This window comes from Peromyscus leucopus, chromosome 1 (genome assembly GCF_004664715.2).
Source record: "Peromyscus leucopus breed LL Stock chromosome 1, UCI_PerLeu_2.1, whole genome shotgun sequence".
NCBI lineage: Eukaryota > Metazoa > Chordata > Mammalia > Rodentia > Cricetidae > Peromyscus > Peromyscus leucopus.
In genome coordinates this window covers 63676544-63815902 of record NC_051063.1, presented here as the reverse complement: position 1 = coordinate 63815902, position 139359 = coordinate 63676544, and the positions used below count along the sequence as shown (strand labels likewise).

At 46.9% G+C, this 139359-nt stretch overlaps 10 protein-coding genes and 1 pseudogene across 18 annotated transcripts; 6 read left to right on the top strand and 5 right to left on the bottom strand.

The window, feature by feature from the left end:
- Positions 1–7249: 7249 nt before the first annotated feature.
- On the bottom strand, positions 7250–17401 carry LOC114692234 (zinc finger protein 501-like). Its single transcript, XM_028867915.2, has 4 exons — positions 17146–17401; positions 14503–14629; positions 9359–9486; positions 7250–8560 (listed from the first exon to the last, which is right to left on the bottom strand). Exons 1-4 carry the CDS (start codon positions 17146–17148, stop codon positions 7439–7441), a joined length of 1380 nt encoding a protein of 459 aa, XP_028723748.2. The 5' UTR covers positions 17149–17401; the 3' UTR covers positions 7250–7438.
- A 9907-nt stretch (positions 17402–27308) lies between these two features.
- On the top strand, positions 27309–30274 carry LOC114693404 (5-hydroxyisourate hydrolase). 2 transcript variants are annotated; one of them, XM_028869768.2, is made up of 4 exons: positions 27309–27533; positions 27917–28056; positions 29001–29136; positions 29983–30274. In XM_028869768.2, the coding sequence occupies exons 1-4, from the start codon at positions 27474–27476 to the stop codon at positions 30070–30072; spliced, it is 426 nt and encodes a 141-aa protein (XP_028725601.1). In that variant the 5' UTR covers positions 27309–27473; the 3' UTR covers positions 30073–30274. The 2 variants fall into 2 exon arrangements, with proteins under 2 accessions (XP_028725601.1, XP_037065282.1); XM_037209387.1 differs by having other exon boundaries at positions 27487–27533; positions 27882–28056.
- Positions 30275–42704: 12430 nt separating this feature from the next.
- Positions 42705–44235, bottom strand: LOC114692244 (annotated as a pseudogene).
- A 1578-nt stretch (positions 44236–45813) lies between these two features.
- On the top strand, positions 45814–47069 carry Scgb1c1 (secretoglobin family 1C member 1). The gene is made up of 3 exons (XM_028872224.2): positions 45814–45892; positions 46335–46537; positions 46898–47069. The coding sequence occupies exons 1-3, from the start codon at positions 45838–45840 to the stop codon at positions 46928–46930; spliced, it is 291 nt and encodes a 96-aa protein (XP_028728057.1). The 5' UTR covers positions 45814–45837; the 3' UTR covers positions 46931–47069.
- A 1053-nt stretch (positions 47070–48122) lies between these two features.
- On the top strand, positions 48123–51385 carry Odf3 (outer dense fiber of sperm tails 3). Its single transcript, XM_037209372.1, has 7 exons — positions 48123–48263; positions 48672–48788; positions 48938–49138; positions 49501–49602; positions 49758–49879; positions 50586–50726; positions 51065–51385. The coding sequence occupies exons 2-7, from the start codon at positions 48680–48682 to the stop codon at positions 51152–51154; spliced, it is 765 nt and encodes a 254-aa protein (XP_037065267.1). The 5' UTR covers positions 48123–48263; positions 48672–48679; the 3' UTR covers positions 51155–51385.
- A 2175-nt stretch (positions 51386–53560) lies between these two features.
- On the bottom strand, positions 53561–56938 carry Bet1l (Bet1 golgi vesicular membrane trafficking protein like). Of its 2 annotated transcripts, none has more exons than XM_028869845.2 (5): positions 56650–56938; positions 56389–56521; positions 55242–55333; positions 54932–54988; positions 53561–54810 (listed from the first exon to the last, which is right to left on the bottom strand). In XM_028869845.2, exons 2-5 carry the CDS (start codon positions 56405–56407, stop codon positions 54643–54645), a joined length of 336 nt encoding a protein of 111 aa, XP_028725678.1. In that variant the 5' UTR covers positions 56408–56521; positions 56650–56938; the 3' UTR covers positions 53561–54642. The 2 variants fall into 2 exon arrangements, with proteins under 2 accessions (XP_028725678.1, XP_037065269.1); XM_037209374.1 differs by having other exon boundaries at positions 56374–56521; positions 56650–56870.
- Positions 56939–57623: 685 nt separating this feature from the next.
- On the top strand, positions 57624–63299 carry Ric8a (RIC8 guanine nucleotide exchange factor A). Of its 2 annotated transcripts, none has more exons than XM_028869775.2 (10): positions 57624–57803; positions 58082–58129; positions 58218–58808; positions 59070–59161; positions 59634–59784; positions 60989–61084; positions 61185–61329; positions 61412–61556; positions 61963–62082; positions 62443–63299. In XM_028869775.2, the coding sequence occupies exons 1-10, from the start codon at positions 57720–57722 to the stop codon at positions 62561–62563; spliced, it is 1593 nt and encodes a 530-aa protein (XP_028725608.1). In that variant the 5' UTR covers positions 57624–57719; the 3' UTR covers positions 62564–63299. The 2 variants fall into 2 exon arrangements, with proteins under 2 accessions (XP_028725608.1, XP_037065240.1); XM_037209345.1 differs by having other exon boundaries at positions 61173–61329.
- A 501-nt stretch (positions 63300–63800) lies between these two features.
- Sirt3 (sirtuin 3) lies at positions 63801–91184 on the bottom strand. Of its 6 annotated transcripts, XM_028869797.2 has the most exons (8): positions 90603–90688; positions 89391–89521; positions 80887–81078; positions 80578–80810; positions 78304–78404; positions 68386–68547; positions 65153–65362; positions 63801–64239 (listed from the first exon to the last, which is right to left on the bottom strand). In XM_028869797.2, the coding sequence occupies exons 2-8, from the start codon at positions 89465–89467 to the stop codon at positions 64219–64221; spliced, it is 996 nt and encodes a 331-aa protein (XP_028725630.1). In that variant the 5' UTR covers positions 89468–89521; positions 90603–90688; the 3' UTR covers positions 63801–64218. The 6 variants fall into 6 exon arrangements, with proteins under 6 accessions (XP_028725630.1, XP_028725659.1, XP_028725650.1 ...); XM_028869826.2 differs by lacking the exons at positions 89391–89521; positions 90603–90688 and adding an exon at positions 91030–91184; XM_028869817.2 differs by lacking the exons at positions 89391–89521; positions 90603–90688 and adding an exon at positions 90950–91037.
- A 90-nt stretch (positions 91185–91274) lies between these two features.
- On the top strand, positions 91275–104699 carry Psmd13 (proteasome 26S subunit, non-ATPase 13). Its single transcript, XM_028869776.2, has 13 exons — positions 91275–91438; positions 92549–92627; positions 95358–95392; positions 95477–95532; positions 95779–95822; positions 96007–96093; positions 98093–98264; positions 99155–99234; positions 99319–99444; positions 102256–102318; positions 103444–103524; positions 103634–103750; positions 104270–104699. The coding sequence occupies exons 1-13, from the start codon at positions 91344–91346 to the stop codon at positions 104363–104365; spliced, it is 1131 nt and encodes a 376-aa protein (XP_028725609.1). The 5' UTR covers positions 91275–91343; the 3' UTR covers positions 104366–104699.
- A 265-nt stretch (positions 104700–104964) lies between these two features.
- On the bottom strand, positions 104965–106399 carry LOC114693469 (cytochrome c oxidase subunit 8B, mitochondrial). The gene is made up of 2 exons (XM_028869858.2): positions 106206–106399; positions 104965–105107 (listed from the first exon to the last, which is right to left on the bottom strand). The coding sequence occupies exons 1-2, from the start codon at positions 106314–106316 to the stop codon at positions 105006–105008; spliced, it is 213 nt and encodes a 70-aa protein (XP_028725691.1). The 5' UTR covers positions 106317–106399; the 3' UTR covers positions 104965–105005.
- A 23484-nt stretch (positions 106400–129883) lies between these two features.
- Nlrp6 (NLR family pyrin domain containing 6) lies at positions 129884–137348 on the top strand. The gene is made up of 8 exons (XM_028872239.2): positions 129884–130184; positions 130710–130981; positions 131133–131168; positions 131366–133091; positions 133848–133940; positions 134845–135015; positions 135091–135258; positions 135816–137348. Exons 1-8 carry the CDS (start codon positions 130156–130158, stop codon positions 135931–135933), a joined length of 2613 nt encoding a protein of 870 aa, XP_028728072.1. The 5' UTR covers positions 129884–130155; the 3' UTR covers positions 135934–137348.
- The last annotated feature ends 2011 nt before the right edge of the window (positions 137349–139359 follow it).

Here is a 139359-nt window from a genome sequence, read left to right as displayed (position 1 = left end):
GCTGGCTAATCGTTTTTTTCAGGCCATTGTTTGAGATGCACTGGGGTCCTACTCCACACTGCATGAGATGAGAAGTGACTTTGGTTTACATCACTTCAGACAGTACCGAAATCATTATACTGCTTCCAAAGGAAGAGTGTTGCCTGCGGCTAAGGGCGCTTCTCGCCTTGATCTCTCCATCTACAGATAAGGTTAGAAGGAACTGGCATACATCCTGGAATGGAGAAAAACCAGAGGTAACTGAGATAGAAGAGAAACTGGTGGGGACCAGAACAGCGGGTGTGGGTAAGCAGAACCAGTCCCTCACTGGGAAAGGATCCTAGGGGTGCACTTTTTGGGTCACACCAACTTCCCCTTTCACTGAGTTGAGTCAAGATTAGATGACCTCCATTGGTCTCCCAGCCCTGGTGTCACTGTACAAATGCAGACAGATGATTCCTTAGGAGTCCCTATTGGCTTACAGGTTACACCTGCAAAGGCTTAGTAGAAAATCTTTTTCAACACATGCAGGGCCTGAATAGCACTGGGGTGGGGGTGGGGTGGATAATGAAAAAATGGCCCCTGAGTTTTTTGTTGTTGCTGTTATTGTTTGAGACAGGATCTCTCCACATAGCCCTGACTGTTCTGGAACTCACTATGTAGACTAAGCAGGCCTCATACTCACTGAGATTCATCTACCTCTGCCTCTCAAGTGCTGGGATTAAAGGCATGCACCACCATACCCAATCTAGGAGAAACTGAATTATACCATCCTTCAATTAGTTATTCTGTAAATAAGAAGGGAAGTTGCCTGAAATGCCCTACTCCCAACTCTTCTTTTTCTGTAAGATCACCATGAACTCACTAGAAAATACAGGATGGACTCAAAAGACTGGATGTAGTGTGCTCTAGCCCAGGAAGAAATGATGGGGGGAGAGATTAGGGGCGGGGGAGTCTCTCTCAAGAATCCTAGAATCCTTCCACTAGTAAGTAAAAAGTCCCCGAAGTGCTGTCCTGATCTCTGGAACAAGGCTCCCAATGTCCTGCCTATCTGTGCCCACTCCCTCACCCAAGGAGAAACTGCTGCCCCTCCCACACACTCCTAGGACAGGTTTCCTCTTAAGTGTCAGGAGACAGACAAAACCCATAGTCCTTGCCTTCTACACCTTCACAGAACTGACAGCTGGGAAATTAAACTAAGGATTAAGGCAAGTATGTTCAATCCTGTGAGCAATTAAATCAGATAAATGAATTATCCTATTACTAAACTAACCCCTTTGAAAAGAAGGGGAGTCAACATGACAGAGATCTAATGGATCTTCATGAAAAATCTACCCTTCTGATGCCAATGGAGATTGAGAGCCCAACATGGACAGCTTTGGCAAGCATTAATGTAAGCCTAGGAACTGTAGCCATGAGATTGGATTCTCCAGAAGAGCTGCCAGCTAAAGTCATGCTGGGATCAAGAAAAACGGGCCTTGGCGGTTCGTGTTACTGGAGTTGTATCCATGCCAGTGGATGTCCACACAATCCAGAAGAGAATTTGACATTGCTGCTGCCGCTGTTGCTGTTATAACAATGACGCACACCACTGCTACTGTTTCTGGGATTACCATTTCATAATTGCTTAGCTAGCACAGTGGAGACCCTGGCAACAAAAGTAGCTACTACAGTTAGTTAATCTTTCATTCTATTGGGTATGATAAATTTAATTCAGTTATATACATCTTGATTGGCTTTGAAAATTATAAATTTATAAACTCAAATTCCAGTTGCTTTTGGGACACTATCTTATAAGGACTCCAACATACAGTATGGCTCAATAAGGAAGGGAATGGCTCAGTTGCCTTTAGCCTACTGGCTATGGGGGAGATAGGACCTCTGTTGGTCTTTTCTGTATTGAACAGATTGCAAGCCCAGTGCCACTTTGAGATCTTTGGCAGCAATTAACTATGCAGCTCACACACGATTGAGCCGGTATGATAATGAGTATTCAGAGACGGGTAATGCCTGGGAGGCACTCACCAACCTAAGACAGAGCGCCTGTGTGGCCTGGGCAGGCATCTCCATGACGGGTAAGGTGACCTGCTGACGTCCCACGCAACCCAAATCAGAAGCTCATTTTTTAATAAAAGGGGGACCTGCAGGGCCCTGGCCCCCATTTTGGGTAACTGTTGCCTTGCTTGCGGACCTTGACCTTGATATCCTCCCAATGCTAATTCCCTGCCAGGTTCTACCCTCCTGAATGCTTAAGGGAAGTTCCTTGTCTGTGTATCCTGAATACTGGGCATTAACAGCTTAGATGCAAGATTGTAAAACATCAGTAGTGAACCTCTGCCCTCCGGGGTCCTCCCATTGTGCTGTAAGCCAGTATTTAAGACCTCCTACCCCCTTCAAGAAATGACATTCGACATTTAAAATTAAAGTATATATATACTCACACACACACATAATTGAATGAATACCATGAATGTAATCTATGAATACCACAAATGTGATTAATATCATGAGTGTAAGTAATGAATATCATGAGTGTAATTTTAAAAAAAAAAAAGCAAAAAAAAGGGGGGGGAGAGTAATTAGACTGGACTGTTACAAGTGGAAAGTGATTTCTTCACTGCCCATGGGACTAAGATGAGGACTTCCCCACAGAAATCAAAATGACAGTTATGAAGAATGGGTGGGCTATTTTCTTTATTGGAGAATATAGGGTTTAGGAAAGCTAAAGTTAAGCCTCCTTGTTACACCCAGTAACCCTACACATACCTAAGGAAGACATGGAGGTCTCCAGTCTTTAGATTACTCTGAGGAAAGTCCACTAATACAGGACTGGAATCGCAGTAGGAAGTAATCCGAACTGTCTTTCACGCCAGTAATTACTGTATCAAGATAGGAAAACACAACACATCCACTCAGACACACACATGCTATTATTAGTTCCATGGATCTCTTAGTCCTAAAATTAATCATTATATTGTAATAATTATGTATTTCAATGTAACTCAAACCCAAAATTTGTGTTTCATAGACTAAAGTGTAACATATAAAAACATTATAGGTTAAAATTTTGTAATCACTGAAGGCTCAGAAATTGAGTTTATACACTCCTATACTATCTTTCCCATAATTAACTTTTCAGCAATTAAAAATGAAGTGAATAAAAATGTAATTTATGGGTATGTTCTCCAAATAATTTTAAACTTTAATGAAAATGAGAAAATAGTTACTAGAGATATTCTGCTAACCCAGTAGTCTAGTAGCTAAACACCTGTGCCAGAGCAATTAATTCCCACAATGCACAATTTTAGCATACCAGGAAAATACTCATTAAGTACAACACACACATACACACACACACTCTCTCATAATCTAAATAAGCTATTATTTATATCATATTATGTATTATGTAATACATGTGTGTGTATATATATAATATACAATATTAAATTTATTATATATAATAAGGTATTACAAAGTCTGGGAAACAAACAGGCTAAAAGCTCTGCAGAATTAGTCAAACAAGATACATTAATTTATGCACAAGTTATGAATTCTTGTTTCCATGAAGAGAAAGTTTGAATTTATAAGAAATGTTATCTTTTCAAATAGGAGTGATCTTCACTATTCATAACTCTGCATACACTAGTGATGTACAACTTAAGCAAATAAAAGGCTGCCATGCTTCCTCTCTATACTGGATTTCTTCCCAACATGATTCTTTTACATTCACTAAAACCTGAAGTTTGAAAAGGTGTTGCTCTACTATACATTGGTGCACTGAGAAGGCTATCTGATAAGGGCACCTGCCACCAAGCCTGATAACTTGAGTTGGATTCCTAGAACCCACATGGAGGAAGAAAAACTGACTCCCCCAAGCTGACCTCTGATACATACATATATACATACAATCACATATACATATACACAGAAGTAATTATATTTATTTAAAAATTGTTCCCTCCAATGTAAATATTTTGACTATTCTCTGAGATACATATTTTGGACAAGGGCCTTCCCACATTCATTACATCTATAATATTTGCATATAGCATTAATTATCTATTAAATAATGTTTGACATTTCAATAAAAACTTTGCCACGGGGCAGGAGAGATGGCTAAACAGATGGTGGCCAGCAACCAAATGATAGGTGATAAATGTCTGTAATCCAGTCCCAGGAGGTCTGACACCCTCTTCTGGCCTTCACAGGGTGTCTATCAGGCATGCCTGTGATATACAGACATGCATTCAGACAAAACACCCATACACATAAATTGTATTTTTAAAAAAAACTGCCAGCAGGCTGAGGGGATGGCTCAATGGGGCAAGTGGATGCTCTTCAAGCATGAGGACCCAAATTCAGACCCCCATCATCCACATCAAAAACTGGGCATAAGCCAGGCATGGTGGGACACACCTTTAATCCCAGAACTAGGGAAGCAGAGGCAAGTAGATCTCTGTGAGTTCAAAGCCAATCTGATCTACATAGTGAGTTCTAGAACAGCCAGAATCACAGTCTGTCTCAAAAAAAAATTTTTTTTAATTAAATAAAAACAAGCAAGGGCTAGAGAGATGGTTCTGCAGTTAAGAGCACTGACTGCTCTTCCAGAGGACCCATGTTCAATTCCCAGCACCCACATGGCAGCTAATAACTGTCCGTAACTCCAAAATCTGATACCCTCACACAGAAATGTGCAGGCAAAACCACCAATGCACATAAGTTAAAAAAAAAAAAAAAAAAAAAAAAAAAAAAAAAAAAAAAAAAAAAAAAAAAAAAAAAAAAAACCTAGCTGGGTATGGCAGGACAACTTGACTAATTCTAGCACTAGGAGACTTAGAAAATTAAAATTCTGAGGGCTTGCTGGTCCCAATCAATGAACTCCAGGCTCAGTAAGAAAGTCTGTCTCGGGACTCATGAGATAATTCAGAATAAGGATACTTGCCACTATGCCTAACAACCTTTCAGTCCAATCCCTGGGACCCACCTGGTAGAAAGAACTGATTCCTGCAAGTTGCCCTCTAACCTCTGAACATACATGTGTGCGCACACACATATAAGTATATAAAGAAATAATTTAATATAAAATTTTTAAAACAGGGCTGGAGAGTTGGCTCACTGGTTAAGAGCACCTATTATTGCCCTTGTAGAAGAATGGGTTTGGTTCCCAGCACCCACATGGCACTATGAATTGTCTGTAACTTCAATTCCAGGGGATCTGATGACGTCTTATGGTCTCTGTGGGCAGTGCATGTAATGTACAGACACTCATACAGGCAGAACACTTACATAGATAAAAATCCTTTAAAATCCTTTTAAAAATAAAAATTTAGTCAGGTGGTGGTGGCACACACTTTTAATTCCAGCACTTGGCAGGTGGATTTCTAACGAGGACTATGGGGGTCCAGCCCCTCGATAGTCCCCTCCCAGGGTCCGCGGAAGGCTCTATCAACCAGCAGAGAATCTTTAGGGTCGGTAAATCTGTCTACGCACTCAGAGTTCTTTGATCCATTCGCTTTAATTCCTCTGGCATAACATCCTTTATACACAGCTTCAGTTCTGTTCTCATGTCTAGCTCCTTTCTTGTTTGATTTCTCTCTATATTTATCTACTGTCCCCTCTATGTTCTATCTTAATTCCTTCATCTAGTTCTGTCCCCTCTAGGTTCTCATCTATCTAGTTCTTTACCCTATCAGCTCCTCTCCTGTCTCCTTCTCTCTCATCTGGCTCTTCCTCATCTTGTTCTTCCCCATCTGGCTCTTCCTCATCTTCCATCTCGTTCCTCTAGTCCTCTCTTTTAGCTCTTTAATCTAGTTCTTCCCCATCTCAGCTCGTTCCTCTCAAGTTCTTACCCATCTCGTTCTTCCATTCTCTTCTCTCTTCCTCGTCCTGTCCTCTGCTTTACAGTTATATATCTCCCCAAAATCACAATCCTCCCCTCCACCCAGGACACTCAGCCTGAACTTCCTCAGGCAGTGATTGTCCACTATCAGGATCAAATGGAGGGTTGATAAGAATTACTAAGAGGGGTACTAGTTGTTAATTACCATTTGTGACCCAAAGGGGAAGTGACTAATGAATCAACTAAAGGCTAAATATGGGTAATATCTAAGAAGAGGGGTCTTACGTGCACAACTATAACCTTAAATGTGTTTGGTAAAGGATGTTAAAAATCTATAAGTTGCTAGGTCAATGGGAGAAAATAAAACTGTCTTCTTTTTTCCTGTGGCTCCTATCTGTCCAAGCTGTCTGCCGTTTTTCTGCAGGGTGGGGGAAAGTGTGCTCAGTCTCTAGGCAACCTGTGTACAGCTAGATGCCTCTGGTGATACAGGGAGGCTTGAACTGGGAGTTCTGGCTGAGCATAGCTGTTAGCACAGAAGTTTATCTAAATATTCCTAGAAGTGGTTAGGTAAGTAGTTAGAGGTCTATAAAGTTAGTAAGGCTGTAAGAAAGAAGGGCCTAAGCTAAATTGTATAAAACTATTACTTAGTGTCCACCTGGCCTAGGCGGCGTCCTCTAGTGAATTTACTGTAAGTCAGGAGACTTGTACGTGGGCTGCTATCACTTGTTAGTCCTTGGAAGTTGGGCACCCCCCTGGGTGGTGTCTCCTTGTGGAATTTAAGTCAGGAGACTTTCAGGTGGGTTGTTATCATTGTTAGTCCTTGGCAGTTGGGCGTCCACCTGGGTGGTGTATCCTGTAGTCCTTGAAAGTGGCCAAGGGAGATATCTGATTCCAGAGAAAGCCTTTCCCTGAGGCTGTTCTCCAAATTACCTGGAATGTGTATGTCCAGAGAGTGCTCAGTCTACACTGTTAGTCCTTCTTAGGGAAAAGTCAATTGGGAAAGCTATGAAGGCACACATGATTTTCATAACAGAATACAGCTGATATATAACAAGCCAAGTAACACCAAAAACTCCTTGGGATTTGGCTTCCTCTGGAGGAATTCCATGATCCCTCCAGGTAGTGACTTTGCCATAACCAGCTGAATTCTTATGATATATTTCTGCGGCCCGCAGCAGATTTCTGTGAATTTGAGGCCAGCCTGGTCTACAAAGTGAGTTCCAGGACAGCCAGGGCTACACAGAAAAACCCTGTCTCAGTGGGGGGTGGGGGGAACCTTAAACCTTGTATCAAAAACTAAAGTGAGGTCAGCAAGATGGCTCAGCAGCTAAGGCATCTGACCTCCTGAGTTAGCTCCCCAGGACCCACATGTTGGAAGGAGATAACCAACCCCCAATTATCCTCTAACCTCCACACACAAACCATGTCACATGCACACCCACATGTACACATTAACACACAAAACAAAATGTTTAACGTAATTTTAAAAAATAAAATGGTAGAGAGCAATAGAGACAACCAATATTGACCTCTGAATTCCACACATGCCATCATGCATGTGCACACGTGCATATGCATACACATATGAATGCATGCACACATGCACACAGCTTGCCATAATCAGGAACGCTTCTCTCTAGTATGAATTCTGCTATGATGACTAAGGATTGAAGATCTGGAAAAGGCTTTGCCACAGGCTTTACATGTGTAGGGTTTCTCTCCAGTATGAATTCTCTGATGTACAGTGAGGTGCGAACAACGTCTAAAGGCTTTGTTGCACTGTCCACATTTGTAGGGCTTCTCTCCAGTATGAATTCTATGATGCTTTCTAAGACTTGAGCTTGTGGTAAAAGCTTTGCCACACTCTTTACATGTGTAGGGTTTCTCTCCACTATGAACTCTGTGATGTCTTCTGAGATCCGAGCCTTTGGTAAAAGCTTTGCCACACTCTTTACATTCATAGGGTTTCTCTCCTGTATGAGTTCGATGATGGTACATAAATGATGGCCATTTGTGAAAGGCTTTGCCACATTCTTCACATTTATAGGGCTTCTCACCAGTATGAACTCTCTGATGCTCACAAAGTTTTGAAATCTGAGTAAAGGCTTTCTCACACTCTTTACACTTGTAGGGCTTCTCTCCAGTATGAATTACATGATGTCGTTTCAGGCTTAAACCATTGCTGAAGGCTTTGCCACACTCTTTACATATGAATGGCTTCTCACCAGTGTGAATGTTTTGGTGTTGAGTAAGAACTGAAATATGAACAAAGGTCTTACCACACTCCTTACACTTGTAGGGCTTTGCTCCGGTATGAATGGCATGACGTTGTCTAAGAGTGGAACACTTGATAAAGGACTTGCCACATTCTCCAACACAAACTCTCTGGTGTCGACTAAGATGCCAGCTTTGGTTAAAAGCTCGGCCACAACCTTGACATTTGTAAGGTTTCTCTCCAGTATGAATTCTCTGATGTTTTCTGAGGTTTGAACATTTGTTAAAGGTTTTGCCACACTCTTTACATTCGTAAGGTTTCTCCCCTGTATGAATTCTCTGGTGCTGAGTAAAGGCTGAACAATCAATAAAGGCTTTGTCGCATTCTTTGCATTCAAAGAGTTTCTCTCCAGTATGAAGTCTCTGGTGCACATTAAGATATGAACAACTATTAAAGGCCTTACCACATTCTTTACATTTGTAAGCCTTGTCTTGAAGGTGGGAACTCAGATGAAGATCTTTTGAGTCCTGCTAAAAGACACATCTGTTACCTTTGTAAACATTCTCTGGAAAAGGAATATGTTTACTATGATTTAAACCATGATTAATGTCTTTTTGAGTTTCAATGCATTTATAAGTTTTCTCTCCAATATAAATATCCTGGTAATTATTTTAGATACAGCTCTGACTAACAGTCTGTGTAGTTTCATTAAACATGCACTCCCTTTCCCAAATAGTTAAATCTGTGTTTTGAATTAACAATGATGGGTAAGAATCTCTGTGAGTTCGAGGCCAGCCTGGGCTACAGAGTGAGTTCCAGGACAGGCTCCAAAGCTACACAGAGAAACCCTGTCTCAAAAAACCAAAAAACAATGATGGGTAAGAAAAATCTTTCCCACATTCACTAAAATTGTATATGTTGGCACAAGGCGTTGTTCGTTCACTGCAAAATAATGAATTTTTTGTAAAAGAACTCTCAAACTGATCACATTCAGAAATACGTTCATTTTCTAATCTATCTCCAGAAATGTTTGAATAAAAGTGTAATCCAGTGCTATGTTTTAAACTGTTCAGCTTACTAGTTATACCTTGACCTAGGCCCCCTTTCAGATGTCCCCAGTTTCCTTGCAAAGGAAAGGTACATTTCAAATGTTGCTGGGAACATTTGCTTAACAAAAGGTAGAGCTCTTCATGAGTATCTGCCATAAACTGAGTCTTTTTCTGAGGTATTTTCTGTTCTTGATCTTCATTGGCAGAGATGTTTGTACTATTGTTAGTCACACACTGTCCACTGTAACACACTTTCTGACCTTCATTCTCACTTACACTTTCCCTTTTTTTCCTTAAATATGAACTGTCAATGCCACACTCTTCATGTCTTCTTATTACTTCTTGGAATGAATGCTTTATGTTCTCCTTTGATGAAATGTATTGGGTATAATGAGAAGATACCACTGAAAGAAATAAAAACAAATGACCAGACTCAGAGTAAATACTGTGCACACACAACATAAGAAATTAGAGGGGTTCTCCCATTGTGCTGTAAGCCTGTATTTAAGACCTCCTCCCTCCTTCAATAAATGACATTCGGCATTTAAAATTGATTATATATATATATATGTACGTATATATATATACATATATATTACATATATACATACTACGAATGTAATCTATGACTACCACAAATGTGATTAATATCATGAGTGTAATTAATGAATATCATGAGTGTAATTTAAAAAATAAAAATTAAAAAAAAACACATCAGCAAAAAAAAAAAGAAAAGAAAAGAAAAGAAATTAGAGCAAAGAGCGGACAATAGCAGAGAAGCAGATAGCCAAACCAAGGCACTCATTACCCACAGGTACCAGCATGCTGACCAAATCCATCTGCAAATGCTGCAAGCCACAAAGATATATGAAGTAGGATTTCAGCTGATTATGGCAAGCTAATACCTGGAAGAAGCCAAGGGCCTTCCAGAGGTCAAGCTGAGGCTCAAGGAGTCTTGGTAATACCGGCTTTTGATTATTAGCCATTTCCTACTATGAATTTCTCATGTGCTGTTATAGCTTTTCCATCATTCATTGGGCACAATCTCCCCTCTACTAATGGAATATTTAGATAACCTGTGCAGTAACAAAGCCGGGATCCCTAATTTCAGGCCTTTCTGTCATTATTGTCATTAACAGCATCCAGCCAGGACCATCCCCAAAAGTATCTTATCAGAGATACCTCTGTACTCTCTAAGAATAATTAAGCATCCAGACTATAGGTTTGAGAAGGCCTGGAAGATATGCTAATTAAGTTTAACTTTCCCCTTTCCAAAGTCTTATCTCTAGTTTTAGCTCCACCTTTAAGTATTAACTCAGAACCTAAGGGTTTCTACTTACAGATATATCAAGCCGACTCAGGCTGCCCAGTCACCAAGAGCACTCCCCTGCCCTGCCAGAAAACCGCAGTAGCCAAAATAGTTTTGACAGATAAGGGGCCAAAGGAAAATAAGGACAGACTTCTAACACTTTAACTAACCACTTCTAAGAACAAAGTTGAGCACATAAAATCTCCCTTGCTCAGATATTGACCGAATTTAGATCTCAGTTGATTCTATTCCCCATCAGTCACTTCCCTTTTGGGTTGCAGATGATGGCTGGCAGTTACTGCTCTTTTGTGGGGATCGTATTGCCCTTTTGACCCTGAGGGAATTCAAGCCTGGTGACCCTGCTTTAACCAGAGCATTGCTATTGCATGGGTATATAACTGCAAACCTCAGAGACTTGGGAGGACTAGACTGAGAAGAGAAAAGAGAATGGAAGAACTAGATGGGTAAGAACTAGAAAGGAATGAACTGAGATGGGGAAGAAGTAGATTGAAGGGCTAGAAGAGAGTACTAGAGTAACGAGATGGAAGATGAGGAAGAGCCAGATGGGGAAGAACAAGATGAGGAAGGAGGAGATGGGAGAGAAGCTAAGATGGGAAAGAACTAGATGGATGAGAACCTAGATGAGGCAGAACTAGATGAAGGAATTAAGATAGAACTTAGAGGGGACAGGAGACAAATGTAGACAGAAATCAGGCAAGAAAGGAGCTAAATAAGAGAGCAGAACAGAAACTGTGTAGAAAGAGAACCGACTCAGAAGAATAAAGTAAGTGGAATAAAGAGTTTCATGTATGTAGATTTAATAGAGTACCCTCAGATTACCCCACATCATCCTTAGCCTCCTCCCCAGGACTCTGGAAGAAATTTTCTCAGGGCAGGTCCCCGAGGAAATTTCGATATTTAAACCTTCCAGATGAACATAGCACTTGGGAGGTCATGCAGCCAGGATTGTTACTTTAATAACCACAGCTTTCCAATCCCCACACAACACTGGGGAGTTAGGGAAACAATCTCCACCTCCCTTCCTCTTCCTCAGGAGAGCAAAGGGTAAAACACATGTACAAACTCCTGGCTTTCTTGGGGATTAGCTAAAAACTGGTTTCTATCCACCATGACACAAAAGTCCTACCAATAAATTATGTTTTAGACGGCAGTTTGGGTCAAAAGAAACCAAAGGTATGATACCAAAGAAATGATAGCGTACATATATTCAACAGGGGCAGGAGAACAAGAAATACGAGTCAATTTTTTCAAAAAAAAAAAAAAAATACAAGCACCTATACAGAGAAGAAACAGTGAAGTATATTTGAGAGGCTTCAATAATTTGGTTGTAACTGACTGTCATATTACCTGGTAGAGTGCATGTTACCTGGTAGAGTGCACATTACCTTGGTAAACTGTCACACATTGTTTAAGCACACTGAGAAGCAAGCTCTAGAAACATGGTTCCTCCCTGCCCCACTTCAGACCCAAGCATGCTGGTTGTCGCCAAGTGTCCTCCAAAGTCTGGGGATGGATTACACCACCCCCAACTCTATCATAGGGAGGAAAAGAGGAGCAAAACAACCCACAAATAAAAACACAGGGCTTTGGTTTTTCTTTTCTTTTTTTTTGCTTTGTTTTGTTTTGTTTTGTTTTGTTTTTTGAGACAGGGTTTCTCTGCGTAGTTTTGCGCCTTTCCTGGAGCTCACTTGGTAGCCCAAGCTGGCCTCGATCGAACTCACAGCGATCCGCCTGGCTCTGCCTCCCGAGTGCTGGGATTAAAGGCGTGCGCCACCACCGCCCGGCTGGTTTTTCTTTTTAAGACAAGGTCTCTCTCTGTAGCCCTCACTGTCCTAGAAATATATAGATCAGGCTGGCCTCGAACTCAGAGATCAGCCGTGTGTGTGTGTGTGTGTGTGTGTGTGTGTGTGTGTGTGTGTGTGTTATGTGTGTATACATATATACATACACAATACACACACACATATATATACATGACTATTGTAGATCATTTCCAGACCATATATAATACATGGATGGAAACAACGAATAAATTCAGACAGATGACTGTCTTTTTTAATTTCTTAAAATGTACTACTTCTTAGTTTATTTAATTAACAAGTTTAAAAATCTATGTATCTATCATATACACTGTGATATTTACCATAAATACACATGGTGGACCTAACACATAAATTATTTCACACAACTATCACTTTGTGATTAGAAAAATTTCTGTCCATTCTATTAACACTTATCAAGAAGACAAAATAATTACTCATCAAGCTGCACAGCAGCACTCCTGACCATCTTAAATCTATTAAACGATGTCCTGTAGCCTTTAATATAATCTAGACCTCCTAATGGGCAAAGCCACTGAGGCTAACTTTTCCAGACTCCATATGCGCGAGTCTCTCTTTGGTTTATTTCACTTAATGTAAAACCCTGGGTGTTACTCACGGTGCCTTAGATTACTTGTCTATGGTTGAACAGTAATCTATTGTAATCTAACATTCTTTTACTCATATGGCCATGGAAAGCCACCTGGGTTGGTTATTTATGCTGCTCTGGACATGGCAGTAAAGCTCCCTATTATGTGGAATGATTTATGTTCCTTACCTAACATCCAGCCATGGAATTGCTGGGTCATGAGGTCATTCTAAGTTTTTCTTTTCTTTTCTTTCTTTTTTTGGTTGTTGTTGTAACTTCTCTACTATTTTCCACAACAGCTTCACTAATCTACTGTTCACTGGTTTAAAAACGGACAAATCTCAGTGAAAATTAACAGTATACAAAGAGACAGAGAGATCTGGCTCAACTGAGAACCTAGAATCCTAGAAATTGACCTTAAAAAAACTCAGGTTTATGAATTAGCCAAAGAAATTCACCATTTAAAGGATGTTAAATGACCTAAATAAGAACAAAAACAACAAAAAGATGGAAATGAGAAGATGAGCAGAGAGGTAACGCATACATGCAAGCAAAAGCCCAGTGCACCTGAAGTAAAAATAACTAAAAAATACCGTGCTTCTTAATAAACTCGCTTGGCATAAGACAGCCTGTGCAAGACCTCCCAACCCCAGCTTTTTATCTTCCCTAGCCTCTTCATCCCTGATCCATTCTCTCTCAGGAACCGGTCACTGAAGAATGACCTGCTGGTCCAGGTCACCTGGGCATATAGTCATCGCCTCTTGTTTCTTCACACTCCAAGGCTCTTCCCTTCGCTCTAGAAAGGTGACCATGAAAGACTTAGGATGCTTGAGACTCTCAAAAGGAACTAATGACATCTCTATTCCAGTTGTGTGATTAATACAAAAGAAGACTGAACAGGGCTGGAGAGATGCCTCAGCAGTTCAGAGCACTGACTGCTCTTGAAGCATACCTGGGTTCAGTTTCCAGTACCCACTTGGAAGCTCACATATGTAACTCCATTTCCAGGAGACCTACTGCCTTTTCTGACCTTCGTGGGCTCCTGCACACATGGGTGCACAGATATTTACTGGGGCACACATACATACACATAAAATAAAGAAATATTTATTTTTTTAAAAAAGATATAACAAGATTCTAGAAGTCTGTTTCTCCAAACATTGGTTCTTGAGACTTACAGAAGAATTCTAACTTGTAAATCCTGGGATCTCCTTCCAACTACCACCAACTCAAAGGCAAAGGGAAGAAACTATTTCATGATGTAGCAAGTTTTTATACCAGTGAGTTCCTAATAACTACCACAAATGAAGAATGTGTATTACCTCAAGAAATGGAGTGGGCAGCTGGGCCGGGGATGGTCCATGCCTTTGATCCCAACACTTGGGAGGCAGAGGCAGGCAGATCTTAGTAAGTTTGAGTTCCAGGACAGCCATGACTGTTACACAGAGAAACGATGTCTCAAGAAAAAAAAAAGAAAGAAAAGAAAAGAAAAAAAGAAAAAAGAAAAGAAATGAAGTGGGTTACAAGTATATCAAAAAAATTTTACCTATACAAATACCTCATTTTTTCCTGAAAAGCAAGAATCTGGAATACACTCATGCAGTATAAAGGTATGCAGGAGATATCCCCAGAGGAAGGGAATGAATGTTGGCAGCACATTTCTGAGGGAAGCTGTCCTCACCCACAGACAGCAGGTTTCTGTAATTCTCCACCATCACATCCCTGTATAAGTCCCGCTGAACACAGTCCAGACATTCCCACTCTTCTGGAGAGAAATGAATGGCCACATCACCAAATGTCATCAGGTCCTAAAAGAAATTGAAATAACATATTAACTATTATTAACATTGACAGAGTTCCTAATTTGGCCAAAGGTGAAAAGAGCTAGAACTGATTCTGACAGTAGTCTTAATTAATCATTAAAATGTTTGATGCAATTACATTTGCTTCTATATTGTCTAACTCTGCAAAAAGATAATAAAAGATCCACAAAACCAATGTAGGTAATATTCTTATGAAATAACCAACTTTTTTTTTGGAGACAGGGTTTCATTGTAGCCCCCGCTTGCCTAGAACTCACTGCATGGACCAGGCTGACTTCAAACTCACATAGATCCACTTGCCTCTGCCTCTCAGGATCTGGGATTAAAGGATGCACCATAACATCTGGTGAAATAATGAAATTTTAAAGACAGGCATCAAGAAAGGAATAAATATATTAAATACTATATTTATATTTTAAAAATAAACTAATTGTATTCCTCAAATGAGAAATTCACAATGAGTTACAAGAGTACTTCCAAATTTTAATGTATACAAGCATAAATAAGAATATTAAAATGAAGATTCTGACTCGGTAGTTTTGAGTTGGAAACACCAATGATAATGGTGACAGGTAATCTTGAACAACAGACACTGGGTAGAACACCAAGACTTGATTTGAGAATTTACATTCAAAAAGTTTTTTAAGGTATTCACATTTTATTATAAACAACAAAGATTACAAACATTTCTTGATCTTTTAAAATATACTAGGTGTCACTAACATTTTTTCAAATCTTTTAAAAGATTGTATCTGTGTATGTGTGTGTGTGCTGGGTGCACGTACACACATACATACACACACACACACACACACACACACACACACACACACACACACACACACACACACACGAAGGGTGCAGGCCAGAAGAGCACATCAGATTCCTTGGAGGTGGCAGTTGCAGGATGCCAGGCTTGTCATGTGGGTACTAGATCCAAACTCCAGTCTTCATTATTGGATAGCAAGCACTCTTAACTACTGAGCCATCCATCTCTCCAGAGCCCAGGTGTTCAAATCTGAATGTCTAAATTGAGAGCAGTAACCAGTAAATGTTATCTGACCAACATTTTACCAAGGTTATCTGACCTAGAATTCATACAAAAGAAGCATAAAGGCCAAAATAAAGTCTAAGTGTTAAAAGAACGTTCAGAGCAATTTTCATAATGGAATAATGGAAATAAAGCAGCAAGACCCAAAGAGGCAGAACAGAGGCATTCAGTTAAGGACTTCTTAGAGAAAATCCTCGAGTCTTTAAAGGGGTGGGGTGGCTAAAGAGATGGCTTCGTGCTGAAGAGCATTGCTGATGCAGGGAGAAAGACGAGACATTTTTACCTTGATAAAAGTGAGAAATTTGCTGTCATACAAAACTTACTAATCCGTTTGAAATTATGCTCTGCTTCCTTTTCAGACACTATTAATATGCACACACTTAACAACAGAAAATATGAGCACCATCTGAGTCTTACATTTTCTTCCATTTTTTTCCTGTTCTTCATTTACTATCTGTTTTACACTATATTTTAGATTTTTAAGACACTTGGAAATATATGGTTTTTTTTTTTTTTTTCAAAATACAAGGCAAAGAATATATCCATGACATGAAGATGTACTACAATGAAAACCTACACACTAAGATCAGCTTCAGGACCTCCACTGACTGGTAAAGCCAGTACCTCAATAAATGTGAGAGATTTCATTCCCCAAAGCAAAACACACAGAGAACTTTAAAAGTTTCTGTATCAACTATGACGGTTTAGGCAAGATATTTAAGAAGTTCCCAAGCTAGAGAGATGGCTCCGTGGGATCACTTGCTGCTCTTGCAGAGGACCAGAGTTTGGTTCCCAGCACCCACGTCAGGAGGACCAGAGTTTGGTTCCCAGCACCCACGTCAGGTCGCTCACAACTGGCTATCACTTCTGTTCAGGGAATCCAATGCCCTCATCTGGCCTCCGCGGGCATTCTATATGCACATGCATATGTATACACACAAAAATAACAACAAAAAATTTTAATTCCACAAGATAAAGACAAAAGCAACTAAGTTTATAATGAAAAATCCGACAGACAGCACATTAACTTGGTGAATGAAGTTTTAATCGGCTATGTAGAACAAACTGGCAGGGAGCAGCAACTATCTGGCTCCACGACCTATCCTGCCCCACAACCGCTGAGGAAAGCCACGCAAGCCTATATACAGGGATCCTCTCCAGAGATCCCGGTGATTAACACACATCTGAAGTGATGCTAGGCTGCGGGCACACAGCTGCCCAGAAATGTCTCGCTCAGCAGGATCTGAGATCACAACGCAGGGTTGACAACTGGCAGCTTTGCCAGAGACCCCACTGCCTGCCCAGCACCATCCCGGAACAGAACAAGATGGGACCCAGAGTCCCCACTGTCTACACAGCCCCCACCCCGTATCGGAGGAGACCCTAACAGCAGGCTCCAGCGCCGACCTGCGGAGCCCGTGTCCTTTCAGGACTCCAGGCGGATACTCACCATCTCCTGGCTTCCGAGGTATCCGTGAGTATCCGGTACCGCCACGCGGGGAACAGGTCACAGGGCGACAAGGAACCCAAAAACTTCTGCACCTCTGCAGCAGAGGACCAGAAGCTCCCACAGGCGTTCAAGATGGCAGGCTCCAGAGAAAGCCCGCGAGGTTTTAAAACCCTGCCCTCGGCTCTGGCCACATTCCTGATTGGACAGTCGTCAAACAATGTTGGAACCTGGCCTCCACCGACCCACACCCACCCACTCCTTGCTTGCTGACCAAAGCTCACTGCTCCGGAGGTTCTTTGTTTCTGTATCCTGCCTCTGGTGTAAACAGCTAGTATGCAACAATGTAAAACAAGGTGGCAACTTCTGCCCTCGGGAAATTCCCATTGTGCTGTAAGCCTGTATTTAAGGCCTCCTTCCTCCTTCAATAAACCGCATTTGGCACCCTGCTGAGACGAATGACTCGCTGATCTTGTCTTTTTTTTTTTTTTTTTTATCCACAGCCCTTCGCTTGGACATGGTGAACGTTACCCCTACAAGACAACACCACTGATCTAATTTTTCTGGCTTCAGAAAACAACAAATGGCACAAGCCAGTAACTGAATGTGACCAGAATGGCAGTTTCTCGACTGCAGCTGATCTGATTTGGTTTAGGTTTGGGTTTCAGTTGGGTGGTTTCATTCGATTTTGGTGGACTGAACCCAGGACTTCTGGCAGCAGCTATGTTAAGGCAAAATTTTAACCAGGAGGACCTAGCCCATCAAAAGACATTTTAATTTAATCTTACATAGTCAGATCAATTTATCAATTATATATCTGTCACTATTCACACAAGTAAAATATAGTGATAGATTCAGAGATTTAAAATTAAAGATATAAATCTTTAAATTTCACTTAACTTTTCCAATCTCTGTTGTTACTGGAGTAATTGGAGCAAAAGTTCCAATCCAGCTCTAACAGACTAGGAACGCTAGGCCACAGTCTCAGTAAACCTGTTAAACAGATGGTTAAGAGCAGGTACTGGCTCTTTCAGAGGACCTGAGCTAGGTTCCTAGCAGCCAGGCAGCTCACAACTGCCTGTAACTCCAGCTCCCCCTCTGGCCTCCTCCAGCACTACACTCAAGTGTACATACTCCCTGTGCACACACCTAAGTAAAAACAAAGGCTGGTGAGATGGCTCACAGGTTATGAGCACGGGTTACTCTTCCAGGAGACAGTAGTTCAGTTCCCTGCACCCACATAGCGGCACGGGGTTCACAGCCACCAGTAACAGCAGGCAGTGGTAGATAGACATGCGTACAGGCAGAACACTCATACACATAAAATAAAAATAAAATCTCAAGGAAAAAGAGAAAAGAAAAATAAGGAATTTAATCTGTGTGCACATGAAGAAAAGTAGCAAATAAAGGGTTCCAATGATCCCCCCCCCCCCCCGTCTGTCTTTGTGAGATTCGGCTTTAACTAGAGAGAGAATAGGGACAGGGACTACAGGTATGTACAATTTATCATTCCTGCTCAAGTGTGCTTGGGTGGATGATCAGTTTGGGTTCTGCAAGGTGGTCTCAGAGGACCAATGGTTTCCATAATGACTCTTGCTTCTCTGTGGAGTGTCAACTGTCCTCATTTGGGGATGGTCTAACCTAGCCCCCCCCCCTCGTTGCTTAGAATTAATTTTTATTCCCCAGAAGTAGTTTATCAGTCCTGTGGTTTCTGGAATTCAGAGACATATCATTGGGTGTAAAGAAGATAGATACAAAAATGACAGCAGAACTGCCAGGCTTTTTATCCTGATATAATAATGCTTTTTGGCAAAAGTAGTTTTCTGAGTACATGTTTTATCGGGAAGCAACTTAAGCTTTGAAATAAGAAGCAATTCCTCAAGGCAGCAATGTCCACTATGCACATAATGTGAGACCCAAGAGTGAACTTTAAATTTTCTACTATTCACATTTTTAAAATTAAAATTTTGAGACAGTCAAATTGCCAAAAATCAATTTAAAAGATGCTCAAATAAATAACCTTTAGAGAAAGTCAAGGTAAAACCACTGTGACACATGCGTTCATAATTATTAAGTTAGCAACTATCTGAAAAATAATAACAAATGACGTCAAAAATAGGGAGAAAATGGAACTCTTGATTCTGTTACTTTTTTTTTCCTTTTGTTTTTTGTTTGCTTGGTTGGTTTGTTGGTTGTTATTATTGGGGTTTGTTGTTGTTGTTGGGTTTGTTGGGGTTTTTCAGAGACAGGGTTTCTCTGTATAACAGTCCTGGCCAGCCTCGAACTCACAGATATCCACCTGTTTCTGCCTCCCAGGTGCTGGGATTAAAGGCATGCACCACCACAACCAGGCTTTTGATTCTGTTTTAAAAAATAATTAGTTCTAAAAATAATAATAATAATTAGTTCTAACTCATTAATTCTTGGTTTAGATGGTGTCTTAGTTACTTTTCTGTTCCCATGACAGAACACCATGACCAAGGCAACTTATAAAAGAAAAAATTTCATTTGGAGTTCACAGTTCCAGAGGATTAGAGTCCATGGCCATCGTGGCAGCAAGCATGGCAACATGCAGGCAGGCATGATGCTAGAGTAGTAGCTGAGAGTTTACATCTTAAGACACAACTGTGAGGCAGAGAGAACTAACTGGGAATGGCAGAAGCCTCACACTCAGTGATACACCTCCAACAAAGCCACATCTCCTAATCCTTCCCAAGTAATTAAACCACCTGTGGACTAAGTTATCAAATACATGGGCCAATGGGGGCCAGTCTCCTTCAGACTACCATAGATGGGGATAAGATCAAAGAAAACATCAGTTAGATTGTGCTTTCAATCCAGTGAAAACCTTTCTGCATTTTTTTTGTTGAAGCCTACTTTTCAAGTATCTTTTTAACTGACACATGAAAAATATACATATTAATGAGATAACATGTAATGTTTTGACACGTCTATACTATGTAATGTATGAATCATGTTAGCCACATCTCTTTAAATATTATTTATTTGTGGTGAAATCTTTCAAAGCTCTTCAAACTTCCTGAAGTTCATACTACATGATGTTACATGTACCTTAATGTGGAATAACACAGAATTCCATACTCATCAAAATAACATTTCCCTCTACCCTGTGAACTCTCTCTTCACTCCAATAAGCAACAGTGTAGCATTGACTACTATGAAACCAAGCTTTTTAGATTCCATGCAGTGAAAATTCCTCCCCTGGTGAGAACCAACCATGTCTAAGCCCCTCTTCATAAGGTTCAAACAACAAACCAAAGTAAGATTGAGTTCAAGTGCACCCTGGGGAACCAGTGAGCTCATGAGGCTTAGTTACAGAGCATGAGTGAGGGGTTGCTAGCAGGATTGTGGGTGACCATAAAATATCTTCACTGCAAAGTCTGCACCCAGTACAGATGATGACATTCCTGAAAAACATCAGTCCTTACTCACCTATAAATGTAGTTCTTCACCCCACATCAAGGAAAGAAACTGCCCTTTGCAATAGACAGAAACCAAAACCTATCAAAATGCAGAGTTGGGAGCCAATCCCAATTGGCTACATCTACAAAACACTCCTGCACCTAAGGTTGGCAAACACTGCAGAAGAGAGGATGGAGAGATTGTAAGAGCCAGGAGATGAAGGAGTTTGCTGTGAGATCGTGTCTCTTAGTAATATCAGAAGCTATACCCATGCAGTCTCACCAACATGACTGCCCAAACAGGAGCTGAACAAGGATGAAGCCAACAAACATGTTAAACTGACAAGGGAAAAAGCCTATGGGGTCTCAATGCTACACAAAGAACTATAAGCAACTGAGGAAAGCTGGAAGTGGAAGAGGTGGTCTTCCCTGGGGAAGAGCACATCAATTGGTTGCCCGGTGCCAAATGGTCAGCTCTGAAAACATAAATCCAAGGAACATTATATGGACTGAGAAGGTTACACTTAGGAATATATATGTATATAATTTGTGCTTGCAATAACATTGAAAGAAGAGACCATGAATTTGGAAAGTTGGGAGGAGTATATGGGAGGGCTTTGGAGGGAGGAAAGGAAGGGGGAAATGTAAATATATTATAGTATCAAAACTTTAAAAAGTAAAAATAAATAGCAATAAAAGTTTTTTGTTGCCCGGCGGTGGTGGTGCACGCGTTTAATCCCAGCACTCGGGAGGCAGAGGCAGGTAGATCTCTGTGAGTTCGAGGCCTGCCTGGGCTACAGAGTGAGTTCCAGGAAAGGCTCAAGCTACACAGAGAAACCCTGTGTGGGGGGGGGGAGTTTCTTGTTATTTTGTCTTTTTTTTCCAAAACTGAGGACCGAACCCAGGCAAGCACTCTACCACTGAGCTAAATCCCCAACCCCACAATAAAAGTTTTTAAATGGGGCTAGAGAGATGGCTCAGAGGTTAAGAGCACTAGCTGCTCTTCCTAGAGGTCCTGAGTTCTATTCCCAGCAACCACATGGTGGCTCACAACCACCTGTAATGAGATCTGGCTCCCTCTTCTGGCCTTAAGGGATACATGCAAGCAGAACACTGTATACATAATAAATAAATCTTTAAATTTAAAAAAAAAAAAGTTTTTAAATAATTGGAAATATACTAAGAAGACATTAGGGATGTATTGGAAAGTATTGTCAAGTTTCCTATTTGTGGCAATGCTACTGGGATAAAATATGGGAAGGTTCTTTGGGAAATGCATATGGATACTGAGGAGTAGAGTCCTGGCATTGGCAGTTTTCAAATATCAGTAGTTTGCCTGCTCTCGTAAGTGGTTAGAGGGATGGACGGTGAAGGAGGAGTGTCACTGAGAAGTGAGTGGACAAGTAGAGTGATACTCCAATGGGGCAAACACTTGCCCAATCTCTTCCTCAAGAGTTAGTGTGCTTCGAGCCAACATGGTACAGCACTGATGATGGTGTGATGTTACTTCTGTGGTGACATTACATGAGGTTGTCTTATCCCACTGAAGCCAAAGATTCTGCCAGGAGAATCAAGCAACAATGTCATCAGCAGCCTGTGGAGGAGGCCATGGGCAGGAGCCAAGGACAATCTCCAGCCGTCAGCCAACTAGAAAACAGAGGTCTTCATCCTATACCCTCGAAGAAATGAATCCTGCCAACAGACTGTGAAGTAGAATAAGCTAGAAAAAAACAATTATTATACATGATTTATTGATTTATTTACTGACTTACTTAAAGTACTATTTTTACTGGCTCTTTGCCAAGCATGACTTCATGTGCTGCCTGGAACAAAATGACCTGGAGAAATAGCTAAAACAGTGGGTCTTTACCCTGAACAACTGACTGACTGCCACATCTGTAAAATCTTGCTTGTTGGCCCACCCACCTTGTGGTCTTATAGTATAAATTGAGAATACAAATGAGACCCAGCATTGAAGCCTTTCAGGAGCTGTCCTGGCTTCAGTCCACCGGCGACATGTCCTCTCTTCTACTCTCATTGGTGTCACAGTACTTATTCCAGAAAGAGTCCTGCAACAACTGAGCAAACTCAGAAACAGACCTTCCCTGGAAGCCTCCATATAAGAATGTGGCTTTGTGAGACCCTGAAAGAGATCTAGCCACACCTTTACTCTGGACCTCCTGACATAGAGATAAGCATATACTGTTTTAAAGCAAAATATGTGGAAACCCCTTGTACAATGTGGTAGTTTGAAGGTAATTGGCCCCCATGATCTCATAGGGCGTGGCACTATTAGGAGGTGTGGCTTTGTTGGAGTGGGTGTGGCCTTGTTGAAGTGTGTCACTGTGAGGTGGGCTTTGAGGTCTCATATATATACTCAAGCCAAGCCCAATGTCTCAGTTCACTTCCTGTTGCCTGTGGATCAAGATGTAGAATTCTCATCTCCTTCTCTAGCACCATGTCTGCCTACATGCCTCCATGTCCCACCCACCACTATGATAACGGACTGAACCTCTGAACTGTAAGCCACCCAATTAAATGTTTTCCTTTATAAGAGTTATTATGGTCATGGTGTCTCTTCACAGCAATAGAAACCCTAACTAAGACATACAGTAATAGCAAACTAATACTGATAGTTGCAGAGATGGATGAACAGACAAATATGTTAACTCTAGTGAACATATGTGGTAGGGATCCATGCTCATCACAGTATTGTGTGGTGATATATTGTGTACCCCAATAAAATTTGCCTGAAGATCAGAGGACAGAACAAGCCACTAGATAAAACATAGAGGCCAGACAGTGGTGGCACACACCTTTAATCAATCCTAGCACTCAGAAGGCAGAGATCTGTCTGGATCTCTGTGAGTTCAAAGCCACCCTGGACTATATGAGATTGACTCAAGTCTAGGAGAAAAAACAGAGCCAGGCAGTGGTGGCACACACCTTTAATCCCAGTACTGGGAAGCACACACCCCTTTAATCCCAGGGAGTGATTGCTGGGCAGAGAAAGGTATATAAGGCTTGAGGAGACAGGAACTAAAGTCTTTCAGCTGAGGAAAGCTTTTCAGGCTGAGGAGTCCTAGAGGTAAAAGGTGGCTTGTTCCTTTGTCTCTCTGATCTTCCAGCATTTACTCCAATATTTGGCCCTGGGATTTATTATTATAAGACCATTTTAGCAATTCATGTTACAGTATTGGTTCTATTTGTGTATGTCTGAAAATTGTCCCTAATAACAAGCTCCTACTTGGTTTCAATTTAAAAAGATGAAAAAGTTCCATATATGTGTATTTTACCTTTTTGTGTATGTTTTGGGGTCTTTCCGGGACCTTGCTCTTGTTAGGCAAGTGTTCTACTATCAAGTTAGTTCCCTAGCCCTTTGATAAGTAATTATACCACAATAAGTTATGGGAGAGGAATCGTCAACTCCAAGCATCTCTTTGTTTATAAGACCTATATCTGACAAAATTCTGTAACTAGACATCTTACATCTATGCTGCAGCTATATTTATAATTTTGAAGTTTTCACTTTGTTTGAATCTAAAGATAGGTCAAGTGTTTATTATGACAAATTTTGGGGAGCTAATTCCCTTCACAGTGAGACCTGGGGGGTGGGGAGTGAAGCTCAGTGGTTGAGCCTTTGCTTTGCATGTACAAGACTGTGGGTTCAATACCCAGAATCACAATAAAGTTAATACATAATATGGACCCCTTTTCAAATTTGCCTAAAGGCACCATAGGGCCCTGACATGCAGAGCCTTCTTTGGGGAAGTTTTGGAAGGTTTCAGTGTAATGGACCTGGTTCTTGAAAAGGGCAAGGTGCCTGAAGCGTTTAACTAATTATTCTTTATCAATAAAAAATCGGGAGTCAGATATTGAGGTAAGAACCTGAAAGATCAGAGAAGCAGGGCAGCAGCCACCAGTGACTTCCTACTTCTCCTGCTCCTTCCTCCACAAGGGCTGAGATCCTCTCTCACCTGCCTTATTACTTCCTGCCTCCTATCTGTCCACAGTCCTCCATACCTCTGTGGTTAATTTTGGTCAGCTAGTGGCTAGCTCCACCCTCTGACTCAAAGCAAGCTTTATCTTCAGAATGAAATCAAAATATCACACGACAGGTACCAGGAGGCCCTCACAACTGCAGCATCCTGACGACCCATTCACACCCCCATCCTACGCCACCTAGTCCTCACTCCAAGCAGACAGCACCCAGCTTCTTCTAGGGAGGGTTTAAAGAGAACTTAAAAAAAGGGTTGACTTCTGTTTGTCAGTTTATTTACATTTGAGGCTTTCGAAGAAGTGATCTGAGTCCATGTTGCAAAAGTGCCCAGAGGGACTGGAGAAATGGCGCGGGTTAAAAGCACTGGCTGCTTGGCTGGGCGTTGGTGGCCCACGCCTTTAATCCCAGCACTTGAGAGGCAGAGGCAGGCGGATCTCTGTGAGTTCAAGGCCAGCCTGGGCTACCAAGTGAGCTCCAAGAGAGGCGCAAAGCTACACAGAGAAACCCTGTCTCGAAAAACCAAAAAAAAAAGCACTGGATGCTCTTCCAGAGAGAGCACCCATATGGCAGCTAACAGTAGTCTGTAACCCCAGATCCAGAGGATCAGTCACCCTGCTCTCACCTCTGCTGGCACTGCAAACATGTGGTATTAAATCATTCCACTTGCCGTTTGGGTTAACAGTTATAAACCTGGTCTACAAGTCACCATCATCTCTGAATGGCAGATAATAATACATCGGGTTATAGACCAAAACCTTCTTTTTAATGGAATAGTTTGCTAAATTGAGTCTTTTTAAACTCAACTCTGTGAAAGGGACATAACAGTGCAGGCAAAATACCTATACACATAAAATAAAAATAATCTAAGAGAAAAGAAAAAAGTGCCTGGGCACCAGAGGTAAAGAGGGAAAATAAGAGTCCTCATCCACTGTGGGGCATACATAGGCTGCAAAGAGGGTGCCGAGAAAAATTCAGATAATAGAGCTTAAGCTTTAAGGTGTTTACGCAGAGAGTGGATACAAATGGTGAGAAAGAAAGTTAGCTCAAGCTTTTTATGCTAAGATACTAAAAAACAAGAAATAGCGTCAGGACATAAGAAACTTGTAAATAGGTGCCCTTTAAAATGATTGGTTGGTTCCTTCACCCACTCCTAGGGTTCTGAGGTTTTCTGGTATAAAAGAGGCTTACTGCCTATCAATAAAGAGTTCTTGCTTGACTTGATTCCCTCTGCGTCTGATTGTCTCCGGGTAAGAGGGAGGCTGGGAAATGGGCCAGCGGCGCACACTTGCCTTTCCTCGGTTCCAGGCCACCTCTTCACAGGTGACCTAAGTTCCCGGTGGGGCAGGTCCCCACAATCCACAAATTCTCATCTTGGGCAGCAGCCACCACTTCCAACTTTCTATGCATTTTTCTAGGGACTATTCTGAGGATGGTCTCTCTGCTTCTTCCTCTGGACAGCAAGGATAACTGGGAGACAGGATGACAGCTCTGGGGAGTCCCTTCTTTCCTGCAGCCTTGGAGGATCCTGATCAAATCCTGTCATCAGGCCTGCCAGCGAAGGCCTCTGCCTCCTAAGTGATGGGACCAGCCCACCTTTGTTTTTTATAGATCACATGATACCTTCAGGCTATGTTCTCTATATATACTATATAATCCTAACATACCGTGGACTATGAGGGTCCAGCCCCTCGATAGTCCCCTCCCAGGGTCCGGGAAGAATCTACAACCAGCTGATAATTAATCTTTGATGAGAAGAAATTAATCTATGTACACGAAATTCCTTAGTCCAATACATTTTATTATTCTGTCACTTTTCTCTCTACAAACTTATACTCTGCTGTCAATGACGATAATTACAGGGAGGATTGAACTGGGGTTCTGGCTGAACATAGCTGTCAGCACACAAGGTTATCTAAATATTCCTTTAGTAGAGGGGAAATGGTGCCCAATAAATGGTGGAAAAGCTACAATAGCACACAAGGAACTCATTGCAGGAAACAGCTGGTAATCAAAGCCAATATCACCAAGGCTCCTTGGGCCTCAGCTTGACCTCTAGAAGGCCCTTGGCTTCTTCCAGGTCTAGCTTTGTCATAATCAGCTGAAATCCTGCTTTGTATATTTTTTGTGGCTTGCAGCACTAACACAGAGGAGTTAAGGTGAAGTCCCAGGGTACACACAGCTTCTACCTACAGAGCCTGGCCCTCCCACTGGTAAGCACCAAAAGGTGGAGTGGTCGGAGGGCCTTGAGGAGTGGGGGTGCTTTGCTTGACGTCTCAACCATAGCTTACTGCTCCACTGTACCCAAGAGGAAACTGAAGCAAGGTCACATGACCTATCAGTAGTCAGGACCGGAATCTTTCCTGCCCTCTTCAGTGTGGCTTTATCAAAATGTTAGCCGGGAGGCTGGAGACCTGAGCCAACTAATGCCTCGATCTTTACAAAAAATTAGTTTATCATTGTATGTGTGGTGGGGGCGAGGGTGCAACAGCACTCATATGGAAGTCAAGGACAATTTTGTGGAATCATTTCTCAACTTTCACCTTCACCTGGGTCCCAGGAATTGAACTCTTCTCGTTAGGCCCCCCTGGCCACGCCTCTCTCAGGACTGGTCCTCCCCCAGCCACCGATTATTCCCCAATCGCCTACCGGCCCTCCCACCTCCCCCGCAAGGGACGCTGTCCACCACTTCTCTTTTCTCTTAAGTCACTGCCCCTTAGGTCCCCACCCCCGGGTGGCCGCCAGGGCTGGTCCAGCGGGAGGCGGCTTCCCTAGACGTGATGGAATAGGTGGCCCCAGGCGTTGGGGCGGGGCCTCGGGTCGAGCGTGCACGGGCTGACCGGAGGAGCTTGTTGGGGCTGGCAGGGTGACTGCCTGTGGGTGTTGCACAGCCCGGAGCTCCAGGGCAGGACATGAGCTCCAGGACCGCCCCGCGGCTGATGACGCTCCAGAGACACCTGGGCTGGCCACAGGTAAGGAGCTGGCCTGTACCCTCAGAATTCCTGTCTCGGGTGTAAGGAGACAGGGAGGGAGCCAGGTGTGGGAGGCTGCGGGTGGGGTTGCTCCTAGGAAACCCAATGAGCCAGGGCGCGGGAGAGCTGGGTCCTGGGAAGCTAAGGCCACTGAGCAGCAGAAACCAAAGGGCTCATACAAAGGAGAGAGGGTAGTACCCAGGTAAGGGCAATGGAGGGCACAGGTCAGCTTTGTTTAGCACTTGGCACCTCATCCTGCAACTCAGCAATCCAGCCTGGCCCCGGGCAATAGGGCTGTTTGCTCTCCTCACAAGTGAATCGAAGACCCAGTTGGGCCTGTGCACACAGGCTCCGCGGTGATCACGCTGACTCTGTCCGCTCAGGCTGGTGTCATGGCTACGGAGAGCAGTCCGCTGACTACTCATGTACTAGACACTGCCTCGGGGCTCCCTGCCCAAGGCCTCTGCCTCCGTTTGTCACGCCTGGAGGCCCCTGGCCAGCAGTGGATGGAGCTGAGGACAAGGTAGGAGGCAGTTTCTGGGCTGGCATCTGTGAGTAGTACCAGCTCCAGCAGCAGGGTCCTTCCTGGGCCCCACGTGGGGAAGACCTTAGGCAGCGGTGTTGAGGTGGAATGGTGTGACCAGGGGAACACCGAGTGGGACTGAGTCTGGTGTGGACACTGGGGCAGGAAGGCAGAACTGACCACTGCCCAATTGACCCCTGAGCTTCCTTTTCCTCATCTGAGATAACAAGGACAGTGACAATAACCTTTTCACCAGACACGCATACCTGGGACAAGGTCATGGAATGTCTGAGACAGCTTTGTAGGGTCCTTGCCTGTCAGGTGCAGCCCAGGGGGCCTGCTGGGAGTAGAGCCAGCTAGAAAGGCCTGGGAGAAAATCAAGGCCAGACTGAATGCCAAGCACTGGGTTTCTTTTCTCTGTTCTCAAGAGCTGTGAACTGGGAGTGTAATTAACCTTGTTTACAGAAGGGAGATGAGATCATAGGCATGAGGGAAAAGCCAAGACTCCACTCTGGTCTAGTACTCTGGTCCTCCTCGGTGAGCCAGGCTCAGGGCCTGGCCCTGGCCATGCCCCTGGAACATGCTCTGCTGGGAGCCAGGATCTTCCTGTTTCAGGGTTAGCCAGCCAAAGCTTGCGGAGATGTGCCCTTGAGAGCAGGTTCTATTTAAGGGAGACTGGTTCACCCATCTCCTCCCTCTGGCCTGCCTGTGGTAACAAGGTGTGGCTTGTCCGCTCCTAGTTCAGTCTTTCACAATAGCTGGAGAGGTTTTCCTTTTGTTTCTCTGCCTTAAGATTTCCTAAATAGGCAGTGTGCTGATATCCTTGGAAATTGTCCCGCATCTGCGCTCCATGTGTGAAGTGTGGGAATCATCTGAGGTTGGGAATCAGGAAAGCTAGGGGAAGGAGGTTTCTCAGCTCTTCTCTCCACTTTGTCTCTTCACAGCTACACAAACCTGGATGGTCGCTGTCCTGGGCTCCTGACACCAGGCCAGATAAAGCCAGGCACCTATAAACTGTCCTTCGACACAGAGCGCTACTGGAAAGAGAGGGGTCAGGAGAGCTTTTACCCATATGTAGAGGTGAGGGCGGGGGGGTGGGGAGTGGGGGTGGGGGTGGGGACGAAGCGGAGTAGCTGGGCCCTGACTCACTTTGACCACACACAACCAGGTCCTGCAGCCAGGCCTCCTCCAGGCCAGGGACAGACTGGGTGGCAGCAAGTGTGCTCTCAGAAGGTGTCCAGGGACCTGAGGCACCAACCATTACACTTCATGATGACACACTGAGCTGCCCCTGGATCAGGTGCGTGAGAGGGAGAGGCCAGGCTGAAAGTGTCTCATCTTGTCTCATCTTCCTTTGTAGACAGGTTCTCATCAGAACCCAGACTCCAGAGCACTCGGTGTATTACTTCTGCATCACTGATACAACTTAAGGGCAAATTATTTATTTGGGTTTGTAATTTCAGCCCATGATGGCTCGGCTCCATGCACTCAGCATGGCGGTGGGAGCATGTGGAATTGGAGAGCTGTCACCTCATGGCAGACAAGGAGCAGAAACGAACACAAAGAAAAACACAGATCCCTAGGACACTGCCCAGGGACCTTCCTCCAGTGGAGCCCCCTCCAAGTTTCAGAACCTACTAATGATGTCATCCCATGATGAATCAGTTCATCACAAGAGATTAACCAGATGATTAGATCAGAGCCCTCAGGATCAAATCACTTCCCCAAAGCCCACCAACCAGCAACCAAGACCACTACATCTCCTGTTGGAAACACTATTCAAACCCTAACATCAGCTTTACCTAAGTGTCTCCTGTTTCTAGGCAGCCACCAAAGCACCTCCTGCTCATCTGGAAGGCCCAGGGGCTGTTGCAGGAAGGACTCACCACCTTTAGTGTCTTCAAGTGCCTTCTCTGCTCCTCACAGGTTGTTTTCACTATTGCAAAGGAGACCCAGAAGTTCCATGTACCTCTGCTGCTGAGTCCATGGTCCTACACCACCTACCGGGGGAGTTAGAGGGATGTGTTACCTGAGGAAAGCCATCTAGCCGCCTGTCCCTTTCCCTGACTTAGCCACCCACACAAGTCAACGGTATGGGCTTTGTCGCCATCCAGGGACATGAAGTTGCTGCTTGCTGAAGAGATTCTAGCTGCCCTGGAGTTTTCTAGCCGGCGGCTGTGAGTTGGGTGTCAATAAAGCGAGTTCCAACACCTGTAAATCTGAACCTATCATTGGGACAAGGGCAATCAGCCAGAGATCTGCTAGCACTGTCCCTGCTCCAAGTACCTTAGTTTTTTTTTTTTCTCCTGTTACTGTGATAAAATACTCTGACAAAAGCGATTTGAGAAAGGGTGTTATTCTGGCTCCGTTCAAGTTACAGTTCTCTGAGGCAGGGAAGTCACAGTGAAGGAAGGCTGAGTGACAGAGCTGGTCACATTGTGGCTGCAGTCAAGAGGCAGAGAGCAATGCTAGACGGTGGTGGCAAATGCCATTAGTCCCAGTGCTTGGGAGGCAAAGGGAGTTTCAAGGTCAACCTGGTCTTCAGAGCGAGTTTCAAGACAGCCAGGGCTACACAGAGAAACCCTGTCTGGGAAAACAGGAGGAGGAGGAGGAGGAGGAAGTGGAGGAGGAGGAGGAGAGCAATGCACTGCTGATACTCAACTCCTCTCCCCACTTCATACAGTTCAGGATCCCCTGCCCAGGGAATGGTCCTTCCCACAATTAACATGTGTCTTTCCACATCAGTTAACACAAGCTAGCCCCCACAGGCATGCCCAGAGGCCCTTCTCTCAGGTCATTCTAAATTTGGTCAAGTTGACAGCTCTAACCATCACACCAGATGATGAAGGAGGCCTCTGAGAAGAGGCCACTGAGGTCACAGGCAGAATGTAGAGGTGGGAATGGTACAGATAGGAAGCAGTGAGGCTCTATGAAGAGGCCTGCATGTGACTAAATACATAGCCTAGCATCTGTCTGATCACAGCCACCTCTAGGGGTTTGATTCCACATTGTTCAGGGCCAACAGTTTTACTTCAGATGTTCAAGAAGTAGTAGGCCTGTAGGGACGGCAGTGCAGAAAGGGAAGGAGTCCATCTAGGTCTGGGCACTGTGTCAAACATGCTGTGGCCCACGAAGATTCAGGTTCCACTTCTTTCGGGGGCAAGGAGAAAGGAATGAGCCCAGCCTCATGTGCAAATAAATAAAGTTAAATGTTCCTTAAGAGTTTACAGACCAGTGCTAACACCTTTGTATATGCTCATTCATGGAGCTCACAGAGGGAATGAACTTGGAGCAGAACTGGCCTGCATGATACCAGACACTTCTCAGGGAGAATGACCAGGCTGCTCTCAAACTCAGAGACCCACCTGCTTCTGCCTCCCAAGTGCAGAGATCAAGGCGTGCGCCACAACACCTGGCATCAAGCCACATCTCACCCCTTTTCCCTAGTGGACACAGCCTCCCCTGACTCCTCAGTGACTTTGCATCTTCTCTAAGGCCTGCCTTGGGAAGGACCCAGGTCATTCTGATCTATCCCAAGAGCAAGATCTGAGGTGACAATACTGGTACAATTCGAGTGCCTTCCTGGCCCACACTAGGGTCTCTGATCCCCTCTGGAAAAAGCACCCTGTTTGTTTGTTTGTTTGTTTGTCTGCTTGCTTGATTGATTGATTGATTGATTGATTGATTGATTTTTGAGACAGAGTCTCACTGTGTACCTCTGGCTGTCCTGGAACTCACTCTGTAGACCAGGCTGGCCTTGAACTCACAAAGAACTGCCTGCCTCTGCCTCCCGAGTGCTGGGATTAAATACACCACCACACCCAGCCCTATGCACCTTTTTAAAGGGGTGAATTTCAATGGGTAGGAGAAAGGTTTGATGAATTGATATGTGTGGAGCACTTGGAGCCTGGCCAGACTCTGAGGAAATGCTCAAGATGCTCCTTTTTCTCAGCCAGGGCTTGGAAGCCAACAGTTAAAGGGTATGTACGGATAGACTTTAATAAAACTTGGAGACTCAGCTCTGGTTCTCACCCTTCCTATGCCCAGACCCCCAAGAATCAGCTAAACGTCATGGACACCCCTAAGAAGCATATACACAGCCGATGACCCTACTTTTTGTGGACAGGTACCAGCATCTGAGGGACAGGTACAGTGAGAGAGCCAGGGCCCAAACTGGCATGTTGAGAGCTGAGAGGCTGGGGCTGTTTGGGCAGCATGGATCCTGGAAACCAATGGAAGAGATTGCCTGTATCCGGAACCCTTAAAAATGAGGGTGATGGAATGTCTAGACATGGCCCCAAATATGGGACTCCACTCCACAGAATTAAAGGTGCGTTTAAGCCATCCTTTGAGGTTGTTACAGCTCTTGGTAAATCCTTTGGCAGACACTGGGCAACGCACAGACTGAGCAGCCACCTCAGGAAAACGCTGCTTCCCACTTCCTCTCCTATCAGGTTCAGTGTAACTGGATTTATGTTGAGGTCTTTGATCCACTTGGACTTGAGTTTTGTGCAGAACAATAAATATGGTTCTATTTGCATTTTCCTACATGCCTCCATCCAGTTATGCCAGCCAGCATCATTTGTTGAAGATGCTTTCTTTTTTTCCCTTGTATGTTTTTGACTTCTTTGTCAAAAATCTGGTGTTCATAGGCATGTGGATTTGTGTCAGGATCTTCAATTCCATTGATCCATGTGTCTGCTTTTATGCCAATACCAAACGGTTTTATTACTATAGCTCTATAGTAGAGCTTGAAGTCAGGCATGGTGATGCCTCTGGAAGTTCCTTTATTGTACAGGATTGTTTTAGCTATTCTGGATTTTTTGTTTTTCCATATGAAGTTGAGTATCATTCTTTCAAAGTCTGTGTTGGGGTTTTGATAGGGATTGCATTGAATCTGTAGATTGCTTTTGGTCAGATTGCCATTTTTACTATGTTAATCCTGCCTATTCATGAACATGGGAGATCTTTCCATTTTTTTTTGATAATTTCTTCAATTCCTTTCTTCAAAGACTTAAAGTTCTTGTCATACAGGTCTTTCACTTATTTGATTAGAGTTACCCCAAGATATTTTATATTATTTGTGGCTGTTGTAAAAGGTGTTCTTTCTCTGATTTCTTTCTCAGCCTGTTTATCATTTGTATATAGGAGGACTACTGATTTTTTTTTTAGTTAATCTTGTATCCTGCCACATTACTAAAGATGTTTATCAGCTGTAGGAGTTCTCCGGTAGAATTTTCGAGGTCACTTATGTGTACTATCATATCATCTGCAAATAGTGAAAGTCTGACTTCTTCCTTTCCAATTTGTATCCCCTTGGTCTCTTTTTGGTGTCTTATTGCTCTAGCTAGAACTTCCAGTACTATATTAAATAGATATGGAGAGAATGAATGGACAGCCTTAGTAGAATCGCTTTGAGTTTCTCTCAATTTAATTTGATGTTGGCTGTTGGCTTGCTGTATATTGCTTTTATTGTGTTTAGGTATGCTCCTTATATCCCTGATCTCTCCAAGGCTTTTATCATGAAGAAGTGTTGGATTTTGCCAAAGGCTTTTTCCATATCTAATGAGATGATCATATGGGGTTTTTTTCTTTCAGTTTGTTTAATATGATAGATTACATTGACAGATTTTTGTATGTTGAACCATCCATGCATCTCCGGGATGAGGCCTACTTGATCATGATGGATGATATTCTTGATATGTTCTTGGATTCGGTTTGCCAGTATGTTATTGAGTATTTTTGCATCAATGTTCACGAGGGAGATTTGTCTGTAATTCTCTTTCTTTGTTGCATCTTTGTGTGGTTTGAGTATCAGGGTAGCTGTAGCCTCATAAAAAGAGTTTGGCAATGTTCCTTCTGTTTCTATTGTGTGGAACAATTTGGTGAGTGTTGATATTAGCTCTTCTTTGAAATTCTTGTAGAATTCTGCACTGAAACCATCTGGCCCTGGGCTTTTTTTTTTTTTTTTTTTTTTTTTTTTGACACTTTTGATGACTGCTTCCATAGGTGTTACAGGTCTACTTAAATTGTTTATCTGGTCTTGATTTAATTTGGGTGCATGGTACCTATCCAGAACATTGTCATTTCTTTTAGATTTTCCCATTTTATGGCGCTAAGGGGGCAAATGGGGCCCCCAGGAGAAGATGGGGTCTGAGGGAGAAGGGGAGGCTCCAAAGGAAGAGAAGGGGTAGGGGCTTGGACGTGGACCCCTGAGGGAGGAAGCAAGATTCTGGAGATGGAAGATACTGGTGGAGGGATGTACTGTACATTATATTTATAAATCGTCACATGTCGAGAAGCTGGCTCTGGAAGTGGGGTTGACTCCTTCCATTTAAAGACCCATGTCTGTCTCAAAGTGTCCTCCAAGGTGTGCGGATGGGCCGGCTCCGCTGACTGTCAGGAAGGGGAGAGACCAGCAAAGAGAGTTCAAGAGTTTAAAAGTGAAAACAACCCTGTGCCCCTGAGAACAGCTGGAAGATAACATCCAACAGATGTTACCATTGTTTATCAAAAGTTCCTGCTGTGGGAAGAAGAAGCTGGAAGCTCCCCCAGGGGAAGCTTGCCCTCGAAGCTCAGGGAACAGCAGTTCAACTGTGACTTCCTTGATTATCTCGTCCTCAATTATCTCGGTCCTCGTTTGTTCTTTTAATTGGAAACCTTTGTGGGGGGGCATTCTGCTCTGCCCAGCACTTCTCTATTGGGGAACTCCAACTGTTTGCCTTAAAAGGGCTTCTCTAGTCAGTTTCTTCTTGGTGTTTTGAGTATCCACTTTAATGATCTTTCTCTCTCTCTCTCTCTGTCTCTGTCTCTCTCTCTCTCTCTCTCTCTCTCTCTCTCTCTCTCTCTCACACACACACACACACACACACACAGTACTTATTGCTTAATAATCTTATTATTCAAAACTGGAAATTTGGTTTTCATAGATCATTCTCTGGATCATATAAAAAGAGAGACAATGGCAAGCGCCCACTTGGGTGACATTTGCTGCCATGGTCTGGGGCCCACTGCAGCTCTAGCTGGACACACACATGTCAAAATAACTCTTATTTTCTCCCCCACACTACAGCTGGGGTTTGTCTGATGATTTTCAGTTTGGACTGTGGATAAGTTACATTACTTTACAAAATACCAGGCAAAGGAGGCAGAGGGGCCTGGCTCAATGTTCTTCCAGAAAGGTCTGTTGGATTTGGTGGACTGAGGGCCTCCAGTCCACATGAGTACTTTGAGAGAGTTGACGAGGGTCACATTATTGAGCTGGCTGTCGTTGTAGTTTGTGATACAAGTAAGAGTCTCCTTGTGACACTGCATCAGTGGATTGCCTACTCTTACTTTGTGAATCGTAGTCTTTCTGCACAGGTCAAGCCCACATCTTCATCTTCTGGCCATACCTGGCCTTAATTTCTGAAAGGCATCAGCACACACCGCACCATTGGAGAGGAAGAAGAGATACTCTGGGCTACGAGAGTGTATGGACACTGCTCACAGTGCCTAGGAATGTGCACCAGGGGCAGAACCGAGGCTAGGCGGACGACCTTGCCAAAGAGCAGGATGGCTTCGGTGGAGTTTTCCCTGTTGGTGCTCACAGATGGCATATTGCACACACTACAGCCAGAGCCAATCAGTGCCTGCACTATGGCTCCCAGCACTGATCCTAGTGGGCATTAACATGGCCCATGTGGCCATCCTGCAACAGAGTTCTAGAGACTGTTGTCCAGGAGACTAAGTGCTAACTGTTAACTGCCTGCTTTAGACAGGAGTGGGGAAGTAAGTGTGTACTAACTGTAGCTTCCAGAACTGTTCTTGAATTCTGAGTAGGGTCCATTGATTTCAGAAATGTCCCTGACCCACTGCATGTGGTCCCAGAGTTACCAAATTCTAGAGGCCAATTCCTTCTAACGGAAGGAATTACTAACACTATCTTACATGCTGTGAATGTGAGAAACTGGCCTCTAACCTGCTTCTCAAAGTTGTTCCTCACCTTAGTGATCTCTGTGGAGATCTCCATGGCATCCCTGACAGCAGACAGAGAGGCCCACTCCCCTTAGGCTGAGCCTGTTCCTTCTCCCCTGGGAAAACTCAGCTCAGTAAACCCTGTCTGCTGCTTGCTGCTGGTGGTTGCTGGGTTCCCCTCACCTCTTGTTCAGGGAACGTGCAGGATGGCATGGATTTTAGCAGCCTCCACATTTCATAACTCACTTCTCTCAATAAGGTCACTTCGGAGCCTAAGAGACAGTAATAGACATGAGTAATAGACGTGAATGTGGCTTGATTTCCTCACCCAACTCCAGAAAGCAGCAGCCAGCTCTCCACAGAGCAGCTTAGGGCAGCATTCAGATATTATCTTTGTGTCGATGTGTGTACTTGCATGTGTGATATCTTCCCATTGTTCTGCATCTTATTTTTGGTGACAGGTCTCTCTCACTGAACCTGGGACTTGCCATTTTGGTTAGGCTGTTGGCAAGGGGTCCCCAGGATCTGCCTGTCTCTATCTCCCCACACTGCAGTCACAGACAGGGCCTTGTCCAGCTTTCGTGTGAGCGATGGAAGTACAAACCCAGGCCTTCACGCTCACATAGCAAGCGCCTTACCCACGGACCCATCTCCCTAGTCCTCCGCGATTTTTTTCCCAAAGATTTAACACTGAGGAACTTGCTTTCTTTTCTTTGTATAATTCTTTAGAGTTTTTAATTTAATGTGTATGGGTGGTTAGCTGTTGTGTCTGTCTGCCACAGGTGTCCCTGGGACCCACAAAAGCCAGAAGAGGGCATTGCATCCCTTGGAACTTGAGTTATGGATGGTTGTGAGCTGCCATGTAGGTTCTGGGAATCAAACCTCGGTCCTCTGCAAGAGCAACCTCTGCTCTTAAATACTGAGCAGTCTCTCCAGCCCCTTAGATGTTATAATTCTAGAATGTATCATTGTTGCGGAATAAACTTAATTTCAATTTTTTATGTTTATTACTTTTGGATTTTTATTTTTAATTTGTTTTAAGTTTTATTTATTTTATCATTTTATGTGTATCGGTGTTTTGCTTACATGTATGTACCTGCACCACGTGGTGTGCCTGGTGCCCAAGGAGGTCAGAAGAGGGTGTCAGATCCCTGGGACTGGATTTACAGATGGTTGCTGCTATGTCTGTTCTGGGAATCGAACCCAGGTCTTCTGCAAGAGCAACAAGTGCTCTTAGCTACTAAGTTAACTCTCTAGCCCCTTTTTTAAAAAAAAATTGGGGGAGTTGGGTTTTTGTTTGTGTTTTTTTTTGTTTTGTTTTTGTTTTTGTTTTTTGAGACAGGGTTTCTCTATGTAATAGCCCTAGCTGTTCTGGAACTCACTTTGTAGACCAGGCTGGCCTTGAACTCAAAGAGATCTGCTTGCTTCTACCTCCTGAGTACTGGGAAAGTTGTGAGCCACCATGTCCAGATCTTTTTATTTTTTTAATTCTAAAAAAGTTTATTTTAATAAGCAATTACACATTTCAATTGGGAGTCAATGTTTTGTTCATTTTTCAGAGCCCTCGGGTTCTGTCCCACCATATGCAGGTCTCAGGTTACATGGCAGCTCTTGATCACTGAGTTCATCTTAAAACAACCATTCTGTCCTCCTCAGCCAAACCAGCCGGCCCAAGCCCTCAGCACCTTCATGCTTTACCACAGTCTCCCATGTCACCAAGGTAAATCCCGGCAGCTGAGGCTGGCGGCTCCCGAGCATGAGGCAAACATGTTCAGAAAGTCTTCCTAACCCAGCTCCCAGGAAGACCCTTCAAAGCTAAAGGTAGACTCATGCATTCTTCCTCCTCCAGAGTCTCAGAGGGCTCCAGACTCACCCCAGATCAAAGCCCCCCATTCTCGCGATAGCTTCCTGGCCCCCAAGCTCTAACCTGTCCCTCTAGCCTTCTACTCTCTTCTTCCATGCTCTGGGCCACCTCACTGAGACCTCCTTTCTTTAAAACTAGCCCTACCCCATCCTCAACCGTTAAAGCATGCCTCAAAGTGCAACCCCCGACCCCAACTGTCTTAGTCACTTTTCTAATGCTGTGATGAGACATCACACAGGGCAAAAGAAAGCATTTGACTGGGGGATTGCTTACAGTTTCAGAATGGGGGGTCCATGACCATCTTGGTGGGGAGTGTGGCAGAAGGCAGACAGGCATGGTGCTGAAGCAGTTGCTGGGAGCTCACATCTAATCTGAAAGTTGAAGGCAGAGAGAGAGACTGGGCCTGGCATGGGCTTCTGAAACCTCAAAGCCCACTCCCAGTGACACACTGCCTCCAACAAGGCCACACCTCCTAATCCTTCCCAAACAGTTCCACCAACCAGGGACAAAGCATTAAGACATATGAGCCTGTGCCGGCCATTCTCATTCAACCACCACACCAACCACTACCCCTAGACTCAAAACGCCAAGCCCCAACCTCAGACATCAAAAGTTAATCATCTTGGGCTAGAGAGATGGCCAGGGGGTAAGAGTATTCTTAACCACTCAGCCTCTTGCAGAGGACCGTAGCTTGGTTCCAAGTATTCATGTCAGGTGACTCACAACTGTAACTTCAATGCCAGGAGGACGGGGGATCCAAAATCTCTGACCTCTGCAGGGGCCAGCATTCATGTACACACACCTACACACACACACACACACACACACACACACACACACACACACACTTAAAAATAATTAAATTAAATTGGTTTTTTAAGTTAATACATTGACCTGTGACTATTTTTTTAATGCATCCCCTTCCCACCAGCTGGATAGCCTTCCACACTGGGAAAATACTGGCCTAGATCCGCTCTGAACAGCCTACTGTAGATCTTCCAGGGTGTCCCCAGATGTGCCGTGCAATAATTTATTTAGAAATGGGGTTCTGAAAGCACTCCAGCTCCTTACCACTTCCTTCTGTGGCATACTTTGTCCCAAGGAGTTCTTTGGAAGAAAGGACACTGTTTACAAGTTGGCAAAGAAGGCATTCCTCCCTTGGAAACACCCCACACACAGACTCTAAGGAGTACTTTCTCGGTTTTCCTTAATAAGTCTGTGTTAAATCTGCCCCAAAACGTTATCAAAGCAGTTTCAGTATTTTACATATAAAGTGCCTTTTACAAGCTTCCTAGAAAGTAGGATTTCAGATTGCTGAGACCAAACAACACACATAGCTGAAACACCCATGGAAGCCTGTGCTAAAGCCTCAAAGTATTAAACACTGGGTAACCCATAGCACAGAAACTAGTTCAGGCACCTTTCTGTAAAAACATCACAGCTAGCTGGGGAGTGGTGGCACACGCCTTTAATCCCAGCACTCAGAAGACAGAGGCAGGTGGATTTGTAAGTTTGAGACCAGCCTGGTCTACAGAGCAAGTTCCAAGACAGCCAGGGCTATATAGAGAAAACCTGTCTCAGGAGGGGTAGGGGGAAGCCTTAGCTCAACAGACCAAGAACATGGCTACTGAGACCACTTGCTCACCAAACACTAGCCAACCTTTCCCTGCAATATAATACTGTTCTTAATAGCATGCCCATTCCTATCATGTATATTAGCTGACTGTAATGTTGACTGGAAATAAATTGGCTTTCAGCTTCATTGCCACTGAACTAGTAGCTCTGGGATGTATGAACCTCAGCAGAATTCCATTCCCAAAAGATGTAGTTTGCAGTTTAGCCTTGTGTTGTGTTCTCTGATGGCACAGCCGCCGTGGAGGGACTCTTGAGCTCTAAGTCAGTGCACTGTTACCAGTGTGGCACCAGCTGGTTAGAACTGTGACCATAATGTACCAGAACTGCGGCTGCCACAGAAAGCAATGACTTGCATCAGAGATGAAGCGTTACAATAATCTGAAAGCTAGCTTTAAACACCTGCCAGTGGACTTTTAGCTGCGCTGGCTACCAGAGAAGTTCTGTTAGGACTTGTTACATGAACTTTTCCTACACCTACGCACCCAAGGAGGGTGCCAACGACAGACCAAAGTCCGATTCCACCCTTGTTCAACTTGGCAAACCAGTGAGTGTACTGGGCCTATGTATAGAGCATGGGCAAGGAGTTACTTACCGGAGTGTGGGTGACTCAAACAGCTGTTTCACCAACAGGGCACTGCCCAGCATGGACCCTGACTTCCCTACAGCTGATTAACCATTCGGTTAACCTTCTGCTTTCTGTATATTCTAGACTGCAAGACCACATGTAATTGGGACAGTTACATAAAGCTGCAGGGAAGTAGGGGAAGGAGTAGCTGAGACCTCGGGTGAGGGGTTGAGGACCCTCACCCCCTCCTTCTAGGAGGGAATGCCAACAGGACCAACCTGGAGGATCACTCATGAGCAGTCATAGCTGCTTCCCACAAATGTGGTGATGACTCTGATGCTCAGAGGACAGCATTCTACAAGATGACCAGGTAACTGCAGAGGGAGTGTTCCTGTGAACAAAGCCAGTTTCCTCCCAGCTTATTAACAGCATAGAGCAACTTACTTGGTTCATATCCTCAGTATTTTAAAGGTGTTAAAATTCCTATAAGACACTGGGTATGGTGGCGCATGCCTTTAATCCTAGCACCCAGGAGGCAGAGGTAGGAGCATCTCTGAGTTCGAGACCAGCTCACCTGCATAGCAAGCTTCCAGGACAGCTATGACTACCTAGAGAGATCTACCACAAGAGTTTTCAATGCAACATTGTTTCATTCAGGCAGATAAAGTCAGAGGACACAAATAAATGTTAGAAAAGTCATCAGACTTTGTGCAGATTGCTACAATGGATTCTATAATTTAACAAATATAGCATACTTGTACGCCTGCAAAAATTGTAATCAGATACAACACAGATCAATATGGAGCACTTTGCTTTTACTTACAATCAAAGATTCAAAGCTGGGCATAGTGGCACACACCTTTAATCCCAGCATTTGGGAGAGGGAGCAGAGGCAGGCGGATCTCTGTGGGTTAGAGGCCAGCCTGGTCTACAAAGCATGACCAGGAGAGCCAGGGCTACACAGAGAAACCCTCTCTCAAAACAATCAAAAGAAAAATAGAAAAAGAAGAAAATTCAAGCATAAAAACTTAGAGCTGGTGTTGGAGAGACTGCTTAATAGTAAGAGTATTTACTGCTCAATCATGAGGAGCAGAATTTGGGTCCTAACACCCACATCAGGTGACTCACAACCACCTGTAACTCCAGCTCCAAGGGATCAACTGCCCTCTTATGGTCTGTAGTGTGTGTGTGTGTGTGTGTGTGTGTGTGTGTGTGTGTGTGTGTATGCACTCACAGAGACATTGACAAAAATGCACTCATGCACACACATAATAAAAACTAAAAGCTAAACTTACATCCAAATCTATCTGCCTTGCCTCGGATCTGTTGGTGCTCAACAGACAAACCCAATTCACAGAGTCCAGATTCTCTCAAAAAGAGCAGGGGTGGATGGTAGGGAGCCGATGGACACCCAGCCTAGGTTCTGCCTGAATGTGGATGTGTGGAAGCAAAAACCTGTGCTGATTATAGAGACTCAGCACAGCCAGTGTTGCTGAGATTGCACAAAGCTGTGGCAAAGCCTCAGGGAGAAGTGATAAAAATGTAGCCACGAGAGAATTGGCTGGAGATCTGTACAGAGAGAGACATGAGTGAACATGAAGCGGTAGAATCTTTAATGAAGGCAGGGTAGTAGGTCAGGTGATTGGTTTGCGGGGTTTTGTTTTTGTTTGCTTGGGTTGTTGTTTCCGATTACTCCATGTCTGTGAAATAAGAGCCGAGGCACTGTGACTAGGAGGTAGTACGGCAGGAGCCATCTCCAGAGCGTGAGAACCCAGCACTGTAGCAGTCCTCTGAAGCTGTTGGCACGTAGGTCAAGGCTGTGGTCTTGTGAGGTACAAGGTAGTTTCCTAGCCACATTCTGCACAGTGGTATGAATTCACCCTGTGTTGGGGCTTTTTCAGAAGGCACGTGTTCTAGTTATCATTCTGTCGCTGGACTAAAATGCAGTGACCAGAAGCAACATGGGAAGGAAAGCTTTGGCTTACACTTCCATATCACAGTCCGTCATCGAGGCCAGTCAGGGCAGGAATCTGGAGGCAGGAACTGAAGCAGAGGCCATGAGAAATGTTATATACTGGCTTGCTCCTCGTGACTACTCAACCTGTTTTTATATACCACCCAGGACCATTTAGCCAAGAATTGCACAGCCTGCAGAGGACTACTGATTCTTCCCCAATCAATTACTAATCAAGAAAATTCCCCACAGGCTTTTCCACAGGCCAGTCTGATAGAGACAATTCTTAATTGAGATTCCTTCTTCCCAGATATGTCTAGATTTGGGTCAAGTTGACAAAAAACCAACCAGCACAAGACACTACCAGAGGTGAGGGGCACAGGCCAAGGAGTCACTGTAATGGCGATATAACAAATTACAAGTGTCTGGACATGATGTGGGCCAGGAAGTGTGATCCCAAACAACTTCAGAGCTCAGGTACTCGAGGGAGTGAGACTAGACGGTCAGAGGGTGCATGAAATGGAATGCGAAGAGGGACTACCTCTGCAAACAGTGTCCACGACAAGAGAACAACCTTGAAGTGGTACCGGAAGAGGTAGAGGACAAGTCCACAGGAGGGGAGAGGACAAGGGACAAGTGTTTAGGGTATGAGGTGACTGATAAGGGCAATGTTGTCACCTACAGTAAGACAAGAGGAGTCAACAGGGCCAGGCAGCTGGGAGACTCTCAAATGTTCAGCCCAAGCAAGCTAGCCTGCAGGGTGATGTCAGCCGGCTGTGCTGCTGAGGGTCTAAGGTATGTGAAGGGAATAACTGCAAACTGGATAGCACAAAGGGAGGCCAGGGGACCACTTATTCCACTTGTAACCCCAGTGGAGGCCAATGTAAAGTGACAGAGGCTGAGCCAGAGAGTCTTTAAAAGTGCCAGTTGTGTGTCAGATCTGGGGGGGGGGTGAGGGTCTCAAAACAGACGTCTAGGTCAAGCCCCTGGAAATGCTACTTGCAGGAGTCAGTTCTCTTCGTCCATCATGTGAGTTCTGAGGGTCAAACTCGGGTTGCCAAGACTGGCATCAGCCCCCTCACTAAGCTATCTACGCAGCCCTCAGAGCCACAATTTAAAGATGACCCCCAGTGAGCTCCACAGCAAGGCAAGAGCCCAGTCAGCTCTCCCAGTAACTCCGCTGGCAGAGGCTGCATGGCACAATCACTCCCATATTTGTTTTTCCAAAAGTACTTTTATCGTGTTAAAATATTCCTTAGCGAGCAGCAATTATTTATGTGGAGAATTCAGAAAACCGACTTGTGACTATTTGCCTTGTCCTTGATTGGAGCCATAATTACTTCCACACATTTCTTCTAGTAGTTTCTGAAGTCTAAGAGGCTGTTAGCTTGTAAATCTTCTGTCGGTCTGTTCCTATCTGATCACAGGAAAAAGTACGGGATGGACAGTGTTCTTGTCTCAATTTATATCTTTAGAAGAGTTCAAATGCTCCCCACCCACCCCCACACACACACCCCGCCCAGTGCCTCAGATCAAAGGCTTTGTCAATTTGGTCGAAGGACTCATTTCCAGTCACAAAGTCAACGTTTCTCTTTTTGGACATATATTCAGACACCAGCTTTGGGACACTCCGCACTTCTCTGTCCTCCAAAGGCAGTGCCTTCCCACATGTGTCCTGGCACCAGCTGGAATGACGAGTGGCGATTTCCTCACCTGAAGCCGCTATGCTAAACACCACGCCGACTCCCCAGCCTCTGTGGGCCCCTCATGGGCCGCTCTCATGACCTTCATCTTGCCAGTACCTCAAGTATCTTGTCAGCATCCCCGGTCTGTCATCTCAGTGAGTACTTCCTGGATGGGTTTATTCACTCAAAGGCTCCAAATTCCTCGGCCGTTGCAAACTCATCTTTATTGATGTCAATACCATGATCCAGGATGCACTAGCCACTTTACAGCCCCTGATCACCGCCAATCCAATGCCTCCCATACCAAAGACCGCACAGTAGAAGCAGGTTGCACCTCGGCCCTGTTCACAGCAGCACCATAACCAGTTGAAATGCTACAGACAAGAAGGCAGATTCTATCCAAAGGCGCTGAAGGATCAATTTTAGCAACAGAGATGCCAGTCACAACTGTGTACTTGGAAAATGCGCTGGTTCCCATGAAATGAAAAATAGACTTTCCAGGCTGGAGAGATGGCTCAGCGGTTAAGAGCTGCTCTTCCAGAGGTCCTGAGTTCAATTCCCAGCAACCACATGGCAGCTCATAACCATCTGTAATGAGATCTGGTGCCCTCTACTGGCGTGCAGGGATACATGCAAGCAAAACACTGTATCCATAATAAATAAATGAGCTTAAAAAAAAAAAAAACTGTGGAAATAGAATTTTAAAAAAAGAAAAATAGACTTTACTTTGCGGGTAAATATGCTAGTACCCTCTGGCATTAATCCTTTCTCCTGAATGACTCTTGTCTTCTGGCAAAGGTTTGTTTTAGGATTCAGACAAAATTTACATTCTCCATGTTGTAGGATGTAAATCAGGATGACAGTATCACCTGCTTTCAGCTTAGTAACCCCTTCACCAACGCTCTCCACAATACCAGCACCTTCCCGTCCCAAGATCACCAGGAAACACCCCTTAGGATCAGCTCCACTCAGGGTATAGGCATCTATGCAAACAGCAATGGCAATGATCTTAATTTGAACTTCATGAGCCTTTTGAGGTACTGCTTCTGTCTCCTCTGTGCAGCCTTGCAGCTGATCATCTGGTTCGCCATGTCTGCAAGTTCAGGTTCATGGGCTGAATGAACATCCAGAACAATTGTAGTGGACCCGGGTATGGGCGGGGTGTGCGTGAGGGAAGGAGTTCACTCCCACACTTTTAGACTTATGCACATAAGTAGGTTCCATCGCTGTAGATTAATTTCATACTAGCAAAGGAGGTTAGCAAATATTCGTTATAAACAGGAGTCTAAGAAGGCAAGAACTACTGGCATTGGTGCTTGAGGGACATAAAGCAATGCTCTGGGGGTTATGTCGGGCAAAGCATACACTACACAAGGCTAAGGATAAGCAAGTGAAGGGTGGGGTAATGAGGGACACCATGATACCCTGCTCCGACATGGGATAACAGGGCTCCTTCTGACAGTGGGCAGAGGGAGAATTCTGTGTCTGAGCAGGGTCTGCAACCAGCACTGTGTAGGAGAGACCATCATGCCACCAGGTGGCAGCAGAGGATAGGAGAGAGAGGCAGGACCCGCCCAACTGCAGCTCCTCCGGCCACCCTACCTCCCCTGGACACTGCCTCCACCTGCAGACCTCCTGTGGACCCGGGCCCCCCACCCCCAACCTAGGAAGCCCCCACCCCTCGGACCTCATGTGCCCAGGCTCCTCTCCTGCCTGTAGTTGTAGGGTGGCCTCAGCCTACCCCTCTCCAAGTGCAGACTAGGACCAGGCAGCTCATTAAGCAGAGGTGGGGATCCCAACCCCAAAGAAAGATCTGGACCCGTCCCAGAACCTGTCACTGCATCCTGGAGGCCACCCACGGCCTTTGGCACTCTCTCTGTTAACTAGCTGACACTTGGTTCACCCTGAGTGGGATTTATTCCACTTACCCCGACTTGTCTGCCAACAGCCCCCTTATGATCCACTCAAGTCTGGCACTTCTTGGCACCTGGTGGAGCACAGTGACATGCCTGGCTCAGTTGGTCTGCCAGGTCCTGATAGGTATGGCCCGCCCCTGGGCAAGGTGCCACCTGCTAAAGCATAAAAGCCTGGTGTCCCCCAAGCAGTTCTTGAGACTGTCGCCATGAAGGGGAGCAGCACTCTTCTGCTGGTGGCTCTAACCCTGCTCTGCATCTGTGGTAAGTCTGGGCCTTACTTCTGCTGGCACTTTCAGGAGATGAGGGGGCCCCAAGAGGCTGAAATCCTGGGATCAGGTAGACAGTGTCTACCTAAATCACAGACCCCATCCCCAAAGTACAGCGAATTTGTTGACTCCAGTCCCAGCCCAACCCACCCTGACCTAACACCAACCACCAAGGACACTGCCACCCACCCTGGCTCAACCCAACTTGACCAGACCCCCCTGAATCCAGCTAGCCTAGGAGAAGAAATGCCCCTATATCAGGGCATGGCTTTTCTTCCCTGATGAGGTCAGGAACTCAGAGGGGACACCACAGCAGCTCCCACTAGTGGTAAGGGGGAAGGGATCTGCAGGTAGTTGTCCTGGGAGTGATAGGAAGATGTGGGACAGAAAAGGAGATCAAGTCTCTCCCATGGCATTATATCCCCCTTGCAAAACAGGGCTGACCGCAGCAGCAGAGGATGACAATGAGTTTTTCATGGAATTCCTGCAAACGCTGCTGGTGGGAACCACAGAAGAGCTCTATGAAGGACCCCTGGGCAAGTACAATGTCAATGACATGGCCAAGTCGGCACTGGGGGAGCTCAAGTCCTGCATTGATGGCCTGCAGCCTGTGCATAAGGAGCAACTGGTCAAGCTGCTGGTAATTGGGCTGGGGCTCCCATCCCCAAATGTCTGCAGTTCTTCCAAGACCCACCCATGCATGGCACCTGATCACCAGTCTACTCCCCCACCCCCACCCCCGGGGAAGACCTACATCAGCAAGCTGAGATGGGGACCTCACAGAGAAGCCTCCAGAATACCTTAGTCCTGCTTCCCCCACGGACTATGTCCCGCAAAGGCAGTGCACATGCACACAACTCCCCAAGGTGATAGGAGGGGTGGACCACCATGTGCAGAACCTGTCTGCTCCGCTGGTATGCATAGACCTGTCTGCCTCTGGCCCTGGTGGCTCTGGCTGCTGGTTACCTGCCCTCCTGATCCCCACACATTTCCCTTTCAGGTGCAAGTGCTAGATGATAAAGAGGATGCATAAGCAGGCCTGAGACATGGCTTGACTTCCATGAGCGATAGGACCAGCCACACAAGCAGCCATGGATGAGCCAAGACCACTGCTTCCTCACGAGTAAATTCACCCTGGAACTGTTAAATCAATAAAGCCTCCTGCAGCCCAGGCACTGGCTCCTCTCTCTCCCTGCAACACGGGGACCCACAAAAAAGTCCTGTCAAGGGCACACTGAGGGATACACCAAAGACACAGACTCCTGTGTGGGGTCACTTTCCAGAAGCAATGTGAGAGTGCGGCCTCAGGACGCCATGTGAAACATGAGGATGGATGGGGTCTACAGCGGCAAGATGGAGGAGCCTAACCCAGAAAGGCAGGGCTGGGTTAGGCTGGGGGCTCTATGGGACTGGGGGTTCCTCACAGGGGCTATGCATAAAAAAAATCAGGCACTGGCGCAGCCAGCTGACACATAGGCACTGGAAGCTTTGAAAACAATCTCTCTTCCCCAAAGCACCCCAGGAAAGAGAGCCCAACCTGAGCCAGAACCTTAGCGAGGAGCCTTAGTGAGGTCAAGAAGGGAAGCCCTGATGGCTTCCAAGGACACCCAGGGTCCTGAGAGGTAGGCTTTGCCAGCTGGGAAGCTGAAAGGACGGCAGGGTCTGAGGAGGTGCAGGGAGAAAGCAGCCTCGCTAGGGAAGCCCACCACAGTCTCCAGCCCAACCCTGCACTCCCAGACGTCCAACAGCCAGAGCCTACCTGTCTCCCAGTTTCCCCAAATCACTAGTGGACCAAAGCTCAGGAAAAACCTGCAACCTCACCCTCACTACATCTGTCCCAGCCACTACAAGGAGTTAAAGAACCTGGAAAGTAAGGGGGTCCTGGAGAGGTGGGAGGTGTCTCTGCAAGAGGGTGTTCTCTAGAGAGGGTAAGGGCTCCTTGGAGAGACAGGAGTCCCTAAAGAGGTGAGGGCTCCTGGATAGGCATGTGGTTCCTGATAGGAGACCCCTGATAGGGGTCCTGATAGGAGATGTAGGTACCCCCAAGAGGGAAGGTCCCTGGAGAGGGTGGTGGTTCCCTGAAGACAGGGTCTCTGGAAAGGGTAATAAGCTCTGATGAGAGGTCTTGTGCAGAGGCCATTGTCTGCGTCACACACATTGTGATGTAGAATTCCTTGTGGGACAAAGCCACATTCTAGAGCTTAGGGGCAGGGACCCCTCCCCAATTCTCAAAACTGGGGGAAAGAGAGAAGCTTTCTCTCCATGCTCCTTTTTAGGGAACTGCCTGGCACAGACGCCAGGGGGACAGGCCACCGGTGAGGAGGCCGGGTCCCAAGCTGCTCTAAGCCCATTCCTGCACGGAGGAGGTGAGGCCTCCCGATTGCTCCCCTCTCGCCCATGACACAGCTCAGCCAAGAAGTTCTCAACCCTTGCCATCCAGCTCTTTGCAAAGATGCACCCAGGGTTCTCTGACCAGCCCATGCTCCCCCAGAACCAAGAGAACAGTCAGTGCAGGGCCAATGTGGGCAGCTCCTCTAGGCCTATCCTTGAAGGCATAACACCCACCCCTCTCTTGGAGCTGGGTAGGGGTGAGCTCACCACACTGCATGGGGAGCTCCCTCTGCTTGTAAACGCTAGAGCCCCCCATGTCTCCATGGGGCAAGGACTGGGTCTGCAAGGTGCAGTATTAGCAGGGCCAGGAATGGGACACGAGGGCCAGGAATGAGATGGGACAGGGCATCCCAGCACCTGGTCACCCTCTTGTCCATGGACAGAGCCAACCATGGCAGAGGAGGTATGGGTGGGCGCCTGGAGGCCCCATCGCCCCAGGGGGCCCATCATGGCCCTCTACAGCAGTCCTGGACCCAAGTACCTGATTCCACCCACCACGGGTAAGATTGTCTAAGGGCCTGGGGCTTGGTGGGGACGAGGGGAAGGAGCCAGGAATGGTGTGGCCTGGGATGGGTCTGGGCTCAGTCCTTGACTCCCAGTGGAGAGAAGGATGTCTGGCTCCAGCAGCCCTGAGCCCCTGTGCCCACAGGCTTTGTGAAGCACACACCCACCAAACTTCGAGCACCAGCCTACAGCTTCCGTGGGGCCCCCATGCTCTTGGCGGAGAATTGCTCCCCAGGGCCCCGCTACAGTGTGAACCCCAAGATACTGAGGACTGGCAAGGACCTTGGCCCTGCCTACTCCATCCTGGGGCGCTACCGTACCAAGACCACGCTGACCCCTGGCCCGGGTGAGTGACCCCTGTCTTCTGCTCCAAGCCCTAATATGCATGTTCTGATATGTGAAGGCCAGATAGCCTCATTTCTCCTGCTCCTGGGGACAACGTCAGGCCTGAACAGCAGAGCCTGAAACCCACCAGTCCTACTCTGCCCGGAGTCCAGGGACGAGGCCCACACCAGTGCTTGAAAACAGCCCTGACGCCAGTGTTTCTACTGTGGACATCCCTGACCAAATCTGTTCAACCACAATGTTGGGGCCCAGGGGCCCTGTGTCTTAACTGTTGGGACATCCTTCCTAGGCACCCAGGTGTTGGGGGTGGGGTGGGGAACCCCAGATGCTTGTTGTTCCTGCACACCCCTCCCTCCTCTCCAGGCGATTACTTTCCAGAGAAATCTACCAGGCATGTGTTCGACTCAGCACCCAGTCATTCCATTTCTGCCCGGACCAAGACCTTCCGAGTGGACAGTACTCCAGGTCTGCTGTGTCCCAGCCAACTGGTGGGGTGGAGCTGGGGTTCCAGCATGGGGTGGAGGAGGGGGTTGCCCAACCTAGGATTCCAAAAGATAGAGGGTATCCCAGATAAGAGGTAATGGGTCTGTCCCAGCCTGAGGCTCCCCCATCACCCACAGGCCCTGCTGCGTACATGTTGCCTATGGTGATGGGGCCGCACACGGTGGGCAAGGTCTCCCAGCCCTCCTTCTCCATCAAGGGCCGCAGCAAGCTGGGCAGCTTCAGCGACGACCTGCACAAGGCAAGGGTCACCCCTGCTGGGTACAAAGCCTGGCCCCAATGACCTGTCTGATCCTCTCCCCCCAAGACCCACGAATCCCCAGACAACTACTGCCCTGTGGAAGCTCCTGCATCCTCTCCACCTCTGGGTGCCTGCCACATGCTTGGGCTACATTCAGTGGTGGGGAGGGGCCAGGAGACCAACGTGGGTGATGGGATGATACTGAGAACAAGCTAAGGTGTTTGTGGGGTACTGCCTGGAGGGCAAACACTAATTTTAGATAGAGGACATGGAAACAAGGAAGAACGGGGTAAGTGGGGGGCCTTGAGCTACTTAGGGGAGGAAATGTCTACCTGTATTAACAGCTGGTGCAAAGGCCCTGGAGTAGACACACAACCTTAGTAGCACTACAGGAGTTTGTTGACCTCACCAGCCCCTGACCTCTGCCCTCAAGACCAAGAGGATAGTGTCCCAACATGAAAAAGGGCCCTGCATATAACCCCAGAGGAGTGGGCACAAGATTGGCACATTGGGAATGCCACTGCCAATCTCAGTGAGGCTGAGATTGATAGTAACACCCCGCCCCATAAACAATGGGGTGCTGTTCCCATGGCCGGCAGACAGCTTAAGAGTGTCTTTGGTGAATCAAGGTCCCACACCTCACCCTACCCTCTGGGGCCACATGCCCTGGGGAAGCCAAGCCTGATTGAGCCCTCTCATCTTCCAGACTCCAGGCCCTGCAGCGTACCGTCAGACTGATGTTCAAGTGACCAAGTTCAAGGCTCCACAGTACACCATGGCTGCCCGGGTGGAGCCCCCAGGGGATAAGACCCTGAAGCCAGGACCAGGAGCTCACAGTCCCGAGAAGGTCCAGGAACTAGAGGGGTCAGATAGGGGTGAAGGGAAATGATCCAGGATGTGTAGGGAGGGCCTGCACCCTGCAAGGGTGAGTGGGCACCATGCATGTACCCTTAGGATCTTGTGCATTTCCATCAGTGGCCCTGATGGTCACCTTTCAGTTACAGGAAACCTGGGTTCTAGCCTCATCCCCAGAGGCTAGCCCACTGTCCCCAGTGACAGTTAAGGTTCCTGAGCACAGCATGGCCTTCACACTTGGCAACCTTGGCCCCAAGTTCAGGAGGGACTGAGCCCCTCACTCCAGCCCCAAGCCGAGAATGCTCCTCACAGTCCTCCTGCTCCTCCTAGGTGACCATGAACAAGCCTTGTGCCCCCATCGTCACCTTTGGCATCAAGCACTCCGACTACATGACGCCCCTGGTTGTCGATGTGGAATAGCTCCCACTCTCCACCCCAGCAGCCTGTGACCACGATCCTCCGACGGAAATGTGCTGGGCTGACGAACTGGGCGCTTCACCAACGGGGCCGCTACCAGCCTGGCCCTGCACCACAGAGCACGATAGTTTGGACGGTTTTGACAAGTTATTTTTTTCTATACTATCTCATGTTTGTTAATCTTGTTTCCTGCCATGTCCAAATTATTTAATAAACCACAGATGGCATTTGTAAGGGTTTATCTTGGAGAAAAGACAAAGTTTGACGGGGGTTGGCGGCTGTCTTGGCTTCCTGGCCTGGAGGTCTTACCGAGAAGGGCTGGGGGAGCTCAGAGTTCCACCCGACACCTGAGCTGTCCTTCACAGGCTCTCCTCCTTACACTCAGGCCCTCTGAGAACCAGGGATCCAGAACACCACGACAGCAGAGAACAACAAAAGTGTGCTGTGTGTGTGTGTGTGTGTGTGTGTGTGTGTGTGTGTGCAAGCGTGCAAGCCCCTGTGCACGTCGGGAAGAAGCTCCATACATGCAAGGTTATGCAACCACCCCACACAGGCACAGCAGCCAGAATCTCAGCTCACGTCAGCACTGGCCTGCAGGCTTTCAAGGTGACACACCTCCAGCCTGCCTGCCAGGAAGGTCTGCACATGGCAGAACACACGGCCATTTTCACCAGGCCGCCTCCACCGGAACAATGTAACAAGACATGTCCTCCTTATTCAGTACAAATCTTGGGGAGCTTGTTTCCTCCCACAGCCAGTAGGATTGTGTGCAAGAGCTGGTGTCTCAGCTGGGCCTGAGGATAGTGTCTACAGAGGCTCTCAGGGGTCCAAGGCCCAGCTTCAGGAAGCAGGGATGCAGTATCACCTCAACTTCAGGGCAGGGCAGTGCAGAGCAGGTGGCCCCCGGGGATCTTTTCCTGCACAAGCCTGTGTGTCCCAGCCAACTTGCCCTTACTCCCTCATCCCTTAGGATGTCACGCTAACACACTTCTCTCAGATTGACAGAGGGGCCACACAGAAGGAAGTGGGTGGGTCTGTGGCTGTCCTGCCCAAGGGAGACCAGATTTTTATTGGTGAGAGGCCTTGAACTGTAGGATGAACCTGGTATCTTGTACTCACAGCCCCTCACACTGGGCACCAAAGGCTGCTTATGACTTGCTGGTGTGGAGCACCCACCCACACATTAGGGGAAGTGCCAGATGTTGACAGGCCTGAGCTGGAGGCTATGGTTACGACCTTCAGGAAGTTGGTCTGACCCAGGGGCTGTGGGGTTGGTATCCCCCTCCCTTCACATGATTAATGCAAGAAAGAATGACATCTAAATGTCACAAGAGCTACAATCCTGATCCCCAAAGTAGCTGGGGAACTACAAATGGTCATGGAGGTTGGTGGAGCAGGGTGGAGACCTGAGGAGAAAACTAGCCATGTTGGAGGTGGGGGGGGGGGTGCATCTCATAGAGGGATGGCAAGGACAATGCCCCAAAGGAAGTCACCCCCCAAATGCAGATATTTAGACTTAGTTTGCACCAGCAAGATGAGCAGGTGCTGGCTGTTCCAAGTGTCTTAGGGAAGCCAGGTGTGAATGCACATGCCTGTAATGCCATCATTCAGGAGGCTAAGGCCAGAGGATCATGGGTTGGAGACCAGCCTAGGCTACCTGGTTTAAAAGCAGCCTGGGATACACAGCCAGCCACCGTCTTACAAAAACAAAACAAAGTACCCTGGGGTTTACCAACATTCCCAGAGAGTAGAAGTCAGCAGTACATGGTTCCAGGGAGACAGCGCTGAAGCATGTACTTTCCTGCTGTGGGTCCAGACACAAGGATGCAGGCAGCTATTACCATGTTTGGTGACAAGCAGAGGGCAGAGCTCAGCACCGGCCCACGGACGGATGCCGGGAGACAAGGATGGAGTGTCTGCAATGGGAGACCTAAGAATGAGGCACAAGCTGGATGAGCCCAGCGGGAAGTGTGCGGGGCAAACAGCAAAGCTACAGCGAGCAGTGTGGAGTGAGCCAGACCTGGTCAGGAGAGTAGCCAAAACAAAGGATGCGCTAGGATGGGCCCTTCTCCGCCAGGCTTAGGGCTCAGGGAGACACAATGGAAGGGCCAAATAAGCCTCAAGTCAATATGTGCAGAGAAAGGCTGCTCGGTAAGGGGAGGAGGAGAGGGTGCCCAGTGTATCCTCAAAGCATCAACGGGAAGGCATTGCTACAGGCAAGAGGCCAGGCTGTGGCAGAATCCGGCTCAACCTGGAACCTACAGGCCGTGGTCCTTAGGCAGATGGGCCTGATGGTGTGGCCACATGGGGGGGCAGTGAGCCAGTCCAGGGAGAGAGAGACAGAGACAGAGACAGAGATAGAGAGACAAAGACATGAGTAAGGTCAGAGAAGGGCGCAGAACTTCAGGGTTCGTTTCTTAAAGACATTTTATGTGAAGACGAAAAGTGCTGGGCTCTCATAAACTGCTGGCCCTGTCAGCTCCACAGGTCAGTTAGTGTGCAAATGGGACTGGCCAAGGAGAAAGGGAGGACCGGGAGAGCAGGGAGATGCAAGTCTGTGGAGTTATGCAATGAGGAGGTGGCTCAGGCTCCCCCACACCGAGGGAGACTGGCTGTACAGGGCAGAGCAAGGTTTGGTTCAAGGTCAAATGTTCCTGTTACAAATTCTTTCATCAGTGGCCTTCAGCCCCATAAGGATCCCCAGCAGAAAGACCACCCAGTACTGCCTGCCTTGGAAAAGCCACACTACATTATTTCTCAGTCTGTTTGCGTGGGAATGGGTACATCTTTGGCACTGAGAAGATTCTCAATCCTGAGGACACACGTCTCTGCTCCTGGACACATGGTCTCGTGGCCCAGAAGGACCTTAGTCCAATGCCGATAACAAGGGCTGCAGTCCACTCCTCTATCTACAGCTCTGCCTCTTCCCTAGGGTCTGACTTCAGCCAGTGGCCGGGGGGTGCGCCTGTGACTCTTGGCCTGCACAGATCTGGTCCTGATTGGCAGCCTCAGCCTGGAGTTACTGCCATACCCATCATGATGATCATCATTTGAAGAGTGCTCATGGCCGACCGTATCTCCTTGTAGTGTCAGCTCCAGACTCCTCAAGAACACAGACATGGTCTTACCCAGGCACAGACAGGTTAGAGCAAGACGAAGATATTGGCTTCTGAGGCCATTGGCTACCGTGGGTACATTCAGGACTCACAGATGCTTTGCTTAGACCTGGTTCATTCTCATACGACGTGTCTCTGGCTCTAACAGCATCTCTAGCACCAGGGAGTAGGGTTGGGTTTTGCTTTTTTCTTCCTCCTTCATACCCAGGACAAGCCAACATGAGCTCCTTAGGACTGAGGCGGCTGCAGCTGTCCTGACTTAGGAAGACGAATGACCCATGATGATAATTTCAAAGGAATCTATTTTGTAGCCAGGTCCTCGGGAAACCAGGCTGCCAGGTGTAGGAGAGCTGGCTGCCTTTGGTGTCCACTGGCTCACGTCCTTGTCCTCGACAAGAGGTAGGAGAGGATGAAGAAGGCCACAATTAAGACTAGGGCCATACCACACAGAAGCTTCCGGTTGTCTCGCCCAGACCGTGCCATTGTGGAAAAGCGCTTCACACTCCCTGTGAGTAGGCCGGTCACACTCGTGAAATCTGAGTCCTGCAGGAGGGACCCAACAAGATCACACAGAGGTGGGACTACCCCTGACTACCCAACCGCACAGAGCAGACAGCATGGGGACAGAGCTGACTGGAATCTGCATGGGCTGTAAGATGCTTACCATGCCATCTAGGTACCGGTTCTGGTCTTCTGTGTCCCTGTCGATGTCTAAGGCCAGCTGGTTAGGAGACAGAGAGGGCCCAGTCAAGCAAGGACAAACAAGGAAGGCAGCACCCATCTTCCCTTCAGACCCACCAGACTTTACCCACAACCCTGCCAGGTACCCATCACCAGAAAAAGCTACAAAGGTCAAGGTATTACCTGAAGCATCACTCAAGACAGCATATCCACAGACAACACACGCTTCCTTCCTACCCTCTTAGCCCCACTCACCAAGGTACCACACAGAGGGGAAAAGGGCCATCACTGACCGATTTGAGCCTGGTAACCTTGGAGGCCAGGCTGTCGGCCATCCGCTTGTTCTCTCGGTCTAGAATCTCCTCCACAGCACCAGAGCTCTGAGCTGTAAGAAAAAGAGACTGGAGGGTAGTATTCAGTCATGAGTGTGGCCCCTGACTCGTCACTCCAGTGGCAGATGGCCTAGTGAGACAGCAAAGGAGATTCGGAGTGAGACATGGAAGCAGACATATGTCTGCTAATTTAGCAGGTCCCACCCTGAGCTCCAACAGGTGGACCACCTATACATCAGACATGTAGCATGGGTCATGTGAGCACATCATCCTGTGTGCATGCCCAAGCAAGGATAGACAGAGGGAACCAGCAGGCTCAATCTGCACCACCCTGCTGCATACTGTTCCTGAACCTCAATGAACATTGCTTTAGCTGAAATCACCACCTGTGGGTGTGGGACTGGTCTCAAGAGAAAAGAGTAAATTCTGGTAGGGACATAGGAAAGACAGAACACCCAAACCGGTCACAGGAAGACTGTGTGGGGATGACCTGAGGATCAGGTCCAGGAAAAGTGTAAGAAAGGTCTTTTACTGTAGAAACTACGGAGCCTATTTCTGCAACCCCTGCAGGACCTTTTGCAACCCTGGAGCACTGTGCCTGTAGAAACCTGATTCTGATGGACGGGGGCTACACATGAAAAATGCCAGTCAGAGTATATAGGTGAGAATCACCTCCCTAAGTGTGACAGGCACCGGTCTGAAGCATAAAAACCAGCCTCAATGTGACTCACTATGGGGAAGGCCAGCAGCACCAGCAAACACATGAGATTAGACCTAAAAGAAAGGGCTTCTGTGTCCTGCCAACCACCTCATAGTCACTAGTATGGCCCAGGCATTAGTATCACAACTGGCATACTGAACACAGGCACCGAGGGGTGAACCGAGGCACTCAGCCCCCTCATCAGGAAAACCTTATTTGGACCCTCTGCTTCCAGCTCCTGGCACCAACCACACACATAACTGATGCCATGCCCAGGCTTGGGTCCCAAGGCAGCGCCTTTCCTGGAATATGTAAACTCCATCCCACGCAGGTCCCTCCACCGAGAACTGAGCGATGGCTCCGGCTCCGGACCTCGCCTTCTATCCTTACTACCCTCGATGCGCTCACCGCGAGTCCAATCAGCCATCGCGCCCTCCAGGGACCCACTCGGGGACTCCGCAACACAGCGACGGACGTGGCACCAGCACTTGGAAGGGGCTTCCGGTTCCGCTTCAGGTCCAATAACTTCCGGGAGAAGGGACTGGAGCGGAAGAAACAGAAATGAAGTTCCATGGAATGTAAATAAGGGAAGGGCAGGCCACCAGCATTGACCAGCAATGTTAGTCCCGAGATGTGGGTGTTACCCGGAGCATGAGCTCAGGCACAAACCTGGAGCTGAGGCTAGGAACCGGCTCTGTAAAGCTGTCGGGTGCCTCGGGCGCTGCGAAGCCCAGGTGTGCGAACTTCAGGATGGGAAGGACAGACAGAAATGAAGGAGACTGGCGAAGGAGACCCCAGGGCCAGACACCGAATAGGTGCGGGGCAAGCGCCGGCTAGCTCAGCGGGTGACAGGTCATCCACTGGAGCATTGCTTGTGTGTGTCGACGTGAGGTACACTTTCACCGACCCTGCCTTCAGCTCCGTGGCGTGCGGACCTGGCTCCTCACTCACTGCCCAGCGCCGGAACGCTCCTAACGTCGGACAAGCCGCGGCTGGCCGCCCCTCTAATTGCTCCTCCCATGGGAGTGGCTTTCGTCGGGTGTTTTTCACTTCTTCTTCCATCCTTCCTCACACACCCTGCAACTTTCTTTTTCCTCTGATAACCACATTATTTTGATGGTTTGGTCTTTTGTTTTGAGACCCGTCTCACTATGTATCCCTGTCTGGCCTAGAACTCACAGATCTGCCTACTTGTGCCTCTCGAGTGTTGGGATAAAGGCGTGGGCCACCTCGCCGAGCTAGCCACCTTCTTTTGACCACTCGAGTCATTGTGCTTGTCTTTCCCTGTTTCCCCGTGGAGCATGAGCTTCAGGGTCTGGAGCGTGAGAATCGCCGTGCGACCCTAGCTGACTAAGCGGCCCGGGAGACAGCGCTCCCCCATCCCTCTCCCTGTTCCGCGACGAGTGCATAAGGAGGGCGGTCCACGCGCGGGCCGAATCCCCCACCTCCACGCCCCACGCCTGCCAGAAACTCCGGCGAGAGAGGAGGGGACAAAAGGAGGTCGCTGCTTGGTTAGCTAGCATCCCCACTCCAGGACAAGCCGCTCGGCCACAGCGGCCAGGTGGGCTCCACCTTAAGCCAGAGGCCCGCCCCACGACTGTACACACCCTTTCGGCTCGGCTGCGCTCCCGGCATCCCTCACGCGTGGACGCTGGGCTTCCGGACCTGGGCGGAGCCCGCGGGTTTGGCCGATTGCGTCTTCCCGGCCCAAGCCTTCCAAGCACCCGGTGCCAGGGGCCATGGAGCCCCGGGCAGTTGTGGATGCTTTGGAGACGGGAGAGGAAGACACAGCGGCAGAAGCTCTGCAGTCGTTCAACCGGGAGGTAAGAGGCACCCGGCTGCCCAGGAAATTTCATGGAGAGAGGAAGCAGCAGTGTGCGCGCAACGCGGCTGGGGGGTGCGTGCGAGTGTGGCAGGGAGCACGGCGGTGGGTGGCGGGCTGGGCCGCGGGTGTTTAAGTGGTGGGGCAGGTGTATGGGAGGCGAGGGTGGGCTTTGCCTTACGTTCAGGGCGATGGCTGCTGCCTCGGATCTCTTGACTCGACTCGAGGAGCACAGGTCCTACCTGCGTGTGGACCTGAGCCTACTGGGTCTCCCTGCAGCACTCCCAGAGCTTCACCTTCGATGATGCCCAACAGGAGGACAGGAAGGTAGGTGTCGGCCCAAGGGGCTCCTAGGGCAGGCATGGGCTGCCCCAAGAAGAGGGCCTGGTGGAACCACTTTTGCCCCTCCCCACAGAGACTCGCAAAGCTGCTGGTCTCCGTACTAGAGCAGGGCTTGTCACCATCACACCGCGTCACCTGGCTGCAGACCATCCGAATCCTGTCCCGGGACCGCAGCTGCCTGGACTCCTTTGCCAGCCGCCAGAGCCTCCACGCGCTAGCCTGCTATGCTGACATCACCATCTCAGAGGAGCCCATCCCACAGCCCCCAGACATGGATGTCCTCCTCGAAGCTCTCAAATGCCTGTGCAACCTCGTGCTCAGCAGTCCTACGGCACAGATGCTGGCAGCAGAGGCGCGCCTGGTGGTGAGGCTAGCAGAGCGCGTGGGACTGTACCGCAAAAGGAGCTATCCCCACGAAGTCCAGTTCTTTGACTTGAGGCTCCTTTTCCTGCTAACGGCCCTTCGCACCGATGTGCGCCAGCAGCTGTTTCAGGAGCTGCATGGTGTGCGCCTGCTGACCGATGCACTGGAACTTACACTGGGGGTGGCCCCCCAAGAAAACCCCCCGGCGGTACTTCCGGCCCAAGAGACAGAGCGGGCCATGGAGATCCTCAAAGTGCTCTTTAATATCACCTTTGACTCTGTCAAGAGGGAGGTGGATGAGGTGAGTTGGTTTGGCTTCCTTTGTGCCTCAGGTTCCAGGGTGTCCGATGTGGCAAGGACAGTAAGACAGTCTAGGCGGGGAATTCAAGGAAGGTTTCTGAGCTGTGCTGTGTGGTGCACGGGGTGGGAGCGCGTTCTCCACAAGGCTTCAGGTGGCCAGAGGTCACCAAGTGTGCTGTGAACAGAGCCTAGTGCTCAGCTCCCCGTGGCCCTGGAGCACAGGGCCTCCTTCTTACAGGTGCCCCTTTCTGTCTTTGGTTAGGAAGACGCTGCCCTTTACCGGTACCTGGGGACCCTTCTGCGGCACTGTGTGATGGTTGCTGCTGCTGGAGACCGCACAGAGGAGTTCCATGGGTAAGGGCCATGACTTACTATGTTGGTGGTGGGGAGAGTGCTTAGGCATGGGTACAGTAGTTCTCAACCCTAGCTGTGAATCAGAAGCACCTGGGAGCAAAGAGTATCACTTTGTCAGGGGGATGGGACACCAGAGAGCCCCAGGAACTCAGGATCTGACTAGAAAAAGAGCTAAGGGGGAAGCAGTGGTGGCCATGGCATTGTAAGGCAATGTGGTCTCCTGTTCCTGCTGGTGGTGACCAATAAGTACCTCAGCTGACCTTTGTTTCCAGAGATTGCTTGGTATCTCAGCTCAGACAGGGGGGAGTGTCTACTGTCTCCCCATCAAACTTGAGTGGGGGTACCACCTGTCCATGCCTCTAGTCCTCAGTGCTGTCCTTCTGTCCTGCATATCATGTGTACCCCAGGAGAGGAGCCAGGGATTACATCTGTGCTAAAGAGTTACTTGGTCAAGGCCTCTGTCTGTCCCCAGCCACACTGTGAATCTCCTGGGGAACTTGCCCCTCAAATGTTTGGATGTTCTTCTCACCCTGGAGCTACATGAAGGATCCTTAGAGTTTATGGGAGTCAATATGGAAGTGATCAGTGCCCTTCTTGCCTTCCTAGAGAAGCGTCTGCACCAGGTAGGTAGAGGACCTGCTATGTGGACACCCACAGGCTTTGACCCCAATTATGGCTACTGTTTCTGCACCATTGACCCTGGCAGGTAGAGGTCAGCTTGATGGTGTAACTTGGTCCTTGTTCAGTGGTTCTCGGAAGCCTTTGGTTCCTACTTGTGACCCTCAGGCTCCTAATGACCCCATACATGGACAGCCATAGATGACAGCATCTGTTGTCCTTCTGCATCTTTTTGTTTTTTATTTTGGTTTTTCGAGACAGGGTTTCTCTGTGTAGTCCTAGCTGTCCTGGAACTCGCTCTGTAGATCAGGCTGGCCTCGAACTTAGAGATCCACCTGTCTCTGAGCTCAGATTAAAGGAGTGACATCCCACCCCCTCACCCTGCCCTGGCTGTCCCTCTGCATCTTAAGGAGACATAACCAAAGGTTACCTGACTCCTATGACTGCACATAGGACATCCAGATAGCTGGCAATCCAGCCCATCCTTGTGGAGCTCACACAGAGGAAAGCCATAGAGGTTCATGAGATCTCTGAGGAGCCATAGGGTACTCAGTACCTATGGGCTGGGTGAGGACAAAGGAGCTGGCGCTGAACATCCTAGCTGGGACTGCCTGCCCCTATGGCTGCACCTGCTGGTATCAGGCTCCAGGGAGATGACGGGAAGGGCTAGGTACACTGCTTGTTGTCCATGAGGCACTCTGAATAAGGATTCTATTGTTTGTTTTTGCTGTTTCTCAAGGATAGTGTGCATCTATCAAGGATAGTGTTCAGTCCTTATGTGCAGACAGCTTCAGATGCTTTTTGTTTTGTTCATGGCCCTGGTTTATAGTTGCAGCAGCTAGTCTTAAAGAAGTGAATTGTTTGACCTAAGTCCCAAAGCTTTTCAGTCATTTCCAGAAGGAGGTCCTGTTTCCATTACTCTTTCTTTTTAAGGGTTTCATATACCCTGTGTAGCCAGGGATGACCTGGAACGTCTCATCTGCCTGCCTCCCAATGCTGGGAATGTAGGCGTGTGCCACCGTGGCTGGTTTAGTGTTTTCATGCTTTTTTAAGCTAGTAAATATACCCACCGCTACCTTTGGCCCCTAGCTGACTTACTGCAGCATGGTCTCTTTACAAGAGTCTGTCACCAGAACCATCTGGTGAAGTGTGCAGTGTGCCCCCATCCAACATGGGGAGCATGTCACGGTGACAGAAGCCCTTCCGCAGACCCACAGGCTGAAGGAGTGCGTGGCACCTGTGCTGAACGTGTTGACAGAATGCGCCCGCATGCACCGTCCTGCCAGGAAGTTCCTGAAGGCCCAGGTACTTGGAAAAGGAGACAGAGCTGGGGAACACAGGTTGGATCCTCTTTATAGGCCCCTGGCTGCTCCAAGCCAACACTTAGAGACAGCTGCCTCCCCAGGTCCTGCCCCCTCTGAGGGATGTGAGGACTCGGCCCGAGGTGGGGGACCTGCTTCGAAACAAGCTTGTCCGCCTCATGACACACCTGGATACAGATGTGAAGAGGGTAGCTGCTGAGTTCCTCTTTGTCTTATGCTCTGAGAGTGGTGAGTTGGGGGAGCCCAAGCCCCAGGCCTTCCCTGCCTGCCTCAGCCATATTCACACATTGACCTCTGCCCTGGTCTTCAGTGCCCCGATTCATCAAGTACACAGGCTACGGAAATGCTGCTGGCCTCCTGGCTGCCAGGGGCCTCATGGCTGGGGGCCGGCCCGAGGGCCAGTACTCAGAGGATGGGGACACCGACACAGAGGAGTACAGAGAAGCTAAGGCCAGGTGTGTGCCCCTCATCTACACTTGGGTCCCCCATAGCCCCCATTCCCCTGTCCTTACCTCCAATCAGAACCAGTACAGTAGTACATAGGACAGGATGAGGACTATGAAGACCTAAACTCAGGCACTTGGGTTCTGATGACAAGTTGTGTCCTGAGTGTACTGAGGCCCAGCAAGTGGTTCTCCTCTGAGAACCAGGAGGTCCTGGGCAAGAGTTGTCTGGCAGGTGTCCCAGGGGTCAGAGGGAGGGGGGAGGATCTCCCTTCTGAAGTCCTACCACCAAAACCAAGAAGGTGGGTTCTTGCTAACCCAGCCCTAAGCATGAAGATGGAGACTACCTGCCCCACATAGTCCAACTTTCCCTATAGCATCACTAACCCATTTCCCATGCTCCGTTCCTGGAAAGTAGCATCAACCCTGTGACTGGAAGGGTGGAGGAGAAGCCACCCAATCCTATGGAAGGCATGACAGAGGAGCAGAAGGAACATGAGGCCATGAAGCTAGTGAACATGTTTGACAAGCTCTCCAGGTATGTGTTATGAGGAAGGCTTGGAGCTAGGGGACATGGGAATGGCTGTTTTGTGAGCCCAAGAGGACTGGCTTAGCAGAGATTGGGATCCTGATGAGGCTGCATTAGACATTTGAGATAAGTTGACCTAGAGGTAACCCTCCAGAAAAGAGGCTATGGTTAGCATTGAGTCCTGTTTATAGATGATGAAAATGAGGACAAGAAAGTAAAGGACTGCCTAATATCTCAAAGCTAATTAGGTGGCAGTTAGGATCTGGGCCTGATTAGCAGTTACCCTAGTCCAGGTAGCAGCCAAGAATGAGCCAGACCCCCTGCCCTGCACACCAGGTCTCTTCCCCATCCATGTGTATTTTCCTGCAGGCACCGAGTCATCCAGCCCATGGGGATGAGTCCCCGGGGTCACCTCACTTCTCTGCAAGATGCCATGTGTGAGACCATGGAGGGGCAGCTCTCCTCAGACCCCGACTCAGACCCTGACTGAAGATGGCAGCGGCTTTGCTCCCCTTCAGAACTGGTGCTGCTTCCAGACGTGTCCTTGGGGTGCTGCCTAGAGAAGCCACACTCCTCTCCAGCAGGGGAGCCTTTCTCTTTACTCCCCACACTATCCATGATTTGCCTTTGGTCCAGTTTCTTGTCTTTAGGACTGTGGTAGTCTTACTCTCTGTGAAGACTGGGAAACCACCCTTAATTTCCACAAGCGAAGTTGTTTCTTTGAATGTTTGCCAAGCATATGCCATGGCTGCAGACACATATGGCCTTGGCACATCAATGAACATGCATGTATGAGGGTGGTGACTGAGTAGGTGTACATTGATTGTATAAGCATGTGTGGGCTGGCATGGGAGCCCAGAGCCCATATGTGGGGCATATGCTATGTTCCACACATGGAAGAATCTATTGGAATGGTTTAAATATGTCAAAAACACAGAGCATCACAATTCCTATTTGTGGCCCCACTGAGCACAGGGCCAGTGGCCTCTTTTGAATTCTTCTTGGTCCTGGCTCAGCCACCACTGCATTATCCACATACCCAAGCCTCACTGGTTATGAAAGCTGAGTCAGTCACAACCTCTGGTTTAGTAGCTGTATGAAGGCAAAAGTTGTAAGACAAGGTAAAATCTGACATTTCTGAAGCACAGGATAAAGAAGAGTTTGGGACAAGATTGTATATCTGTGAAGTAGCCAGATGAGAGTTTATTAAATAGAAACTAATTTCATTCTTTGTGGAATTCAAGATATCCTAGATCACTGTGCATCTGCTGTCATTGGAGAACAAAATTAGGAGACCCCCCATTCCCTGGAATCTGTTGTCAGCCCAAGTCAGAATGGGTGTACTTCTACCTGGGCAACAGCCCAAACTGTATGTCCTGGGTAGCAGTCAAGGAGGAAGTGAAGCAGCCTGCGCTTAATCATATACACACAGGACAGGAAAAATAAGGGACCCCTGGGATTTCCAGAGCAACGCCTGCCACTGGTTTTAACATCATAACTGGCCGTGCCTGGGTGGACCAGTGGGAAGTGGCTTAGGAAGGGCTGGGCAGATGGCATTCTGAAAGACATGGATATTCCTAAGGGACTGCAGAAAAGGAGCTGAGTTAATACCAGGGTGAGTCAAGGGACAGATGGGCTCAGTCTGGTCATCCAAGAGGAGGACACCCACATAACCTGAAATATGTTAACCCTTACTGTCCTAAAGAGACAAATGAGAGAATACCAAGTTTTTATACTAAAATTTATTTCATGGGAGAAATGAAGTTGTTTTTTAGTCAAAGATGCCTCTGTAGAGACTGACATGGTAGATTACCCTAGTGCATCGCCTAGGTCTGGTGATGATGGACGTGCTGTGCTGCCCTCCAGATAACCGTAAGGATCACTGCCAGAAAGAAGCATTCTGCACTACAAGCCTCCGCAGTGATGGGACAGAGCACACATGGACTCCTTTGCATTCTGATGGCATGGCCCCAAGGGTACACATCCCTGGCCAGTCTTTACAAAGGCAGCCTCAGAAGACCACTAACCAGGTCCCACATGGTTTGGTCCAGATTTGTAGACCCGTCCGAGCTGTTTTCAGGCATGAGGTCTCCCTGGAAAGAGGATCTCCTGTGTGACTTTCCCACAGGTGTCGAAGCCAGTGTCTTATCTGTCCTGTCCATCCAGCTGGAACAGACAGGAGGTCAGTTAACTTCACACCCAGACAGGCTAACATCCTAGACCAGATCAGTCATTGAAGTCAAGCAAAATAGTTTATGGAACAAGCTTTTCTGTTTAAAGTGAACAAGAAAAGGGATCCCATAAGACCTAGCACAACATAAGTGGCTAAATAAAGACTGTTTTCCAAGAAATGGCACCAGTACACATTCAGCCCTAAGAGCCAAATTTTGGAACAAAAAGATAAAAATAATACTGGTGGTTACATCTCATCTGTGGAAGCATTAAATGCCAAGGCTCATCCTTAATATACCTTGCTTCTTTTTGGTCCATTTCATTAAGAGCTCAGACTAAACACTAGAGGCTGGGAGCTTTTTCCAGTGAAGGTGAGGAGACTGCTGGCCATGGCCCAGAGCCACAAGACAGATGAGGGGCTGGAATTTTCCTGAGATTCTATCTTGGCAACAACAGAACATCAATTGTGATATATTCTGGTGAAGTCCTCTGGGCAGTTCTGTACCTGTCTATAATCATAGAATTTGGAGATGAATGCTAGTGCTCCTATAGAAAATAAACACATATAACATCATTCTCCTAGGAGATTATGTTCTGTGAGTCACAGGTACTGTAAAGTCTCAAAAGCATAGTGTTCCCTGGCTTCCTATTACCACTGGCTGTAATGAATAATGGCGTTGATTAATAAATCATCCCTGGTTAGCTCTGTCCCGTGCAGGGTGCGGAGAATGTCAGCTTCTCAGGTCACATAGGTCACAGAAACATGTCCCAGCAGTGAGTTGTGGAGTAGGAAGCAAAAAGCAAGTCTGTAGTAGCACCACCCTCCTAAATGCCAGCAATGCATTGAGGTCAGTGCCCAGAAGAGGATGTGTACTCTTGGACTGGGCCCAAAGATTAGTGTTTGTACCTTTCCAGTTTCCTTCTGGATGAGATCCTGCAGCTCTTGTGTCCAGCCCAGGAGGTCCACCAGTCTTTGCACACCCTGAACTACATCACCTAGCTGGGCCACATCCTTGCTACGAGGACTCCAAGCAAAGGACCCCACCAAGTCTCGATTGATGAGCAGTCGGGGCACTGACTTCTGTACTGCTTCAGACAAGCTAGCAAAAGGCTCCACCTGAAAGACAACCCAAAGCGAAAGGCAGCATGTCCACACCATCAGCCACTGGTACCTTGGGGCAGGAGACAAGGCAGAAGACACTGACACAAGAGCTTGCCACTTTGTTTCTTAAGGCTTCTGTCCTCAGGTCTGGGTGACCTCTTTCCCATCTACAGCCTGCCTCTCTTCTGCTCAGTGTGCTAACACAAATCCTGACTTCTCCCCACACTCTGTCCTTCCTCCCGGTCTGTGTGTTGTGCCTTCAAGCATCTTCCTTCCACCTGCTCTGTCCACTCTGACCTGGGCCCTGCTCTGAGCCTCTCCTATCCACATTGATATCTACATAAAACTACTGTGGGAACATTTACAGTGTGACACTTTATACACATTAATTATGCTGCTAATATAAAACACAGAAATGGGTGAGTGATACAACTATGCAGAGAAAACTTGCCTGACATAGAAGAGCAAACACCCTTTACCATCTGCTACTGTCCACCTCCTGGGATCCCTTGGTCTCCTAAAGGGCAATGCTGCCGTCATATTTCTGCACCCAGAATAACAGTATAGGAAATGTATCATTAAGGGGTGAGATCAAGCCTGGCTCTTACCTAAGAGGAAAAAGATCAGCTCTCACCTTTTTTTTTTGTTTTGTTTTGTTTTGTTTTTTTGTTTTTTGAGACAGGGTTTCTCTGTGTAGTTTTGCGCCTTTCCTGAAACTCCCTCTGTAGTCCAGACTGGCCTCAAACTCACAGAGATCCGTCTGCCTCCGCCTCCCAAGTGCTGGGATTAAAGACATGCGCCACCACCGCCTGGCCCAGTTCTCACCTTTTACTAAAGACGTTTCAAATGTATTATGGATTTAAATGTAAACAAAACATTTGTTGAGCAGGTATGGTAGTGGCAAACCTGTAATCCCAGCAGTCAGAAGTGGAGACAGGAGGGTCAGGTGTTCAAAGTCATCTTAAACTACACAGTACATTTAAGGTCAACTGGGGCTACATAAGACCCTCGCCTCAAAAAAGCAAAATAAGGGACTAGAAAGACAGCTCAGCAGCTAAGAGCATTTGCTGCTCTTGCAGAGGACCTGAGGACACGGTAGTTCACAACTGTGAATTTTTCTTATAGGCCCACAATTCCTTGTACAACCCTAATGAATGGAAATGTTTCAGACCTCTGTAACTCCAGTTCCAGGGTACCCTGTCCACAGATACCATGGGGTGTATATACATACATACAGGTGAATGCTCATACACATAAAAATAAATTTTTTAAATAAGCAAACAGGCCAAAAGGCCTCAATAACAAACAGTTCTTGAAGAAAATGTAAGGGAAGGCGTTGATAGCTCAATGGGTTAGAAGCTTGCCACCAAACCTGACAACCTGAGTTTGATCCCCAGGACCCACTTGGTAGAAGGGGGGAACTGACACCCACAAACTGTCCTCTGGCATACACATAAACAAACGTAAAAAAAATGGTTCTAAAGGACATTAGGGCTTAGAGGTGAGGGCCGGGAAAGATGGTTTGGACTGATAAGTGAGATGAAGGAGAGAGAGTGGCCGTCAGCACTGCTGCCTTGGTGTCTACCTAAAACTACGGTGGGAAACGTTTACAGTGTGACACTTCATCCAACATTAACTATGCTGCTAATGGAAAACGCAAAGAAAAATCGGTGAGTGATAAGAAAACAAATGGTCAATAAACATGAGCAGAAATATAAGATCTCACCCTGTTGGTGGTGGGGAACTAACCCAGGTTCTGTACAGGCTAAGCTAGCAACCCATTGAGCCCCATCAGCAGCCCCATCAAACCTATTTCAACTATTCACACTGGCAGCAAAGTAAAACAGGTCATTTGGTATTGGTGAAGACAGGAGAAAATGGGCCCTCATGCACTAAATACCAGCATTTGTCCTGCAGAAGTATCTGCGTGTGTGTAGGCACACCCAAGGATAGCCACCACAGGCAGACTTAATATGAAAATCACTGTTTGTCTCTACTGTCTATCAATAAGAACTACCTACATAATTTTTCTTATAGGTCCACAATTCCTTGTCTTACAACCCTTATGAATGGAAATGTTTCAGACCTCAGGATATTTCAGATTTTAGAAATGATCATATGGTTTTATATACCATCATTACAAGATACAGTGTATCTAGCACTGTATCTTGTTTTTTTGTTTTTTTTGTTTTTTGTTTTGTTTTTTTTTTTTTTTTTTGGAGACAGGGTTTCTCTGTGTAGCTTTGCGCCTTTCCTGGAGCTCACTTGGTAGCCCAGGCTGGCCTCGAACTCACAAAGATCCGCCTGCCTCTGCCTCCCAAGTGCTGGGATTAAAGGCGTGCGCCACCACCGCCCGGCTAGCACTGTATCTTGTAATGATGGTATATAATCTAGCACATTACTATTTTCCACAGACACAGAATGCTGGACACTGCAGATTTGTCAGCTCACACTGGTAAGGGATTCAGGCCTCTCCTGGCTGGGGCCTCACATTCACAGGGCACACCACTAGCACGATACTAGCAAGGCTGTTCCAGGTTGGTGTGCACACCATCCACTAACAACTATGGGATTATGGCTACATACAGTTGGGTCCCAGCCCATGGTCTAACCTCTTTACACCTTTTGGAAATGTCCTGGCATCCAGACTCAGGTGCAGACCAACTCCTTGTACATCTCCAGTGGTCATCTCCCAGAACCTCATACCCACATGCAGACCCCAACCCCACTGGTCCTCTGATTGCACCTTACCAGCTAAGCTGATGATGCTGCAGCCAACCTTCTCCCACCAAAGGTTACTTCAGGACTGCCATCTGCTCTTCATCCCGAAGTGCAGCTCTGTATCTGGATTAGTCCCTTCAGTCCTGCGCCATAGCTAACCTTCTATACACTTATGTCCTCCTACACGGCCATTGCTCCAAACCCTGAGATGTCACCACCATTGACTCTACTTACCTGAAAGGTTGGTATCATCAACCAGGCCCTACCCCTCCATGGCCTCCACCCTCCCACCCATCCCCACATGCCTTGCAACAAACCTCCAGGGAGGTCCCGAGAATGAGTAGCAGGTCTGCCAAGGCGAAATCAGCCACGTGTAATAAGAACCTTGCAGGCAGCGGCTCCCCAAAGAACACAATGTCAGGTTTCACAATGCCAGTACAGACAGGGCAGCAGGGCAGCCTGTCTGCCATCACATCTGCCTAGGGAATCAGAGAGGAAGAGCCAAGGAAGGTGACTTTAAAAAGGGGGAAAGGCAACAGCTTCTCGAAAAAACTGTAATGTCCAAAAGCTGAACTATGTAATAGACCCCAGGTGGCTTTAGCAATTTTTGTCAACTGTTTCTTACAACCCTCAATATTGGAGAGGGGTGAAATATTTTAAATCATGACCTAGATGTCACCCAATTTTACCCACAGTTCTCCTGTAGGTTCCCAGCCCTCAGACAGTGTTCTGTGGGCATCCCGCATACAGTGAGAAAGGCAGCATAAGCCGGTCCCCAGTTTGAGCTGAAGTGACCAGGGTGCTACTTCCACCCTAGGAGGCATTCAGGTCAGCTTCAGCTCACTGCTGGCATTGTCAGGAATGACCACAGCTGCCAAACATTGCCTCTGTGCAGGATAAGGTAAAGTAGATGGCAATTACTAATAATCACACCTACCATGTCTCGCCACAAACAGAAAAGGAGGCAATGTCACTTTCTGATAAGGCACACAGAGCATCCTTGTAAAATAAATCTTTATAGCTAACTGAGTAGATTTTAGTGGAATAAATTCAGCAAGAATAAGTAGAAACAACTGCCAAAATAGGCTAGAAATTATCAGCTACAGATAATAAAACTATGGTGTTTAAATTAATAGGGAAAAATTACCAGCTGGAAATACCTATTAAAAATATAAAAACTTCAGCCTGGGCTACCAAGTGAGCTCCAGGAAAGGCGCAAAGCTACACAGAGAAACCCTGTCTCGAAAAACCCAAAAAAAAAAAAATATATAAAAACTTTAAATGTCATGGATTTTTTAAAAATTACCAAATAGAACTTCTAGAAGTAAAAAGCAAAAGTAAAATCAACGAAAGGACTTTATTCTCTGTAACAGAACAGGGTGTTGAGTTTGAAGCAGATCAGAAGAAATCACCCAGAATGCAACAAGAGCAGTGACAGTGGCAGACACTGCGGCGTCACCACAACTGTCCCAGAGAAGCAGGGACACCCATCTCCTCAGAGTACCATACAGAGCGGGAGGAAGAGGGCAGAAGTGAGGAACATCTGGAGAGAGATTGGCTGGGGACTACCCTGCAATGCTAAAGACAGTCCTATGCTTTTCACGCAGCATAAATAAAAGGGGATCCATATGAAAACACAACACAGTGAAATTGCAAGTTCTTGAGGAAAACGTCTGAAAACTATGCAGAAAACATGGTTAGCAAATGGATTCGCAACAGCCAGTCCAGCATGGAAGAAGGAAAGTGAAGCCGGAGACCTCCCAGATATTACCACTCTAAAGCCAAAGTTACCTAGACCGCTGAAGTGGTGAGAGAATAAAGAGGTCAGGGAAAGAGAAGAGAGCTCAGAACTGACACAAGCAACATCATTTTCAACACATGTGCTGGAGCTCACATTCACATGCAACAGGATGGACCTAGACAGACTTACATGCTTCATAAAAATCAAAGTCGATCAGAGACCTACATATAAAGAGAAAAACTAGAAGACAACATAGGAGAAAACCTACATGATCTCTAGTATGGCAATGAATTTTTAGATTCAACACCAAGGCAAACCCATGAAAGAAATAAGGATGATATACTATCAAAATTAAGAGTTTCTAGTCTGAGAAAGACACTGTAGAAAGAATGAGGAGAAAAGCCATGGGCTGGGGAAAATACTAACAAACTATAATGAACTACTAACTAAAATATACAAAGAACTCTTTTATTACATTTTTTATTATCTGTGCATATGGGGCTGGGTGCCCATGTGCCAGTTGGCATGTGAAACTCAGGACAACCTGTAGGAAATGGTTTTCTCCCTCAGCATGTGAGTCCCAAGGATCGAACTCAGATTGTCAGGCTTGGCAGCAAATACCTTCACCTTCTGTGGTACTTTGAATAAGCAATGACCCCCATAGGGCATTTGAACAACTGGTCCCTAGCTGGTGTGCTCTTTGGGGAAGTTTAGGGGGTGCAGGCTGGCTGGAGGAAGTAAGGCAGTGGGGATAGGCTTTGAGAGTTAGCTCCTCATCCTACTTCGACTTTGCTCTCTCTACTTCATGCTTGTCTTTGAAGATGTGAGCTTTCAGCTTCCTATTCCTGAAGCCATGACTGCTGCTTGCTGCCATGTATCCCCACCACGATGGACTCTTATCCCTCTGAAACCATAAGCAAAAACAAACTCCTCTTTTGTAATTTGCCTTGGTCACAGTATTTTATCACAGCAAAAGAAAAGTAATAATGTACCTGCTGAACCATCCTGCTAGCTCTACAATGAACTCTTAAAGCTCAATGTTGTGGGATATTTGTACACTGTGTGAAGGTATACTGCTGTGATTAGTGTAATAAAAAGCTGAAGAGCCAATAGCTAGGCAGGAGGTATAGGCGGGACTTCTGGGCAGAGAAAGGAGGGAGAGGAAGAATCTAGGCACGTGAGAGAGATGTGAGGAGACAGAGGAAGCAGGATGGGTGGCACATGACAGAACACAGAATAGAAATGAGTTGATCTAAGTTATAAGAGCTAGTTCAAAACAAGCCTAAGCTAAGGCCAAGCTTTAAGAATTAATAAGTCTCCATGGCATTATTTGTAAGCTGGTAGCCGCAAAAAAATTTCGACTACAACTCAACAGTAAAAATCAATTTTGGGAGCTGAAGAGATGGCTCAGTGGTTAAGAGCATTGGCTGCTCTTTCAGAGGACCAAGGTTCAATTCCCACCACCCACATGGCAGCTCACAGCTGTCTCTAACTCCAGTTCTAAGGGATATAACACCCTCACACAGACACATATGCAGGCAAAACACCATGCACATAAAATTAAAAAAAAAAAAAGAAGAAGGAAAAGGATCAATTTTTGAAAAGAGCAAAATACAGCTGGATGGTGGTGGCACCTACCTTTAATCCCAGCACTCAGGAGGCAGAAGCAGGCAGACTCTGAGGTCAAGGCCAGCCTGGTTTACAGAGCAAGTTCCAGGACAGCCAGAGCTACACAGAAAGAACCTGTCTTGAAGAAACAAAAACAAAACACACACAACAATAGAAAATAGCAAAATACATGGACACCTCCCCCAAAAATAAAAGCTGACAAATGACTTGAGAAGATGTTCACCATTAAAGACCACCAAGGGAATGCAAATTAAAGCAATGAGCTATCACTGCACACCTGAACAGATGTCTAACCCAGATCCTGAACATGGGTAACAAAAGATACTGAGGAGGACATGGAACAGTAGGGGTTCTGGCTGCTGATTGTAATGCACAATATCATAGCCACTTAAGCCAGCTGGGGTGTGTGTGTGAGAGATAGATGGTGGAAACTGAACCCAGGGCCTCACATGAGCTAGTCAAACTCTCTAAGCTAGAGCCACTACACATACTACTAAGCTATATATAGTCCTAGTTCTGTGCTTCTTATAAAACTAAACACACTGTTACTATGATCCAAAAATTGTTTGATATTTACTCAAAGAACCTGAAAAACTTATGTCCACACAAAACCTGCAAAAAGCAATTCATATCCTTGAAATTAAGCATTCATATCACTAGCAGAGTGGATAAACCATGGTACATCTAGACAAATTGCACATTACTCAGAACAAATAAGTCAAGCTGCCAGGCCAGGAAAATACAAGGAAGAAACAAATACACACTGCTAAGTGAAAGAAGCCAGTATGAAAGGCTGCACACTGCATGATCCCAATTTTATGACATTCCAGAGTACTTACAGAACAGTAAGAAAGTAAGACCAAAATTGCTAGGGGTTGGGGTGGATGAAGGATAAGCAGAACACAGAGGAACTTAAGGAGACTGACAGGAGTACTCTGTATGATGCCATAATGATTTATCCAAACCCATAGAATAGACCACACTAAGGTTACTGTGGCCTCTGGGAAGAGTGTCATCAATGTGGGTTCATCAGCTACAGGTAACTGACTTTGGTGTAATGTTGACAGTCATGGAAGCTGTATGTGTATGAGTACAGGTATCTGGTAACTATCTGTACTTTCTACTTAATTTTGCTAAAGCTCTAAAAAAAACAAAACAAAAACTTATCTCCAAAGGCTATGTGTAGAGGATTGTGGGGCTATTGGGAGGGGGTAGACCTGTAGAAGGTAGGTCTAGCTAGAGTCTCAGGTCATATGTGAAGGGACCAGTATTCAGCACAAGACACCCCAAGACCAAGTTCTCAGCACAAAGGAGATTTATTTTCCCAGAAGGACAGAGGGCAGGGAATAAGAGACAAAGACAAAAGATAGAGGAGGAGGGAGAAGAGGAAGGGGGCAAAGGGGAGGGGGAAGGATATTGGACCCAGAGGGACAAAGGACTGCCTCTGGATAGAGAGGAGACAAATGTGGCACACAAAAAGGCGACAATTTATAAAGGTAAAATGAAAAACCCTGTGTTAGGATGAGTTGGTTTGTTTTAATTGGGCATATTAATTCGGACAACCAAAAGGGGCTTTTGATTGTTAGACTTCAATACTTTGATAGCTGGACCTTGGTAGTCAGCCTCGGGGGAAGAAGTGGCCAAATAAAGGAATAGACCTTGGTGGCTCGCTTTAGGAATGTAATCTTAACAGTTTTTAGCAAGGCAGAGGGAATGGGGAAGGGCAAGGCCTGCCAGGGCCGTGTCTAACATGCTCAAGCTGGCTAGAGTCCCTTCAATGGGAATATGCCCTCAAAGGGATAATGGGCTCCTTCCTCTTCCTTTTTTCTTTCCTTCCTAACCATGGGATGAGCAATTTTGTACCAGATACTCTCACACCATGATTTGCCACCTTGCCACAGGCCCAAGACATGGACCAGTAGACATGGACCAGAATCTCTGAAACTGGGATCCAAGATAACCCTTTTCTGGGTTTATTATCTCAGGTATTTCTTGCAGTGACAGAAAGCTGACATGACCATCCTAAAACTTGTTAAACTTCCTATTTTATGGGCTGGAGAAATGGCCTAGTGCTTAAGAGCACTTGTTGCTCTTACAGGGGTGACTCATAACCATTTGGAACTCTAGTTCCAGGGGATCCAATGTCCTCTTCTGACTTCTGTGGGCACAGGGCACACACATGGTACACATACATGCATGCATGCAAACACACACACACACACAGACATACGAAATAAAAAAAAAATTTCAATTCATATTTCCTGACTTCAAAACTTGCTACAAGCTACAGTAACCAAAAAGCAATGTGATACTGGCATTAAAAAAAAAAAAAAAAAGACATACAGATCAATAGAACAGAAAAGACAGCCCCCAAATAAATCCTTACATACATAATCAATACTTTTTTAAAAAATGGCATCAAGCCTATTGTGGGGGTGGGGGAATATAGTTTCATCCACTATGATAGCTGGGCATGGTGGTACACACCTTTAACCTCAGAATTTAGGAGGCAGAGGAAAGTGGATCTCTGTAAGTTCAAGGCCATCCTGGTCTATATAGAAAGTTCCAAGCAAGCCAGGGCAACATATTGAGACCCTGTCACAAAAGGGTTGAGGGGAGAGTCTGTGAGGGAAGCTAGAGAGACAGAGAAGTTAAAAGCACTGGCTGCTCTTCCAAAGGACCTTCGTTCGATTCCCAGCACCCACGTGGTGGCTCACAACCTGTCTGTAACACCCTCTTCTAGCCTCCTTGGGCACCATGTACAGACATACATGTCGGTAAAACATCCATATGTATAAAATAAATAATAATATAAAATTTTAAGTGCTGAAAAAAGTGGATGGCCACATGGGAAAGAATGACTTTTGTCAATGAAGAAAGTCACAGTTGAACAGCACTGACTGTGAGCCTTAAAGTAGAACATATGACTTTGTAAAGCCAGGCGTCAGGCACGTGTGGGGATGAACTATAGGCTGAGGCCGCTTACACTCCCCAGCACACGCAGACCTCATGAACTATGCCAGACCATGGCTTCATCTTGAGACAGTTCAACTTCTACACACCAGTCACAATCCCAAGTAAACCCCCTGAGAGCAAGCTATGAAAATAGTCACCACTGTGGGACATTCTCGACCTCCTAAATTGTCTTTGAGACCACAATACTAATAAGCTCCATATAAATGTAATTCTTTGTTACAGACTGGATTGACTTTATCTCATCTGACAAGTTGGAACCATTTATATATATGGTTTACACAAAATATATAATATATATTAATCAAAATGGATCAAATTCATAAATATAAGAGCTAAAACATTTAAACCCTTAGAAGAAAACACACAAAAAAAAGCTATGATAAATGCCAAAAACATAACCAACCAAAGGAAAAATACCCGACAGCATTAAAGCCACAAAGCTCTGTGCAAGGTGGACAATGTCAGCAGAGGAACAGCAGTGCAGGAGACAATAGGTAGGATGTAAGTGGTACAGCCTCTGTGAAAAAGCTCAATGAAACCCCCAAAAGATTAAGAGGTAGGTTTACCACTGGATACAATTTCACACCTAGGAATATAATGAAAAGAATTGTAAGCAGCGTCTCAGAGAGAGATCCGCACACCCACATTCATACTCTCAAAAACCAAAAAGTAGGAGCAACCCAAGTATACACCAACAAATGAATGTAAAATGTAAAACACACTCGGCTGCAAAATGGAATGTTATCAAACTTTTAAAAGGAAGGAAAGTCCGACACACACTACGAGATGGTGAAATCTGAAGACATTACACCCTGAAACTAGCCAGTCACAAAAGGACAGGCACTGACTGACTCTATGATCCAGTTCCCAGGTGACAAGAGAAGGAACATTACCACAGGCTCGGGGGAAGCTGGCGTTTAACAGCTATAGAGTGTCTGGTTGGTATGATAAAGATTGTTCTGGGAATGAATGGCAGTACTGAATGCAGAACATTAAGAATATACTTAATACCTTGGAACTACACTTAAAAATTACTAAAATGGGGACTGAAGAGATGGTTCATGGTTAAGACCACTTGTAGCTCTTCCAGAGGACCTGAATTCAATTCCCAGAACCCACATGGCAGCTCACAATTGTCTGTAACTCCAGTCTCAGGGCACCCAATGCCTTCTTCTGACTTCCACAGGCTCCTGCACCCATGTGGTGCACATGTATACACTCAGGCACACACACACACACATATATATGAAAATAATAATGACTTTTGTGTTATATGTTTACCACAATGAAACATCTTAAAGAAGATTTTTATGAGTTGTTTTTTTTTTTTTTTGAGAGAGAGAGAGCTTCACTATGTAGTCTAGGTTACCCCTGAGCTCATAATCCCCCAGCTTCTAGCCCTTGAATGCTAGAATTACAAGTATATACCACAACTCAGCTAGGAAAAATATTTGAAATGTGAACCAAAGAAAGTATGTACTTGTTTGTTATAACTAAGAACACGAAGAGATTCTATAGCTTTGGTCACAGCACTCGTCTCAGTACTATGACCAATGCCTGGCAGAGCAACTTAAGGGATAAAACTCACGGTCTGAACAGGATTGCAGTTCATCGTGGTACCAGGATTAGCTCTGTGGTAGTTTGAAAATGGCCCCATGGGCTCATAGGGAGTGGCATTATTGGGAGGTGTGGCCTTGTTGAAGCAGGTGTGACACTGTTGGAGGAAGCATGTCACTGGGGGTAGGCTTTGAGGTTTCAGAAGCTCAAGCCAGGCCAGTGTGTCTCACTCTTTCCCTGCTGCCTGGTGATCCAGATGTAGAACTGTCAGCTACCTCTCCAGCACCATGTCTGCCTAAGTACCACCATGCTTCCAACCATGACAATAATGAGCTGAACCTCTGAACCATAAGCCAGCCCCAGTTAAATGCTCTCCTTTATAAGAGTTGCCGTGGTCATGGTGTCTCTTCACAGCAATAAAAACCCTAACTAAGACAGGCTTCATTTGTGAAGATAGGAATCTATGGCTGCTGCTTTTCATAGTGTAGCCAACCAGGAAGCCAAAAGCAAAGGCCAGAACCTGAAGCTGGTATAGCCTTCAAAGGCCCACCCAAGGGACCTATGTCTGTCAGCCAGGCCTCATATCCCAAAGGCTCTACAACCTCCTAACACAGCAGCACTGACTGCAGACTGGGTGTTTGTGGACCCTGTTTGGACATTTGCTTTCAACTGTAACAACTTCCAAACTGATGTCCTAGAAAGGAATGGAAGAATGGAGAAAGGAAAGGAGAGATGAAGGAAAGAAATGATAAAAACAGTTCAAACAAGTTGTCAGGCCTGGTGAAACAGAAAGCACAGCTACTGTAAATGATTCTTTGGACCTTACAGGAACGTATTGTGGCTATGGACTCACACATGTACACATGCATGTGGAAGGCAGAGGGAGATGCTGAGCACCTTCTTCAGTCACTCTCCACCATATATATGTGTGCATGTGTGTTTTGAGACAGGGTCTCTATCTAGTCCTGGCTGTCCTGGAGCTCAGTAATGTAGACCAAACTGGCCTTGAATTCACAGAGATCTGCCTGCCTCTCCCTCTGCCTCAAGTGCTGGGATTAAAGGCATGCACCACCACCACACCTGGCTCCACCTTATGTTATGAGACAGTCTTATCAGCTGCAGCTCACCAGTTAGGCTAGGCTGACTGGCTAATGAGCTCCACGGATACACATGTCTCCACCCACTCAGCCCAGGGGCCACAACTTTTACAAGGGTGTTGGGGATCTGAACGCAGGTCCTTGGACTTAGCAGAGCTAGTCTAGCTCTCAGCTTGTTCCAGGACTCTGGATTACTGGTGGGCTGGCACGCCTGTCCAGCGTTTATATGGCTAGCACGTTATCTACTCATCCCTCTCCCTATACCCTCCTGTATTGTTTTTAATAGCAAAAATTAGACACATTGAAAGTGCCTTACATAAGTAATGAAAGAGGACAGGCTCCAAAGCTGCACAGAAAAACCCTGTCCCCAAAAACAAAGCTAAGTAACAAAAGGAGTAAACAGGGCTCAGACGTCAACACTAGACACCCATTAAACTGCATCAGAATGTAGAGAACTTAGAAAAGAAAACCTAAGAGGAGTCAATGAAGTAATTTTAATATTTGTAGGTGTTTATATATGTGCATGCATGCTTATACGTACATATAATATCTCACATTATCCATCAAATCATGAAAGGTAAGCAAAAGGTAAGTTAAAAGGAGATTCATTTTTTCCCTTTTTTGTTGGCGCAGGGAGTTTGAGTCTCACTGTGTAGCTCTGGCTGTCCTGGAACTCACTGTGTAGATCAGACTGGGCTCGACCTCTTGAAGGTGTGCACCACCACACCTGACTTGGGAGATTCACGCCCTGTATGTTTCTGACTTGCAGTTTGGGACTAGAGGAAGTGCTGGCGACGGGACCCAGGGCCTTGTGTGTGCCTGGCAAGCATTCCACCATTGAGCTGCAGCCTCAGCCAGCCTGGGTTCTTCTACGAGCATGTATTTTTTTATTATTATTAAAAATAAAGGAGCCAGGCATGGTGGAGCACTTAATCCCAACAGAAGCAGGCGGATCTCCATGAGTTCCAGGCCAGCCTGGCCTAAATAGTGAGTCCCTGTCTCAAACAAACCAACAAAAGCCAGGCTGGTGACATATAATCGCAGCACTGGGGAAGCACACACAGTGGATCCCTAGGGTTCCCTGGCCAGCCAGCCTAGATAACCTGGTGAGTTTCAGGCCACTGTGAATATCCCGTTTCAAAAACAAACAAATAAACAAGCATAAAATACCACTATTACAGATCTCCACCCCCAAAGACTGCAGAAGGCAGAGACCATTTCATGAGGTAACTCACCCACATGTCCTCCCCCGGGAAGGACCTTCGACAGACCGTACATGTAGCTGATGCAAAGGACCCATGAGCTTCAACCAGCTTTGAGGCAGGGATACCAGACGCTGCAATTCAAACCAAAGCTCAGTGTTGCAGCCCCTGGGATGGCTAAGCAAGTGCACAAGCACAACCTCTGGGCTTGACAAAACTAGGTTTCCAAAAACTGCATGGCTGGCAATAAAGCAGCTTCTCAGTCGGGTGTGGTGGCTCCCGCCCGGAATCCTAGCTGAGGCTAAAGAACTGAGAGTTAGTAAATGAGTAACTGAGGTAGTGAAGAAGTCAGGGCCAGCCTGGGCAATAGCAGAACCTTCTCCTCAGCCCAAGATTCTCATCAAGTTCATTGCTGCTATTTGCTAACTGCAGTGCTGAACAGGAAATTCCTACCTTTCCCCCCAAACCTGCCCTTCTGTTTGGGGGAAAAGGCAGCCTTGGTGGGGTAGCCACTGCTCTCTCTGTGCTTCTGAGCTGTAGATTCCTCCTCAGAGGAAACCTGTCCCTGGAGTAAGGTGCTGCTGTTCTTCAGACCACAGCATCCCCGCAGACAGCAGAGTGGCTGCTGTTCACCGGCTACTGTCATGGATGCAGAGTGCATCTTGGGAAAGCACCAGCAAGTTCTCCCTCATTGCTGCTGTCACTGTGTGACTGAAATGTTGGTGGTTCCTCAGCATAAGGGCACCAGAGCTAAGCTTTAACAAGGCTGTGTCTTCCAGAGCTATCTAGACACTGTTTCTATGTCAACGCTACGATGTGAGGATCTGCCTGAAAGCAACCTGAGGGTGAGAGAGGAGGTGGGGAGAACAGAGAACGAGGCCTGGCCACATGTCAGTAAGCGACACTGAGAGAAAGGACATGGAGTCCTTGGGAGGGAGGGAGGCAGAGAGGGAAGGAAAGGGGAAGAAAAGGGTAGAGGGGAAAGAAAGAGGGGTAAAGAGAGAGAAGGAGATCCACACCAGACTCAAAATAATATGAACTTTAGTTCCATCCAAAACTCAAACCCAGAAGGTGTGTGGGAGACAGGCCTATAGAGAGGTTTCCGCTGGGGCCTCAAACAGACGCGGTAAAGGCGTAACCAGCTGCCTGGCCCCAGTCCCAGGGACGGCAGATAAACACTGGGCCACAGACAGTCCTCCTTAGGAGCAGGCACAGACAGTCCTCCTTAGGAGCAGCCACAGACAGTCCTCCTTAGGAGCAGGCACAGACAGTCCTCCTTAGGAGCAGGCACAGACAGTCCTCCTTAGGAGCAGGCACAGACAGTCCTCCTTAGGAGCAGGCACAGACAGTCCTCCTTAGGAGCAGGCACAGACAGTCCTCCTTAGGAGCAGGCACAGGCAGTCCTCCTTAGGAGCAGCCACAGACAGTCCTCCTTAGGAGCAGGCACAGACAGTCCTCCTTAGGAGCAGCCACAGACAGTCCTCCTTAGGAGCAGCCACAGACAGTCCTCCTTAGGAGCAGCCACAGACAGTCCTCCTTAGGAGCAGGCACAGACAGTCCTCCTTAGGAGCAGGCAGACAGTCCTCCTTAGGAGCAGCCACAGACAGTCCTCCTTAGGAGCAGGCACAGGCAGTCCTCCTTAGGAGCAGCCACAGACAGTCCTCCTTAGGAGCAGCCACAGACAGTCCTCCTTAGGAGCAGGCACAGACAGTCCTCCTTAGGAGCAGGCACAGACAGTCCTCCTTAGGAGCAGGCACAGACAGTCCTCCTTAGGAGCAGGCACAGACAGTCCTCCTTAGGAGCAGGCACAGACAGTCCTCCTTAGGAGCAGGCACAGACAGTCCTCCTTAGGAGCAGGCACAGACAGTCCTCCTTAGGAGCAGGCACAGACAGTCCTCCTTAGGAGCAGCCACAGACAGTCCTCCTTAGGAGCAGGCACAGGCAGTCCTCCTTAGGAGCAGCCACAGACAGTCCTCCTTAGGAGCAGGCACAGACAGTCCTCCTTAGGAGCAGGCACAGACAGTCCTCCTTAGGAGCAGGCACAGACAGTCCTCCTTAGGAGCAGGCACAGACAGTCCTCCTTAGGAGCAGGCACAGACAGTCCTCCTTAGGAGCAGGCACAGACAGTCCTCCTTAGGAGCAGGCACAGACAGTCCTCCTTAGGAGCAGGCACAGACAGTCCTCCTTAGGAGCAGGCACAGACAGTCCTCCTTAGGAGCAGGCACAGACAGTCCTCCTTAGGAGCAGGCACAGACAGTCCTCCTTAGGAGCAGGCACAGACATGCAAGGAGCAAACGGCGCACTCACCTCTCTCAAGCCCATCGATGTTCTGTGTGTAGAGCCGCAGAAGCAGCTCCTTGTCGTGGAGCAGTCGGAGGAAGTAGTGAGTGACATTAGGCCTGTAGTGCCCAGGGTACAGCTCCTTGGCCAACGTGAAAAAGGGCTTGGGGTTATGAAAGAAAAAGTCGAGTTCGAAGATGGCCTCGGGGTATGGGATGTTATACTGCTGGAGGTTGTTGTAGAGGCCACTCCCTGGGGATCTGCAGAGACAGAAGGGGAAGGCTGAGCCCTGCAGGAGAGTGGGGGATGACATCAGAGGGACCTAAGGCGGCGTACCTGAAGTCCGGGATGCCACTGGGTGTGCTGATGCCGGCCCCCACCATGACCACGACCCTCTGGCAGGCTCTGGTCCGAAGCAGCTCAGCTACATCCTGCAGAGACAGCTTCACCTTCTCACCGTTGCCCCCACGTCCAAAGCCGATTGAGGCTCCCACAGAGAGGGAGATGGGCCTTCTCCCACCTGTAACACTGACAGCAAGAGCACAGAAGACAGGCAGCGGGGGCCATCAGTCTTACGCTAGCAAGAGTGAGCGCAGCCGTACTCTTCCCACCATCCAAGGCCGAGTGCACTGCTCTCTAGAGTCATCCAAATAATCGCCTTCCCGCCGTGCATAACTACCAACTAAAGCAGAAGGTCGTCTTGTATCAGAAATTGAGATTTACTTGGGGGCAAAGAACCCTTCCGGTTTACAGACACTGCACGCATCAGGGAGGTACCGCGGCAGCCCCATCATCAGAGGTGGGAGCTGGGATGCTCTGAAAAGGCCACAGCTTGGACGGTTCTGCAGGCTGGCTGACAAGTTAGAACCTTAGAGCTGCAATGTGGCAGATCAAGAGCTAAACTTACCTTGGGCTATCTTTTAGACCCTTGGGTAGGATACCTAACATGCTTTTGATTATGAAGTAAGACTTTTGGAATGTATTGACTTCGAAGAACACAAGCTTCCACTATCCCAAGAGCTAAAGATGGCATTAGATAGTATCTGAAACCTATAGTAGAGATTTACTGTAACCCACCTACCTGATGTCCCCATCAATATATTCAGTAAATAAACTAATTTCTGGCTGTCTAATGTTCTGTGATTGAAAGTTTGTATAATTCCTTCCATGAGAGAGATTTTACTTGGAGTAACCTGAGTCTGTATTTCCAGGGCATGGCCACTCATACTGAGCTCAGAATAAACTATGCCTTATTCCCTTTGAAGCAAGAGCTGTGCTTTGTGTCAACAGTACACGCACTCAATGTGAGACCCCCTCCCCCCATGATCCAGTCTCATCAGGATCAGCGCCAAGTGCCATATTGGGCCTTCTGTGCCCAACTATCTGTGTCACCTCCTCGGGTAGACGTGGGAGAGTGTCCAGAGTCTAGATCTGCTTTTGACTGACTGATGGTCCACTGGCCTAACTGAGCACTGGACTGGGTAGCCTCTTGCTGTTGCAGGGCATCTGTAATAGAGCATTCATCAGAATCTTTGTTTCCCAGCATTCACAATTTTTCTCCCAGAACTCCTACCCTTTTAAAATTTTTCTTCTATTTATTTGTTTGTTTATTTGCCTGTCTCTTGCTTATTACAGCCTGGTCCCTCTCCTCCACCACAGTCTTCTCTCTACCACTGTCTCCCCCTTCCTTCCTGACTTTGTCTCATTTGTTTGTGTTTTTCAAGAAAAGGTTCTCCTGGCTTTCCTGGATCTCACTCTATAGACCAGGCTGGCCTCAAACTCACAGAGATCCTCCTGCCTCTGCCTCCCGAGGGCTGGGATTAAAGGCGTGCAGCACCATCGCCTGGTGCCTCTTCTTCATTATCACCCTTTCCTGTCTTATCCAGTAACCTCCAAAAGGAAAAAAATTCTGTATCAGAGCCAGTATGGCAGTGCACCCCTTTAATCCCAGTGCTCAGGAGGCAGAGGCAGGCAGATCCCTATTATTTCTAGGCCAGCCTAGTCTACACAGTAAGTTCCAGGACAACCAGGACTAAATAGAAAGACTCTGTCTCAGAAAGCAAAAAATTCCATATCAAAGGAAAAGATTGTTATAACCTCTGTGGTGGTTTGAATAAGGATGGCCTCCATAGGCTCATATATTTGAAGGAGTGGCACTACTTGAGAAAGATTAGGAGGTGTGGCCTTGTTGCAGGAAGTGTGTCACTGGGGGTGGGCTTTGAAGTTTCAAAAGCCCATGCCAGGCCCAGTCTCTCTCTGTTTTCGGGTCAGGATGAAACTCTCAGCTACTTCTCCAGCACCATGACTGCCTGCATACCACCATGCTCCCTACCATGATAATGGACTAACTCTCTGAAACTGTAAGCCAGTCCCAGTTAAATGCTTTCCTTTATAAGAGTTGCCATGGTCATGCTGTCTCTTCACAGAAATAGAACAGTGACTAAGACGCCTCTTTTAGGATAAAGCCTGTATGCAAAGGACAACTGTGGAAAAAGTGGGTAGAGTTGTTGGACTCATACCACAAAACAGAATCCAGAATCCAGAAATAGACCCCACAAAGTGATTTGATTTGCAACAATCAAAGTATCCAGTGCTTTTCAATGGGGAAAGGTCTGTTGTGTTGCTGCTGTTTTATATTTAAATGCTCGAATAATTAGATATCAATATGAGAAAAAAAATCACATTTGAAACCCTCCTTCACCATATATAAAAACTGATTTGAAATAAGCTAAGCACATTGGCATATCCTGTAATCATGGCTACTTAGGAGGCTGAGGCAAGTGAGCCATTTAAGACTAGGAGTTCAGGGGTGGTGGTGGCACACACCTTTAATCCCAGCACTTGGGAGACAGAGGCAGGCAGATCTCTGTGAGTTTGAGGACAGCTTGAGCTACAGAGTGAGTTCCAGGACAGGCACCAAAGCTACACAGAGAAACCCTATCTCAAAATACCAAAAAAAAAAAAAAAAAAAAAAAAGACTAAGAGTTCAGTCATCAGCCAGGCGGCAGTGGCTCATGCCTTTAATCCCAGCACTTGGGAGGCAGAGCCAGGTGGATCTCTGTGAGTTCAAGACCAGCCTGGTCTACAGAGCGAGATCCAGAACAGGCACCAAAACTACACAGAGAAACCCTGTCTCGGGGGAAAAAAAAAAAAAAGACTAGGAGTTCAAAGCCATCCTTAGCAATATGGCAAAATCTCATCTCAAAAGATAATGCATCATTAGTGTAGAACAAAAAGTGTTCTAAGAAAAATCACAGAGGAATCTCTCTATGACCTTGAGATTGCAAAGAATTGCCAAATATATAAGAAAATAACAATAAAGTACACCCCTCAAAAAAATAAAAAGATAAAGCCTAGAGGAAGAAAACCTGGAATGGAATTTTTGATTATGGGTTTCCTACTACATATCAGGACTCTCTGGGATCTGCTGAAGAATTTCAGATCATCACTGCCTAATTCAATTACTGACAAGGCAGATGGACAACTTCATTGGGCAGATTGGGGGAAAGCCTCCTTTGAAGACTATAGAAAGACAGATGCTGATGCTAAGGATGCCTGTAAACAGCAAGGAAGTCACTCTGTGCTGTGTGCTGTAGTATCAAAGATATTTCCACAAGGATGAGATAGATACCATGAAGCTTAAAGAACATTAAAAAGCTCAGACTTTACACCATTATGTAACCGGGATAAAAATGAGGATCTAGAGATGACTCCAGAAAGAAACATCCATACCATGAGAGGTAGGGGTACTGCTGCAGATAGCACATCAGGGCTGTGATGATATATTATGTACCCCAACAAACTTGTCTGAGAATCAGAGGACAGAGCCAGCCACTAGATTAGACATAGAGGTCAGGCAGTGGTAGCACACACCTTTGATCCCAGCACTTGAGATCTCACACCTTTGCTTGGGAAGCACACATGCCTCTAATCCCAGGAAGTAATATGGCAGGGAAGAGAAAAGTATATAAGGTGTGAGGTAATAGGAACTCTCTCTCTTTAGGCTGAGGATTTTGTAGATATAAGAACTAGTGGCTGGCTGTTCTGCTTCTCTGATCTTCCAGCTTTCACCCTGATTATCTGGCTCTGGGTTTTGTTTTGTTTTTTAGTTTTTTTGGTTGTTTTTTTTTTTGTTTTGTTTTGTTTTGGTTTGGTTTGGTATGGTTTGGTTTTTTTCGAGACAGAGTTTCTCTGTGTAGTTTTGGTGCCTATCCTGGATCTTGCTCTGTAGACCAGGCTGGCCTCGAACTCACAGAGATCCACCTGGCTCTGCCTCCCGAGTGCTCTGGGTTTTTTATTAAAAGATCATCTAAGCCAGGCAGTGGTGGTGTACACCTTTAATCTCAGCACTCAGGAGACAGAGCCAGGAGGATCTCTGAGTTTGAGGCCAGCCTGTTCTACAAAGCAAGTTCCAGGACAGGCTCCAAAGCTACACAGAGAAACTCTGTCTCAAAAAAACAAAAAGGACCATCTAAGATTCAAACAACACAGGGCAGCTTCCACGACTCAGCAATCAAACCTATACAATCAAGCAAGACCATGGCATCCAGCAAATCAAGACTCTTCCTACACAGCTCTAAAAGGGTTCTAGGGTCACCTTCAAATGCCAGAAAATAGTAAGAAGAGTAAGAACTCATTTTTCAAAGGGAGAGTATACAGAAGGCAATGATACAAATGATAGTCTTCAATGATGCCGCAGGAGGTTTTTCATTCAGGAAAAATACAAGTTTAATAATCCCAGCACTCAGGAGGCAGAGCCAGGCAGATCTCTGTGAGTTAAAGACCAGCCTGGTCTCAAAGCAAGTTCCAGGACAGCTAAGGCTACACATAGATACCCTGTCTTAAAAAACAAAACAAACAAAAAAAGAATTAGTCAGGTGTGCTGACGAGTGCCTTTAATCTCAGCATTCATTAGTTAAAGGCAGGAAGATCTCTGAGGGTTCAAGGCTAGCCTGGTCTACATAGTGAGTTCCAGGACAGCCAGGGCTATGTAAAGAGACCCTGTCTCAGAAAAAGCAAAAAGCAAAAAACAAAAAAAAAAGTTGTAAGAATCAAAATTGTAAGAAAAATTATTCTATTGCTATGTTCTACAACCAAAAAAACGAGAAATTAATGAGGCAGAGAGGTGGATCTCTGAGTTCAGGGTCAGCCTAGCTGATATAAGGAATTCCAGGACAGCCAGGCCTACACAGTGAGACCCTGTCTCAAAAATATAAAAAAAAAAATTGAAACATATCTTACATAAGGGAAAGCATTAGTGTATTAATGTATTAAGAGCTATTATAAATTGAATGGGACAAAGCACCAAAATCCCAATCAAGTATTAAAATGTACATAAGTTCTAAGTAAGGAATAAAGACCAAAAATACAGTCACTGAAAAGTCTTGGGTTTGAGGTTCAGAGGGGACATTGTGTAGGAGATTAAATCCTAGCGTTATTAACACCATGAAAAGACAAGATGACAGAAGAACTGTGAGAGAATTCTTGCCCATGAAGCACAGTGGGGGTACCTTCTTACAGGTTTTAGGGGAAGATGGAGGTCCCATGCCACGTGGTCGATGAATCAATAGTATGTGACTTACATTCAGGTTGAGTCTTATTCCCAAGCAGCAGGGGAGGATGAGAATGTATTGCATTGTGAAGAAATGTGTGACTTTGAGGATGTGGGAGAACTGGTTTGAGGGGCCCACTTAATTAATACATATCCATCGTATAGGATGTATCTTTGGTACTCTGGGATAGATTGGAATCTGGTGGTGTGGGGCCTGTACACAGAATCACTTATGAGGGTGGACAGACACAGCTACAAATGGGCATGACTTGAGCAGTATGTAGCCCAGGTTTTAACAATTCCAGCTTTTTTGTTTACATATAAAGAAACAGCAGGATAATTTATGAGGGAAGAGACAGAGGGGGAGGCTTTGGGAGGTGCAGGCACATTATCAATTTCTGGCCTCTTCCCATTGGCATCAAGAGTATATAAATGATGCAATGCCTAGAAATTTAACTGGAAGAAAAGCTGGAGCCCTGGCATCCACGTAAAAACCAAGTGTGCTTTGGAAAAGTGGAGACAAGAAGATCCCTGGAGCTCACTGGCCAATCAACCTAGCCAAATTGGTAGGAGACCATGTCTCAAAAAACAAAGTAGGGGGCTGGAAAGATGGCTCAAAAGTTAGGAGCACTGGCTGCTCTTCCTGAGGACCCAGTTTCAATTCCCAGCACCCACATGGCAGCTCACAATTATCTATAACTCCAGCTCTAAACGATCTGATGCTTCTGTCCTTTTCCGGCACTTGCATCCATGTGAACATACCCATGTGCAGACATACACACGACCACATATAACTAAAAATAATAAAATTAAAAATTAAAGAAAGGTAGAGAGGCTGGAGAGATGGATCAGCAGTTAAGAGTATACACTGCTCTTCCAGAGGACCTAGGTTAAACTTCTAGTACCTACAAGGTGATTCACAACCATCTGTAACTCCAGTCCCAGGGGATCCCATGCCCCCTTCTGGCCATAACAGGCACTGCATGCTTATGGTGCATAGACATACATGCAAGGCAAACACCCATACACATAAAATACATAAACTTTTTAAAATGATTTTAAAAAAAGGCAGAAAGTGATTGACAAAGACTTCCTACATCAATCTATGGCCTCCACAAACACACACATGTATTCACTCACATGAATACACACACACACAGACACATGCACGCACAAGAAAAGCAATATAAACAACACAGAACCTGAAACCTGGTCTGAAAATGCCCCCACTAAATTCTGCAGCCCGGGAAACACTGGGCACTGCAGCTTCACATAGCCCTGGAAGGTTCCTGAGTCTACAGCCTTGACTCAGGGCTTCCTTGGTATCTAACCAAGCTGCAATGTCTCCATCACCACGGCAATCTGCCCTGAATTCAGGACCAAGCCTCAGGCCACAGAAACTTTTCCTCACACCCTGAGAGCTGGGACATTGGGTCAATTCTCCCATCAGATGGCCCTAATGACCAGTATAGAGACCTCTTCACATTGGTTGGAACACATTAAACAGATCAAATTGACCTTCCCCAAATAAATGACCAGTTTAAAGTTAATACAGACACAAACAGGCAACTAAGAGTATGTCTTTTACTCATAATACAAGAAATAAAGATGCTAGCAGTACATCTTCAGACAGGACAGTGCAGAAGCTGTCTTCTAGCAGGACGATCTCAACAGTTTGCTCTCGTCACTTTCTTCACCTGCTCCCCCAGAAGCTCTCCTCACATCATTGCCATTCTAGTGATAGCTTTAACCCCTCGTTTTAGCCAAACAAAAGGCTTCATTTTTATGTCCTAAATCCTAGTGGTTCTAAGTAACCCTCTTCCCATCCAGCATATTCTGCCTAAGAAGCATGGTCTCCATTTCAGAGTACCACAATCCCACAAGGTTAAATGCTTGCTTAATTCCAAGGACAATCTTTGGCCCTCCTCTTGAAGGCAACAGTGCTGGCTCCCTCTCCTGTTAGGGTGCCTGTGGGCTCCCCACTCTACGCAGCTGCAGTACACAGTTGCCCTATCCACACAGTCTGTGTTCAGTTATCCAGCAAGCCAGGAGGAATCCTCCATCACCCTGAGCCTCAGCCGACAAAGCTCAAAGCAAGGAGGCCAAAGATGACTGGGGTGTTTTGTTGTGCTGGGCGTGGAGAGGCAAGAGCTTTATTCCAGAATTACATCCTCATCTCTAATTCTTAGTCTGATTAGGAGGAACCTATGTTTATAAACTTCTCACCAAGAGTACAGGAAATACACAAGAAAACAAACAAAGAAACACACAAAAAACCAGGAGAGAGGCCTCATCTCCTCCCACACTGCGGAGATGGGCCAATGCTTCTGAAGGTCCTGCTGTATCAGAGTAGGGTATAAAAGCACTTTACCAAGGTCCCTCTTCTGAGCTAAGTCAGTGAAACTCTCCAAGGGGGCTCCTGATGAAAACAATGAAGAATGAGAAAAAGAAAGTTATGGCTCCAAAACCACCCCCCTCCCACCAAATACCCCCATCTCACATGGCACCGAGAACAGTTCACTTACAGTTCTTGCCCTGATATTCCCTGAACTCCTCTTAAATACCAACCATATGAGAATATAGAAAGGTCAAGAGAAAAGTTGTGACCATTGCTGAGAACCTGCCAAACTGACAGATATCCATGTCAGGGCACATGAAGAACATTTCTTAGTCACCTAGTACAAAAAAATGTTTGCAAGTCACTGACATACATGTGAACAAAATTTTGCCAAATAGCTACAACATACTTAAGGTATAACTTAAAGTACATCTACATGGTATGGAAAGCTCCTGGGATGAAGAGACCCAGAGGCTGGCAAAGAGACAAAAGGATGAAGTCACCTACAAGTCCCAAAATCTAAAATCAAGAGAGGAAATGTTCTGTAAAGGCACTCCTCCTCATAGACATCCCCGGGGTTCCTGTGTTGGGTTTTAATGACAGATGACCTGATACTAGACATGCCTCCATGAATCTGAGTGTCTTTCCTGATCCCTATTCTATCCTTAGCACCCAAAAGTCTGCTGCAGAGAAAGTTCTGTGGCAGTAGCCTGAATGCACACCTCTTTATTAAAGTCTTCCACACAGCAAGTGGATAGACCATCGTTTACCCAAATACTCATCTGTTATTGGGCACTTGAATTAATATGCTAACAACTGTGGGCCCTAAAAATGTAAGGACTCCAGAGTGGGTATGTGGTTTGGAGGTATAGTGCTGGCCTACCAGAGAAGTGCAAGGCCTGAGTTTGATCCCCAGCACACACACACACACAAAAAAATCCAAACTCTTACATCATATTGGCAAACTGTTGTGTGTTGTTTGAACTCACTGAGAAGCTGGCTTTGGAGGCAGAGTTGACAACTCCCATTTCAAACCCAAGTTTGTCTCAAAGTCCAAGGTCTGGATGGGCTGGCTCCCCTAACTGTACAATAGAAGGAAAAAGAACAGCAAAACAACCCAAGAGTAAAAGCACTGTGCCCAGGAGAACAGCTAGAAGGTGAACCATTTCCAACAAAGGTTACTATGTTTATCCCAGCATGTAAAAGCGCCTGTGGTGGGAAGGAGAAGCTGGAAGCATGGCCAGAAGACATGCTCACACAATGAGAAAAAGCCCATCTGGGAACTTCAGCTGACTATCTCAACTTCATTTGTCAGTTTTTGTTGGATGCAGCAAGTGTCCAATTTGATATTATCTCTCTCTATTGCTATTTGTTCCTTTACTGAAAAATCTCACCAAAGGGGTCACTCTGTTCTGCCCAAGACTCTCTTTACTAGACGCTCCACCTGGCTACCTTAAAGGGATTTCCTCAGTAGATTTCTGCTGGATTTTTTTTTTTTTTTTGAATATACAATGTGATGATTTTTCTCTCTCTTAATAAACTCACTCATTTGAAACTGAAAATATTCCTATCCTAGATCATTCTCAGGGCTATACAAAACATGTTACTATTTTGCAGACAGTATGACTGTTAGTGAAATTTTAACCTCACAACCTTTACGGGGGACAATTAAAACATAAATAACAGCCGTATGTGGTGGCACATGACTGTAATCTCAGCAGCTGGAGGTGGAAGCAGCAGGAGCGGGAGTTCAAGGTCATCCTTCTTCACACAGCCAGCTGGAGGCCAGTATGTCTCAAAACAACACAAACCATATGACTTGGGAATCCATCCTCAAAATGGGGTGCAAACAAGGTTATTCAACACGACGTTATTTGTAATAATATGAGATTAGAAAGTATTTCAATAAGGAAACGGTGACATAAATTATGAGACATCCATACAATGAACTTCCACAAGGCAGTTCAAAGACTATGCTCCAATGGAAATAACTGCATGAAAAAACATCTTTAAAAAGATGTACAGATGAGGCCGATCAGTAGAGCCTTGTGGAAGAGCGCACCTGCCAGGTTCTCACTACCGCAAATACTTTTAGCTGCCCGCCCCTAAAACACCTCCGACAGCCTATCTGGGGGACCCCGTGGCTTCCCTGCCGTGGCTCACCTCCGGGGCCCCACACTCTGAGCGCGGCCAAGGCCAGACGACCGCTCAGCGCCATGATGCTCTCTGCAGGGAGACGGCGCCTAGAGGGTCAAGTGCCAGCCGAGTCCCCGCCCCCGTGCGCCAAGCCCCGCCCGACACTCTTATCCCCGCCCCCTCGCGTCAAGTCCCGCCCCCCGGCCCCGGCCCCAGCACTCCGCCTCTCACACGGGGCCCGGCCCTGCCAGCCACCGGCAGGTTAGCTCGACGTGCCGACGGGGGTGGTCTGTGCCCGGTGCAGGCAGCTTCCCACTCTGTGGGACTCTGGTGTATTGGTTGGGAAGCCAAACTCGGAGGCCTCATCATTTTACCCTGCGCTCGACCTTCTGGTCCGGGCAGTTGATAGCGAACGCTCTCTGAGCGCTGACTGCGGTCAGGAATTTCATCACACCTAGTCCTCGCCAGACGCCATCCCTATTTGAAAGGAGCCACGTTTGAAGGCTTGAGGCTACGTGACCACTCGGTGACCACAGCTGTCCCCAGGCACCTCTATTCTTTAACGCCTCGAGGGCAGGGCCAAAGACGCGGGAGAAGTGCGGCCGAAGCCAAGTACGCGGTTACCTTGACGACCGCGACCGGCGGGGGCTACTGGGACGCACCCGGCATGCCCCGCGCGGCGCGGTGCCGGAAGTGAGCGAGCACTTCCGTCCGCCATCCCTGCCGGTTCCGACTGCTTGGTGTTTCTGTTCTCAGCTCTCTGCAATCATGAAGGATGTGCCGGCCTTCTTACAGCAGAGCCAGAGCTCCGGGCCGGGCCAGGCCGCCGTTTGGCACCGTTTGGAGGAGCTGTACACGAAGAAGTGAGCTCTGAGGCGTGGGCGGGAGGGAGAGGGCTCTGGGAGCGCCAGAAGACTCTGAGCAGTCCCGAGAGGGTCGGGGATAGGGGAGAAAAGGGGCGACAGCCAACGAAACAGAGCTGTTGCCGGGGTTCTGAATCTAGACTCCCCGCTTTCCAACTTTACCGGCTGGGACAGGCTGCTAAGCTTTGTCTTTCCGTATGGTCTTGATTAAAGGGGGGCCTGGGCTGGCCTGTGGTGCTAGCTCTTAATTCAAACAAGCAAGAGTTTTGAGGCTAGGTTGCTACCCCATTTGAGGCACGGGCCCTGGTAACTTGTACTAAGCCATGGTGTGATTGTCTACAGCCTGTAATTTCTTCTTGATTCTACAACCGTTGATTCATCCCCTCACTGCTCCTACTTTCTGTTATATTTCACATTGGCCTTTTTGCCACTGGAGAGATCTTAGTGTTTGAGTTTGATTGGAAACAGAGTGAACTTCAGTGCAGTTACAAATTGCTGACGTTGATCTAGAGATTTCTTAGACATTCGTGTGTTTTGATGGTTCAACAGTTTTCTAATAGTGTTTTCAAGAGAAAAATCTTCAGTGTTTAGTACGTAACTGCCTGTGTGGGGTAACATTTTGTATTTTTCAAAGCACTTTATCTGCACTATTAGATATTAGTCTTTAGTCTTTGTGTGAAATGTACTATGTAAGTGTCCTAAAGATTTGTATATTTCATACTTCCTTCATCCCATCCACAGATGAGGAGATGAAGATCAATTTTCTGTCCTCCATGAGATATTCAGCTAATAAGTAACATAGCATGGAGTTCAAAATATAGCTGTAGGATTGCAAAATTCTTCCAGTTGACATTCATAGTGAGTGTTGAAGCAGTCTCGAAAAAAAATGTTCTTCGTTGTTACCTAAGAAAACTGAGTCTTAGGATAAGTGACCAAGAGGTATCAGAGTCAAGAAATGAACTTGAATTACTTTACAGTGGCTTTCACTACTGTACTGTGGAGTAGGACCTAAATAGAACTTGATGCTTGATGGGACCATCAAAGCTGAAAGTATCTGTTATTTCCTATTAGTTTATGGATCTGAAGGGCTTTTTGTTTTTTATTTTTTAGATTGTGGCATCAGCTCACACTTCAGGTGCTTGATTTTGTGCAGGACCCATGCTTTGCCCAAGGAGATGGTCTCATTAAGGTAATAACTTGCCATACTAGGTCAGATTATGTTGGGTATACTCACAGACTTTTATTTGTTTAATTTTAATGTGTATGTGTGCATCAGAGAGAGAGAGAGAGAGTGTGTGCGTGCGCGCGAGCCAGCCACATGTGTGTTGATGCCTGAGGAGGCCAGAAGAAATCTGCATCTGGAGTTGCAGGCAGTGTGAGGCAGCTGATAGAGGTACTAGGAGTGCAGTTTGAGTCCTCAAAATGCTGTTAACTGTCTCTGAGCTGTCTCTCCAGCCCCTGCTTGTAGTTTTCTATTTGTTTGGGGGTTGTTTGTTTGTTTGAGATAGACTCTGACTGGCCTGGAACTTGCTGTGTGGACCAAGCTGAGGTCAAATCACAGTCTACTACGCCTCCCAGGTGCTGGCATTAAAGGCATGTGCTACCATGAGCTCTGCTCATGAACTTTTAAAGAAAAAAGATGGCCTTTATGGTGGTCACAGTAAGCTGTATCTTTTCAGCAGTCACTTTGTGTCAAAGACTATATTGTAGGCACTATGCTCTTTATGACAGCACTGGGGAAATACTTTTAATCTCTCTCTCTCTCTTTAATGTAATAGCAGACATAGATGAATCACCATAGGTCACAGCTAATAAATCACTGCATTGAAACAGACTTGGTTTCTAAAAATTTAGCCTGGAGCTGGGAACATAGCTCAATGGAAGTACGTGCTTAACATCCACAAGGCCTTCTGAGCCTTACGTACACCACCAAAAACAAGCAAACAAAAACAAACCTGGACGGTGGCATACCTGTAATCCCAGCACTTAGAAACTTGAGGCAGGAAGATCATTAGTTCAAGACTAGCCTGGGTTATACAGCAAAGTTAGTAAGGAGAGGGACCATTTAAACAGCTTCTCTCACTTCCCAGCTCTACGAGCCCATACATGCAGGCTGTTTCCACTTGCTTAGAGATTTCTGTTGAGAGTAGTATAGAAAAGAGAATGTCTCTTCATTCAAAGGTGAGAGAATTGGAGGGGGACTGCGTAATATGTTGTCTCCGTAATAGAGCACTTTTAGAATTTTGTTAGCAGAAAAGATAGAAATACACACTCTTTCTCATGCTTCATCAGATTCTCTGAGGAATACCCATGAATTTTCTCACCAGAAGCCTCTTTTCTGAAATCTTTCTGTCATCATCTGATTTTGAAAGGGATAGTTGCATGTAATGGTAGCTTGAGTTATTTCTCCTGAATACATTGTAATGCACACAATGAAGCTTACCACTTACTACCTCACCTCCTGGGGTTTTAAGATTTTCTTAGGGTTTTTACTTCTCAGTTTGACATTTTACCACTCTTAAGAATTTGTAGTCACTTGTAAACCTAAAGATTTTGCTGGGCATTCTGTCTTCCAGATCATATGGAAAAATGGTAAATCAGACACATTGCATGTTCTGTATCATAGTGATGCATAGTTTATATTTATTCCTTTCTTTCTAATCTTCAGCTGATATGCCCCCTTCTTTGTTTCTTTTTGAGGAAGTTTTTATGTGTAAGAATGTTTTGTCTCCGTGTGTGTGTGTGTGTGTGTGTGTGTGTGTGTGTGTGTATGTGTACCATGGGCATGCTTGGTGCCCTCAGAGGTTAGAAGAGGACATCAGATCCTTGGAACAGGTGTTACAGATGGTTGGAAACCATCATGTGGGGGATGTGGGGGATGTGGGGGAGAACTTAACCCAGGTTCTCTGCAATAGCAACACGTGCTCTTAACCACTGAACCACCTCTCCAGTCCCTTTCTGTGTTTCTTAAACTAAGAATATTGTCATTTGTTCTGTCTTCTCCAGTAGTCCAGGAGCATCTGGGAAGCTCAGCATTTGCCACACATGTTGTGTCTGTGGTACTGGCCTCCGTGTCTGAGGGGGTACTTGTGTGCACTGAATGGCTAAGAAATTTGGTATTGCAGGCCTCTAGAAGGCCTATAGCCTTCTGAAATCTGAAGGAACTCTATTCTGTTTGATTAGGAACACTTCACTCTGCTCCAGCTGTTGTACTTGAAGCACCTTGGGGGAAGAATGTAGGAATTGATATTTAGAAGTTTTTTTAAAGATTTATTTATTTATTTTATGTAAATGAGTACTTTATCTACATGTGTGACTTTATGCCAGAAAAGAGCATCAGATCCCACTATAGATGGTTATGAGCCACCATGTAGTTGGCTGGAATTGAACTCAGGACCCCTGAACAAGCAGCCAGTGCTCTTGACTGCTAAGCCATCTCTCCAGCCCCTGATTATTGTATTTTATTTTATTATTTTTTAATAATATTTTTCAAGACAAGAGTCCCTCTATGTAGCTCTGGGTGACCTGGAACTAGCTAGCTCTATAGACCAGGCTGGCTTCGAAATCAGAGATCCACTTGCCTCTGCCTCTGAAGTGCAGAGATTAAAGGCATGTGCCACTACCACCTGGCTATGTAGGAAACACTTATAGACCAGTGTTCTGGGTCTCAAAGCTAGGAGCTCTGGTTTTCTTCAATAATCCATTGGTGATAATTTATGTGGACTCCAATAAGCCCTGATATGGTTCTCCCATCATTCAGCAGAGGTTTAGGCGGTGCTTTCTATGTGATGGGCATCGTGGTTTGCACACTTGCACTTGACAGTCTTAGTGCTGCACCTCTATACAGAAGCAGCTTTCAGAGTCTGGTTTCACAGAGTGAAGCTCATTCTGTACTAATTCTTCGTCTTCGGTTTTGCAGCTTTATGAAAACTTCATCAGTGAATTTGAACACAGGTAACCCCCTTTTTCAGTTTTTTACTTTGAAAATTAATGCATTGGTGCTTTTTAACACTGAAAAACTGGTGGTTTTTATTTCAGGGTAAACCCTTTGTCCCTGGTAGAAATAATTCTTCATGTGGTTAGACAGATGACCGGTAAGCCTCTATTTGTTTTGTAATAGAAAGTACCAAATTGGCCAGGTTTAGTGATGCCCACTGATGTCCCAGCACTAGGTGAAGCAGTGATCACAGCCTGATCTCATAGTCCCGGGCCAGCATAGGGTATATTGGGAGATTTTTGTCACAGAGAGAGAAATGTTGCTGTTTATCCCACCTAAAGATGTCTTAGCTGGTAAAAAGCTTCTGGTGGTGGGTCTGACTTTGTTCTTGTGTCTATTCTAGATCCTAATGTGGCTCTTACTTTTCTGGAAAAGACCCGTGAGAAGGTGAATATGAACTTTGAAAAGTGTTTTCTGGTATTTATATATGATTTGTGGTTTATATCTACATTTGTAGACGTCATGTTCCTGGTTTTAGGGTCAAGTCAGTGCCCAAGGAGCAGCTCACTTTGCAAGTTTGCTGCCTACATTTCTGAGGTCCCCTCCCCTCCTTTTTTTTAAATCTCTTCAGGTAAAAAGTAGTGATGAAGCAGTGATCTTATGTAAAACAGCTATCGGAGCTCTGAAATTAAACATCGGAGATCTGCAGGCTACAAAGGTGAGAGCACATATAGATGCTTCCTCTTTGACTGTTTCTTTAAAATAAAGTACAGTGGAAACAAAGACCTCTCATTCCAACCTAAATGTCCCCATTGTTTGCTTGCTGCCACCTTGTGTTATATATTCCACCCCTCTGTTTTGTCGGTTGCTTGTTTTGTTTTCCCATTTAAGGTTGAGCTGCTGATAAGACGTTTACTCTTAAACAAAAAGTATTCCCTGTGTCCATTCAGTCAGGACTCCTTGTGGATTTTCATCATGCCAGACAATATGTTTCCCTGTCCTCTTTCTTCCTCTTGAGTTGTTGAAGTTTCCTGTCTGTATTTATGCCTTTAAAAGAGAGAGATTTTTTTTTTTTTTTTTATGTATTTTGGTGTGTGCCTGCACGTATGTCTGTGCACCACATGCATGCAGTGCCAATGGAGGCCTGAAGAGAGCATTGCATCCTCTGAAACTGAGATTATAGCCAGATGGGAGCTGCCATGTGGGTGCCAGAACTGAAGCTAGGTCCTCAGCAAGAGCAATGAGTACTCTTAATGGCTAGGCCATCTCTTCCGCCCCATTTATGCCTTTTTAAGTTTTTGTCCAGTTTGGGAGACAGGCATAAATAGAGGTAGCAGTGAGACCAACATATATTGCCAGCCCACCATGTTTATCTAGAGACTGCAAGTGCTTTTGTTTTGGTTGACTTTTGGTTTGGAAGTGATGGTTGAAAGTGTTTATGTTTTCATTGGCCTAAAAAGTACTTACTGCTTCCTAGTTCCGGATCACATGCATCCTGATTACATTTTGTTTTGACACATTGTTTTGACACCTTGAAAGCTATGTCACACTGAGGAGTGCCGTAATGGGCACCCTTAGACTTCAGCCGGTCTAGGAGTAGACTAGCACACAGGCAGACCATATGTCGTCAGTCTGTGCTAGTCCCCAGTGGGCCCATCTCACCCATGTGCACTAGTTACTGTTCTTGTTGCCATCACCACATACCTGACAAGAAGAAACTTATGGGATGAAGTTTATTTTGTCTTATAATTTGAGGGGTACAGCCCATTGTAGCAGGGAAGGCTTGGAAGCAGGAGCAAAAAGTGTTTCGTTACATCGAGTCGAGAATCGGAAAACAGAGTTAAAGAGATACTGGTACTCAGCAGTTTCTTCATTTTTTTCAGTCCAGGACCCCTGCTCTTGGGATGGTGCCCACATTTAGGGTGGGTCTTCCTTCCTCAGTTACCCCAATCTGGAAAGTCCCTTATAGACATGCTCAGAGGTCGTCTCCTAGGTGAGTCTAGGTCCTCTCAAATCAATAAGTTAACCATCACTGGAGATACATATAAATACTTTGGGCTTCGTGGCCAGGTTTGTGAGTTGATATGTGTAGGCCATTCATTTTTACCCCTGTATGGTATCCCATTGTCTATGTGTTTTACAGCATATATATCTGTTCTTCTATAAAGAGATTTAGGCCATTTATTGTATTACAAGTGCTGTTCATGTTAGCATTTCTTGCCTGGTCTCCTTGTGCTTGGGCAGTCCTCTGGGTGTGTATCTGAAGGTAGTTGTGTGAGGTGTTCTACAAAACCTTACGGGCATCTCTGAAGCTCCCTGTCTGCAGTCTTGGATGTTTTCACGCTGTTTAATTCTTCGTGACCCAGTGGAGGTCAAGTGGTAGTGGTTTAACTTTACATTTCTCAGTTGCAACCCCACTCCCATCTCTGCTTCTGTTAATTGCCTGTTACTGTCTTTTGCTGTTTTTCTACTGTGTCCTTCATATTTTCTTGCTCATTACCCCTATAGGATGTGCAGTTACACATCCTATAAGCATCTTTTGTCAGTCTGTAGCTTGTCTTCATATTTTCTTCTGCGTTTTGAATGAACCAGTTTTTCATTTTAGTGTAGTCAGTCTAACTAATGTTATCAATCTTCTCTGGTAGCTTAGAGTTTTTATTTTTTTATTACTTTAAAGATCTTTTAAACTGGAAGGCAATTTTACTTCTTGTGTATAGGAAACCATTGAAGATGTTGAAGAGATGCTCAACAATCTCCCTGGTGTGACCTCAGTTCACAGTCGTTTCTATGATCTCTCCAGTAAATACTATCAAACAATCGGAAACCACGCATCCTACTATAAAGATGCTCTACGGTTTCTGGGCTGTGTCGACATCAGGGATCTGCCAGGTAACACACTGCTGGCCCTCACACTTCTTGGCACTCGGGGAGTCCTTGGCTGAGCATAGCGGCTATGAGGTGCTGAAGGGAGGTCTTAGCTCTGTCAGGTGCTCATCACTTTTAAAATGGAAAGCGTTGTGTACATTTTAAATTTTACATCCTGTGCATCTCTGGTGTTGAGTCAATTCCCATGCAAGCTCAACTTTCCCAGTCCCTTCACTCTTCCGTAGGTCCATCTTAGTAGCTAAGTCAGATCCTATAGGTATTGTAGTGATGTGCCTCTCCAACCCTCTACAGGATGAAGGGCATATGAAATCCCCATAGCTGGGACCTTTGCTCTATAAGGAGTTCATACTGTGGGAGTAAATTACAGAGTCTTTTGAAAATCTGAGACGAGAAAGAAAAGTAGAGTTTTGATGAAAATAAAAGGAGGGTGTGTTTGAAAGAAGTTTTCAGCATTTTCTTGAATGTGCTGAAGACTGGCAACTCCTAAAAATGCTAGTAAAGCTTTGATTGCTGTATCTCAACAGAAATACTTAGAAAAGCAACTGCTGTGGCCAAGAGAAGAGAAAGCAGACTCATTCCAGTCTAAAGCACTGCAGACTGGTATAACAGTGAGGCAGCTGAGTGGCAGGGTTGGGGTAAAAGGTCTTAGTACTCCAGTAAGTACTGCAAGCTGAAAGGAAAATAGATCGCATGTCTCTATGGAGTAAATTTTAAACAAGTGGTATTTCCACCAAATTCACATATACATGGTTCCTAGTATAGCCTGAATTCCAGCACTTTTGAGAGGGAGGTGGCTTATACTGGGGTTGGTACTAGAACCATTCTGATAATGGTTATGTGAGTTTTATAAGGCCAAACGAGACTGGGACATGACTGGCTGTGTCATTTTGTAGTGTCAGAGCAACAGGAGAGAGCCTTCACATTGGGGCTTGCTGGACTTCTTGGCGAGGGAGTTTTTAACTTCGGAGAACTTGTAAGTTGGCCTGGCACTGATTCCTTAACAGTGTGGGAAGAGAAAATTTGACTTTGTGCTAGCTTACTGTCTCTGTCCCCACAGCTCATGCACCCTGTGCTGGATTCACTGAGGGACACCGACAGGCAGTGGCTGATCGACACTCTATATGCTTTCAATAGTGGTGATGTAGATAGGTTCCAGACACTGAAGTCTGCCTGGGGCCAGCAGGTAGGTTTTATGTACACCTGTGTCTACTCTTCCAATAAGGATTCACTAAGCCTCACCAGATACCCAGGAGGATCTAGGCATAGATAGAACATTGGCAGGCCAGGCTGGATCTCCCATAAACAGGGCATTAGAGGTCTGAGTCACTCATGAAAGGCACAGTGTGCTCCTCTGTGCTGAGTAAGGTACGTCATAGGCCTCCCACGGGAAGTGGTGTCTGTGTGATCTTGAATGAGTGAAGAGATATAGGGGGAACAGAGGAAAAGGAAACTCAGCACACTTGTTGAACTGAAAAGTGTGTAGAACCAACATGAGTAGGCAGTCCCCAGGGGCACAGTGTAGCAAGGAGAGCAGAGCAGGGATAGACACTGAATAAAGAAGCCAAGATAAGTAGTAGTAGTTAGGTGCTTAACAGTAAGTCAAGCCTTTTTTATTGTTTCTTTATTTTGTGTTTGTCTTATGTTTATATGTGTAGTATGCATTCATATGTGTTTGTGCATGTTCACATATTTGTGTAAGTGCATGTGGGGCACAAAGTTGATATCAGGAATCTTTTTCAGTCACATTCTACCTTATTCATTGAGATAAGGTGTAGTTGGAATTTTCTTTAGGCTGCCAACCAGCTCCCAAATAAAGACACAAAGACATATTATTAATTATGAACGGTCAGCCTTAACTTAAGCTTGTCCCACTAGCTCTTTTAACTTAATTTAACCTATTTCTTTTTTTAAAAAAAAAATATTTATTTATTTTGTGTATAGTGTTCTGCCTGCAAGTATGCCTGCAGGCCAGAAGAAGGCACCATATCTCATGATAGATGGTTGTGAGCCACCATGTGGTTGCTGGGAATTGAACTCAGGACCTCTAGAAGAGCAGCCAGTGCTCTTAACCTCTGAGCCATCTCTCCAACCCAGTTTAATCGGTTTCTATTCATCTACATTTTGCCTTGGGGCTTTTTGCCTTTCTTTTATTCTGTATGTTTTACTTTTCCTATTTCCTCCATGTCTGGCTGACTGGCTCCTGGTGTCTCTTTTTTTCTTCTTCCTCCGAACCTAAATTCTTCCTCTTACTTACTCTCCCTGCCTGGAAGTCCCGCCACACCTCCTCCCTCACTGTTGACCATTCAGCTTTTTATTAGACCAATTAGGTGCCTTAGGCAGGCAAGGTAAAACAGCAGCACATCTTCATATAGTAACACAAATGCAACACATCTTTGTATAGTTAAACAAGTATTCCGCAGCAGTCGGGTCTGTCACTAGCCAGAACTTGCCTGGCTGGCTAGTCTTGCTAGCCAGTTTGTTCCGGAGAGCCCTGCCTTTCCTATTCAGGTTGGATTACAGGGGAGCAGCCATGCCCCCTGGTGGCTCACCTGGCATTCACTGGGCTTCTGAGGATCTGAAGTCTGGTCCTCTTGTTCATATGACAGACACTCTAATCTCTGATCCTTCTCACAGCCTAGTCACATCTCTTTTAAAATGAAGTTACTAGAAGTAAATATTTCTAAAATATTAAGTGTGGTAGGAATTACAGTTACATTCTTCTTGTACTTTCCTGAAACGTTGAACTTTCCTAATGTTTAATAACAAACTTGTAAAATGTATGTGTAATAGAGTGGGGTGGGTATGAGTGAAGGGATTTTGAGAAGATAGCACCAGATCTAGCAAGACTTCACTGTAGTCTGATTGTGGGTTGACATGTCAGCAAAACATTCCCCCCACAAAGGAAGGTGGAGCCAGGGACTGTGGTTCATGGCTCTAGTCCCAGCTGAGGTCAGGATTTCTTGAGACTAGGACTTGAAGACCAGCCTAGGCAACATAATGAATGAGACCCCTAACTCAAAAAAAGGAAAGACAGACAGACAGACAGACTGGCTTGCTGTAGCAATTTATAAGAAGAAAAGAGTCAGGGCTGTCTACAAAAGTGTCCCTACTGAAACTTTGCTTGGCAGAAGATGACCTGTTTTTGTTTTTATTCTGAAACATTGTCTCCCCATGTTGTTTGGGTTTGTCTTGAACTCCTAGGCTCAAGTAATCCTCCTGCCTCAGCTCCAAAGTGCTGGAACCATGTCATGTCAGCTGCAGACTTGGTAAAGAATGTGTTTTAGTTCTCACAGCAGTAAGATTTTATGTTGTGAGGTTATCACTGGCTCTTGACTCAGCGGAAGCCACTAGGCCTTGCCTACCTTTAGCAGACTCTGCTTGTATTGTGCTGACCAGCAGGCAACGCCACTCACAACCTTTTGAGACACAAGACTTGATCTTTGCTTGGTGGTGCCTCCACCAGGAGTCTGGAGGTTCCCGTTCGTGGTGTTTGTAATACCAGTGTAAATCCTGTTTCAGACACTCCTGTCTTAGGAGACAGCCTGTGAGTCAGTTACTTCTTTTTTTTTTTTTTTTTTTTTTTTTTTTTTTTTTTTTTTTTTTTTGAGACAGAGTTTCTCTGTGTAGTTTTGGTGCCTTTCCTGGAACTCACTCTGTAGCCCAGGCTGGCCTTGAACTCACAGAGATACACCTGCCTCTGCCTCCCAAGTTTTGGGATTAAAGGCGTGCACCACCACCACATTTTCCCCCCCTGGAGCTGAGGACTGAACCCAGGGCCTTGAGCTTGCTAGGCAAGCGCTCTAACACTGAGCTAAATCCCCAACCCCCAAGTCAGTTACTTCTTTAAGTTCTCAGAGGAAAAAGGGATTTAGTATCAGTTGGAACAGTGAGCCTCAGCTTCCAACACTGTAGAATGCTTGGGCTTGCCGGGTTTCTTCTGTTGACCCAGAGTGGAGTTTCAGAGCCCGTGTTTCTGTCTTTCTGTGCTTCCCAGCCTGACTTAGCAGCCAACGAGGCCCAGCTTCTGAGGAAGATCCAGTTGTTGTGCCTTATGGAGGTAAGAAGCACCCAGGGGTCCCTGTCCTGGTACCTGACAGTGCTCGTGGGCTAACTGTGCACACTGTGAGCTTGCCCGCCTCTCCTGAGTACTTCCTCCTCACGCCCCCGCTCTTAGCTGTGTCTTCCCTTTGCCTCTGCTCATTTAAGTTTGACTTTGGACCTTACAGGGCTGTTTGTTTGTTTGTTCTTTGTGGGGGAGCTGTCAGAGAATAACTCACAGGAGTCACTTCTCTTCTTCTGAGGATCAAATTGTGGGTTGTCAGGTAGACAGCAAGTGCCTGTACCCACTGAACCATCTCCCTGGCCTGGGAGACAGGCTCCCTTAGACACTTCACAAGTCATCCTGCCTGTGGAGCCTGAAGCCACTGTCTCTTCCCGCCGCTAACCTGTGACACACTCCTTCTGTCCATGTAGTTTTCTGTTTTCTCCCATAGCACGTGAGCTTCTGGAAGAGTTGCAGCGTGCATTTCCAGTTTCCTAAAGTGGTCCCTGTACAAGGGACTTGGTGGCCTCAACTACCTGGTCAAGGAGTGCGCATTTGTTCCTGTCAGACTCCTCTACAGTTTGTTTCGTCCTTTAGCCTCCCCTGAGCATTTCCAACTTGTTTGTAGTGGACTCGAGGTTAGGAAAACATGAGTACTTAAGTATGGGGCTAATAAGATAATCTGCTATATCTTCAGAGCTTTTTTGTTTGTTTGTTTTGGTTTTTGGTTTTTGAGACAGGGTTTCTCTGTGTTGTTTTGGTGCCTGTTCTGGATCTCACTCTGTAGACCAGACTGGCCTCGAACTCACAGAGATCCTCTTAGCTCTGCCTCCCAAGTGCTGGGATTAAAGACATGCTCCACCACCACCCGGCAGTTTTTTGGTTTTTTTTTTTTTTATTTGTTTGTTTGTTTTTTTAAAGACAGCTCTCACTATGTCATCCTGACCCCAACGTGGAATTTGCTATGTAGACCAGACTGATCTCCTCACAGAGATCTGCCTATCTCTGCCTTCTGAGTACTGGGATTAAAGGCGTGTGCAACCATGCCCACAGAACAACTCTCAACTTTTGACCAAAAAATTCTTTAAAAAAAAAAATCCTCTGACCACTTTTGCTTAGAAAAATGGTTTTGTTTTTCAGATGACTTTCACACGACCTGCCAACCACAGACAACTCACTTTTGAAGAAATTGCCAAAAGTGCCAAAATCACTGTGAACAAGGTATAGTTCTTGGACATAGGTTATCACGCAGCAGAGCTTCCCCACCCTGGCAGATGTCTGGCCTTGAGCACTGTGCTCCGGCGTGTCTCATGCAAGCCCCTCTGCTCAGGTGGAGTTGCTGGTGATGAAGGCACTCTCAGTGGGGCTGGTGAGAGGCAGCATAGACGAAGTGGACAAGCGGGTTCATATGACCTGGGTGCAGCCTCGAGTTCTGGATTTGCAGCAGGTAAGAAGACTGAGCTCCTGTCCACCTGTGTGGACTTGGGTTATACCAATGCTGTCCTGTTTCCTGTGGACAGAAGCCATGTAGGAAGAAGACACTGGTCCACATGAGGTATTGCAGATGGGATTACTGCTGTAGAGACCTCGGTAATGCACACCCGAGGTCTGAACCCTGCATTTAGAGGCTTACCAGGACAACAGTGCTGGCAGTGCGGGTGATGCCTTCTAATCTTAAAATTGGTACTCTGATCAAACGTGTTCCTGGTTTGTGACTTAATCCCATATCCTTACTCATATTTTCTAGTCATTTAATCCTGTGATTTCCTCCATTCTTTTTCTCTCATGTGAGTTTTTAGAATGTCCTTATGATAAGAATTGGCACGGTGATTCTGTCACACACCTCCACCTTCAGCTCTGTTGCCCTTAGCATTTTCCTGAGAAAGAACTAGAGATTTAGCTCTACCACTTAGGGCCTGCAGCTCCCTTGTAGCCTGATACCCATGTGACCCTGGCTTGTCTTTAGATCAGGGGGATGAAGGACCGTCTGGAGCTGTGGTGCACTGATGTGAAGAGCATGGAGATGCTGGTGGAACACCAGGCCCAAGACATCCTCACCTAGGGCCCCCGTGTCCTGCGGACCCTGCCTCACCTCACAAGGCATTTCTGTGGCCCCTGAGACCGTCAGCAGAGATCTCTATTGAATTGGGATGCAGTTTGGGATCCTGCTAGAAGTGGGAACTGTTCTTGCTATAAAAGCAGAGATCTTTCATTGATGGGGGTTTGACTGCTTGGAGAAGGCTCCTGTGTGGGGTGGGAGGGAAACTCCAGGTGATGAAGAAGGGCAAGAATGGGACTAGGGACAGAGTAGTCTCCACCCAGTCCACTTGAGTGGACCTTTTCCAGTGTGGTCTGAGAATGCTCCTATAATAAATGCCTTTGCTTTCTTCTGTGGACACTTCTGTTCTCGGGCAGGCCTGCGCCTGAAGAGGAACACTTCAGCTGAAGCCCCCAGGTTGGTGGGGCTTACCCTCACTCCTCCCCTCCCACCACACACGGGCTTGCCAGCAGGCAGAGCATCCCGTCCTGGCGGACAAGGAGGCGCTGGTTCCTTTGCAGTCCTCTTCAGTGCTTTCCCAGGTGCAGGCACCCACGCTTACCTCCTGGCATCACTGCGACACTGCACGTTCTAAGTAGCAAGCACCAGAGTCAACACAAGACTAGGTGGATGGAAGAGTTTAATCTTTCAGGGCTGTGCCAGTTTATGCTTTGGAGCTCTTTTTATAGCTCTCCAAGTGAGATAAGACCCATCCTGCAGGAACCATGAAGCCGACGAATATGGTCAGGATCCCCACAGCCTGCTCCTGTGGAAAGACAAGCAAACATGAATCCATGGCCATTAGAAGACTTGGGCCTGGCCACTGGCCAGGGAAACTTGCTGCAGCATGGGGCTTCTGCCTCAGCTAGAAATGGTCCATGGCTACAGATGACTGCAGTACTTTCCCTCTCTAGGATGGCCAGCCAGTCCCCATTGTCTTCTGCTTCTCTAGGAAGTCCTGTGAGCAAGCAGGCCCTGCTGTGTCAGTGAGCTTGGCAGCCTCGAGTCCTTATGGGGAGGATGACCTCAGAAACCAGGAGAAACAGCCTTGGGCTTCAGAGCCCAAGATCCTGCCTAGCTACAGCAGCTGCCAGCAAGGCAAAGGGTCACTCGGCTCCTGTGATCACAGCCCTGTGTTCCAGGTGCTGTGCTGAATGGTAGGACAATTAAGGTTTCTGTTGTTAGAAACAAGCACAGAGCCTTTCTCTGAAAGCAGTTCCACTCAGCAGCCAAGCTGGGTGAAGTCAGACCCTGCCCGCATGGGAGTCTAATGTGGGCAGTAGTGACCCCATTAGGAGCCCTATGTCCTCAGTAACTTTACTTAGCAAAGCAGATTCTGAGGCACCAACTGCATGGTACCAAGTTCCCCCATGAAACAAGCCTGGGTCCTGAATTTAAGCAAATTTGGCATAGAATAGGAATCTTAGTCTGTACTGTGTCATAGCTGTATGTCTGTGACCAGATGGCCTGCTTCTTAGATTGAGTCATACTTAAGATAAACACACTTCATATGTGGACTCCATTGGGTATGCTGCTGTTGTAGTTCCACACTCAGAGCAGCCCACCTTTCCCTTAACAATGGAATACACACTCTGACCTGAACCCTGCACCCCATGTGGACTCTGCCCCCTAGTTCTGTCACTGTTGACCTTGGCCCGAGGCAAGGCCTGAGGAAAATCCCACTCCACCGTTTGTAGCCCTTTGAGAGCCTGGCCCCAAACGGTGGTGCCAGAACCCCTCTTGGCATTCAGACACTATCTTGGCATAAAACACTGATACCTAGCACTGCATTCACCTCTCCTTTATCACTTAATCTTCCCTGTTGCCCTGAAACCCAGGAAATGCTACCTTAGAAGTTACTCACCATACCGGAAGTGGGGGTTTGGGCTGGCTTGGCAGAGACATGGGCTTTGGGAACCACTGTATACTTCACAGGAGCTTGGAGCAGCCGCAGGACAGGGGGAAACCTTGGCATGATTCTCAGGTTGCGCTCCTTCCTTGGCCCCAACGAGGTACCCTGGGTGCCCGCTGTACGTCCTCTCCTACTTGGGCAGTTAGGGCTTTTTATAGCTGGGCTGGGGAACTGCAGCTGTCTCCTGTCACAAGACTTGGCAGAAAGAGTGCCTGTTGGTAGCTGGGAGAGAATCAGTCTGCCCTGTGATCCTGCTGTGAGTCCCTCAAAATGTAGGTATATGACATGGGCCCTTCTGAATAAGATTCACTTCTTTGCAGAAAAAAGACCTTACTGGGATAGGCCCAGGAAAGTCAGGCTTAAAATGCAAGAGATGTGGCATACTTTAAAAGTGAACCTTAACTCTTGGCGTATCAGCTAGGTGTGGTGTGGTGGTGCACACCTTTAATCTCAGCATTCGGAAGGCAGAGGCAGGTGGATCTCTGTGAGTTCGAGGCCAACCTGGTCTACAGAGAGAGTTCCAGGACAACTAGGGATACAAAGAGAAACCCTGTCTCAAAACAAAGCTACAACAAAAAATCTTGGGGTATCAGCCAAACAGTAACATACAGAACCTGCATTGACGTTCTGTGACATGATTCCTGGGTGAGCCGCTGGCCTTCCCATTCCCACGTGGTACACTGAACCAATATCCCTGTTGTCTTGAGTCTATTCATTGTAGGTCAAGACACCGCTGGGGAGTTCTGACAGGGAGCCATATACCTCTGCATGGTGAATGGCCTCACAGCTGTGCTGCAAAGGAACAAAAGTCCAACAAAGAGCAGGCGCTTTCCGAGTGCTGTCTGTGGGCAGGAGCCATGTCCACAGTCAAGGCACCAGGCTGGGTGAGCTCTCAGCACTCTGGCCTGTCTGCAGATAGTGTGCTGTCCATTTCTGCCCAGACTTGCACTAGTGCCATGTTATCCTGCTCCCTGTCACCCTCTTCCCCGTGTAGACCCAACTCCCCCTCCCATGTGCTTGTCTGTTCTGTCCCCAGGCAGCAGCCGCCTCCTCTTCCCCACCTGACTTGCCAAATGCAAAGGCCAGGTTTCCAGCACAGTCTCAGCCTTGCTTTACTTGGCTGCTGGTTTTCCTCCCAAGCTCCCTTCAGCCTCTTCCTGACCTCTGGTTAGCTCCAAGCTCTTCAGGTCTCCATCTGATCTTTTCAGACCTCCTCTGGCCCTGGACCAGTCTGTTAGCACTGGCAGCTTCTCAGTTGTGATCTGAGATGAATTAACCACTGCTGGCTCTCTGCACCTCAGGGCCAAGTTCTCTGCCCCTCAAGTGTTCCTTTCCCAGCAGCAGCCTCTTCCCTCTGGGGTTCATGGTTTGCTCCCAACCCACCCATAATGCCATACCCCAGGGAGATAACCCCCCCATCTTCCCAAGATCTAACCCCAACCATCTCTACTTTGGCCTCTCTCTACATTATCTCAGACAATTCTTGGAAAGCAGTCATCATTACTACCTATGCTCTACATTCTGCACCAGGCTCCATGTACTACCTCTTCCACAGCCCCCAAGACCAAGTGATGTACCCAACACTGTCAACACACACTAGTCCCTTTTACTGGACACTTTCCCTTCTGTTCGGTCATGAGGCTTTGTTCAAATGCCATCTGAAGTGTACCATGGCTTAGCAGATTTGTTTGGCCAGTGTTAGGCAATGGGGATGGATGGATGAGTAGGTGGGTAGTAAGTTGGGCAAGGAGATGCAATGATAGATGGTATTTCTGGTGTATAAATAGATCCACCAGGCACTGAGCTAGATTTGGGGATACAAAGTTGAGTCATCTGCAGGGAAAATGTTCCGTTATCAGAAGGTCCAGGGTATTGTCACAGCTGATAAAGGCTACAGCCCAGTGTGTTCCTTGGTTGCTTTGAGACAATATTAGTGTGAGCCCAAGCCCAAGATGAGACATGTGATCACTGAGCATTCAGCCTCATCCTTGGCCTTTGCGCCCCTAGAGTTGGCAATGGTCACAACCCTTGCTGGGAACAATTGTGCCCTTATTTGCTTAGAAATGACGATAATGTGAATCTGTTTCACTGGGAACTTTATTTTTATTCTTTACTGGAAACTACATTTGCTGTGTACATGGGACTCCTTAAGCTCCCCCAGTCCAGTCTTCAGCAAGGAGCCAAGTCCAAGGAGGTCAGAGGGAGGGCTTTGGTAGGGAAGTGTCCTAAATATTATTTTCACCATCACTGAGCTCCAGATTCCAGCCTCAGGCTTTGTGGGGGGAGCTGCTTCCCTCCTCTGGAATAATCTCTTCCGCCTAAACCTTTAATTATAGCCTTGGGGTCCAGTCATGGATAAGGTTGTGGATCTGAACAAATTGTTGAGAGGCTCGCTCTGCCAGTGATATTTCTTCTCTTACAAGTAAGACCTGTCCCTAACCTGTCATAGGCCGGCTTCTGGCACAGATTCCCATCTCTGCTCCTTGGGGCCTGGGTCATTTTCTGGCTGGCCATTGGCAGGACTGTCCTCAGCTCTCAAGACTGCCCTAGACCCGCATCATGCCGCCCTTCTCAGAGTGACTCCAAGTTCTGTTAGCAATGTCGAGACAAGTGAATCTCCTGTTTCCCATCTGTCTGCTACTTTATTTTTTAAGGAGAAATTTTAGGCTTACAGAAAAGTTGTAAAGATGGGACAGAGTGTTTCCATGTGACCCACCCTCTTCCCATTACTAACAGTAGTAGGTGGAAGGTCCGGGCCTTGATGCCCACCCAACACTACAAAAGCACTTCAAACAGGATATGGGGTAGAAAGACCTACCATCCTCCATAGCTTCAGGCTTCCCAGCATCTCTTAGCCTAGCCATGGTGGATGAGGCCTCAGGGAGGGCAGGGTTGGAGTGGGTGGGCAATGCAAGGAATTATAGTCAAGAGAGTTCACAGGCCCTCCTAGAGCCCAGGTGGGCCTATAGCCCTCCACTCCCTTCCCATACCTCCCCAGACTTTCTGACCTTCCAGAACTTTTCAGGCACAAGCCAACCCTCTTCATTCCTCCCCTGAAGTGGTCTCTATCCTGCTACCCCAGCAGGGAAGTGGCTGCCCCTCCTCCTTGGTCTGCCTTTTACTTAAAGGAAACAGCATTGCCAGGAGAAGAGGCAGACAGCCAAGTGCAGTCAGTCTAGGGTAGAGGTCAAGGCCCTGTGGAGCTGCTAAGAACACGGAGCCATTGAGAAGTCACAGTACAGGCCAGCCTACCCTGGGTTGGCCTGAACATGCGTGTCTCTCCCGGGTGATTGGTGGACAAATTGAACATGAGTGTCTCTCTGGGTGTCTGGTGGACAAACTGAACATGAGTGTCTCTCTCGGTGTCTGGTGGACAAGCTGCCCTTCTGCTCAAGTCTTTAGCATTCAAACAGGGCACGGCCCTGTCCCTGTCCTTATGCTCAGAAGTGTGAGAGGACCTACAGCCTGAACACCCTGTGAAACTGAAGGTCACCTCTGTCTGCAGGACTGCTGGAGATCTGAGTGGATAAGTGTGGACATAGGGCACCACCCTGTGCCCAGACTTAGAAGTGCAGCTGCTGCTGGGGTTAGTGAGCGGAGAATGGGGGAGAAGGTAGTGTTCCTTGAGACTCTAAAGGGATGCTTTACCTATCGGGCGCCTCTAGGATAGGACCCTAACCATGTTGGCTTCTATTTACATCTCAGAAACAGGTTCCCAGAGTGTGGTGTCTGCACCAGCAGCCCCTGGAAACCAGCTGGAGGGAAATCTCACGCTCTGGGACAGACCAGCCTCTGGCACAGCAGGTTCTCCTGGAGGTGTTTAGAGTAGATAGATTTATTATAGGCCTGAAGGTTTGTTGCACATTTTACATCACCATTTTCATGTCACAGAAAAAACTGTGGTGATCGGGCTGGAGAGATGGCTCCGTGGGTAGAAACACTTGCTGGGCAAGCACAAGTATTGGAGTTCAGATCCCAGGTAACAAGCCTGGTATTCCACAGTGGCCTGTAACTCCAGGTGAAAGGGGTCTGAAGCCCTCTTCCAGCCTCTGTGAATGCACAACGATGCACACTGTGGGTGCCCACTCGTGTGCAGCAAAAAGTCACACATGCATACATTTAAGTACATAATTAAAACCAATAAAAACAGCGCTTCACACTTATTCACATCAGCCACTTTCAGAAATATTCAAGGCTTGCCCAGGTGAGACTCAGTCTTTTCCCTTTATCTGCAAAGTCATGCTCCCACTGAATACTTGAGGTATTTACTAGAATTAGAGAAAACTAAGGGCAGTGTTCTTACACAGGGTGTAGCTTTTGGTGGTGGTGGTGGTGGGTTTGTGGTGGGTGGGTGTGTGTGTTTTGGATGCTGCTCTAGAAGGGATGACTGCTGAGCTAACCTCAGAATGAGGGAAGCCACTTTGGCCTCAAAGAAGGTTGAGCTCAGAGCAGGGTCCTTGCTACAAGACCACAGAGAATAACTTACCAAGCCCTGGCTGCAGTTTCTCTTAGGGCATTGAGGCCGCTGTTTCTCCTCTTTCATGAACAGGCTCAGACCCTCACATGTCTGGCTCCTAGTAACCCGTGCTGCCTTGCACGGGCAGCAAGCCTCAGTATGAAAGTCCACTGTGTAAAAATGTATTCCTCGATGGGAAGGTTAGTCTTACTGATTGGATTTAAAGTCACCATAGAAACATACTCTGGATTTGTCTATGTGGATTGTGGTAGTTGAAAGAAAATGCCCCCCAAGGGGAGTGGCACTATCAGGAGGTGTGGCCTTGTTGGGGTGAGTGTAGCGTTGTTGGAGGAAGTGTGTCACTGTGGAAGTGGGCTTTGAGGTCTCATACATGCTCAAGCCACACTCAGTGTGACACTCAAACCGCTTCCTGTTGCCTGAAAAATTTAGGACTCTGCTCCTTCTCCAGCGCCATGTCCCACCCACCATGATGATAATGGACTGAACCTTTGAACTGTAAGGGAACCACCCCAATTAAATGTTTTCCTTTATAAGAGTTGCTGTGGTCATGGTGTCTCTTCACAGCAATAGAAACCCCGACTAAGACATGGATGTTTCTAAAAAGGTTTAAGGGAAGAAGAAGACCTGCCTTGAATATGGGCAGCACCATCCAGTGTGCTGGAGCCCATGACTGACGGAGGAGGAAGCCAGCTGAGTATCAGCGGTCTTCTCTGCTTCCTAGTAATGAAAATGTAATGAGCCGCCTCGTTTTCTTTTTGCCATGCCTCTCCACCATGATGGACTGTACCATCAAACTGGGAGCCAACATAAGCACTTCTTCCTAAAGTTGTTTTGGTAAGTATTTTGTCAAATCACCAAGAAAAGGAACTAATACATTCAGTGAAGATGTCCACCCAGCCATCCAGATACGAGCCCTACCTGATACAACCTGAACAGCCAAGGCACCGTGACATTGAAACACAGGCTGAAAGTTCCTACAGGAACCCTCCCCCCATAAAATGAGCCTTTCCGGGGTGGGGGTGCAGAAACAGTCGGTTGAGCACTTTCATGTCGGAAGCCCTGAGTTGCATCGCCAGCACCACATAAACCTGGCATGGTGATATATAGTTATCCCAGTACTGGGGAGATATCAGGAGGATCATAGGTTCAAGGCCATCCTCAGTCACATAGAGAGCACAAGGCCAGCCTAGGGGGATGCATAAGATCCTGTTTCAAAAACAGCAAAACAGTAGCCAGCAAGATGAATCAGTGTAGTGACATGAGTTCCGTCCCTACAACCCACGTGGTAGAAGGAGGACACAGACTCCACAACTCTTCTCTGACCTCCACAGGCGGGCTATGGTTTGTGCAGCCTCCCAGTAAATAAATAATTTTTAAAAATTAAAATCAAACATTAAAAAGTTTAAAAAAAAAAAAAAGCCAGGCAGTGATGGCACATGCCTTTAATCCCAGCACTCGGGAGGCGAGGCAATTGGATCTCTGGGTTTGAGACCAGCCTGATCTGCAGAGTGAGTTCCAGGACAGCCAGGCCACACAGAGAAACCCTGTCTCATTAGATGGATGGGTTAGTGGATGGATGGATAGGAAGGTAGGTAGGTAGGTAGGTAGGTAGGTAGGTAGGTAGGTAGGTAGGTAGGTAGATAAGAAAATTAAGCAGCTCTTAGACTCTAGTTCTCTACTGCTGAAGTGTATTTAATAAACTACCTCTGCCGTCTGTCTTTGGGGAATTTATTCACAATGGATCACTGGCTCGTCAGTGTGATTTTCAGCACTTCTAACCTTTGTACACCCATGCTATGATTTCCCTCCCTGGAAGGCAATCTAACTCAAATTCTCTTCACAGGAATGTGCTCTATGGACCTAGCCACAGTTTCGAAACCCCCACAGTTTTGTTAACATAATGGTTAACTTTATGTGTCAATCTGACTGGACTCTGAAACCTAGCTATTTGGTCAACATTATTCTAGCTATCTCTTCAAGAATGTTTTTGTGGTGACAGTAGCAGGCAAGCTGGTGGACTTTGGTGAAGCAAATGACCTTACATAAATAACGTGAATGGGCCTTGTGGTCCCTTGAAGGCATTGATCAAAGTCTGACTTTCCTTGAGCAAGAGAGAGTTCTGCCTCCCGACAGTTTTGGGTGCGGGTGCAAAGTTGGCTCTGCCTGGACCTGGACCTGCCAGCTTCCCCATCAGCCTCTGGGCCCTCCAAGCCCACAATCAAGGAATCCAATTCCTAAAACCCACCTGCCTCTCCTTTTTTCCTCCCTTCCTCCTGCTCTTCCTTCTGCTGGTTCCATGGCCCTGCAGACTCCCAACTGAACTGACGCAGTTGAGGAAACCGAGTCATAAAAAAGAGTAGCTCTTCTGTCCTTTCACTCTGCAATGAAGTCATTGATCCCCCATTTCTGTCTGACATATTAAATGGTGTCGAATGTAACCCGATCACCGTGTACCACAGCCATGGGACATTTCATCTTCAAAGATCCTGTGCACCTGTCGTACCAGGGAGTATCAGTCCCCGTGCAACAAGTGGCCACCAACTTAGCAACTGGAAACAGTGTGCATATCAAAATCTGGGCTTCTGTGGGTCAAAGCCACGTCCAGGTAGACTGGGTCCCTCCCTGGGTCTTACCAGGTGATTTCACAGTATCAGCCAAACCGTGCTCTTTTAAGCCTGAGGTCCTCTTCCCAGCTCTGCTTCCTGGCAGAGCCCTCACTATTGAAGGACTAGTCTGAGCCCCATTTTCTAGCAGGCTGTTGACAGACCATCCTCACTGCTAAGGCTGTCTGAGGGCCTCCTGGCAGGGCCCATCCATGTGTGGCTCCATGTGCTGCTAGTTCAAGACAAATGAGTGAATCCCTCATGCTTCAGATCTCTCTGGGTTCTTAAAAAGTTGTTGGGTTTTGTTTTGCTTTGTTTTCTGAGAAAGGGTTTCTCTGTGTAGCCCTAGCTGTCCTGGAACTCACGCTGTAGGCTGTCCTCAAACTCAGAGATCCACCTACCTCTGCCTCCTGAGTGCTGGGATTAAAGGTGTCCACCACACCACCTGGCCTATGTTGTTGTTGTTTTGTTTTTTTAAAGAAGATTTTAGGTATACAGATAAGCTGTGATTAGGATAGGGTTTTCCTGCAGCCGACACCGTTCCCATTACCAACACCTTACCCCATTGTGTGCAGAGTCCCAGCCTGAAAGCCAGCAATACAAAAAGCAAGCAAGAAAAAAATTACATGGTACGATGATTCATTTTATGTGTCAGACATTCATTCAAACACTGTTATTCTAAGTCCTTGTCCTTGAGAGTATTTTTGGATAAGATAAATATCTAAACAGCAAACATTGACAGCTTACAAACATCAGAAATATCAGAAGTAAGATGTGACAACTGTAAAAAAATATTCTGCAGGAAAGTTAATGAAACCATAAATATTTGCATTCATGAACTTTAAAAAATGTGATTTTTACCAATGCCAGTTTCTCCAAATTATACCATGGTTTTAGTGAGTGCAATTCTAAGAAAATTCCAAGAGATTTTTCAGTCACTGGGAGTTTAAAAGTAGATTCTAAGACAAACAGGCAGAGGATATGGATGACTGAGGCAGGCTTGACATGGACAGAATCAGACCAACAAGTATGTGGGGGGAGGAGGTTCATGTTAATTTTTCATATTAATTTCTTAAAATGCTTAATACTTAATTTCCTATTTCATATGTCTTGCTTAAAGGTGATACAGCCACTGCTTGTAAGATTTTAAATGTCTGCATTTTGGGTTGGAGATGGCTATGTGGGTAAGAGCACTTGTTGCTCTTACAGAGGACCTGGGTTGCGTTCCCAGCACCCTCACAGTGGCTCACAACCATCTGTCACTCCACTTCCAAGAGTTCTGCCCTTTTCTGACCTCTGATGGGCATCCGGCACACATGTGATACACATATATGTACATATAGACCAAACAATCATACTCATAAATAAATCTTTTAAAAAATAGTTTTAATTTAAAATATCGCTCTCAGCTCCGTGCTTGCTGTTCAAGATATAAGCGCTCAGCGTCTTGGTCCTGCCACCATTCCAGTCAGTCTTGCCGCTGCTTCCCAGCAGGAAGCCAGATAAACTCTTCTGTTAAACAATAACCGAAATTAAATGTCTCAAGGGCAAACCTACCCCTTGACTGTTGGAACCACGGGCTCACCTGTGCACAACCTGCCTACTACTGCCTACCAGGGACTGTGCCTGTGAGCAAAACAAAGCAGGAGGAGCAGTGAAGGGAGAGCGGAGATTCGCAGGACCTGAGGGTTTGCACGCCATCGCTCTTGGAGGGGGGGGATTAGGGGCTTGAGGAGAAAAGATGTGTGGCGGGACAACCACTTTTACAAGCTCATTCTGCCTAGGTGTTAGCTGAGGCATGAGCCGAGGCAGAGTCGGGAGGTGCTGAGAGTCTGTTATGAGAATAGAATTAATAAGATGCTATCTAAGAGAGAAGAAATCCACAGCCGCCAAGAATCTAGTACTCCTGCCGGCGACCTAGGAATTCTCCTTTGTGACCTGCAGGTGGAGCTGTCGGACTGTTGTCTGAGCGTGGCCTCCTGGCGGGAACTGAGTCAGTGCTTCACCTTGGAGATCCCCAGTAGAGCGTCAGGGTGTGGGCAGGGTTGAGAGAAACCTCAGAGTTCAGAGTGCAGACGTGTGCACTCAAAGTGCCAGGATCTGCAGTGCACGGTGTGCTGCAGGATGTAGCAAATTACAAGGTGCAGGATGCAGGCCTGAGAGCACTGAGGGCACGCTGATATGTATCCTGTGAATCTGGGACTATGACAGCGACAGGTCCTTGCGGTTGACAGAGGACCCGACTCTTTGTAGACAGATGCCTCAGGGAAGCTGGAGGAATTGATAGAGAGGTGCAGAAACACAGATAATACGAAAAGTGGAGGTCGCCAGGGTGCAAGGAGGGCGGGGTGGAGGTGAGGGAGTAGTTCCAGCGGATGGAGCTAGGATGTGTGGGAAGGTAAGAGAGAAGGTGCAAGGCTTGTTTTTGCCATTTTAAGGACAGTTCTGTGGTGTTAATGGCACCCAGAATATTATGCAATCATCACTACTATTTATAAAATTCTTATCACCTCAGAGACCCCTTACCCATCAAGCAGTAACTCCAGGTTCTCCCTACTTCCCATCATTTTGGAGGGTTGTTTGTTTGTTTGTTTTGATTGAATTTGTTATTGCTGTGTTGTTTGTGGGTTTTTGTTGTTGCAGGTTAGTTGTTTTGGGTGTTTGTTTGCTTGAGACAAGGTCTTACTATGTACCCCAAGCTGGCCTCGAAATCAAATCAATCCTCCTGCCTCAGCTTTTCACTACTTTATGTCTCTTTGAATTTGCCTGTTCTGTGAGTTTCACTTATGCAGATTAGTAGATTCCTACATTTGCTCCTTTGTGCTGGATCATCTAGCTCAAGGTTTGCCCACATCCAGGCACCTGTCAGAAATGTCTTCATTTTTGTGGGTGAACAACATCCCATTTTGGTCCTGAACATATTTGACAATGCATTCATTGTTAAAGACGTTTGCCTCACTCAGAAACTACAAATATTGAGTTCCTGTTTTCATTTCTTTCAACAAACACAAAAATTACCCACAGTGGTTGCATTGTTTTCTGTGGGTTCAGCAGTGTGTTTGTGTGTGTGTGTGTGTGTGTGTGTTTTGTTTTTGTCTTTTTTTCCTTTTCCTTTATTTCCTATTTGTGCTTTATTTTATCTTATTTTATTTTATTTTATTTTATTTTATTTTATTTTATTTTATTTTGAGAACAGGTCTCTCTATGTAATCCTGGCTGTCCTGGAACTTTACTATGTACACCAAACTGGCCTCTAATTCAAAGAGATCTCCCTCTGCCTCTCTGCCTCAATGCCCCTCTGCCTCTGCCTCGGCAAGTGCTAGGATTAATGGAGTGCACCACCATGCCCAGCTCTTTTACTTTTTTAAAGTTAGCCTTCCCCAGTAGATACATCCATTCAAGTCTGCTGCCTTTTTCTTTTTTCTTATTAAAAGAAAATACTTTATTAGGGGCTGGAGAGATGGCTCAGCAGTTAAGAGCACTGGTTACTCTTCCAGAGGACCTGGGTTTGATTCCCAATAACTACTTCACACCTCATAAATGTCTATAACTCCATTCTCAGATGACTAGAAGCCCTCTTCTGGTTTCCAATGGCACCAGGAACATACATGATACACAGATTTACATGCAGGCAAAACAATCAAAACATAAAATAATAATAACAACAACAACAATAATAATAATTCCAACAGTTTAAGGAGCACACACTGCTCAGAATTTTTATTTTTGTTTCATGTGTATGTGCTGGCCAGTGTTTTTTTGACCTAGAGTCATTTGTGAAGAGGAAGCCTCAATTGAGAAAATGTTCCCACCAGACTGGCCTGTGGGCAAGCCTGTGGGGTATTTTTTGATTGTTGATAGACGGAAGGCCCAGCCTTTTATGGATGGTGCCAACCCTGGGTAGATAGTCCTGAGTTGTAAAAGCAGGCTGAGTACGTCTCAGGGAGCAAGCCAGTAAGCAGCATCCCTTCATGGTTTCTACATTAGGTCCTGCTTTCAGGGTCCTGCTTTGACCTCCTGCCCTGACTTCCCCCAGTGGTAGGGAGAGTGTGGCCTGAGTGTTAAGATGAAATAAATTCTTCTTTCCAAGTTGCTTTCAGTCACGGTGTTTTACCACAGTAATAGAACCCCTGACTAAAACAACATAGGAGAGTTTTGCCTGTATGTGCACAAGTATGCCATTGAGTGCCTGGTGTCCATGGAGACAGAAGAGGCAGTGCCCCCCCCCCCGAACTGAAGTCACAGATGGTTATAAGCCTCCATGTGGGTGTGGGGAAATCGACATGCATTCTCTGCAAAGGGAGCAAGGACTCTTATCTCCTAAGCCGTCTGTCCAGCCTCGTTTTCACACGTTTTTAATTGGGTTGATTGGGGTTTTTTCTTACTGACTTGTAGGTGTTGTTTGTGTGGTCTAGGTATTGATCCCATAACAGATTGGTCAACTCAAAGTGTTCTTTCCTCCTCTGCTGTTGGTACCTTTCCAGTGTCCTTCTATGCACAAAGTGTTTTAATTCTGACTAAATACCATGTCTTAGTTACTTGTCTATTGTTAAGACAACTTGTAAAGTATTTAACTGGGGGCTTGCTTACAGTTCAGAGAGTGAGTCCATGGGCATCATGGCGGGGAGCATGGCAACAGGCAGTCAGGCATGGCTCCAGAACAATAGCTGAGACCTTACATCTGATCCACAAGCCGGAGGTGTGGGGAGGAGGGTGGGTGGGTGGGAAAGACACTAACTGGGAATGGTGTGGACTTGTGAAACCCAGAGCCCACCCTCAGTGACACACCTCCTCCAGCAAGGCCACACCTCCTAATCCTTTCCAAACAGTTCCACCAACTGGGGGCCAAGCATTCGCACTCAGACCATCACTCTTTATGTATGTATTTTGAGACAGGGTCTCATGTAGTCAAGTTTAGCCTTGAACTTGCTATGTAGCTGAGGGTGGTCTTGAACTCTCAATCCTCCCTATTGCTTCCTCCCATTGAGGAGGTACACACAGTTCAGTGGCATTAATTACACCTAAAATATTGTTAAAAACCTATTCATAAAATTATTTTTGTTTTGTTTTTGAGACAAGGTTTTTCTGTATAGCCCTGGCTGTCCTGGAACTCACTCTGTAGACCAGGCTGGCCTCAATTTCACAGAGATCCTCCTGCTTCTGCCTCCACGGTGCTGGAATCAAAGGCATGCCCTATTTATGAAATTCTTATCACCGCAAACAGAGACCCTTTACCCATCAAGCAATAACTTCAATTCCAATAACTGTAGCTTCATCACCATGCCCAGTTTCAAATTCTTATTTTTTCTTTCTTTGCTTATACTTTTAAACTTATTTGTTGTTGTTGTTGTTATTTATACATGAATGTGCATGCCCATGCCACACACACGTGTGGAAGTCAGAGAAAAACAAACAGAGTTGATTCGCTCCTTCCACCTTTGTGTGGCTTCGGGGGAGCCAGCTCAGGCTGTCAGGGTTGTGTGACTAGCACTTCTACATACTAAGGGTCTTTTTTTTTTTTTTTTTTTTTTTTTTTTTTTTTTTTTTTTTTTTCAGAGCTGAGGACCGAACCCAGGGCTTTGCATTTGCTAGGCAAGCACTCTACCACTGAGCTAAATCCCCAACCCCGCTACTGAGGTTCTTACGGACTGTTCACTCACACTTTTAACACTGTGTCTGAGGATTCACTGTCAAATCCAGACAAGATTTTCCCGTGTTTTTATTAAGGGTTTTGTGGTTGTAGCTATTGAAATAGGGCATTGGTCTAAGCTGAGCTGATTTATATGGTGTGGGGTGAGTGACATTCTCACTTAGGAACGGGTCTTAGCTGCTTCATGATTACTTCTTTCAAACTCACAACCAAAGAGGGAAACTTTCATGACTCCAGCCCAGGACAGGTCAGGGACATGTCACAGTGAGTCACAGATCAGCCAATGGGCAGCAGAGCCCCATGTCAGACCCAGCTGCCCACCCAGCAGTACAGGAGTGGGGACACGTAGGGCCAGAGGCCTCTAGGGATGAGGTAAGCTGAAGAGGGAACAGAGCAGCTCGGTGAACGTGGGAAGACACAGGAGTCAGCGCTTTAAGGTGGGGGCTCTCACAGGACAGGTGTGCAAGGCTGGATGCCTGCCACCCTTCGAAACTACAGTCAGAGTGCCAGCCTGGGATGGCGTGGGGCTGCTAGGCCAACAAGACCCCAAGGGTGGAAGAAAAGGCAGAGGCCCTGAGCACCCCAGCTCTATGAGGAGGGGAGGCTGAAGTTTGGTCCTAGGGGTGGTTTCCCCGTGTAACATGAAGGTCCCCAGAGTCTTAGCAGCTGGGAGATCCTCAGTCCTGCTATACACCATGGGGATTTGTTCCCTCACCTCAGGGAATGAGTCTGTGTGCCCTGAGGGCATTCTGCCCTGGCACTACCAGGCTATTTGCTCCCACCCTTTGTCCTAAGACATAGAAGGATTGAGCCAGTGCACTTGAAAGGAAGCTCTCTTCCATCTGCCTGCTAAGGCCAGCAAGGGCTATCTGTCTAGAAGCTTCAAGTGTGGCTCCCCATGACCCCCACCCACAGGAGTGCCAGCCTGATGGAGAGTGCTCTGTTAGCAATGGTGATTACTTCAGCCTTGAGGAGGGTTCAGGGTTCTTGCCAGCCTGGATTAGGAGGGAAGCAGACATGAACTTGTTCCTGCCTTCTGAGGGTGACAAGGGTCGATTTTTATGGCCCTGTTCTCCCCGTGGGACAGCACAATTACTGTACCCAAGGTCTTGGTTTCAGCCTTTCCCATACATGCAACAAGGGCCCTGGGGAGAACACTGGAGCTAATAATTAACCAGACTTTGGATATAATGACTCCCTTTGTATTTTTTATTTATTCATTGGCGGTTCTTGGAACAGGATCCAGGGTCTTGAGCATCTTAAGCATGCAATCTTCCAAAGAGCCACATCTAATTATAGTAAATCCATGTAGCTGGAGTTTTACCCAGTCTTAAAGAAAAATCAAATCATGACATGTACAGGAAAATAGGTAGAAGTGGTAATTATTATCTGAGGTATCCTAGATTTAAAAAGACAAATGCTGTGTTTTCTCTTGTGTGGATCCTGGTTCATTGTGTGTGTGTGTGTGTGTGTGTGTGTGTGTGTGTGTGTGTGTGTGTGTCTGTCTGTCTGTCTGTCTGTCTTATGATGAGGAGGGAATGTAGAGTATAAGTCATCATACTGGAAGGGGAGCCAGGAAAGGGGAAAAGAGATCCTAAGGGAGAGCTGAGTAAGGGAAAAGAAGGTTAAAATAAAGTACAGAACACTTGGCACGGGGGGGGGGGGTGGCAGGGGGGCAGAGAGGGGCAGAGGAGGCAGACAGGGCAGAGGGGGGCAGAGGGGCAGACAGGGCAGAGGGGGCAGACAGGGCAGAGGGGGCAGAGGGAGTAGAGGGGGGCAGCGGGGGCAGAGGGGCAGACAGGGCAGAGGGGGCAGAGGGGCAGACAGGGCAGAGGGGGCCAGAGGGGGGCAGAGGAGGGCAGAGGGGGCAGAGGGGCAGACAGGGCAGAGGGGGCAGAGGGAGCAGAGGGGGGCAGCAGGGGCAGACAGGGCAGACAGGGCAGAGGGGGCAGAGGGGGCAGACAGGGCAGAGGGGGCAGACAGGGCAGAGGGGGGCAGACAGGGCAGAGGAGGGCAGACAGGGCAGAGGGGGGCAGACAGGGCAGAGGAGGGCAGACAGGGCAGAGGGGGGCAGAGGGAGCAGACAGGGCAGAGGGGGGCAGACAGGGCAGAGGAGGGCAGACAGGCCAGAGGGGGGCAGACAGGGCAGAGGGGGCAGACAGGGCAGAGGGGGGCAGAGGAGGCAGACAGGGCAGAGGGGGGCAGAGCAGGGGCAGAGGGAGCAGAGCGGGGGCAGACAGGGCAGAGGGAGCAGAGGGGGACCAGCAGAAGGGCCTGTGGTCGGCAGAGGGAGGCCAGGGGAGAAGATCAACAAGAATGGAGCCTATGAAAATCCTCTCGTGAAACCCATTACTTCTTACATCATTTTTTATAACTAATAAAAAAAAAAGTTTTGGAGCCAGCAAAATGGCTCAGTGAGTAAAGGCCTTTGAGGCCAATCTGACGACCGGAATTCAATCCCTAGAACCTACAGAGGAGATAGAGAGAACTGACTCCTGCAGGTTATCCTCTGACCTCTACACACACACACACACACACACACACACACACACACTGTGGCACACGTGCCCATACACAACACTCACATGCACACGCAAACACTCACACAAATAAATGTAAGGACAAATTTTTACAATAAAATAAAAACACATTTTTTCCCCATCTTGCCCACATCTGAGTGCACAGCTCGGTGTCGTGAAAGCACATCACAGTGTTGTACAGTTAGTCAGTGCCACCATCCGGCTCCAGAACTTGCAATCTTCAAAAGCCAAACCCTGTCCTCATCAAGCACTGACACTCCGCCACACACACACACACACACACACACACACACACACACACACACACACACACACACGTGCGCACACACACATCTGCCCAGCACCTGGCACCCAGTCTCACTTTCTGTTTCTGGAGATCTGAGGACTCCAGGAAACTCCTAGAAGTAATTCTCCAGTACTTGTCCTACCTCTGGTTCATGCCCTCAAGGTACTATCCTCAAGGGCCATCAGGGTTAGAATGCAGATTCCTTCCTTTCCAATGCTGCCCTTTATTTTATTTTTACTAATTTACTTTTAGCCATGCTAAAAAGGGTTCAGGGGATGAGATCCAGGCACATACTAGGCCTGTGATTGCTCAAGGTTGTCTGAAGACATTTGGTCCTTCCATTGAGGCTACTTTTCAACCCTTGTGGGGATAGGAGAGGGGACAGAAGAAATGGTCTGAGGGGACATGGAAATGAGCTCTGAGGACAATGTTTCCCTTGGGGACACTCTCCGGCCTTGAAAGACGCTTGGATGCAGGTGCCACTGTGCACTGAGGCTGACGGCTGGACCAAGGGTTCTCAAGGAGGCTGTAGCCCTTAGCCTCAAGGCTGTTCAGCTTCTGTGGGTCTCACCGGAGGGTCCTCCAGGATCTGGGACCTAAATTGGATCTTGGCTGCCTCTTGAACTGGTATCAGCTCTCTACACCTGAGTCAGGGCATTGTGTCTCCAGCACCACTCAGACTCAGGATCCTGTTGATTCCCCAGAGTGGAGCCGCGGGTTCATTAATACATCCAAGAATGAAAAGCCTGGAGGAGTCAGAAGTGTGAATTTTGAGAGACGGGTTTGTGATGGAGCTGGACCTGTGACTTTTATGCTGGCGTGTTCATGTAACGCCCTTACAGCTGGTAGGGCCAGGAGTGATTCCGGTCTGAGGTAAGAAGAAACAACCTGTGTGAACTCCGGTTGCACCCTACAGAGAAGGGTGTGCTATGCCCCTTGTCTCCCTACTCCCCCACTTGAGACCTGATCACCCAGAAGAGGGAGGTGCCCCAGATGGAGACAGCTAGTACCTGACCTTATACTGCTCAGGACTGATTGTTGAGGTTAATGTCTGCGACAGAGTTGTCACCAGAGCTGCGCTGACAGTCCAGCTGCCAAGTTGTCGCAATCTGCTGCATGGAAACCGAGGCTTCCTGGGGGCTGCCAGGGTCACTGGACTTCAGCTGCGGAACAGAAACCCTCAAGAAACTGCAGACTGGAAACGATCCTTTAAAAACACCCTGGGAGTTTTCCTCGGCTGCTGCCAAGGTGCTTAGTTCTTCCAAGGAAGCTGAGACCACACTGGAATGAGGCCCTGCTCCATCCAGACACGAGCGCCATAGCCAGCAGGCCTTACCTCGGCCTCCATCTCCAAGCTCGCCTGCACCTACTCCACCCTCATCCTGCACCGCAGTGATGAGCCTCAGAGGGTGGGATTGTCGCCTGCGTTAAGGCAGCTGGTGTCAATGTTAAGCCATTTTAGTCTGGCTCGTTTGCAAAGGCCCTGGCCAGTGTCAACACCGGGAGCCTCATCTGCACCATCAGAGCAGGCAGAGCAGCCCTATGAGTGGGGCCTCACCAGCAGTCAGCCCTGCCCTCCCTCTCCACCAGCACTGCCTCAGCTGAGGGGAAGAACATGGAGGCAAAAAGAGAAGAATCTGAGGAGTCTGAGTGACGACTTGGGTCTTAGGTTTTTTTAATAGATCTCTTTGTTGACACATCAAAAAGTAGACTGTGTTTTTTAAGATCTTTTGGGAAATGCCGAGCAGTGGTGGTGCACGCCTTTAATCCCAGCACTCAGGAAGCAGAGGCAGGTGGATCTCTGTGGTTTTGAGGCCAGCCTGGTCTACAGACTGAGTTTCAGGACAGCCAGGGCTACACGGAGAAACTCTGTCTTGAAAAATCAAAAACAAAAACAATCTTTCAAAAAACTGTGACTTGCAAACTTTCTGTGAATAACTTGGTGTGGGTTTGTTCGTTCGTTGGCTTGTTCTTGTCATTCATAGAGCTGAGCGCCTGTCAGCTCAGTGGATGCTCAGAACTCACTCCATTCCAGGACTCAGTCTGCTCCCACGAGGAGTCATCCTCTCCCATCCTGTGGACTTCCCTTTCTCTTAGGTAGGAGCCTCTGAGTTAATTACTGGATCATGTGGTAACATAAGCAAAATTTTAACTTTCTTTCTTTCTCTCTCTCTTTCTCTCTCTCTTTCTTTCTTTCTTTCTTTCTTTCTTTCTTTCTTTCTTTCTTTCTTTCTTTCTTTCTTTCTTTCTTCCTTTCAGACATGGTCTCACTTATGTAGCCCTGGCTGGCTTGGAACTCTTTAGACCAAGCTGACTTTGAACCCATAGAGATCCTCTTGCCCTACCTCCTGAGTGCTAGGATTGAAGCGTGTACCACTATACTCAACAATATTTTGACATTAAAAAAAAATTGTTTTTTAAGACGGCTGCACCATTTTCACAACCAGTAATGTGCAAGAGCACTGATTTCCCACGTGCTCACCACCATGTGTTACTGTCCACAGGTCTGTCTCTCTCTCTCTCTCCCCCCCTCTCTCCCTCCCTCCCTCCCTCCCTCCCTTCCTTCCTTCATTTATTTATTTTTAAGCAGAGTCTTACTATGTAGTCCTGGCTGGCCTGGAACTAGCTATTTAGACCATGTTGGCCTCAAACTCATGGAGATCCACCTGCCTCTGCCTCCCGAGTGCTGAGATTAAAGCTATGTGCCCTGCACCTGGCTGTTGGCTACATTTTAAACTATAGCTGTACAGTTACTTTTCTCATTGCTGTGCCCAACCACCTGCCAAGAAGCAGCCTGAAGAAGAGGCTTGTTTAGAACATCCTGTGAGGGGAGGTAACCTATCAAGACAGGCCATGTGGTGGGAAGCTCTGTGCAGTGGGAATGTGTGACAGCTGCTCCTTCACATCTCAGGGGACCAGGAGGCAGAGACGATGATCCTGTGAATCCTTTGCCTTTTCAGAGAAACTTTAGAACTGAATTTTTTTGTTTTTTGTTTTGGTTTGGTTTGTTTGTGTGTTTGTTTTGAGACAGGGTTTCTCTGTGTAGTTTTGGCGCCTGTCCTGGATCTCGCTCTGCAGACCAGGCTGGCCTCGAACTCACAGAGATCCACCTGCCTCTGCCTCCCAAGTGCTGAGATTAAAGGTGTGCACCACCACTGCCTGGCAGAATTGAACTTTTGATAACTACAAAACTCCTTTCGGAAATTTTTATTTTGGTTGCATTGACACTTAAGTCAAGTTGGAAAGAACATCTTAATGATATTAAAATTTTGTTTCCATGAACATCTTTATTTCCTTAGATTATTTAGATCTTTAATTCCTTTCATACAACTTATAGTTCATCTCACATAGAACTTTATGTATTTTGATATATTTATATTTAAGTATTTCACTTTTTTTGATGCCAATGTAAATGGAAAATTTTTAAGGGAAGTTTTTTTTGTTTTGTTTTGTTTTTTTTAAGATTTATTTTATCTGGCCGGGCGTTGGTGGTGCATGCCTTTAATCCCAGCACTCGGGAGGCAGAGTCAGGCGGATCTCTGTGAGTTCGAGGCCAGCCTGGGCTACCAAGTGAGCTCCAGGAAAGGCACAAAGCTACACAGAGAAACCCTGTCTCAAAAAAAAAAAAAGATTTATTTTATCTGTAATTATGTGTATATGTGGAGGGGTGGTATGTGGATGTGAGTGCAGGTGCCCACAGAGTCTAGAAGAGGGTGTTAGATCCCCTGGATCTGGAGTTATAGGTAATTGTGAGCTTCCCAACATTGGTGCTAGCCACCAAATTCAGGTCCTCTGCAAGATCAGTATATGCTCTTACTCCTGAACCATCTCTCTAGTTGTGGATGTTATATTTTAAATTCCGATTATTTGTTGCTAGTACACAGGAAATCAAACAGCTTGCAGATGATCCATGTGTTCTACAACCTCACTGTAATAGTTCACTAGTTATAGAAATGTTTTCAGTGTCTGGCATTTTCTACATATATACACTGTATATAAACAAATACAGTGGGTCTTTCTTCCCAATCTGGGTGTCCTGTGTTTCTTTTTCTTGTTCTACTGCCCAGGCTTAAGACTTCTAGTACAACATTGACAGGGGTGTGAGAGACAATCCTTGTCTTCTTCTCAGTTCTATAGGGAATATATATCCAGTTTGTCACCAATAAGTATGATGTTAACTCTGAGAGTTTTGCAGATATTCTTCACCAAGTTGAGAAAGTTCCATTTCATTCTTACTCTACTAAGTTTTTCTTTGTTTGTTTGTTTTTGAGACAAGGTCTCATTATGTAGCCCTGACTGGCCTAGAACTCACTATGAAGACTAAGTTGGCCTTAAACTCAGTGAGATCCACCTGCCCCTGCCTCACAAGTGCTAGAATTAAAGACATGAATCATCAGGCCTGGCCCTTTATTAAGCATTTGTTTGTTTGTTTGTTTGTTTGTTTGTTTTTAAGTCAAGAACAGTTTTGAAGTTTTTACAAATGCCCTTTATTTTGGACAGAGTCTTGCTATGTAGCCCAGGCTAGCCTCAAACTTCCTTTTTTTTTTTTTTTTTTTTTTTTTTTTTTTTTTTTTTTTTTTTTTTTTTTTTTGCTTCAGCTTTCTGAGAACTGGGATTCCACATCCAGCTTGAAGTCCTTTCCTGCCTCTGCCAACATGATCATGTAATGTGATGGACTGCATTAACAGATATCTGAATGTTAAAGCAGGCTTTATTGCTAGAAACAAATCCCACTTACCCGTGATATAACTTTATTTTACACAAGGTAGTATAAATGGATGTTTCCTGTCCTGACTGCCTGCTCCCAGTTAACCAACACAGAGGCTGAATACTACTTACAAATGCTCGGCTGATAGCTCAGGCTTGTTACTAGCTAACTCTTACACTTAAATTAACCCAAATTTCTATTTATGCTTGCCATGTGGCTCATAGCTTATTACCTCATTTTAAACACCCTGCTTGTTCGGGCCCCTGACTGGCATCTATTCTGACTCCTCCCTCCTTCTTCCCATCATTCTCAGTTTAGTTTTCCCACCTAACTTCCTGCTCAGCTACTGGCCTGTCAGCTTTTTATTAACCAATGAGAGTAATACATATTCATAGTGTAGAAAACGATTGTTCCAGAGCAAGGTGGATTTCACTTGTTGGTACTTAATGGAAGATGATTATGTCTGTGTTCCTGAGAGATACTAGTCTACAGTTTTCTTGTTTTGGGATCTCTGTTAGGTTTTCATATTAAGACTTTACTGGCTTCATCAGGTGACTTAGGAAATGTTTCTTCTCTAATACTTAGACAATTCTTATTCACTTCTTTAAATGTTTCTTAGAATTCATCAGTGAAACAATCAGAGCCTATACTTATGTTTGGAAAGTTACAAGGTATTGACTCAATTAATTTATCAATAGATACAGGCAAGAGCCAGCTCAAAATGGCTCTCAAAACCCACCCCCTCCTTTAAGGCCACAGCTCCTAATCCTGCCCAAACAGGACCACCAACTGGAGACCAAGTTCAAAGCTAGGAAATATGTCAGACACCTCATTCAATCCACCAGTTAGGGCTATTTCTCTTGTTGATTTCTTGTATGGGTTTTAGAAGATTTTATTTTTCAAGAAACTGGTACATAGCTGGGCTTGGAGGTACACATCTTTAATTCTAGTACTTGGGAGGTAGAGGCAGGTGGATCTCTTGAGTTCAGTGCTAGCCTGATCTACATAGCAAGTTCCAAGCCAACTAAGGCTCGTAGTGAGACCCTGTCTCAAAACAACAAAAAGACTGGTACATTTTGTCACATTTATAGACAGGCTGTTCAGAGTGTTCCCTGATTATTCTTTAACTCACGGAATCAGTTGTAATGAATCCTCTCCAGTCCTAATGTTAGTAACTTGTATTTTATCTCCTTTTTTTTTCTCTTCTTCTGTTCAGCTAGGATTTGATAATACTTATTCTTCCCAAAGAACCAGCTGGCTTTTATTAATTTCTACTGTCAGTTTTGTTGATTTTTGTCCTGAATTTTATTATTTTCTTTTTTCCATAATGATTTTGAACTTAATTTGCCTTTATTTTAACATGGGCTCTGGGGATTCAAACCCTGGTCCTCAAGCTTATACCCATCCTCAGACTTACATAGAAAGTGCTTTACGGGCTGAGCCATCACCCCAGACCCTACGCCCGTGAGGCAGGAGTACCATGAGTGTTTGGTTGGTTGGTTTTGGTTTTTTGAGCCAGGGTTTCTCTCTGTAACTACCCTGGCTGTCTTGGAACTTGCTCTGTAGACCAGGCTGGCCCTGAACTCACAGAGATCCACCTGCCTCTGCCTTCTGAGTACTAGGATTAAAGATGTGCACCATCACTGCCCGCCTCATTTTTTTTTAAATGCGTATGTGTATTTTATGCATGTATGTCTGTGTGTTCCTGGTGTCTGCAGAGTCCAGAAGAAGGTTGTCAGAACTCCAGGAATTGAACTTACAGATGGTTTTGCATTGTCATGTGGGTGCTAGGAATTGAACCTGAGTCCTCTGGGAGAACAGTCAGTTTTTGTTGTCGTCATCTTTGTTTTGTTTTTTTGTGGTTTTTGTTTGTTTGTTTGTTTCCACACGGGGTTTCTCTGTATAACAGCTCTGGCTGTCCTGGAACTCACTCTGTAGACCAGGCTGGCCTTGAACTCAGAGATCCACCTGCCTTTGCCTCCCAGAGTGCTAGGATTAAAAGTGTGCACCAGGTTGGGGGAGCGGGGGGGGGGGGGAGAAACGGGGAAGGGGAGGAGGAGGAGGGATGAGAGGGGGAATCTTTGGTTGGTATGTAAAATGGGTTTTAAAAATTAAAAAAAAAAAAGGTGCACCTTCACTGCCCAGCACACAGTGTTTTTAACTGTTAAGCCAACTCTCCAATCTCCTGTGAGTGTCACATTTCACAGAACAGGAAATGGAGGCATAGAGGTGAAACAATTTGTACCAAACGGTGGTGGTGCACGCCTTTGATCCCAGTATTCAGGAGGCAGAGCCAGGTGGATCTCCAAGAGTTTGAGGCCAGCCTGGTCTACAGAGCGAGATCCAGGACAGGCACCAAAACTACACAGAGAAACCCTGTCTCGAAAAAACGGAAGAAAAAAAACAAAAAACAAAAAACAGCTTGTTCAAGGTCACACTGCTGTTGAGTAGTTTATCGAAGACCATCTTGGCTTTGTGGTTCTTCCCTTCTTTCTTTTTATTTAGGCATGCATGTGGTGGACACACACACACACACAGACACAGACACACACACAGTTGTGTGTGGGTACCTGCAGAGGCCAGAGGAGGGAGGTGGATGACCTGAAGCTGAAGTTATAGGTGGTTGTTAGCTACTCAATCTGGGTGAAACCGAACTAGTCTCTGCAGGAACAGCTCTTAAGTGCCAGTCTGTCCATCTCCCGAGCCTCCCCTGTTTTAAACATTTATTGCGGGGGTGGGGCATGCATCCACAGCTTAGGTGTGGGGGTCAAGAGGACAGCTTCGTGGCATTGGTTCTCTCCTTCCATCTTTATGGAGGTTCCAAGGTTGGAACTCGGGTTGTCGGGTGAGCACCATCCCCGAGAGGGTCACCTCACCGATCCTAGCTTTGCGTTGTCTACCTTCAATATGATGGCAGGGAGACAAAGCAAACCTGCTTTCAAGAACTGGCAGGAAAAGGTATGCATTAAAGGGCTGCCCAGCTTTGCCTGAATGAACTGTCTTCAAGGGCTGTAACTTAGTCCACTACAAATACTGCACTCAAACACCATGTTAACTTTGCCACGTGGAGGTATACACACGTGCCTATACGCACATTCATCCCACACAGACATTGGAACTCCACATCCCTGTAGTCACTTGCTGGTCCTAAGGTCAGAAACATCCCATCTCTGCCCCGTAGGAGGATTAACCAGCTGCAGAGCTCAGGGTCTGCCCCCCTCTCCCCCTGGTGTGAACCTTCCCACAAAGCCCTGCCCGCACACTCCCCCTTTGTTCTCACAACCCTGTCTGAAAATTTCAGCCACCTAAGGCCATTTCTGAAGACCCAGTTGTGAGTCACACACTCATTCTGAATCACCTTCTCACAGCTGCATGGGATGCCACACCCAGTAAGAGGAGGAGTATCGATCGAATAAAATAGAAGAAAAAGCAAAGGTCGCCTGGAAGAGCACTTAAATGGGAACTGTGCTTAAGTGTGGAAGCCTTGTGACTGTCGGCAAGACTCTAGCTAAGCTGGAATGGACAAGGCTGAGCAACCCCCTCCCCCCCACTCCCAGGATGAGACCTGTTTAGCTGGGGAAGGATCACCTCTGCTCCCTGCCTTTACCTCTGAGCATTAGGTCCTGGGACAAGACTCCATGGATGTGGCTGGAGCCTCCTGCTCCAGGTGAGTGTGGCTTCCAGGGAGAACTTTCAAGTTAAGCTGGCCCTCTAGAGCCTGTCCTGGGCTGCTGGGTCAAGCCCATCTTCTATGCCACCCCCCTCCCCAAGCCAGGGCATTTACAAGGGACTCAGACTTAGCCCCTGGTGCAGGCAGTCCAGAAAGGACTTACCAAAGTGTGCTATGAGCTTGGAGTGGCGAATTTAGGAACCCCGCCAGGGCCTGGCCTGTCTGCTCACTGTTCCTGAGGTGAGCTATGCTAGAGCAGCCCTATCAGAGGGAGAGACAAAGGAGAGCACAGACCCATGGAGGGACCTTAACTGGCTTTATCTGGTGTGGTCAGGTGTGTGAAAGGAAGGACGCGGGGAGGCTAGCTATAGCGTGATTCACCTCACCACAAGCAGTTAGGAATTAGAGGTGTATTGTGCTGGGGCTCCATGTGGAGCATGTGCCAGGTGTGACCCGGGGCTTTGGAGGTCCGAGAAGAGGTCCCGTGCAGGTGGCATCAGTAATAATCCTGCCCATCCCCAGCTCGGAGGCACTGGCGAGGGAGCTGCTTCTGGCCGCACTAGAGGACCTGAGCCAGGAGCAGCTGAAGCGCTTTCGCCACAAGCTTCGGGATGCACCCCTGGAGGGCCGGAGCATCCCGTGGGGGCGACTGGAGAACTCAGACCCCGTGGACCTCGTCGACAAGCTGACCCAGTTTTACGGGTCAGAGCCAGCGGTGGACGTGACCCGAAAGATCCTGAAGAAGGCGGATGCTCGAGATGTGGCCATGCGACTCAAGGAACAGCAGCTGCAGCGTAAGCTGGGTGGGGTAGGATGGGGTGGAATCGGTTGACTCGGCATGCTCTCCCCCCACACACGGGAGGGGGGCAGTTCCAGAGGCTCCCAGGGAAATGCCTTGCCCCATCCCTCACGCTCAGTGAACCTCACGTTGGGTTTTCCTTCCAGGGCTCGGCCCCAGCTCAGCAGGTCTCTCCGTGTCCGGTAAGTTCGGCGGGGCCCGAACAAGTGAGAGGTCCTATTGGACTCCTCAGGGAGCCCATTTCCTGGTGTTGCTTGGGGGTCCTTGGATGTGAGATAGCTGGAGGAGGCCATGACACAATAAAGGAAAGTGAGGCAGGGCATTGGTTCCAGGGTGGCCGCAACTCCATCCCTACCTTCCATGGTCTCACACCTTACAGAGTACAAGAAGAAATACCGCGAGCACGTGCTGCTACAGCACGCCAAGGTGAAGGAGAGGAACGCCCGCTCGGTGAAGATCAACAAGCGCTTCACCAAGCTGCTCATCGCGCCGGGGAGCGGCGCCGTGGAGGACGAGCTGCTGGGGCGGTCGGAGGAGCCCGAGCCTGAGCGTGCGAGGCGCTCTGACACTCACACCTTCAATCGGCTCTTCCGGGGAGATGACCAGGGCCTGCGGCCGCTGACCGTGGTGCTGCAGGGCCCGGCAGGCATTGGCAAGACCATGGCCGCCAAGAAAATCCTCTACGACTGGGCGTCAGGCAAGCTCTACCACGGCCAGGTGGACTTCGCCTTCTTCATGCCGTGCGGCGAGCTGCTGGAGAGGCCGGGTACGCGCAGCTTGGCAGACCTGATCCTGGACCAGTGTCCGGACCGCAAGGCGCCGGTGCGGCAGATCCTGGCGCATCCCCAGCGCCTGCTGTTTATCCTGGACGGTGCGGACGAGCTGCCTGCTGTAGTAGCCCCGGAGGCCGCGCCCTGCACAGACCCTTTTGAGGCTACGAGTGGCTTGAGAGTGCTGAGCGGACTGCTGAGCCAGGAGCTGCTGCCCTTGGCTCGCTTGCTGGTCACTACACGCAATGTTGCCTCCGGGAGGCTGCAGGGCAGACTGTGCTCGCCACAGTGCGCAGAAGTGCGCGGCTTCTCAGACAAAGACAAGAAGAAGTATTTCTTCAAGTTCTTCCAGGACGAGAGGAAGGCCGAGCGCGCTTACCGCTTCGTGAAAGAGAACGAGACGCTGTTCGCACTGTGCTTCGTGCCTTTCGTGTGCTGGATCGTGTGTACTGTGGTGCAGCAGCAGCTGGAGCTGGGCCGGGATCTGTCTCGTACTTCCAAGACCACGACATCGGTGTACCTGCTCTTCATCGCCAGCATGCTGAAATCTGCAGGCGCCAATGGACCCCGGGTACAGGGAGAACTGCGCACACTGTGCCGCCTGGCCCGGGAGGGCATCTTGAAGCATCAAGCACAGTTCTCAGAAAATGAGATCGAGCGGTTGAAGCTTCAGGGCTCCCAAGTTCAGGCACTGTTTCTCAGCAAGAAGGAATTGCTGGGCGTGCTAGAAAAGGAGGTCACCTACCAGTTCGTTGACCAGAGCTTCCAAGAGTTCTTGGCTGCCTTGTCCTACCTATTGGAGGCCGAGGGGGCTCCGGGGGCACCAGCGGGAGGTGTGCAGATGCTCCTGAACTCTGACGTAGAGTTGCGTGGTTATCTTGCACTCACCACTCGCTTCCTCTTTGGACTACTGAGTGCAGAGAGGATTCGTGACATTGAACGACATTTTGGCTGTGTAGTGCCGCCGCGTGTGAAACAGGACACCCTGCGGTGGATACAAGGACAAGGCCACCCCAAGGTGGCACCAGTAGGGGAAGACAAGAAGGATGAGCTGGAGGACACTGAGGAACCAGAGGAGGAAGAGGAGGATCTCGATTTTGGACTGGAGCTGTTGTACTGCCTGTATGAGACACAAGAGGACGCCTTCGTTCGACAGGCTCTCAGCAGCCTTCCAGAGTTGGTCCTGGAGCGAATTCGGTTCACTCGCATGGACCTGGAGGTCCTGAGCTACTGTGTGCAGTGCTGCCCGCCCGGGCAGGCTCTGAGACTGGTCAACTGTGGGCTGGTGGAGGCAAAGCAAAAGAAAAAAATGAGTCTGGTGAAGCGGCTGACCGGGTGAGTCTAGAGGGCAAGGTTGTCCTCACCAGGGCAACTTGCACCCATGTGCCCATGCCCACTTGGGCTGGGAAGCATATCCACACCCAATAACCCACATGGCAGAGAGGACTTCCGGACCGCTTTACCTACCCCTTTGCAAGCAGCTGTCCCTCTTCTTCCCTAGAGTGACCTCACCATACCTACTTTTAGTCATGTAGATCAAGGCAACCTTCCCAGCACAGCCAACAGAGTTCGAGGAAGTGGCCTAGGCCCCTCCCTGTTGCACTTTTTCGTATGTTCTGGAATAATGCCATGTCCTCTGTGTGCTGAGCCTTGTACCTCCACCCCAACACTATTTGCTGTCTATCTTCAAAGTCTACCCTGGCTCCCCCACTTGGGTCCAACTGCTGGCCCCAAGGCACTGACCACACTCTTCCATATCCTCCTCCCCTCCCAGCCTCCACCAGATCCTAGGTTCCTGCACGGACAGGGACATTTACTTTCCATGAACTGGTTCTATTCAATACTCATCCCAAGACTTGCCTTCTGCTGAGAACATGCACCAGGATGATGGCAGGACCTGGTCCTAGGGACCTGCAGGCCCACTCTTGGGTTTTGTTCAAGTTTGTTGGGGGAGGCAATGCAAGGGATACGGGATAAGTGGCAGGGACAGTTCTGGAATCCCAGATCCTCAGGTAGGAAACATTGAGTACTTTCTAGAAAGGCCTAGAAGGAGCACTATGGCCATCAACCTCTTTCTTTCTCTCCCTACAGTTCTCGAAACACCACGAAACAAACCCCAGTCTCTCTGCTGCGTCCACTCTGTGAGGCCATGACTGCCCAACAATGTGGTCTGAGTATTCTGATGTGAGTCGCCATGCCTCCGCATGGAGGGGATTCATGAGCTGGGTGCCCTGTACAGAGACGGAATTAGCTTTCTGGGGGAGGTGGAGGACATAGGCTGAGAGACTAACCCGGATCCATCACTATTAAGTGCTGGCAGGAAAAGGCTGGCGCTAGGCTTTGTGGGAAACGGAGTTCAGCACAGCTCGGGGGAAGAGACAGAAAAAGCAACAGTGTTTTCCTTTTGAAGAAAGCTCCCAAGTGCTGCTGGAGTTGCTACACCGTCTCTTTGCAGGGAAGCATTCAGAGGGGGTGGCCCCTGGTGCAGCTGCCTCTTTGTGCCCTTGAGCAAGTCGCCTGCCTATGCTTTGGTTTCCTCCCTGTAAGCTATAGCCAGCAATCCTACCTTGGAGGGTTGGTAAGATTTACTGAGGCTCCCTGGGTAGAGTTCTTCGAATATGACAGGTGTCCTATCCCTCTTAGCTATCACTGTTGAGCGGGAAGTTAGGAAAGTTATAGGAACGGATAGTGGCAGGCCACAGGGAAGCAGATAATCATACGTCAATAGAGGAGGAGGTGGGAAACTGGCTTTGTGGAGGGCAGGGTCCAGCAATCTGAAAATAAAACAAAAGAAGCCAAAAAGATAGATGTCACATTTGGGCCCAGAAATTCTACCAGAAAACGAAGTACATGAAGGTGCTCACTTCATGACTTGTAATAAGAAGAAAAAAAAAAAATCAGAACCAGCAGACTTGCACAGCCATTGGGGATGGTGGCCATAATTAGTAAAGGGTAATTATGAAAAACTGTACATTTCTTGACTAAACATCAGGCTATGAGGGAATGGGTAGTTGGTTCAGCTGGAGGTGAAAAAGTGGTCACGGGCTTACAGACCAATCCACCCGCTTTTTTTTTTTTTTAACCTCAGCTTGTCACACTGCAAACTCCCTGATACAGTTTGCCGAGACCTCTCTGAGGCCCTGAAGGTAGCTCCTGCCCTAAAGGAGCTGGGCCTCCTCCAGAACCGCCTCACTGAGGCAGGCCTGCGTTTACTGTGTGAAGGACTGGCTTGGCCCAAGTGCCAGGTGCAGACACTCAGGTGAGGCCTGGTTTTGGAAGGATGGAGGTAGGGGATACCACCTCCTGCAGCCTCTGAGCTCAGCCCTTCCCACAGGGTGCAACTGCCTAGCCTCCAAGAAGCAATCCAGTACCTGGTCATCGTGCTCCAGCAGAGCCGGGCCCTGACCACCCTGGATCTCAGTGGCTGTCAGCTGCTTGGCTACATGGTGTCCTGCCTGTGTTCAGCCCTGAAGTACCCTACATGCTGCCTAAAGACACTCAGGTGAAGGCCGGGGGAGGCATGGTGCTGAGGACATAGCCTATCAACCCTAGGTTAGAGTAAGTTCCTTCTGAGACCAAGCTCACACACAGATCTGGGTACCCAGCCTACAAAGACTAACCCTCTATGGTCCTACCCAAAACTCTGGGTCTCAAACAAATACCCCTAGCCTACGGAGACAGTCTGAGCCCATGAGTCCTCATCTATCTTCCCTCAACGGCCCTCAACTTTTTTTTTTAAAGATTTATTTATTTGTTTGTTTATTTATTTATTTATTTATTTATTTATTTATTTATTTATTATGTATACAGAATGTATGACTGCGGGCCAGAAGAGGGCACCAGATCTTGTTACAGATGGTTGTGAGCCACCATGTGGTTGCTGGGAATTGATGTGGCCCTCAACTTTTATAGATTCTAGTGCTTCTAGTACTTGTGTCTTTGCTATAGCTAAGCAGACAGCTCCAACCACCCCACTCTCACCTGGGTTCTTTCCCCCAGCTGATCGACCTTTGCCCCTAATTGACCCCTGTCCCTTCTGTCTTACCCATGTGGCTGCAGTCTGACCTCTGTGGAGCTGAGTGACGTGTCACTGAGGGAGCTTCAAGCTGTGAAGACATCAAAACCAGATCTGACCATCCTCCATTCAAAACTAGACACAAAGCCTCTCAAGGGATGAAGCAGGGTCTTCTGAGACCCTGGAGGCCAGAACAGGGGAAAGGATGCTGTAGCCAAAGCCCTTATGAAGATGGCCTCCCCATTCAAAAGCAGGAGGATGCCAGCTTCTCCGTCCAGGCAAGTCTCTCAAGCCAAGAAGCCACAGAAGGGCAAGCAAAGGACCCAGGTAGATAAAGGGCCTTGATAGCTCCTGGATAGGCCTGGCACATGCCCTGCCTTGAACACTCTGAGGTTACTCTTCCCCCAGCCCCACAACTACTGCTGCCTTCCTTTCTGGGCCCTCCAATCTGTCCCTTGCAGATAATCCCAGCAGTAATGGGAATATTCAATAATTGAGCATACTGTTTAATGGTGTTACTCATCTTTGATCTGGTCCACATCTGTTGTATGGGTGGATGCGGGCCCCCAGAGTACCACCCTCTGTAGGCAGAAGGTAGGTGGATCACCATTCCAATCTGGAATTTGGGGTGTTGGCTTTTGGAAGAATGCCATTCCTGAAACCTTGGGGCTTTAGCTCCGAGGGACCCACTTGCTGCCTGAGAGATACAGGCAAGGAGCCAGAGGAGTGACAGCTGTCTTGGATGATGGGAGCTGGGGCAACACAGTGGATGTCTCCACCACAATACATTTTCCTTTGGATTCCCTTTCACTGATCTCCGTAACAGTTGTCAAGGTATCAAAGTGGTGCTGACACGATCTTTCCTGCAACCACGTGTACAGGGCAAGGTTTAATCCATAGTCCACCACTGAAGAAGTGGGCTTGGCAAGCTGGCCTGACTGCAGAGCCTGCAAGAGAGGTGTGGCCTTGTGGATCAGGGCAAGCCATGGATGCCCCAGAACTGAGTCTTCTCTGCTCAGCACTCTGGGCTTGGGGCGCTCCGCACTGAGCCCGTTTACTTCCCAGGGGAAATCCCTCCACAGTCTCTATCCCCTTAAATGAGCAACACAGAACCTGCTGCGCCAGTTAGTTTTCTATTAGAGTAATACAACGCCATGGCTGGAAGCAACTTACAGAATGAAGAGTTGGCCCGGGCTTACGGTTCCAGAGGGATAAGGGCCCACCAAGGCTGAGAAGCATGGCCACATGCAGCACATATGTCAACCAGAGCAGAAACTGAGGGTTCACACCTTGAACCACAAGCACAAAGCAAAGAATGAGCTGGAAACGGCACTTGTCTCTAAACTCTCAAAGCCCGCCTCCAGTGACACACTTTCTCCAAGAGGCCACACTCCCTAAGCCTCCCCAGACAGTGACACCAACTGGAAATTAAGTGTGCAAGTATTGTGGTAGTTTGAATGGGAATGCCCCCATAGGCTCGTAATTTGAATATCTAGTTCCCGGTTGGCCGAACTGTTTGGGAAGGATTAGAAAGTGTGGTCTTGTGGGAGGAGGTGTGTCATTGGGGTGGATGGGGGGTGAGATTTCAAAAGCCCATGCCAGGACCAGCCTTGTTCTCTCCCTCTCTGCCTCCAACTTGCAGATCAGATGTGAGCTCTCAGTTACTTCTCCAGCACCATGCCTGTCTGCCTGCTGCCATACTCCCCGCCATGATGATCATGGACGAATCCCCAGAAACTGTAAGCAAGGACCAATTAAACGTTTCCTTCTATAAGCTGCCTTGGTCATGGTATCTCTTCACTGCAATGGAACAGTAACTAAGACAAATACCCAAGCCTTCGGGGGACATTTATAATTAAAATCGCCACCTGGTCCCAGAAAGACTAGAGTCCTTGGTGGGCAAGCATGGCAGCAGCTGGCAGGCATAGTGGTGGGAACTAGAAGGTGAGAGCTCACGTGTTGAAAGGCAAGCCTGGATCAGAGAGAACAAACTGGAAGTGGAGACCCTTCTCCAATCTCTCTTCTTCCAATCTCTCAAAGCCTACCTCCACACTTCTTCAGCAAGGCTGCACCTCCTAACCTCCCCAAACACTGCCATCAACTGGAACCAAGTGTTCAAATGTCCAAGCCTACGGGGGGGGGGGGGCATTTTTCATTCAAACCACAGCGTTCCACTCCCTGGCCTTCATAGGCTCCTAGCCACATCATAATTCGAAATACTTTTAGTCCAATTTCCAAAATCCCCATAGTCCTTTACAGTCTCACCATTGTTTAAACATCCAAAGTGTCTTCTGAGACTGAAGGCAGTCTCTTATAATATAGTCCCCTGGGGAAAAAAAACAAACAAACCAAACTTCAAACTTCCAACATATAATGGCACAGAATATACCTTCCTATTGCAACAGGGAAGATATGGTAGAGTCGGGAAATACTGGACCAAAGCGAGACCACACTCAGCAGAGAAAACATCAAATCCTGCAGTTCAATGTTCACTGTGTAGGACTAAAGTTTTAAAGAGCTTGGTTTACTTCGCGCATCCAGTTTTGCTGCCTGCGACATATGTCTCTCTCTTGGGCAGATGTCTCACAACTTTGCAGTCTCCAACATCTTGGGGTCTCCCCTGCAGCCCAGGCTTCACTTTCACAGCTTTACACACAATCTCTCATTGCCTCTTTGCAGGGAATTCCTTGCCACATGTTGCTTGGCCTCAGTGGCTCTCTGAAACTGCCAAGTAAGAATTCATGCTCCCTAGGATTGGAGAGATGTCTCAGCAGTTAGGAACACTTGCTGCTCTTCCAGAGGATCCAGGTTCTGTTCCCAGCACCCATACGGCATCTCACAACTGTCTATAACTCCTTTTCCAGGGGATCCAGTGCCCTGCAAGTTCTAGGCATACACACACACACACACACACACACACACACACACACACACACACACACACACACACTTGCAGGCAAAACAAAATAAAATTACATGCATACAATTATTCATACAAAATAAAAATTAAAAAAAAATCATGACCCCTTTACTCTCGAATCCTTTGTGTCTCTAAAGCTAGTACCATGTGAACAACAACGCCAGGACTGGTGTGGACTGTGGGCCCTTGGATCATACTAGCAACAGTGTTTGTTTATTAATTAACAGAAAACTCCTTAGTTGGAAGCTTAGTGGTGTAAGGTCTTACCCTGAGGGCAGCCTTCCCTTTGTTCCAGGGCAGAGTGGTACTCTCCATTAAGGAACAGCTTACTCTGTAGTTGTTGTTGTTGTTGTTGTTGTTTTTTCTCTTTACTCTTTGCTCTTTGGGGGCCCACTACTTAGCTCCCAAATAATCACACAGAGACTTATTCTTTCTTATGAATGCCTGGCCTTAGCTTGACTTGTTTCTAGCCAATTTTTTTAAAATTATCCCATCTACCTTTTGCCTCTGGGATTTTCTCCTTCTCTGTTCTATATACCTGTCTTTACCACTTACTCCACGGCTTGCTGTATAGATAGGTGGCTGGCCCCTGGTGTCCTTTCTCTGTCTCCTTTTCTCACTCCTTTTCTTCTCCTCCTCCTCCTCCTCTCTTCTTCTTTTTATTCTCT

Bases quoted from the DNA above. Each gene is read 5' to 3' on its own strand.
- Sirt3 (XM_028869797.2), bottom strand. From the start codon at position 89,467: ATGGGAGTTGTCAACTCTGCCTCCAAAGCCAGCTTCTCAGTGAGTTCA. The intron at 80,811-80,886 runs GTACGCCGCCTT...CTGTCTCTGCAG, and splicing joins AGTGGCATCCCGGACTTCAG to ATCCCCAGGGAGTGGCCTCT. The intron at 78,405-80,577 runs GTGAGTGCGCCG...TTTGAATTGCAG, and splicing joins CATCGATGGGCTTGAGAGAG to CGTCTGGTATCCCTGCCTCA.
- LOC114693469 (XM_028869858.2), bottom strand. From the start codon at position 106,316: ATGCCAAGGTTTCCCCCTGTCCTGCGGCTGCTCCAAGCTCCTGTGAAG. The intron at 105,108-106,205 runs GTGAGTAACTTC...GTCTTTCCACAG, and splicing joins AAACCCCCACTTCCGGTATG to GAGCAGGCTGTGGGGATCCT.
- Nlrp6 (XM_028872239.2), top strand. From the start codon at position 130,156: ATGGATGTGGCTGGAGCCTCCTGCTCCAG. The intron at 131,169-131,365 runs GTAAGTTCGGCG...CACACCTTACAG, and splicing joins AGCAGGTCTCTCCGTGTCCG to AGTACAAGAAGAAATACCGC. The intron at 133,092-133,847 runs GTGAGTCTAGAG...CTCTCCCTACAG, and splicing joins CTGGTGAAGCGGCTGACCGG to TTCTCGAAACACCACGAAAC.
- LOC114693404 (XM_028869768.2), top strand. From the start codon at position 27,474: ATGAGCTCCAGGACCGCCCCGCGGCTGATGACGCTCCAGAGACACCTG. The intron at 27,534-27,916 runs GTAAGGAGCTGG...CTGTCCGCTCAG, and splicing joins GACACCTGGGCTGGCCACAG to GCTGGTGTCATGGCTACGGA. The intron at 28,057-29,000 runs GTAGGAGGCAGT...GTCTCTTCACAG, and splicing joins TGGATGGAGCTGAGGACAAG to CTACACAAACCTGGATGGTC.
- Odf3 (XM_037209372.1), top strand. From the start codon at position 48,680: ATGGCAGAGGAGGTATGGGTGGGCGCCTGGAGGCCCCATCGCCCCAGG. The intron at 49,603-49,757 runs GTCTGCTGTGTC...CATCACCCACAG, and splicing joins CCGAGTGGACAGTACTCCAG to GCCCTGCTGCGTACATGTTG. The intron at 50,727-51,064 runs GTCCAGGAACTA...TGCTCCTCCTAG, and splicing joins GAGCTCACAGTCCCGAGAAG to GTGACCATGAACAAGCCTTG.
- Ric8a (XM_037209345.1), top strand. From the start codon at position 57,720: ATGGAGCCCCGGGCAGTTGTGGATGCTTTGGAGACGGGAGAGGAAGAC. The intron at 59,162-59,633 runs GTAAGGGCCATG...GTCTGTCCCCAG, and splicing joins CGCACAGAGGAGTTCCATGG to CCACACTGTGAATCTCCTGG. The intron at 61,557-61,962 runs GTGTGTGCCCCT...CCTGGAAAGTAG, and splicing joins TACAGAGAAGCTAAGGCCAG to CATCAACCCTGTGACTGGAA.
- Scgb1c1 (XM_028872224.2), top strand. From the start codon at position 45,838: ATGAAGGGGAGCAGCACTCTTCTGCTGGTGGCTCTAACCCTGCTCTGC. The intron at 45,893-46,334 runs GTAAGTCTGGGC...CTTGCAAAACAG, and splicing joins AACCCTGCTCTGCATCTGTG to GGCTGACCGCAGCAGCAGAG. The intron at 46,538-46,897 runs GTAATTGGGCTG...TTTCCCTTTCAG, and splicing joins AGCAACTGGTCAAGCTGCTG to GTGCAAGTGCTAGATGATAA.
- Bet1l (XM_037209374.1), bottom strand. From the start codon at position 56,407: ATGGCTGATTGGACTCGCGGTGAGCGCATCGAGG. The intron at 54,989-55,241 runs GTCAGTGATGGC...TCTCCTAACCAG, and splicing joins AGGTTACCAGGCTCAAATCG to CTGGCCTTAGACATCGACAG. The intron at 54,811-54,931 runs GTAAGCATCTTA...TCCCTCCTGCAG, and splicing joins ACCGGTACCTAGATGGCATG to GACTCAGATTTCACGAGTGT.
- Psmd13 (XM_028869776.2), top strand. From the start codon at position 91,344: ATGAAGGATGTGCCGGCCTTCTTACAGCAGAGCCAGAGCTCCGGGCCG. The intron at 95,823-96,006 runs GTGAATATGAAC...AAATCTCTTCAG, and splicing joins TGGAAAAGACCCGTGAGAAG to GTAAAAAGTAGTGATGAAGC. The intron at 103,525-103,633 runs GTATAGTTCTTG...CCCTCTGCTCAG, and splicing joins CCAAAATCACTGTGAACAAG to GTGGAGTTGCTGGTGATGAA.
- LOC114692234 (XM_028867915.2), bottom strand. The intron at 9,487-14,502 runs GTGAGGACAGCT...TATTTCTTTCAG, and splicing joins CAGAAACCTGCTGTCTGTGG to TGGTATCTTCTCATTATACC. The intron at 8,561-9,358 runs GTAAGTGAGAAT...GTCTTTTAGCAG, and splicing joins TAAGGAAAAAAAGGGAAAGT to GACTCAAAAGATCTTCATCT.